The sequence below is a fragment of the Malaclemys terrapin genome, chromosome 15 (assembly GCF_027887155.1).
Source record: "Malaclemys terrapin pileata isolate rMalTer1 chromosome 15, rMalTer1.hap1, whole genome shotgun sequence".
Classification (NCBI taxonomy): Eukaryota; Metazoa; Chordata; order Testudines; family Emydidae; genus Malaclemys; species Malaclemys terrapin.
Window position 1 is genome coordinate 26,593,331 of NC_071519.1, and position 144,179 is coordinate 26,737,509.

Here is a 144,179-nt window from a genome sequence, read left to right on the forward strand (position 1 = left end):
TTCAATTCTCTATTCTACCTCAGGCTCCCTGTGTGATGTTGGAATTTAGGTCCAGATTTTTAACTCTATGTAGGTGCCAGAAGGGGCAGGAGGATGCCTAGTGGGATTTTCAAAAGCTCTCCGATTCAAAGATTTTCAAAATGGTGAGTTTCTGAAAATACCAGCAGACACCTTTCTGAATCTTCAGGTGCCTAAATAGCTTCAAAAAATCTGCCCCTTAGTGTGTTTGAGCCTCAGGTCCCTATGTGTCCAATGGGGATAATAGCACTGCCCTGCCTCACCGGGCCGTGGTGAGGCTAGACATATTAAAAACTATGAGGTGCTCAGATGACTACGGTGGTGAGGGCCAAATAAATACCCTAGATCAGGGGAGGGCAAACTACAGCCCACAGGCTGGATCTGGCCCGTCAGGACTTTCAGTCTGGCCCACGGGATTGCCAGCCCCATAGTGCAGTGAGGCTAAGGCAGGCTCCCTGCCTGCCCTGGCCCTGGGCCGCTCCCGGAAGTGGCCGGCACCACATCCCTACAGCCCCTGGGGGAGGGAGGGGCAGAGGGCTCCGGTGTGCTGCCCTCGCCTGCAGGTACTGCCTCCTGCAGCTCCCATTGGCCAGGAACAGGGAACCGCGGCCAATGGGAGCTTCGGAGGTGGTATGTGCAGGCGAGGGCAGCACGCGGCGGAGCCGCCTACCCCATCCTGCCCCCAGGAGCCACTGCTAAACAGACTGGCCACTTCTGGTAACGGCAAGAGGCCAGGGCAGGCCGGAGTCACTTGAGGTAAGTGGTGCCGGGCCGGAGTCCACACCCCAAACCCCTCCTGCATCCCAACCCCCTGCCTTGAGCCCCCTCCCGCACTCTGCACCCCTCCCACATCTCAACTCCCTGCCCTGAGCCCCCTGCCGCATCCCACATCCCAAACCCTTGCCCTGGGCCCCTTCTTGCACACTGCACCCCCTCCCACACTCCAACCCCCTGCCCCAGCTCTACATTCATGGCCCTACATAGTTTCCCCACTCAGATGTGGCCCTTGGGCCAAAAAGTTGGCCCACCCCTGCCCGAGATAATGAGCACTATGGGATAGTGGTAGCGTAATGTTAATACATGGCCCCCAAAGTGCTGCTTGGGGGTCTGATGTACCGGTTAAGTCTCAGATGTAGCAGGGTGGCCCAAGGAAAACTTGGAGGAGCCAGAGCCTGATCCTGCATATTGCTCTACGTCTCTTGGGTGCTTTGGAAGCTGAGGTGCATTCAGTCCCCAGGTCAGCTACTCCTGTGGAAGGGGCTGTGTGTGAATACCAAGTGGGGTTTGTTTTTATTGTTGGTGAACTCAACCAACAAGCTATGTCTGTTATCCTGGCAGATACGAGCCCAAGTAAAGGTCTCTGGCTGGGTTTTTCAGTTGAAAAGGGCATTGTTAACAAGGCAGCCAGTTGGATTCGAATAGAGTGCACACATTCGTAGGGGACACATTTGGATGCACAGGCTGAACCAATTAATCGTAAATACGTTATGCATTTTTATTGCTTAAACTTCTGGACCAGCTAATTAACATTCCGCCAAGCATTCCATTTTCTGGTAAAGCAGCTTCTTTTATTAATGAAATTGATCAAAGAAAGGGTGTGACTGGATGTGGGTGATAAAATTAACATTGGGGGGAAAAATCATAGAAAGGAAGGAGATGCAGCCTGTGAAGTAAGGGATCTCTTGAGTTTAGAACTGGTGATTCCAATCCTGCACACCCAAATCTCCTCCTGAAGTAACTGTGGGTGCAAAGGGGATCCAAATTCCACTGAAATCAATGGAAGCTGGATTGGGCCCCAAATCATGAAGCCCTCCATACTGATGCAAAACTCTCACAAAAGGTGAGATTATGTGCAGTGGGCAATCAAAACTGAACTTAAGTAAGCCTTGTGCCCTTTCTCTGCATGGGGGTGAATTTCACCCCTACAGAACCGAGTGAGAATTTTACACTAGCAATTAATTCCCCATCCTCCCCGAAGTAAGCACCTAACTGTCAGACTAATTGTTTCATCAATGAGTGGCAAGACAACCAAAGAAAGTAAGGTCAAGATGAGATCACAAAAGGCATTCAGATGAGGCATGAGGGGTTGAAAATTTTATTACAATCTAAAGCAAATCAAGCCCTTTCCATTCAAGGTTCTCTCAGTCCTTTGAAAACAAACTGGGAGTGTGTGTTATTTATCTAGGCTTATCACTGATATATTTTTTACTCTTCCTTTTATAGTAAATGTAAGGGGCTCATGAACGTTTTTGTCTTAGAAAAAGGGATTGCCAACCTGAAAAGTCAGAGAAACACTGATCTAAATTATTCATACAGGGTGAAGTTGACCTATGGCAGAGGAATAGCAAATCCCACCAAAGCCCTCTGCTCTCTCCACAGGGGTACACTTCACCCATATGCTTTACCTGATTCACTCTGCTTTCAGATTCACTCCTTGCTGGGTGGACTACGTACGTATTTGAGAGGAAAACTGTAAATAGGAAGGAATTACTCTGGACGCATTTCATCTTTATTAAATCATCTGTGAGCCATTTGGTTTAACTTTTGAGAAATCCATTTAATGTAACAAGCAAATTAAAATGGCATGGTTGTTTCAACAGTTGTTAGCACTTGAAATAGAAGATTAAAAAAATAAAATAAAACAAATACAGATGTCACAGGTAATTACAGCGATTTTTTTTTGGCAATACAATTTTTTTTAAAACGTCAAATGTTTTTCTCAAATAAATACAATCTGATCACACTGAAAACATAGTAAACATAACAATACAACAGCTTAAAAATGAAAAAAAAATATGCATCCATTGATGACATCAAGTTTTTAGAACTGTCCACAGAGAGAAATTTCAGAAAGTACTTTCTTAGTGGCAACAAAACAAGTTGTTAAAAGGATCTGGTCATATATTTTTTTATTCTCTTACATGTATATTTCATAAATATTCAATCAATAAATGTGTTCAGGTATTTGAGGCGGCAGTGACAACTAAGTGGCATATTAGAGTGTATGCAGTCAATTGCATTTACAGTTTGATTATTCACTTTAAATGTGTCAGCTCTTCGCATAATTTCATATGAATTTAAGAATCAAATGATTTCCTCTACGTTTAGGCTCAATTTTTGTTACCACTAGACTTTCCATTATAATCAGTAATTTTCCTACTGACTTTCAATATGTTTTAAATATTGAAGTACTGCAAATCAATTTTCACTCCTGTGTTTGAATGTGAAAATTATTTGGCAACTGCCTGACTCAAATATCCTACATCTCTCTTGTTAAAATGAATGTTAACTTAAGCAGATGTTAAGTTTTCCCCATACCCCACACATGAGCTATTGAGATTTTCTTCCCATCCTCTTCGACTACAGGACTGCAATTTAAATGCAAATTCTGGGTGCTACCAAAGTTCACAGTAGTGTGTATAGAGTTTGCCACTGCTCCAGAGGATGCTGAAATGAACTGCAGTTCATCTATGTTTATGTTAATTATTTAGTGTAAATTCAAAGGAACAATCATCGCTGTTTTTAAATGATATACTCATGTAGTAGTGCAGGTAGGTCTCACAGCAAATGCCTCAATTCACTGCACAAAGGATTTTTTTTTTCACAATAAAACAGACCTGAACTACTCTGACTTCATCTTCGTTTGGTCCCCAATTCAGGGGTGCGTCCCTGTTCAGGAATGTTTTTAAGTACCTGCTTAATGTCCATTAAAGTCAATAGGATTTAAACACATGCTTAAATATGTTTCCTGAATCAGGGCCAAAAGGCCAATCCAGGTATGTGTAAAGTGTCCTCAACTTCCATTGAACTCAATGGCAGTTGAGAGCACATAGTACTTAGCAGGTTCAGGTCTTGTGTCACCTGATCCCAAGCCCTGAAGTCATTAGAAGCCTTTCCAGTGGCTTCAGTGAGCTTTGCATCAGGCCCTTAGCTCCTAACAGTTCTATGCAATTGAAATGAAAAATATCATTATAATATGCTAACAGCTAGTTTAGTGGAAAGACTGTTAACAATAATGCTATGCACAACTATATCCCCAAACCTTCTTTAAAAATAGATGCACGCAGTACACACAGTTACACAGATTTCAACAAAGTCCTTCTGGTATTAAAACCTGTAGGAGCCAGGTCTGTTGATAAAAATGATATACTAGGATAATACCACTCTGGAATCATTTCTCCCTTCTTTTTTTTTTTTTTTTTGGTTTGTTTTTTGTTTTGTTTTGCAAACTGGTTAATTATTTTTTTCTTCACAAAGAGCTATTTTTAAATAACTCACTCTTTGGTTATAATAGATTATCACTTTAATAATAATAATAATAATGAAGAAACTAACTCCACAGGAAAAAGAAGAAAAAGGCTTTCTAGCCATCAGTTGGCCATTTATTCTAGATTTGCTCAGATTCCTTGTAATGGAAAACATCGCATTCTAGAAATAATGGGGCCACATCTTCCCCTGATGTAAATGGACATATCTCCATTGATTTCAATGGAGTAAAATCCATTTACACTGGATGAGGACCCGGCCCGATAACTACTCATGGAGCTTAAGCAATTGACTGTAGCTACCAGTGCATTGATAGTGAGGGAAACTCATGAAAATGTGGCATCTGATGTCTGCATCAACACATCCGATGCACAATGGACAAAGTGGTACATTGCTGAAATCACCGGGAACTGTGCACATCCTGTCTGGCAGAGACTAAAGTGTTCTAGGCAAGGTTTAATATACACCTCTACCCCGATATAACGCTGTCCTCGGGAGCCAAAAAATCTTACAATGTTATAGGTGAAACCGCGTTATGTCGAACTTGCTTTGATCCGCCAGAGTGTGCAGTCTCCCCTCCCCCCGGAGCACTGCTTTACTGCGTTATATCCGAATTCGTGTTATATTGGTTCGTGTTATATTGGGGTAGAGGTGTACTTCAGTGGGCTCTGTGTAGGGCAAGGGGCATGCCTGAATGTGTGAGTTTGCAGTAGGGCGATCAGCTAGCAAGTGTGACAAATCGGGACATGTTTTTTTCTGGGGGTGGGGAGGCGGTATAGTTGCATATATAAGACAAAGCTAATATCAGGACATCTAGTCACCCTAGCTTGCAAGATCAGGTCTATGACTGTTGCAACCCAAACTGTTCCACTTAAGGGAGGGAGTATAGGCAAAACATTCAGGTAAAGGCAAAGATATACTGGACTCAGGGCCCAAGAAATCAGGGAGGCATCCATTGAGTCCTACTGAAACACTTGATCAAATCAAACAGAAAATGGAAAAATGATGTAAAAATAGTCTACTTTTTCCCCCTCTTGTGGCTTCTGGGTGTCACCTCTTATCTACTGCTATGTTAGACCCCAGCCATATGCCTGTAATTCTCATGTTATTTCTGACCAGGCCCAATCTAGGAATTTCTCGAGAACAATTTGTTCTAGCAAGATTTCCAGCCTTGTTCCTTAGCTGAGGGGTTGCACGAGAATCTAAGAACCGTTGTTACTCCATAAGGATCCAGACTGAACTGGTGAGGCCCAATACCATTGCAATGAAGTCAAGGGAAGGAATTCCATTCATTGCAGCTGTATCAGGCCGATGTTCCCCTGGGACAAGACACTGAAGATACGTTAAATATACATTAATGAGCAGCAATGTAGCAAAATATAAGCAGTGATGCTTTTTTTTTTAACATTCTAATTAAAAACATTTTAAAAATATCTAGGGTTTTCCCAGTGTGATGCATTTAAATAATGTAAGATGCATTTTTAACAAAGAACCTTATCAGCACCAGTTTCCTTAATGCAAAACCCTTAGACAACAAAATACTGGAAGAAAACAAGATTTTTTTTCTGAGATTCCTGACACCTGAAACTCAAATGTGAGATCAGATAACAATTGCCAAAATACTTTACCAAACATCCAAAAATATACTTTTATAAGAAGAGAATGTTTCAACCTTTTTCCCCTTCTCAAACAGAACACTTTTTTTTAGAATACTAACTCTATGCAAAGATCAATTACTACAATATTCAACAGTCTATGCATACAGGTTTTGTTCCATACCTATTACCAGCTACTGTCTAAACAAATTCCTGAAACGCTGCTTAACAATGGTCAAATCTGGATAGCTTTTCATCATATTGCATATGTTACCCAACCTCTTGAAACCGTGCAGCACAAAACAGTAAGTTATCAATGGAATTTAAATATACAGTGAAACCCAAATTATTTTTGGTTTGATTGTCTGTTTATTCATTTAATTAAATAAACTCCTTTGCAAGTTTGTGGTAAGTAAGCATGGAGGAAAACAAGCAATAAACACTCTTCAGAATGTCTGTACACAGCTAAAAATAGTTTAAATTATAATTAAAATAAAAAAATGACAGCAATATAACTGCACAGATACTGATGCAGTTTAGATACTGAGGCAGTTTCTTTCTGTCATCGCATAAGTTATCTCCCTGACTTTTCAGTATACATCCCTGGTATAATAATGCATTTATTGATGTCCTACTATGTATTACATATATTGTAAATGTACAAATAATATACGACGGTTATGGTAATATTGCACAAGTTGAGCTGTTTGTTGATTTAAATTCTGTACAGAATCTGCTGTATATTCCTTGGCAAGGTCCACATCATAAACTAGTTAAAATTGTTCTAGACCAAGCTGAGCTTAAAACCCTTAAGATTTGCTCTTGCTGTTGCCACATGGGCGAAATTCCCATTGAATCTGGTGGGCCTTTTACCTGCATCACATATGAAAGATTAGGCTCTCTTATTTTAGGTCACTGTGATATACTGATTGTGTGGCTAAATCCCAATCCCACTGATGTCAATGGGAATTCTGCTATTGACCGGCCTAGCATTTAACAGGATTATTCCCCCCAACCCCCGCCCAAATCTAGATATTTATATGGATAACAAGAATATTCTGAATTATGGCCAGGAAAACAACTCTATTCAGGACAGTGCTTAACTCCCATTTATTCAATATAAGCATGTGCTTTAGTGTTTTCCTGAATTGGGGCCTAAAATAGTAAATATTTTTACAAAATAGTTTTGGAACCCTCATGCTTTAGGGCATAAGCCAACATCCTACTATTGTGAGTCAGGAAGAAACTTTCCTAGAGGCAGGTTATCCTATAACTGCTCATTGCAGACTTCCTTGCATCTTTTCCTGAAGCAGCTGATACTGGCCACTGTCAGAGAGGATGCCGGACTAAAAGGACCATTGGGTCTGATCTACTATGGCAATTCCTCATGACTTTAATGGGATTGAGATTTTAGCTCAATAGGAAACAAATCACCTCATAAGTAACAGCTTCTTGGGTTCAGTGTGTTGCTTTTTTCATCACAGTGTATTCTTTCTCAGCTCTGGTTTCTATGCGTGACAGATGGCACTTAAAATGTAAAGAAAACGAAGGGGAAAAAACAAACAAAATCCCCCACAAAAACAACAACGCCCCCCACCTTAAATCTAAATTATTAGCATATCCTTTTGACCTTGTCATTATCCTTGATGAAGGCTGATTACTGTAGAACATCACTAGGGCTGTGAGAAATATTCACAAAGGGGTGAAATTCACCTCTGTGTAGAGAAATCAGCAAAAGGCCCATGTATCATATAAAACCCTGTTGTGAGGTCTTAAACAGGATTTGAGTGATGCATAGGATTTTATGCTGGTCCTCTGCATAGTGGTGAATTTCAGCCAAGAAAACCTTCAAATCTGGAGTACACTTTTCATTTCCACTTAGCAAAATTGCTCCAGTTCTTCACTGAAAAATGATCCTATTTTTCATGTGAGAACTTCACCCCTGACAGCTTTGAAGTTCAAAATTGTGTTCTGATGCAGATCAACGTCATGTGCTTCAGTCTACCTCAGGCATCTGCAACGTACCCACCTGTGTAATATGTAGGTATCTAATATGGTAATGAAAAGGAATAGTTTGATGCTAGTCTATAATTGGAATAGAGAACTCCTGTCCTCCTGGAAAAGAGACAGGATATCTTATGGAACACATTGAGTGTAGCTATTTTGGGGGAACACGAAACTGCTATTTAGCAAAATTTGGGAGTAATGGGGAAGGTGCCAACATAGCCCAGAACAAAATTGCAAATATTTGTTCTGCAAAAGTTTGCAAATGAAAAAGACCCAAAATTCACAATTTTCACAAAGTCCTAGTTGTCACTAACATGGTGCAGAAGGCGGTGTTGTCTGAGTTCAGTTCAAGATGAAAAATATATCCAGGCTATGTAGCCTTAGATAACATAGACATTTCCTGCAGTGCAGAAGCCTGGACATATAGTTATATTCTTCCATCAATTAAGCCCTTTCTTATATTCACCTAGTTTTACATATGAGAACTTTTTGCACGAATGTGACTCTATAGGTGATATGCTAGAATGTTTTTGTGAATGATTCACCTAAAATGTTACGAATATTTTTTTTTCCACTGTCATTAAACACAAGAAATAAGAGACATTCTCCAATGCTTAGAAAGGCCATTTTCTGTTTTCGTAAGGTTAGCTTTGCCTATTCTTGTAGTAAGGTCTCTCGCCAGTTAAAGCCTCCAGTTGGTCCATGTGTGAGAGGGAGGATGGGGGGGTCTGTTAGTTGCCAAATACCTGTCTCTCCCAATTCTTCGCAGGAACAGAACCCCAAGTATGGAATCTGTCAGGAAATATTAAAATACGGAAAGGCAATGAGAAGGAATAGATCTGGAGCAAGGGTGAAGTTTTCAAAAGAGCCAAGTCAATGGGACTTGTGTTCCTAAATTATTTGAGCTCTTTTGAACATTCCAACTCAAATTCAGAAGATACTTTTAATCTGAGACACAGCACGATTCAGGAGTAACACTCAGATGGGAGCTGGGTGAATTTTTTCAGACTTAATAGTTTATTCTCTCAAAAATGCAGTGGTGGATCGCCCTAAAAATGCATGGATTTGGGTAAAATGCAGCAAATAGTTTGTTTTGCTGCTCCCCCCCCCCAAAAAAAGGAGGACAAGTTTTTTGAAAAAGTCATCAATATGTTGACTTGTTGTTTTGAAGAATGTTTCATTTTGACGGTTAGGTAACTGTATTTTTATTTTTTTTTTAAACAAAAAAGGGTAAAAAAAAATTCTCAAAACAAATACAAAAAGATATTTTGTTTCAGGCTGAACTAAATATTTTGTCTGATGTGAAAATAAATAAAAATAAAAAATTTCAGTTTTTCATTTTGGCAAGAAAAACGGATAAATTTCCATTTCAAGTGCTTTTTAAAGCACTTCACTGTGAATATAAAATATTTGAGGGCCAGACTCCAACTTTACAATCTCCACTAAATAACGTACAGCACATAGCTCTGTGTGTGTTTATGTCCAGGTCTTGTTGGTTGGCTTAACACTATTAAGGGTCAGTACAGCTATGGGAGAGTGACCTGGGTTCTATTCTGGCTCACTGATCAACACAAGGGTCAGCTTGTGTAATAAAAGGTGATGATATGAGAAAAAGAAAGAGAGCAGATGGATTTCCAGCTGCCTGGTTGTGTTTGCAGGCTTGGCACACAGACAACGCTATCTCCTGACATGAAGTCAAGGAAAGGGAATAAATCTGGATGCCCACAATGACATTTTTCAAATCACGTTCCTGACTCTAACAAGGTGCATAAGAAGGGGGACCCTAAGTTGCCACCAACCCATAAGCATAAAAGTGCAGTTGGGAAATGCAGCTCTTTTGTATGCTCACTCCCCTGTTATCTGTTGCGAAACGGACTTGTAAGATAAGCCTCTTAAACCAATCTTTTCTACTCACATGATTTCTGAAGCCTGCAAAACTCAAACAATGGACTGAATTATCAGACACTAGGAACAAAGTGTCCTCTGGCTTGTAAGGAGATTTTAATTTTTTTTTATCTGAAGAGCTTTACCCAGAGGTAATTACCTTTCTGACCATCTGTACAAAGTCCTTGGAATTCTGAGGCGAGAGGCCCTGGAGTTGACAAGTACAGGCCTCCAGAGACGATGCGTGAGCCACTATCAAAATGTTATTTCCTGCAACAAAATGAATAAACACTGATTGTTTGGGAGTTAGAGAAAAAAGTTCTATACAGTGACAACTGTCCAAGGCAAAACCTATCAGTTTGAGACTTTTAAAGATGGGTTTAATTTTATACAGAACAACACAGTTGATATATGTGGGAAAATATTGCTTATGAATAATACTTCTATCACTTTTTAATCTTCAAAGTGCTTATGGTTAGAACTGGTTGAAAAGTCTTTGTGCTGTTTGTTGTTTTTTGGGCAACCAATAGCTTTGTGAAGAACACAAGAATTTTGGTGAAAAGATTTTGCCTGCTTTGAAATTTTTGATTTTTCAAATGATACAAATATATTTGTTTCAATTTGCTTTCTGAAAAAAAAAATCTCAGCAAAAGTTTTTTTTCAATTCAAATAAAATGTTTCATTTCATTTGAAATTTTTCAAATTTTGGCCCTACTTCTGGCCAACATTTTCAAACCCAAGTTGCCTAAAATTTATTCAATCACCTAAATAAAATCTCCCTGATTAATAGAGATTTCAGTGTGAGCACTTCTGAAAACCAAGCCACTTTTATTCACATGGATAGGTATGGATTTGGGAGCTAACGTTAGGCACCCAGGTTTGTATATAATGCCTATATTCCTAATTCAAACTGGAAATAAGACACAGGGATTTTTGTAAGTGAGGATAATTAATCATTGGAACAGTTTACTAAGGGATATGGTTGATTCTCTGTGACTTGAAGTCTTGAAGGTCTGGCCTATATTAGGTCGGCATAACTAAGTCGTGTGAAAAATCCACACCCCATAGAGGCGTAGTTAAACCAACCTAAATCCCCATATAACCAGCGCTAGGTGGATAGAAGAATTGTTCCTTTGACCTAGCTACTGCCTCTTGGGGAGGTGGATAACCTATGCTGATGGGAGAATCCCTCAGCATAGGTAGTGTGTACACTGAAGTGCTACAGTGGCACAGCTGTGCTGATGTAGCATTTTAAGTGTAGACAAGCCCTCAGCTACAACTGACTGGCTTTCTACAAGATATGTACCAGTTTAATCACAAGTTATTAGACTTGATGCAGGAATCGGTGAGTGAAATTCTCTGGTTTGTGTTATATAGGAGGTCAGACGAGATGATCACAATAATGGTCCCTTCCGGCTTTAAAATCTACAAATCTGAATATAATCTGGGGCTCAAATCTGCAAATCCTTAAACTGAGCATAGTGCTTGCTACACTAAGTAATACCATTATTTTAACAGTACTGCATTTGACTGGAAGCCCTTCTAGGTTCAGGCCTTTAGCGTTAAAAGTGGGGTTTTATTATTTTTCCCCCTAAATTCAAATTTGGCCATGTCAGTGCTGACCATTGGTTTTTCAGTTCTTAAGTGTTAGCCAGAGTGTATTTTATTTTAGAATGATTTTTTTTAACTTAACATATGGCTAGTTGTAAAATTCTCAAAGAAATTCATGAGAACGACTGAAAAAGAGCAGAAATTGTTTTGTGTTCAGCCATCTTTTCAGGAATTCTATTCAGTAGTAGACCTGGTAGAAACATTTTCATGCTGTTTTTTTTTTCCTCACAAAATTCCAGATTTTCAAAAATGCTCAACCAGCTCTATTTGATAGAATAACTTTGCTGAATCAAACAAGGTGAAAGGAAACAATGCTATAGTAATCCAAGAATCACACCCAATTCTTTCCATTTTCTAAAAGTACTTTATTAACATTAACTCATTATGCCTCAAATATCCATGTGAGATGTGTATTACCCTCATAACGCAAGAACTAGGGGTCACCAAATTAAATTAATAGACAGCAGGTTTAAAATAAACAAAAGGAAGTATTTTTTCACACAATGCACAGTCAACCTGTGGAACTCCTTGCCATAGGATTTTGTGAAGGCCAAGACTATAACAAGGGTAAAAAAAGAGCTAGATAAGTTCATGGAGAATAAGTCCATGAATGGCTATTAACCAGAATGGGCAGGAATGGTGTCCCTAGCCTCTGTTTGCCAGAAGCTGGGAATGGGCAACAGGGGATGGATCACTTGATGATTACCTGGTCTATTCATTCCCTCTGAAGCACTTGGCATTGGCCACTGTCGGAAGACAGGATACTGGGCTAAATGGACCTTTGGTCTGACCCAATATGGCTGTTCTGTTCTTATATTCTTATTTAACAAACAGAGAAACAGGCAGAGAGGTTAAGGCCAAGATTTTCAAACATGACTAGTGATTCTGAGTGCCTCAGTTTGTGAGTGTCCAACTTGAGGTATCTTAAAGGATCTTGATTTTCAGAAAGCCTTCAATACCTATCCTCTGAAAATCAGGTCCCTTTAAGGAGACTCAAGTTGGGCATGCACAAATTGTCAGCTTCTTTAGAGGCCAATGTTTTCACGCTGGGTTCTTCTACCTGCTTTTTGGGGCAAATTATTTCTAAAAAAGCTTGCGAAAGTATCAGTAAACACAAACAAGTAAAACAGCTGGGGTTCTAGAAATATCCCATCCCAACGCTTTTAATGTTCGGTTTCTATTCACCATAACTGATTTCAACATTTTATTTGAAATTTTTTTTTTTGGTTTTGTCCAGGTGCAAAACAAGCCTGTGCAGTAGTGATGACCAGCCTAAGGCATCCATACTAGGGCACACAAAGACTCTTCTTCTGGTCCTGGTGGTGGAAATGGGAGGGAGGAAATGGCCTGGAGTGGAGTTGTTCCGTGGCCAGAGAAGACAGGGGAAACCTGCACAGCTTCTATAGGTTGTAGGGCCCCTAAAACACTAGGGTCTCATGTGACCACTGGTTCTGGTTCTAGACAAACCTGGTAATAACAGACAATAGAATATTTTAGCTAGAAATAGGCCTGAACTACACAGTTTCACCCACATCTTGAATCCCCAATGTCTGTGGGCTGAGAGGATTCAGACATGGGGTTTTGACAGAGACAGCGGCTAGCCATTGTTGTTCAGTCCCAGAGTGCCTAATAGTGGTTTTGGATCACTATTGAGGCATTAGATCCCTTTGTATCATGGTGCAGAACAACTTACCTTTGCCTTTGCATTCACTTATGATTTCTTTCGTTACTTGATAGCTTCTACTTATGTACGTGTCGTAAGACTCTGAAACCACTAACTTGCTGACTGGTATATGAGGTCTACGGACAGAAAAATGAACACAGTAAGTTTTCAGGAGGAGAGATTTTTAAATGCAAGTTACTTAGACCCTGTACACACTGGTTGAAAACATGCATGCCAATGCCCGTGTGTTAAACAAGAAATCTCTGTTGTTTCTCTAATTCTTCTAAATAACTCAACCCCCTAGACCTTGTTGTTTGTGTAAGGAGCATTTCCATAGGTTATCAGTGGGCTTTGAACCTTGGACTTTAAGCACCCAAGTACAGACCTCCATCTCTTGAGCTAAAGGAGTAATTCCATTAGCTGGCAGCAGTAGTTAACTGTTTTCCTCTATGTACACCAGTCACTAGAGATGGAAAGCAGCATACTTATACAAGCATGTTACATTTGCAGTCACGTGTAATAGTAATAATAACAACACTTTGCACTTCGATAGGTCCTTTGATCAGAGAATCTCAAAGCAATTAATTAAACTCCCCAGCACCCAGGAAAGTTTGTGAGTGATATTGACCTTGTTTTAGAGATGGGTAAAATGAAACAGAGACTATGTCTTCACTGAGTTCTTCAAATTTCCCACCAGTATAGCTCTGCCAGTGGTAGCAATGATGGGAACTCTAGTATAGATGAGGCGCTGGGGTTATTAATCACAGTGTTGTCTAGACCTGCTCAGAGCAGGATCAGATGAAGTGGTGGTAAAAACACCAGGGGCTGCTGCTGCCTTAGAAAAGTATGGTACTGCACGGGTGGAAATGTTTAAGACCAGCTCAGTGCAACAAGGCCAGAGTGGTTAAGTGACTTGCAGTGTGATTTTGGCCAATGAATTCAATGGGAGTGGTATTGGAGGCAAGCCACTGGAGGAGCTTGAGCCTGGTCTACACTGGGGGGGACTAGATCTAAGATACGTAACTTCAGCTACAAGAATAGTTTAGCTGAAGTTGACGTATCTTAGATCGACTTACCTCCCATCCTCACGGCACAGGATCGACGGCCGCGGCTCCCTCGTCGACTCCGCTTCCACCTCTCGCCCTGATGGAGTTCCGGAGTTGACGGGGAGCACGTAGATGAGACGCGATAAATCGATCCCCGATAGATCTATTGCTACCCGCCGATCCGGCGGGTAGTGTGGATGTACCCTTGAGGTGGGGGAACAGAAGGCCCTATTCCTCTCCCTGGGACACAAGGAAAAGCCCTGTCTCCTCATTCCATCCCATCTCCTCATATGAGGAAACTCCCATTGGTGTCAGAAGGAATTACTCATCTCCGACAGCAGGAGACTAGGACTCCAGGCGTTCACCCGGTCCTCTAGTTTAACCATCAGACCACACAAAAGCAGGTTTCCTTTTTGGCTAGGAGAACATACTTTATAGTCTTCCCAGAAGCTTTGTGTTTCCTGAACTGGCTATTTTCCTGTGGTTCCACTGCTTTGCTTAGTGCTAGCAATGTGATGATACCCTTTTTGGAATAAGTGCAGTGTCAGTCTCTCTATTTAGGTGCAATATGCACAATGACTATATATTTCCACAGACCCAAAAAGGTAATTTGTAGGCAGGGAGGACAAAATATAAGCAGCTATATGGTATAATTAGGCATGAAAGGATTGAAAGGGTTTTTGGTTTTTTTTTTGCTTTGGTTGCTTATTTCTACTAGGTCATCCTAAAATAGAGTAACTCTGGTGTAATAGATGGATTCAGGGTTTCTGATGATATCACAAACCACAAAAAGCAGCTGCCAAGTAAGTTGTCACCAAACCCCCATGTGTTGGAATTTCCCGTGTTACATTATTTATAAGGTGGGAATGATTTTATCGGAGACCTTTTAGTTTGCATTTAAGATCCTTCCCTTCTTTATAAAACAGATGGTTTACTGTTGATGAGAATTCACAATAATTCTGAGATTTCACCAATGTGACTGAGTGCTGACCAGGACCACATGACCTTTCCCTAGAATCTATTGCTGTATGGGATTTTTCAGAAGCTGTTTAGGCCTGGTCTACACTGGAGGAGGGGATCGATCTAAGTTATGCAACTTCAGCTACATGAATAACGTAGCTGAAGTCGACGTACTTAGATCGACTTACTGCGGTGTCTTCACCACAGTGAGTCGACTGCTGCCGCTCCCCTGTCAACTCTGCCTGCACCTCTCGCGGCGGTGGAGTACAGGAGTTGACGGGAGAGCGCTCAGGGGTTGATTTATCACATCTAGACTAGGCACGATAAATCGATCCCCTCTGGATTGATCGCTGCTTGCTGATCCGGCGGGTAGTGTAGACATACCCTTAGCATAAATGAATCATAGATTTGGAAGCAGGGAAAACCCAGCAGGTCATCTTGTCTATTCCTTAATTCCTTGCGCGATATGTGGGACTATTCCTACCAAACTGTTTTATTTAGCATCTCTGTATGCCTTCCAACTGTTTACAACACAGGTAGGCACTGTGCATGAGTCAGTATCCTTACATTTCAAGCAGCAACTCCCTTGGTGCGAGATGGAGCTGTGGTTAGCAGTTGCTGAGAACTTGAGGCTAAATGCAATAGTATTCGACAGCAGAAGCTGCTGGCACCAAAAGGGTTTTATAGAGTTTTAAAAGAACTGGCTGAGGAGCTCACTGGACTGTCAATTGTTGATTTTTCAATAAGTCTTGGAGCACTGGGGAAGTTCCAGAAGACTGAAAGGAAAACTCATGTTGTGCCAATTTTTAAAAAGGATGTGTCAGTTTCCTCTGATTAGAAATGATCAGAAACTTTCCATCAAAATGTTTATTTGAGAGGGAAATGGTTTTTCAATTAAATGAAAATTTTAATGAAAACATTTCTGGTTTCATCAGTAATTTCTGAGTTTTTGCTGAAAACCCCAACCGAAACATTTTAAACTGAAAATGTTCAGCTTTTGGTTGCTGAAAAGTAGAAACAATGTTTGTTTTCAGGCTTTTAGATGAAAACCTCAAAAATTCTGATGAAAACGATTATTTTAAAAAAACCTGTTGTTGAAATTTTTCACTGGGTGGGGAGACAACACCCTTCATTCCACCTCTCATGGAGAAAACTTCACTCAGAGGAGCATTTGCGAGGGTTCAGAAGTTAATGTCTGAGCTCCTCTGATGGAAGGCACAACGATCAGTGCTTACTATTAAGCAGTATTAACCACTCAGCTGTATTTTGTACACATACAGATAAAAAAAGAAACTGGAGTTGGCTTTAAAGCCTCGTCTCCTGCTACTTACTGGAGAGGGTCATGAGAGAAAAGAGCCTTCTCCAATAAGAGTTTCATTTGCAATAATATTGAAAGTTAAAAAAAAACATGTGTGTTCTGCATTTGTTCCAGTAACATTTAATGCTCACTTTAGGGAACATGAGCTTTTTGGAAGGGAAACTGAAGACTTATATGGGCACTTCATACCTGGCAATGTCAAACGTGGGAATGATTAAAAAGCAGGGGGGCCACTGCAGGAGTTTCTCATGTTGATTAACCATTAACTTACAATTCTTGTGGACTTTGGCTGCCTTCCCAGCCACAATGAAATAGTAGTCCAGGAAGGAAGGACAAACATCAGAGGAAAATTTAACATTAAGGGCCAGACCTTCCACTAGTGTAAATTGGTTTAGCTCCTGGAGGAGTCTGGCCCTAAAATGGAGGCATCATAGGGGTGGACAAAGGCAGGAGTCTTGAGACCAGAGTCCTGTGGAGAGATGGCTAGGACGAAAGAGTGAGTGATTGGTGCTAGCTGGCTGGATAGGGCTGGGCTACCTGAGCCGGGAAGATGATGACGGCACTAGGAGTGGAAAGAGGACAAGGGTCTGTCCCAAGGATGCCTTGAAATTACTGGTGGATGCTAATGTGTTCCTCAGCATGTTGCCAAGTGTATAATTAAGGGCCCCAATCATGCAATCAGAAACCCAAATCCATATCCAAGATTTGCATCAGTGGGGTAGTTGGGTGTGACTGAGGTCACGAGTTAGCCCAGGCTATAAATGTCCACCACAGAGAACTGACTCAGTTCAACTAGCTCTTTTATTACCTTTTGAAGCAGAGATAAGCCTGGACTGCAGCGTTCAGATCCAGAGCCCAGAGCCCAAATCCCAAAGCTTTGAAATATGGTTAAAAAAAATAAAAATGCAGGGCTACACCCTGGCCCATGAAATGCCCCACTTTGCACGGCTCCGCTGCACTAATGGGGCATATGAGGATTCCACGGGAATGGGGGAACCTTAGCTCAGGGGGCACAGTTTATCAAGGACATACCTAGAGTGCAGCAATTCTCTGGTGAGCCCTGGCTTCTAGGGCACCATTACTGGCTAATGCAAATTAGAGCAGACCTGAGCCTGCTCTAATTTAGGCTGGGAACTCAATAAGCTCCCAGCAGCCCCAGGGACAGTACAAAGGTAGTCAACCACTCGGCCAGAGAGAGCTTAGGTTTGGGTCCCTGGTGTTTCGTTCCTTTCTCTCTTATGCATTAAATTCAAGATTATTCATTGCTAAGGAAACTGTGAGAGTGACATGGCAAGTTCTGCTACCTGTAGGTTGTATCAACACACAGATTGGCTGCAGCTAAATCCACTGCGGGTATCCAGGCAGGTAATGTGGTACCAGAGACCCATTTTGTCCACTCAAATAAGCCCGGCTCTACTCGAATCTTTAGGTTATTTTCTTGTTGCAAACCTGAAAGAAAAAAAAAAAGGAGGGAGGGAATCCCTGGAAGCAGGGGGTGGGACTGGGGACAAGAGGATTTAGGATTGGGGTTTTTCTTTTTGGTGGTATTTTGATTAGAAATCAACAAGTTCTTCTATAGGTTGGGAGTCAGGGCCAGATGTGCACAACTCCAGTATTTTGCTTGTGCATGTAGCTAGTTGACCATATATATGAATGGCAGGTATGGGCATGTGTCACGTAGGTGCACAGAACTAAAGAAGTGCCCCTCATCTAGACACAACTCTGTATTTTGTATGGAGCACTCTTTGGATTGTACGTTTCGAAGGGTTCAGAGCCGATAAGCATGCTGATGATGCTGAAGAGAAGACGATGGCAGCTCCGTGCACACCTTACGCTACCATTGGCCAAGGGAGCTAACATGTTAGCCTTTGCTTCCCAGCCCTGTCTGTGCAGCAGCATCTTTCTGGATGACATCAGCATGTTTACCGGTGAAAGAAATTCGTATTAGTTAATAGCTGCAGAACCAGCAGGGGGAGCTCACATTTCCTTACATCACAGAGTGTTCGCATTGGGATGGTGAAGTTAAAAAGGATGTACTGAACACTAAACGTATACATATAGTGCATACAAAATGATTTAAAAATACATACAAAAGATTTAAAAATCATATGTTTGGGCACCTGGAAATGGGTAATCGCCCCCCCCCCCACCTCTTTACAGGCTCACATATAAACTACAAAGGCAGTGTTAATATTATAGTAGCACCTAGAGACCAGGGCCCCAGCGTGGTAGGCACTTGTTCAAACATATAACAAAGAGACAGACCCTGTCCTGAGGAGTTCACAATCGAAGCAATATGCACAATCTATGCCTACTAAGAGAATAATCAAGGGAAGGCAACTATTTGCAGAGGGCTTTGCTTAGTTGAAAAGCATATACCAATGAATGTTGCCCACGAAACCTGTCCCCCAGGAATAGTCTGTATGCTGCTACGTACTCAATAGCTCACACATGGTCTAGGGCAGTGGCTCTCAACCTTTCCTGACTACTGTACCCCTTTCAGGCACCTGATTTGTCTTGCGTACGCCCAAATTTCACCTCACTTAAAAACTACTCGCTTTCAAAATCAGAGCTAAAAATACAAAAGCGTCACATTGCAGTGTTACTGAAAATTTGCTTACTTTCTCATTTTTATCATATCATTATAAAATAAAGCAATTTGAATATAAATATTGTACTTACATTTCAGCGTTCAGTATATAGAACTGTAAAACCAAGTACTGACTTTGCCAGTGCTTTTTATGTAGCCTGTTGTAAAACTAGGCAAATATCTAGATGAGTTGATGTACCCCCGGGAAGGTCTCTGTGTACCCCCAGCGGTACATGTACCTCTGGTTGAGAGCCACTCATCTAGGGCAGTGAAATCTGTTAGCCTGAGAATGTAATGTTAATCAGGGTGCTTGGACACAGGAACGGCCATATGAAAACAGGCCATTGATCCATCTAGCTGGTATCCTGACTTCAGTAGAAGCCTCATATTGTGCCGGACTACTGTACAATGCTATGCAATGGAGGTGAGGAAAGAAAATCCATTTTCTGCCTCAGCTGGCGGTGGCTTCATACCCCAAAGCATGAGGATCCATGTCCCTTGTAACTTAAGCTATATACTGCAGGAAAGAGCCGTGCTATTTTTGAGACCTTCCATTAAACAAATGGGGTTTCTATTGCTGGCTTCCCCAGAAAACAGGAACAATCCAGACTCTCCCCCTTGTCTGCTTCTTACCTTTCAGAATATTGTGTGCTGTCTGTACGCAGCGCAGTGACGGGGAACAGTAGACATGTTCAATAACAGTGTTACTTTCCAGCAAGGCTTCACCTGCAAGCAAAAGTTTAGCATCACTGATACAAACGTTATAGTAGACATCACAGTAATTGCAGCATGCATGCTTCAGTGAAGTTGTAACATAGCAGGAAGCTAATGAAGTTCTCCAGTTGGATTGGTTATTTTTTTGTAGACCTATTTAGCCATCAGATTTTACTTCAGTAGTATACTATGCTTTGTGTCATAGACAGCTGTGAAACAGTGGTACCTTTTTCTGTGCACTGTCCTCTTCAATTTCTAAGAACTCAGTCAGTGTACAGAGAGACAGCAGCCATTTTGCACTCAGAATGGCTGTAGCCTGTTTCAGGACAGACACACCAACACTGTGCTCTCTCCTGGAGACTTGATTCTTATTTGTTCTTGTAGATTTCTCTATTTTAGATTGCAATCTTACACTGAAAACATAGATTTGCTCTTTATGCATGGGAAAAATATAACAGGCTTGAGTCTCATTTCATTTATACTCATGTAAATCAGGAATAACTCCACTTAACTCAGTAGTCCAGAGCCTCATCTGGTGTAAATTACCATGGCTCCATGGTCTTATTTAGTTAATCTGGTGTAAAACCAGTGGAAGTAAGATGAGAATTTATGATTATTTATATTACGGTAGTGCCTCAGGGACCCAAATGAGATTGGGAATCCATTGTGCAAGGTGCTGTACATGTACATTCACATAGTAAGAGACGGTCCCTGCCCTATAAAAAGCTTACAATTTAAATAGACTGGCAGGAGCAGCGCCAGGGTTTTTGCCGCCCTCGGCGGCAGCACTCCTCCTCTGAGCATTCAGGGGGCCTGGGGTCTTCGGTGGCGGGGGTCCTTCTGCTCCACGTCTTCGGGCACTTCGGCGGCGGGTTCCGGAGCAAGTGAAGGACCCGCTGCTGAATTTCCGCCGAACATCTGGAGCGGAAGGACCCCCTGCCGCCGAGGGCAGCAAAATGCCGTCCCCCAAATCCTGCTGCCGTAGGCGACCGCCTAGGGTCGCCTAGTGGAAGCGCCGGCCCTATAGACAGGGCAGACAAAGGGAAGGAGAATACAAGGGTTATTAATCTTGTTAAATGTTTAATTATAACTGTATGTATGTATAACTGGTTTTCGAACCTGTGGGGAAAGTGGAGTGTGCAGCTGAAGGAGATGCATGTATGAAAATCTTTCGCCACTTGATTCTGAGCTGCTGTTTTACTAACCAGGTCAGAGGATTGTTTGAAATGATAGCTCTGGGATTCTTCAAGGTCATGCTAGCATTTGTGCAGAACAGAGCTTTTGCCTGTAGATGGCAGGCATGCTGTAACAGTGCTAACAAGCTCTTTTATGTAAGGTAGTGTTGGTCATGTATACATTTCACACACAGAGACCCCTGTGAATGGTGCCAGTGAAGTGTTCTCATTGCTTCCGAATTAGCTCTTCTGTTGTGTATATTATGAGTGCAGGTTTTACTGACCTTCCTTGAGAACTGCCCCTGCAGTCTGACCATACTATTATTATATCCCGATCCGGTTTTATTTAAAAGGCCTACATTTTTCAAAGTGTGCAGTAATTTTGGGTTCCCAACATGAGACACTTTAAAGAGGCTTGATGTTCAGAAAGTGCTCTGAAAATCCGATCCTTAAAGGTGTCCAAGTTGGACAAACCAAAATCTGTAACATTTTCAGGGGTTGTTTCTGAACTCACCAAATAACTTACTCTCACTCTGTAAAAGTAGAGTGGTAGAAGGCTACGTATTCCCCTTATGAAACAGGCCAAAAACAGAATCGGGGAGATGCCTGATTTGACTTGAACTATACTTGACAGTGTAAATATGAAACCCCACTGGGGAGATAAAACCGTGTTTGTGCTGCAAACTACAGATCAAAAATTAAGCTTGTCAAAATCAAGTCAGGAACATATTTTGCATACAGCAACTGTCATGTTAACTGTAATACTTTTACTACCATCATTATCAACAATCTTCCACAGTGTGGCAAATTTACAGGGCACTTTTATGTGCAACGCAGCTGCATGCCTAATTGCTTTGATTTTGTGCATTGTTCTTCCTGCCGCAATGGCAGCTGAATGGGGCCAGGCTGACTTTAAAGGAAGTTCTTTTCTAATTAAATTGAAGAAACTTTCTGAAGGCTCTCAACGTGTCTAAACTCTTTTAGCTTCTGGCACCTGATTGAATTTTTCCGTATTGCACTACTCTTTCTTTTCTGGGGCGTGGGGGAGGAGATATAAATGCTTCTTGCACAAACTATTGTCTCAGCCGACGAGAGCTTACCAACAAGTCTTGCTTGTGTGCAACCAAACACGGTGATTGGTGCATCTTTTTCATAATCCCTGAAACCACCACTTCTTTGAGGTAAGCTGTGAGGCATATTCAGGTTTGTACGCATATACCTTCCTGTTAGGGGAAAGTTTAGAAGCAGGTGCTGGAATTAGTGGATGACTGAGAAAAGCACTCAGTATCATGCCCATTACAACCCTTCATTCACAACAACTTGCACACAACAGATGTTAACCAGAACTGAGCGGGAAAGGGTTTTCACGTTGTGGGAGCACTTTTCAGAATTCAAAATTTTTCCTGTTCTGAATCAGGAGGAACTATTTCATGAACATTTTCAGGATTTCCATGGCAATCTGAGAACAATTTCAGTTTGGGCCAATTGAAATGTTTCATTTTGATCATTTCAAAATGTTTGATTTTATTTTGGACCTTCTAAAATTTTAATATTTTTAACTATACTTAGCTTAATTTTCTACATGAAAAGTAATTTGAAACCAAAAAATGGGGATGAATTTTTGTTTCAAAAATGTCAGGAATGGGAGGTTTTGACATTTTCAAGTTTTTTCCAAACTTTTTTCGAAAGGTAGAGCTGACCCTTTCCCGCAAACAGGGTTGGTTTCAACAAATCGACATGTTCTGATGAAAAAAAAAAATTAATTGAAAAAATCCCAACCAGCTCAAGTACTAACTATGCCTGGAATTACTGTGGATAACTTATTACTATCAGGAATACTGAGGCTTTGTCTATATTGGGGAGTTGCCCCAATTTTAGCCACCAGGGATCACCTAATGGCATTGCTGCAAATCCTAGTGTAGACAAGGCAAACCGTTCTAAGCTGAGATTTGCTCTCGTGCCATTTACCCTGGTTACAATTAGGATTAAGAGCTACCAGTGCAAAGAGTGGCTTTGTCTGTCTGCATTTCTCGCTCCAGTGGAGTACTGGAGTCAATGGGAGAGCACTCACGGTCGATTTATTGCGTCTTCACTAGACGCGATAAATCGACCCCTGCTGGATCGATGGCTCCAGAGGTAAGTGTAGACATGCCCTAAGAGTTTGCATTGGGCCCCAATGGCTGGATTGCCAATGGCTAGAATCAGGGAAAATCCCTGGTGTAGGAATGGCTTTAGCTTACAAATAAGAATGATTATGGAGAGGTTTTATTGTTTCAGTGAGATCTTAGATTCAGATGATTTCCCACCCCACCTGCAGGGCAGACCAATGTGGTCAAGCATGGTATTCATCCACCACATCCCCACCCCAAGTTGGTAGTTTGCAGTGGCTGCAACCACAGATTAATATAGATGTGGATGGGCTAGATCCACTGAGTGCCTAACCCCACTATGATACAACCCTACTTAATCAAAGGCCTAATTCAAGACTGCAGAGAAGGAGCAGATCTGTTGGTATTTCACACTGTCCCTTTCCTAACCACTTCAGAGTGCTGTTAAAATGGTATCTCAATCAGCCTCACCCTAGGAGTTACATTCCAGCGGAGTTTGCCCAGGAGACAATCCAGTTAAACTTTTCTTGTGCGGTTATTACCCCGACTCTACCCCAAAAGCTAGGGATTAACCGATCCTGCAGCAACTGACTCACCTTTGGCATCAAAACACTGGGACAACCAGTACTTTCCAAACACAACATCCATTCTCTCCCCATGCCGGCAGACAAAAAGACATCGTTTTTGAAGCCCTGGCTGGCTGGTTACTCTCAGGGGCTGAAAGCAAAGTGACAGGAAGTTTGGCCATGGTGAGAATCCAAGTGCCTTTTTCTTAGTTCCAATTTATTTAAGAGTAAGAACCTAATTCTTGAATTAATCCTAATATGAACAAGGGGCAATGGTCACTCCACTGAAGTAAATTATTTATATCAGTGTAAATGTGGTGTAAATGAAAGAAGAAGGCCCTATGTATCCTTGTTCCATAGGTATTCTGGGGACAGATGTTATCTTCAGAGCTTGTGATCTGTAATATCCCCTTAAAGCCAGCAGAGAATTGTAACCTGAGCTCCCCAGCACAGCCAGTCCAATCAGATGTAGAGAACGAGCTGTTGGTGTGAAACTAGCTGCTGGAGATTTGCCATTAAAACCACGCAGAACCTGTTCACCTGGGTTTACTTTAACAGTACCTGATGTACCCCAAGTGAGACTAGATTCCAGTGCCAAGTATGGGGAGCGAGTTTCACTAGCACAGTGAAAGCTTCAGGATTCTTAAGTTTCATTACTCTGGCAAAAAGAGAGCAGACAGGCAGAATGGGAAGATGGCACAATGTTGTGTGCAGATAATACAAACCAATTGCAAAGCTGGTCAGTCTAACGTTTAGGCTCCCGTGGTCTTGACAGGGTGACCCTTTAGCTACTGGGAGGGGTGGGGGATGCTTCTGAATATTTTAAAATAAACGTACTGCTGCATTGACATCTTTGGAGAGAGAGACATATTTCATCCACAGAACAGGTGTAGCACAGGCAGTGGTAGTGCAAGATTCTCCCCACATTACCCCATGTGTCTCCTTCCTGACCACCTCCACGGTTCAGTTTCTGTCTCCACCCACCTCCCCTTCCCCTCCCCCCCCCCACACACACATTCAGGTCTTTGCATTTCTGTCAACACTGGTGGCAGCTTTGTGACATGGAAAGCTGTCCGTTGGGAGCAGGACCGAAAGCAACTCATTCAATATATGCCACCAAACAGCTACCTGATTCTAAGGGCTTGTCTTGGAAGCCAGCAAGCTGCGGCATATGTGTATATAACTGTCTGTAGACAGGGTATGTCTACACTGCTGTTAAGACACTGGAGGCTGGCCTGGGCCAGCTGTCTCGGGCTCAGATAAGGGGTTGTTTAATTGTGATGTAGACATTCAGGATTGGGCTCCAGCCTGAACTCTGGGACCCTCCCATCTCAGAGGGTCCTAGAGCCCAGGCTCCAGCCCAGCCCAGCCAGTTCCAGCCGGATTCCAACAGTCATCTTAGCAGCAAATGACTCTCTGGTCTGTTCCCAGTCCTTAGGCAACTGAGTCCTTATGGGCAAGCCCACCTACATTTTGAAATAGGCTGTGACTCCTGCCTTGGCAAGTTTTCTATACACCTCATCTCCAGGACTCCACCCTGCTTTAATCTGAGTTCCCAAACTCGGGGTGGCAAAGAAGTCTGAGGGACATGAGCAGCATTCCTGGCGTATGGCTAGATCAGGGGAGGGCACCCGGGGGAGGGAGGGCAGAGGACTCTGTTGGCTGCCCTCGCCTGCAGGCACTGCCCCCCACAGCTCCCATTGGCTGGGAATGGGGAACTGCGGTCAATGGAAGCTTTGGGGGTGGTACCTGCAGGCGAGGGCAGCACGTGGCGGAGCCACCTGCCCCACCCCACCTCCAGGAGCTGCTGCCGGACATGCTGGCCACTTCCAGGAGTGGTGCAGCGCCAGGACAGGCAGGGAGCCATTCGAGGTAAGCGGCGCTGGGCCAGAGCCCGAACCCCTCGTGCACCCCAACCCCTGCCCTGAGCCTGCTAACCCCCTGCCTTGAGCCCACCGCTGCACCCGTTCTGCACCCCAGCCGCCTGCCCTGAGGCCCCTGCTGCACCCTGCACCCCAACCCCCTGCTCTGTGCCCCCTCCTGAACCCTACACTCTTCCTGCACCCCAACCCCTTGCCCTGAGACCCTTTCTGCACACCACACCCCCTCCCACAGCCCACACTCCCTCCCTCCCGCACCCCAATCCCCTGCCCCAGCCCTACATTCATGGCCCTGCATACAATTTCCCCACGCAGGTGTGGCCATCGGGCCAAAAAGTTTGCCCACCCCTGGGCTAGATGGAAAGTGGAGAGGTCCTGAAACTATTTGTTGCTGTTAAATGGGGTCACAGTTTGGAAAAGGTTGAGAGAACCACATTCATTGAGCCAGAAATTGCTCAGTTGTAAGGGATGTAAAGCTGATATGATGGGGACGTTCCCTATTTATAAATGTTAATTTAAATAATATAAAGAGGTCTACCCAAGGCTCTAGGTGCCCTAATTAAAAATCACGAATTAATATAACTAATTACTAATTAGTATTTATACTGATTGTATTACTAGTTAATATTACAACAATTCGGTTGTATTTAGCTGTGTTATTCACAGTGTCATGAATCCTTACGTGCATTGTCTGGCAGATGATCGTGAGTGGCCCTGTGTCCCCATGTCCTTGATCTTCTTGCTGTCTTCTTTCCAGAGCTCCGTCATTGAAGGTTAGAGGGGATGGGGAAGAACTGGTACTCAGAATCGAGTAAGATCTGCCACAAATAAAGAGACGCTTGCTTAGAAAATGTTCCTTTGAATTATTGTCCTCAGAGTTGTGCCAGGATGTTCCCAGAGCCTGAGACAGGGCAATAAGTGGTTTTATTATTATTTGTATTCCAGTATGTGCTTGGTGCTGTACATGCACAGAGTAAGGGACAGCCCCAAAGAACTCTACAGTTCATTAGAGACAGGGTTTCTTAACCCATGGGTCGTCACTCCAAACTGGGTCAACAGAATGTGCCCAAGGGCTGCGTGGGAGGCCCAGTGAGGAAAGTGGTTTCTGTCAAAGGGTGGCTGGCAGCCCTGCAGGGGGAGCTGTTGCACAGCCCATGCCGCATTCCCCCAACAGCAGCAGCTCCTGTGGCTCCGGTCCCACAGGTCTGGCTGGTCTCGGCTCCCTGCTCTGGGCGTTGAAACCTGTGCATGGGATTGTGGCTCCACTCAGGTTTGACCCAGCCGACCCTCTGTCACGAAAGGGGCTAGCCAGGCCAAACTTGACCGAGTGGCACTGTGACCCTAGACACCACAATATCCAGAGCGGGGAGCTATACCCAGCCACCCCATGGGACAGGAGCTGTAGCCACCACCACATGATCGGCATGGTGTACTTATTTAATGCTTATTACGTTAATGTGGGTAACATATATTGTGGGTAAGAAATATTTAGTAATTCCAATTTTTTTGTACTAAAGCTATTTACCAGGTCGCAACAGATCTTTGCAAATGGGTCCTGAGCCCCAAAAGTTTGAGAACCACTGCAGTCAAGAACAACCTAAAAAAATAGGTTGGGAGGAAGTCTTCAGCCAACTTCGGGGCATGGGCTGTCGTTTATTATATGATTGTAGAGTGCCTAGCACAATGGAGCCCAACCTGGTCATGACCCTTAGATGCTTCTGCAGTATACCATGTTAACCCATGCGGTCACATGGGTGTGGCAGTTGGGCCAAGTAATCTACCGTGTGTGCAGTCTTCTTCATACAACCAATGAAATTGTTGCATGCAAATTAGCTGTAGAATAAGAGTGATAATTGGTTGAGTTACCTCTGATATCACAATGATCTAGGCCTTGGCATGGCATAGATACGTGTCTTACTGTAGCTGTTCACTGCACGGGTATAATTCGTAAAGTCAAAATGGCTGAGAACTTTAAAATTGGATGGTAACAGATCATGACTCCTGGTCATGATTAAACCTGGTGATATTCTAAGCAGAAAGAGCTCCCAGCCTTGTTTGTAGCTGTTTCCATCGCTTCACACTGACTCAATGTTCTAGGCTTCAGTGTGGCATGCAGGCAGAGTGACAGACTTGAAATCTTCTTGTATAGACACTAACTTGCCAGTGCATCAGGCTGCTTTTAAGGGGCCATTACTGATGGCTACAATGAGTATCACTGGAATATCCAATTTTGATACTTGCAAGAGAAAGGATAACATGTAAACAATAACAGCAGCGGAGATCTTAGACATGATTCTCATCTGAATTATACCAGCGTAAATTGTTAGTAACTGCATTTAAGTCAATAGAGTTTACACCAGTTTTACAACTGGTGTGAGAGAAAAGGGATGAATTCTGCCCTCTCCTTAAGAGAATCTATCTCCCTACTTACAAGATACGCTGCAAACTTAGAGACTAGATCACTTCCTTTTTCTTTTTCATTAAATATGCTAATCAAATGGGGCATGCTCAGAATAAAGCCATTGCAGCGAGATGTTCAAGGGCTTAGGCCAACATCCTCGGGAGTAAATTAAAACAGGCAATTACAGAAATTCAACCAACCCTCTATTGATTGCAGGGGATCTTGCTGCGATGTGCATTTTCTTAGTCGTTAAAAATAACTCGTGGGCTAATGTGTGCCGTCATTTGCTTTGACACGGAAATAGCCACCTTCTCTTTGCACTTGGATTAATTGCTTTAAATATGTCAGGAGAAGACTCTCAACTTGCTCCAAGGGGTCTCTCTCTACCAACGAAAGAAAATAGGCCATTTGTGTTTGCTAGTAGGCAATCTGCCAGGGGATCATATCATCCCGGCCAGCAAGCAATAAAAAGTATCATGTCCTTGGTGCTAATGCCCCCTTACCTTATGAGAAAAAATAAATATTTGGGCTTACCAATGGGGCAATGTATAGGGTTACCTCATTCAGGCAGGGCACTACACTTGGGTGCCCCCCCAGAAACCCCTTAACAAGAGGAGTGTGGGCTGCAGTGCGGGACTGGAAGGTGCTCAGATATTAAGATGGTGAGCATGGTGAAAGAATCTATAGACAATAGAATAGTCCTTGGTCCAGATCACGGCATTCTGATAGCCTCCAGAAAGGCCCCTCTGCACACCCTGAGCAACAGAACCAGGGAGCTGTTCTGGGGTGGAGTCTTGATTCTGCCATGAGACTGCCTTCTCCTTCACACACTCTTCATACTTGAAGTAGAAATCCCAGCTCAGAATACCCTGGAACTTGCCAGGAGGAAGGCAGGGATTATTATTATTACCATAATTTACAGTCACTCCCACTAAGTGTTGGGTACTTTCCAAATACACAAGGAATTGTCCCTGCTCTCAGGAGGAGCTCACAGTTGAAGAGTGGAGAGATAATTAGACAGAGTTTAGGGAAGATGGAAGAATAATATTCAATTTCTAAGCAGCATGGCAGAAGGGCTTTTTTTAGAGAGACTTACAGGTACACAGGGAAGCGGCATACAGATGAGCTCAGGAAGGTCACACCATGCACAGGGTTGAAAGCCAGATCCAATTTTGCAACTGGCCCCTATCTTAATGATGATAATCTGAACCAAAAGCTCGGATCTTAATTGTGACAGCTAAGGTAATAATACTGCAATATCCTTGGGAGACCTTATGAATTAAGTTTAAGTATCTTCAGGGTCAATTGTATTAAATGCAAAGTTTATGTATTATGGTGGGCTGGGATTGTATGTAACTTCTCTGGATGGGAGGGGGGATGTGATGTGAGGCTTGGGAGAGTTCAAAGGACTATATTGAAAATGTACCAGACAAAAATGGACCTTGGGGACAATAAGTATGAATTGGACTTCCTCAGAAATACCTAGGGAAAGGTTAACAAAAATTCCTCATCGCCAGTTGTGCAACAACCCAGCCTTTTGAAGCTATGCCCTGAGGAGCTGAGTCATTGTCCGCTAATGAGCTGTTCCTGGAGGCTGGAGATCAAAGGCCCACATCACATAAAGAAATGGCTGAACTGCCCAGTCGAGGTTCTCAGAATCTGAGACAGTTATGAACTAGTAAACGGGGAAAATCTAGTTGTGAGTTTTGAAGGACTGACACCTACCAGAGCCCAAGGCTGGAGTGTGGGTGGGGGTGTGTGATCCCTGGAAAGCTTTTTAGCTTGTGTGTAGATTCTTATATTGGTTTTTAAAAAGTTTTCTTTGTAATGCTTTCATCTTAAAAATTAATCTGCTTGCCTAGAAAGAGTTGTATTGTGACTTATAATTGCTGGCAATTATGTTGTTCATAACCTTGGAAGAGAAAGCAAAGCACAGAGACTGGCCTGTTTAAGCAGTCTGGCTTGCTGGGAATATCACAATGTAGGTAAGGAACCGTGCAGCCTTAAAATATCCTAGTCAGGAGGGAGAGAGACGCAGGTCTCTGCCCAAGAGAGGTGAAGCCTCGGTGGCACCTGCTGGGTGGATCACGGAGGGGGAATACAAGTGCAGTTGCCCTGAAACTGTGACATGAATATCCCCCAAACTGCAGGGTATGGGAAATCTGCATGCTGGAGCCTACCTCTGATCCCCTTCAAAGTGACTGTCAAGCCATAGCTTCTTGCTTTTTGTGCTGAACACCACAGTGGCCGTGCTGACAAAAGGCGCAGCTGAGACCCCAGGGGAATGGGCAGCAGTGTGCAGCTGGCATATTCCTGGTCCTTTCTCAACCCTTGATGATGGCCAGCAGCAGCATTTATATCCCACTGCCTTAGTCATTTGATAGTGTGGGAAGATGCTGACCCAGGCGGATGGAAAGTGACTTGTCTAGTCTCATGTTTTCCTTTATCTCTGAGCAATTGCTCCATTGCTTCTTAGACTCTGTTTCTTCACCTATCCCTCCTTAAAGTTCATGCAACGTAGTTGCATCCATTCATGGATGCTAGGAATGGGTAAGAATTATGATGATGCAGAAGCGAACCTCTCTGCAACCTCCAATATCTTGTGGTTGGAGAAGTGCCATAAATCTGACTTTGCCGATGTCTCCCTTGCTCTGCTGGTGACTCAAAAATAGAAACCACTGGAGCCCATTCAAGTTAGTCATCTTCCACACATAGCTCATTATTTGGAAGACCCTAGATAAAAATATCCATTGTCTTCTGGGTGAGGCAATTATGCTCCTTGCCTTCCCCACAACATCGCTGCCAGCAGCGTTGATTCTTCCCTGGGGGCAAAGTGTGCCCTTTCCTATATAGCCCTGGAAGGCAGGATCTGAGGAAAGGCTGGCCAAAGGGGTCTCTACCAGTTTTGCTGACGGTAAATCCCCTACAGGCTTTTGGGGGAGGTGGGAGGAGAAGGGAGTGTTCCTTCAATGTCCCCACTCACTGGAGTTTAGAGGAGATGGGAGCAACAGCCAGTGGATCCACCAGCCGTTGCAAGCTGTAGAATGGGACTGCAGGAGTGGAAGGGGCTACTGAAGCCCACGTGGCGACTGAGTGTGGCTTGGGAATTGAGGATTTCTTCTCTATCCTCCTGGACCTTGTGCCAAATCCGGCTTGTTGAAGGGAACCAGGAGTGGCTTTGGCCCTCTAAGCGAGAGCAGAAATAGGCAGCCAGGTAATATCTAATGCAGCAATTTGCAAGTGCTGCTGGTATGAGGCTGGGGGAGGAGAGTACTTCTGCCTTTGCAAACAAGATAAACCTCTCCAGCCAAGCAGCTCAAGCAAGCTCTGCAGCCTCCACTTGAGCTGGTCTGAGTCCACAGAACGACAAGGGGCGGGTTTCTACAGTCCTGTCCCTTTAAGTTCACATACGAGAGAGACCCACAGTGCTGTGTCTGGTTTTGTGGCTCCTGTGGGGAAGCTGCCTATAACTAGCTTTGCTGGGTTTCCCACTTCCCTTCCAGTCTCCAGACACTGCTGCGGGCAGGGAGTTTCTGACTCTGAGTTGGCAGTGCAGTAATTCACAGAGACGAATGGGTGCTTAGGGAATAGCCTGCAGACAACTCTCCTCCAGAAAGGACTTGGGACCAGTTATTTTTTGGGGGCGTGGCTTAGATTGGTGCCAAGTTGTTACAGCACAATAGCACGGTTAGAAGGAAAGGACCTAAGTCTTTAAATAATGCAGGATGGGAAGCACTTTGTTATTGCAATACTTATGGCCAGACCCTGAGCTGGTGTAAATCAGGGTAGCTCCACTGAGGTCTGTACAGCTAGACCAATTCACACTACATGAGGGATGTGGTCCTTGTTTCCTATGTTTTCCTCCTCTGTATGATTCAAACATGCTGTGGCGTCGGTAACAGAACAGCCATTAGGTTACATTTATTGCAAACGCCAAGCTTTCTTCTACATTCCTTACTTTGGGGGGCACACCAGCAAAACATATTAAAGCAAAACCAAAGGAGACCGATTCCATTATTTCTTCGGTTCTTATATGGCTCCTGTTGTAACCGAGCACCGCCATCACCTAAATTTGAATGCATTCGCCTCCACAACATGCCTGTGAGGTGGGGAAGTGCTATTATCTTCATTGTACAGATAAGGGAACTGAGACACACAAAGACTAAGTGGTTTGCCCAGGGTCACACGGGATGTCGGCGGAACAAGGCATTGAGCCTGGGTTTTCTGAATCCCGGGTGAGCATCCCCACTACTTCACCATCTCCTTTATACTAGTGTAAAATTGACCGTCACTCCCAAAGTTGCTGGCGTGACCTTGGTGTAAAACTGGTGTCGGAGCATCGGCCCTGCCCCAAGTTCCAGGCCACCAGCTGGAGCTCAGCCCCCATCGGCCTCAGGGGAGAGGGGGAGTGAGGGCGGGGCTCCTGGGAAGAATGTGGGTGGGGCCACAGCCTGGGTTAGGGGAGGCTTAGCCTCCCCTGATCTTCGATACCCACCGCCCGTGGACATACCACAATTTTACAGGGCTGTGTGGGTGAAGGGGTCCCCAACCATGGGGCATAGAGGTCCTCAGGAATTGCTGCCCTGGCAGCTGAGAAGTGATCCCACTGTCATTCTGCAGCCTTTGGGCATAGAGAAGCTTCCATCCATGGAGCCTCCCATTACACAGCCCAGCTGGCCTGCTCTAAGCACATCCTATTGCACTTTATTAGGCAAACTAGCCAGGCCTGCTGTCCTTAGGCAGAAGGGGGGTGGCCTAGTGTTCTACGGAACTCTGCAGTGGACTCTCTAGAAGATTGTGAGCTCTTTAGGGCAGGGGACCACCTTTTTGTTCTGTGTTTGTACAGCGCCTAGCACAATGGGGTCCTGGTCCGTGACAAGGGCTCCGATGCACTACCATGATATAAATACATTAATTAATTAATAATTAATAAAATGCAAGTCCTGCAGAGCTGAATCAATCTCTTCCAGCTTTTGTCGTTTACGATATTGGCAGAGTAAGGGAGGGGAGGAAAAGAGGGAAGGGTCTTTCAGAGGAGACCTTCAGAACCAGGTCATGTCTGGACACTAAAGATCCTATTTTGTAGGACACGGGGCTTGCTTTGATGTCCTAGGTTAAAATTTGTCCTCTCCTGATTGCTGTGTGGTGCATCTGGCTATCTACCAGGATGCTGGCTAACACCCCAGCAATGGCTACTTTTCAATGATGATGTGTACAATGAATTTGTTGAAGGCGCTTCAGAATCCATTTGGGATGGTACAGGCTATATGATCAAAAAGTATGTTTATTGTGATCAGCAGGAAAATATTCACTGTCATTATCACTTTTATCCAACTCCAGGGCTGCTCAGTATTCTCGGCGTGAGCCCCGGTTCTGTCGACATGCCACCTGTTTCAAACCCCTTGGAACCTGACCACCTCTGAATGCCTGACACATGGATCATAACTCAGTGAACTGGGTTGCCATTTTTTCCCAAGGGCGGATCCGTAGTATTGCAGTGAGTATTTCTATCTATGTTGACTTTCATTGGCAATGCTGAAACCCAGGGCTCGTGTGCATGAAAAGATAGTCTGAATGCCTAGAGGCTTTCCAATTATTATGAAAATCCAGCCTGCTGTACATTGCATTTGGGACGTGAGCTTAACTTGTCCTAAGTTTGCTTTCTTCTAAATGGCACTTTATTACCTAATATGCACTGTGGGAATCTGTTATGTAAAATCGGTCTGTTTCTGAGTAAGTAAGAATGTTTTTGATAAATGCTCCATATTGCTTTGATTCATTATTTATGTTCTTTAATGGTAATCAGGGAAAGGGGCATTTCCTTTCTTCCCTTTCCTGGAGACAAAGAACTGCTGGAATTGCCAAACTTTTGCTTCCCTTTTAGTTACTGTAATATAATAATAATATTTTTTTAATGTATTGGTGTCCGGGCCCAAAACTCCTCCAGGAACCTTGAGGAAAAATGTAGATTTCAGAATAAAATAGGCCAGTTTGCTATAGAATAGCGTCAGTGTGCGAACACAGACGACAAGCCCATTGCAGTCGGTGAGGTTTTAGTGGAGAAAGGATGGTCTTGTTAGGGCACTAGACTGTATGGGACATTCCCACCTCAGCCACAGACTTTCTGATTAACCTTGGTCAAATCATTTCAGTGCTCTATGCCTTGGTTACCAGAGATGTTTCCTCCACTCATGGGGGTGTTGTGAAGATGACTTCATAACTACTTGGGAGGTATGGTGATATTAGAGGGATGTAAATACCTGCACAGAGATCTAGAAAGGTTTGCCCCATCTGACTGCAATGTGGAAACCATACGTCAGCAGCCCTCGTCTCATGGGGAGAACTTGGTAAAGTATGGATTAGAGCAACATAAGACACCTGCAAAATGTGAGCCCTTCTGTTTTGAAGTTGTATGTTGGTGCCCACCTGAGAGAATGCGACCTTTGGGTTTGGGGGAATTCAGGTTGTGTGTGCAAGGTGTGGTAGTCATTTGCATTGATATGTCAGTTCAAATGCAAAATGAAACTAGCCATTGTGGGTGTTCATCTGTTACTAACCGCACAGTATGTGACTAAAACTGAAAGGGTAAAAAACAAACAAAAAACCATCCTGAACCTTTCTGCTTTGTTTCTTGCATTTCACTCAACTTGGAGATTTCTTTGGTCCGTTTCTTTTTTTTATTCCTAGTCAGTTTCATGCTTCTGTCTCTCTTGTGCTAACACCATGGCCAGCACTGGCTTGTTAACTCTCCCACCCTACCCGCCTTTCCCCAGAAGACTTGTGTGTCCATTGAAGTTTTAAATGCCTACATTTGATTTGTAACTTCCTCCCAAAAATGTTGCAACTTCCCCCACCAAACATTTAAAAGTTGGAGGCCAGATTGTGGCTTGGATTCTCCAGGGTGCAATGCCCCATTAGAGGGATAGTGGGCAGGAAGATGCTTTCCTTCTCTCCCCTCCCTCATCTTGTCTCGCCATGCGAGGGCTAGTCACAAAGGGCCAGATTTCCCAAGGTATTTAGGCACCTAAAGATGCAGACAGGCATTGGTTTCAATGGGAGTTAAGTTCCTAGGTGCTTCTGAAAATTCCACTAGGCAGCTATCTGCCTAAATACCTTGGGAAATCTAACCCAATCCTTGGTCCTTATCCTCAGGCATCACACACAATGGCACTAACCTCCCCAGAGAGATGGTCTTGCAGGAATGCGCGCTCTGTATCATTCCATTACAAAGGGAGCTGCAAGGGAACACTATGACTCATGCTCCTGGTCTTGCCACTGAGAACTTCTTTATGGGACAGCACACTTCATAATTCCCCACCCCTCTTACTGCAAGGATGTGCCTTTACGGCTGCCATCTCTCTCTGGCCCCGTAATAGTTGGTGGTGACCCTTTGAACAATGTTGCTGGAACACCCTGAGTAGTTATATTGAGTTTCTGGTCCCATGAAGAGGAATAGAGCCTGCTTTTCCTTTTGTTCAGGTGTGTGTTTCTGTGGCTGTATGTTCCTCCCAACATCAGTGACAAAGAGAAACCTTGTTTACTCTACTATCATTTGCATTAGATGAATCCCAGTAGCTGAATTCCACTGTCGCTTCCTGCAGCCAGAAACTGGCCTGAGCATTGCTTACCCATGAAACACCCAGGTCCCGCACTCGTCTGCCTTCGTGATGTAATTCTCAGGCAACAGCCCAGAACAGCCGGTCGCTAGGGAAGTGCCATAAATCCAGCCCTCGCTGGTGCTGGTTTGCTCCACCGGGGACATAAAAATGAAATCCCCTGGAACCAGCTCAAGCTCATCGTCATTCTGTGGGATGTAGGGATAGATCACTTGCAGTGTCTGGGGAGATGGAGGAGAAAGAGAGAGCATGTGAGAAGGGCATTACAGAATCCTGGGCTATGCGAGAAGGCCGAAGGAATGAACTCGCATATGCCTCTCCCCTGCTGTCTACTATCTTCACCCAATTAGACAATTAACCCTTCTTACACCAGTAAAAGAGAGAGCAAAGGAGAATACAGAAATAAATGATAGGCATTAAAGGTGGAAAAGCCTTGTGAGATCACCCAGTCCCACACTCCAACTGCTGCAGTCTCAGCTTTCTGCATTGTATTACCTAGTTCTAGTGCTTTATCCAGTCTAGTTTTTAACAGGAGGTCAGAGTAGATGATTACAATGGTCCCTTCTGGCCTTATAAATATACAAAAATTATCTTTAGAATGTGCTGTCTGCCACATCCCATTGGGAAAGTATTCAATCCTCATTATTGGGAAGTTTTCAGTATTCAGTTTCCATTTGCCCCTTTCGTTCCCTTGCTCCTAGTCATGCTGCTCCTTGTGCCATCCTAAATAATCCCTCCCCTTCCTTGTTCTCCGATTCAGTAAAAATTTTAAGCATGTGCTTAACTTGAAGCATTCTGTTGACTTGGGCCTACTCAAGTACTTAAAAGTTAAACACGTGCTTTGGTCCACAGTTGAACTGGGGACTTGGTATTTACACACACAAGGTTCCCAAGGATCTTCTTCTAAGTGTTTACTTATGTTCCAGTTAAAAAGCATTTTTCTTCCCCACTCTTTATTGGCTTTGAAAGCGGGGCAATGACCCTTTGTCACTGAGCTAATACATTTGAACTCATGATATTCTGCTCTTTACGAGGACATTAAGAAAACAAAATTAAAGGCGCTGAGGAGTGTACTGCCTAGAGCATCTCATTTTACAATTATTTCTTAAAATGAATGGGCCCAGGTTTCAAAGTAGGCAGAGAAGTAGCGAGTAATTAGAATTCTACTTCTGTCTGTTGCACTGTGATGTGATGAAAATATATATCCCATTTTGTGTGTTCATGCTTGTTTGTGTATTAGATGTGCACACAGGTGCATGTATCGGGGTGTGAGTGTACAAATATAACATGTAATGTTCAAGAGAGCATGGATGGGATTTACACAATTTTTGTTTTGTTACATGTTTACAAAAGGGCAAAAAGCCCTGTAAAACTGAACAAAAAATGTTCTTATGGGGGGGGGAAATTGCTTTGAATGCGATTGTGCTGTTCCCTTCTGCCAGCTGGGAGCTAGAATGTATTGTAGGTCATGAGATAGAATGGCAAGTAACCTTCTTTGCTAACTCAAGTGGAGTCAAATGTTGATCAGTAACTTTCCTTGTAAATACCCACAGTCATCCTCCACTTCAACAAAAGGCTTGTTGTCTGACTTATGCACTAATAACTTTCATCGCAAAGCAAACATCTAATGAGCAACTCTGTCCTTTTTATGTACCTTGTATGCTCCATAAGGAAATGTGACTTGTCATGCCCAGAGCTGAATGTTGCTCCATTGATTCTAGTATCCTGTTTCTGGCAGTAGCCAGCATCTTCAGAGGAAGATGGAAACTAGTCACTGTCCCTTAATATCCCAAAGCCAAAACTTCCACGCTTGGGCATGCCTAAAGCTGCACACTTAATAAAAGTACGTGATTTTCAGAGTTTCTGAGCATTTGCTACTTCTGCTGCAATCAATCCAAGTGCTGGGCATATAATTTGGTCTCTCCTATTCTCTCCCAGTGGCACATCATAATCTAGTTTTCTGTGGGCTGTGATACTTCGGTCAAATTTCAGCTGTGGGAATTAGTGTGCAGGTGGCGGGTGGTGCTGGTGGCCTGTGATGTACAATAGGTCAGACTGGACGATCTGATGCTCCCTTCTGGGCTTAAATTCTGAGAGTATATCTGGATTCTGGCTCTGGCACAGATGCCTTGGGGAACAGGCTGAATCTCTGTAAACACCTTGGGACAGGGCCTAGGATGTGCCTTTGTAACTGAGCGGGGCCTGATCTCAGTTTGGAGCTTTGCAGCAATGCTGAGAGACAAATCAACAGCAGCCAATTGCAATTATATTTGATTGCTTTCTTTAAAACTGAGATGAACTCCAAAAATTACCTCGTGGTTAGCAAATCTTATATCTCGAGAGAAGATTGCGGCGACCCAGTCGCATCCTAGCTTGACGTCGATGTTCTGTGCTAATTTCTCCAGCGTGGGCAAGTGGCTGGTTTGGAAGTGGTAGGCCAATGTCACGTGCAGCTGTTTCTTATGGGGTTCTACATGCACATCTGAAATGAGAAAGATGCGATCAACAGCAAGTGACTGTCACATTGAACAGCAGACTCTTGCTCCATTTTCAAAGGCATTCACCCCATTAGTGCAGGAGAATTGAGAAAAACCTTTCAGTTAGCAAAGGGAAGACAAATGGCAGTCTGGTCTCTGAAATCAAACCTATAGCACTGCGCACTGGTAATGCACCATTGATCTGAGTCTGACCCTTAGGAATTAGATTAGAGGAGCATTTGGTACCAGGGAGGACAGGGGTGCTTCATGAAATCTTGTATAACCCACTGCCTGTTGAGTCTGCGTTATGCTTCCCCAGCCTCTGTGCCTGAGGGACAGAGGAGACGAATGTGCGACTGCCTGCAGCTCCAGGGTTTAGCAGTCCTTTGGCTCAAGCTACAGAGGATCATGTTTTTAGCTGTGGAGGTCCCAGGTTCAGACTTGACATACATGCCAAACTTTAAAATCTCAATTTTGAATTCAGAAAACTAATATTTTTGATTGGGAGATGGGAATTCCTGACATTTTAAAACCGTTTGGGTTTGCAAGGCTGTTTTGATTGAAAAATGTCATTTTCCCGCTAAAGGGCAGCCTTTCCCCCTACCTAAGGGGTTGACGATCTCTCCAAAAATAGGCTGATCAGAGAAGGCTCCTGCATATGGTGCAGGTCTGATGCTCAAAGGTGATGAGCACTCTCAAACTCCTATTTGACTACCTCTAACATGGGTGCTCAATATTTTGAAAAACAGTCAGTGGTTTCAAGTATCAGAGGGGTAGCCATGTTAGTCTGGATCTGTAAAAAGCAACAGAGGGTCCTGTGGCACCTTTAAGACTAACAGATGTATTGGAGCATAGCTTTCGTGGGTGAATGCCCACTTCGTCGGATGCATGTCAGTGGTTTGTTTTTCTTTTTAATTCCCCCACACTAAATCTTTTCATTCCTGGACTCTCCACTCTGTATTTTCTCCAGGGCCGGCTCCAGGCACCAGCCCAGCAAGCAGGTGCTCGGGGCGGCCAACGGAGAGGGGCGGCACGTCCGGCTCTTCGGTGGCAATTCGTCTGCGGGTCCCTCAATCCCTCTTGGAGTGAAGAACCAGCTGCCAAATTGCTGCCGAAGACCGAAGTGACGGCGGTAGAGCCGAAGTGCCGCTGATCGCGGCTTTTTTTTTCTTTTTCTTTTTGCTGCTTGGGGCGGCAAAAACCCTGGAGCCGGCCCTGTTTCTATCTGTTCTGTCTGTCATCTTATGCATCCATTACATTTCCCCTTCTCCCGCTCTGTGCCTTTTTTCCTCCCACAGGTGGAGAACACAAACCTGGGAATGTTAGAGTTCATGTTGAAGTTGAAATATTCAGGTTAACATAGCTTGACATCCTGGCTCCACTGAAGTCAATAGGAATTTTGCCATAGACTTCGGTGAGGTCAGGACTTCACCCACAGTACTGAAGTATTTTAAAATAGGCCAAACAGAGTTTAAGGTGAGTCGAGGAGTATTCCCAGGATAAGAGGTGAAGCTACTGAGAGAACATACATAATGAAGGGATTAAAAAAGGTGAGCACACAGGTGAAGAAATGAGGAAATGCTAGAAGCTGGGAATGAGCGACAGGGGATGGATCACTTGATGATTACCTACTATTTCATTCCCTCAGGGGCACCTGGCATTGTCTACTTTCGGCAAACAGGATACGGGGCTAGATGGACCTTTGGTCTGACTCAGTCTGGCTGTTCTTATGTTTTATATAAATCATAATAAACAGAACAGTTCAAACTGGAATACATTGTAAAAATAACTTATTTTTCCTGATTCAACCACATCTAAAAATTAGGGACAGACCAAACGGCAGACATTTGGAGACTTGGTTCCAAACCCAAAATATCAGGTGCTTGCCCAACCCATTTGAATCTCTCTTATTCAGCAAAAAAGGATACGTTACAGGGGTGATCTCTGAAAAGGGCCTGGGACATCAAATATGGGTACGCGACATAGCAGTGTGCTAGCAATGCACTATTAAGAATTAGCTCAGAGGAATATTTGGTCTAAGAGGGAACAAATCTCATGGGAACAGGCTGCCTTGAGATTGTTGGTGCTCGTTCCTTTTTCTGGTTAGACTAGAAGCAGTGAGGGCAGCCATTTGTGCTGTGTTAAATTGATAAAAAAAAAAAAAAAAAGCAGGTGTTTAAAGTTTACAGCCATTTCCTCCCTCTCCTGAAAGTGAGTGTGTCTCTAGGTCACTGTCAGGTGAAACTCCTGGGGACTCAGGACAGCCTGCATTCTACAAGGCCAAGTATATCTACTTTGTTGTTGTTGTTTTAACTATAGCACCTAAATGGCGGCTGTTCTGAGTTCTGGATGGGGGCTTGCAGCTCTACTTCCGGCCACTATGGGGTGCAGCAACATACTCCTGAGAGTCACAAGTTCTAATCCCTCCCCCTTCCCCATACGTACGGAACTGCTGTTTTGATGCTTTTTAACCCAGGTGGTGTAAGCCTATGAAAATCTAGGACCATCTTTTGCTGTGTCCAGTTTATGCTGGGTGCAGCAAGAGTGGGGAGGGTGGGATGGCTGGGAGCTGGTTACAGCTCTCTGATGCTCTGCTTCAACCTTGTTGCTGTTCCCTCAGGGGCTGTATAGCTGCCGGGGATCACCAGAGCACATTGAGCTGTGGCCACTCCCACTCCATCCCCCTGTCGTGCTCCCTGCACCAGGGCAAGGAGGCACCGGAGTCAGTTTTGCTGGTTCTGTGCCTGCTGGCCACTCCCATGTGCCATGGGACACTCCAGCAGAGGATTAGGCAGGTTTCTCCTCCCTTTGCATTAGCTAAGTGCTGGTAAGCAGGACAGAGAATCTGGTCCCCAACACGGTATGGTGAATTTCCTCTGGACGTACAAAGGCTGAAAGGGGTTTCCCTTTGGTGGCTGAGGTATTTTACACATCTTCACAGAGAGCTGGGCTTGCTTCCGGGAAGCAGAAATGCTGTAAGAAAACTAAACGCACTTTCTGTCCTTGGTGGGGGAAAAAGCGTGTGCCAGCGCAGCTTGTGGTAGTGAGCTGAGCAGGAAATTCTAGTCTCATAGACAAAACGTCTGTTTGAAAGGTTAAAGAACTGTCAAATGTCAACTTCCCTTCCAGGAGATAACACTTCAGAACAAATGTGATGTGCTCTTTGAACTGAAAACAATAGGTTCTGTGAAGAGGCACTGAAACCCCAGAACACGTGGTGGGGTATTCCTCGCTCGTCTTCCTAGCCCTGGAGCCTCGCTTAAAAATCCAACATCACTTCCCTGAGCTTGAAAGCCCTATTTCTGAAAATGCTCTCTGGGGCACCTAGGAACATAGGAATCACTAAAGCAGAGCAGGACAATGGGCCATCTAGCGTCCTATCTCAGACAGTGGCCAAGGCTGAATACTTCAAAGAAGGCAAAATTCCCACCTTCCCAGACCATGCACCAAACTGGGCAATACAATTGCACGGAGGGTGCCAGGAGGGTAGATAACACAGACACTAACTAGGCTCCTGATTCAGCAAGGCACTTGGGTGCCTGACTAACTTTAAGCACGAGTAGTCTTACTGATGTCACTGGGCTAATTACCTTCCTGTATTGGGGACGGTATTCCTACATCTCTCCCCTCAGAGTCGAGAATAGAATTCAGGAGTCCTGACTCCCAACTCATGCTCTAGCTACTAGATGTCACTGCTTTTCTGTGGACAGCATAAAAAAAAGCATCTTTCTCAGCGTGCCTCCTGTTAGCCTAGTGTTTTGTCATTGGCTATTCACTGTAAAATGTCAGGCCTACCAAAGACGACGGTTAGTGTGCTGCCATGAAAACAATGCCTGTTGAAACAGCCATTACGGGATAAGTGATAGGCTAAATAAAGCGTATATCTTAGTCCCTGGCATCTTGGATTACACTACAGTTATTCACTGGACAAAATCAGCTATTTGTTTTAATGGTCACTTACTTAAAAGGACATCCTTTATGATCAAGCTCTTTCTTAGCCTGAATGAAATATCTTGACAGAAGGGGAATGCAATTGTAAGAAGAGCATGTTTTGGGGAGGGTAAATTTAGTGTGAGGACCAGTCTTGGGAATCAAATTAATTTATTTAGTGTCAGATCCTCAGCTGGTGACTTGTGTGGAGTTAAATAAATAAATAAATAAAATAAATTAATGGAGATATCCTATCTCCTAGAACTGGAAGGGACCTTGAAAGGTCATCGAGTCCAGCAGGACCAAGTACTGATTTTGCCCCAGATCCCTAAGTGGCCCCCTCAAGGACTGAATTCACAACCCTAGGTTTAGCAGGCCAATGTTCAAACCACTGAGCTATCCCTCCCCCCAGTTTTGCCAGGTTACACCAGCTGAGACTCTGGCCCTTACTATTTACCACAAAAGGGATACTGTGCAGGGAGTGACACTGCCCCACTAAAAGTGCCTCAACCCTGATTTGGAAAAGACCACTTCTGGGGGAAAACAGTCTAGTCTCTCTTCCTCACCGTCTAAACTGCTAACAAGGAGGCCAGTTGTGGTGTGGGCATCTCTTCCTTAAGGATTGGACTCTGATTCCCAAACAGCCCATCCTAAGTTTTTATCAGGACCTTCTGGCTAGACTTTGGCAATACAGTGGGTGCATTTTACTACTACTTACCATGAATATTTGGCACTAGTCAAGATACAACACTTGGAGCTCCTATAGCTTGCCTTTGACATTTCTTTCCTGTGTACTCACCCACTTTAGAAGCAGCTTCTGTAGCAAAGTCCGCCGCAAACTTCTTGAGGACCTCAGCGCTGTCCTCCTTGACGAAAAGCCCAATGAAGTTCGAAGACGTGTAGAGTTCTAAAGGCAGGGGAGCAGGGAATTTGCATTTCCATCGCATCACTGTGGCCTGCAGGGCTTCGTTGAGTGCATCAATCTTGCTGTCTTCGCACTGCCAATGGAAGCAGGACAAATGTTCCTTAGGGGTCAGGAATTCGTTCACTGGGACCGTATATACCCTTGGAGTGTACTCAGAGAAGAAAGGAAGGGTTCAGGGTGATGGACCTGAATGGTTTTACACCTTGGGCTTTCATCAAAGTAGAAGAATGTAAAGAACTAGCATATACCTCAAACAAAAGGAAACAAGCAAGAGCTGGGTGAATACAACAAAAACTCTTCCATGGATTTGCATTCAAATATTTCAGCTAACCAACTTCAGAAGTATTCACTCTCCTGTTGCATTTGTTGCATGGCCTAGTTGTTGGGGTTCCCCTGAGACCTCTTCCATTTGGCTCCCTAAGAACTCATCTCATCTCTCATCTTGTCACTCAGGCTCCTTTATTTGGCATACAACAAAGCTATGTTGAGTTGATTAGATTCAAAAATAGGAGGTGGGTGTAGGCGTACCACACACCCAAAATTACAGGGCAAACCTCTTCCTTTACATATGTTTACCATTACATTGCATTTACTATACATTACATTTTGGGATTGGCTTGGTCACTTTATAGGAACCAATCCCAGGACCGCATGCACTGTCCATACATAGCTTACTCTTTACTTCATCTTATGTTCCAGGCTTATCTTATCCATTGTTATCTTGTCCATTGTAAATGGCTCCCTGGGTGTTCCCCTTTATTTTAGCTAGTACAGACATTCTGTTTCAGATTGCTGATCCATTTACCTCCCTAATCTTGTCTCCCAAGAAATAAAGCCTCATCCATATCTAATTACTCAGGTCAAGCCAGGCCTGCACCAGTGATTATCATGTTTCCAACATGCCCATCAATTTAGTAGGCTTCCAAAGTTAGTGACCCTCTAGGAGGAAGAACTAATCCCCTATCTCTTTCTTATGATTCCTACAAGAGATATGTCAGGTGTCTTGCTCTTCCATTTTATTTTTCAGAAGTTTTACCATAGCCATTCTTATCTAGTCAAATACAATGACAAAGAAAACACAGCAGGAGTACAGCTTTAACATTAACACAGTATGAAATATTCATAGATAAATACTCCTGAGTGTTTATAAGATAAATAATTCCCTAACATCCCATGCATCCTTCCCCCCAAAAAGAAGCATCAGAAGCCCAATATAGCTGGAGTCTCTCTGTAAAGCTCAGAAGAGCTCCATTCATAGTTGGCGCTTGTGCCTCTATAGGTTAGTGTTAGTTTTTTTTAGGTTAGCTCAGTCAGCCAGTCAAAGAATGTGTGTGTGGGGCGGGGGGTAGCAGATTTCCCTTTCCGTCAGATGACTCTTTCAGTCACTAAGTGCTGCAGCAATCCATTTCCTGGCATTACTCAAACAAGGTGGATCTCCTAGAATGCTCAAAACACAGAGGCTTGAGGTGGGGGAAATCTCTACCCCGGTCGCCTTAAAGCACCAAACACTTTCTTTCAAAACATGACCATATTTTGACATTCAAAGACTATCTGAGACAGGTTTGCATTGGAACTGTCACAACTCCAATATTTGCTATGTGGGGTGAGTCCAGCTTTAAGCAATCACCCAGGTGACCAACAATATCTCTTTAGAATTTTGTTCTGAACGAAATCCAAAACCAGAACTGGATGTTTTGCACATACGATACCAGATATTGTCCCACCTGTCAGAGCAAAAGGAAATGTTTAGCATCTTCTCCTTTTTTTCTTGCATGGTACAGTCAGTAGGATAAATCAAGGAGTTCACCATTTGTATGTGTTACCCACAAAATGTTTTTGGCTAACATACTTTTTAAGGTGCACTTCAAGTGGATTGTTTGTTGTCTGCCAACAATTCCCCAGCTCCTTTATAATTTTGAGTCAACGCTTATTGTAGAAAGGACCTTGCTCTATTGGGTAGCTGGCGTTTATCATGAAGATACATGAAGCAGGCTAAAGATGTCTGTTCAGTAATCTTTTTTATGGTTAATGTGTCCATGGTTAGCTGGGAGGATTTGAGTTTTGAGCTATTAGCATATTTTAATAGGGGTTATTCCACATTGGTACAGAAGGAGAGCTGGGGAGATTAGAAGTGGTTATGGATTTGATTTTCTTTGGGGAACGGCCAGCCAAGCAAAGAATAAGATTGTGATATGGCTGCCCTAAGAATCAAACACTGGACTCCTGGAGGAGCATCTGTGTATATTTTGCCTAGTGATGCTATGGTGATGAGACCGTTAGCGCTGCATGTGACAATCGTTAAGACCATACTGGCGCCAGTCTGTGACTGATACTGATTTAGTACAAGGGACTCGTGAATTCTCTTTTGAGCTCTGCCATTCATTTACTGTGTGACCACGGGCAAGTCATGTCACCTCTCTGTGGTTGTTTCCCCATCTGTAAAATGTGTGGAGTGACACTTCTCTGCTTCAACAGGGGGAACTGCAAAGCTTAATTAATGTTTAAAAAGATCTCTGGATAAAACACTGTATAGAAGTGCAATGCATCATTGGCTTTCAGCAGGACACCATCTCCTAGAATCCTAATGAAAAATGAGCAAACATATTTTTCAGAGGAATTCAGTGGCCTAGTCTCCAGTGATATTATTCTGTTAAGACAGTGGTGGCTTGTAATGGACTTGTTTAACAACCATTTTGCTTCCCAGCCTGATGTGCGTCAAGCGAACCCAGTAATAATATTCCCTGAATTCCCTCGAGCACAAAGCATTTTACGATCACTGGAGAAATATGTAACTCAACCTGCCTGAACCTGGTAATGGTTGCTGCCAAACAAGATGCCCAGGACAACTGAATGAGAAGCACTGGCTCACCATGAAGAACTGGCAAAGAGTAATGTGTGGGAAGATGTTATGAGCCTTGTTCTTCCCACAGATCTGCTTCGACTGCTGCCAGAAATCAGAGAGCTTCTGAGCCAAGGGGCCGGTGGGGCGCAGGTAGAGGACATATTCCCGAGGCAGGGGGTCATCAAGGAATGGGTCCCCCACATGAGAGAACAACCTGAGAGAGAGGAGGGAAGAGGTGGCTATTTAAGAACGGCAGAAACCTTGAGTAAGAGATTAAATAAAAAGACCCATATTTTTGTAGCAGAAAGAACCAAAATTTGAGTTCTTCCCCACTCCCCATATGTTACTAGCCTGGGGGCCACTGATCTCCCAGGGACCAGGCATGGAAATGTACAATTCTGCTGTCTATATGTCCAGTGTGGCCCAGTTATTATTACTAAGTAGGGAGGAAGTCTGTTCTTTCAGTTAAGACCCTGGACTGGGACTCAGTAGACCTGAGTTCAGTCTTTGGTTCTGCCACAGGCTCTTTGGGTGACCTTGTGTTAAAGGTGCTTCATAATTTTGGGTACCCAATTTGAAATATATTAAAGGGGCCTGATTTCCAGAAGGCAGAAGTTGCAGTACTCTCTGAAAATCATGCCCTTTAACTTGTTCTCAGTGTGGACACTCAAAACCGAGGCACCCAAAAACCTTTGTTACCTTTGAAAATTAAGAGCTCAAACTCTCTCCGTTCCACAACTGTGAAGTGAGGGCGATAAAACTTCCTTTCTCTCACCTAAGTCGACCTTGCCTATTGAGATGGTCAATATTTTGGGGCGGGGACTGTCTCTGACCATGTGTCTTATGGTGCCTAACACAAGGAGACATTGATCTTGCTAGTGTCCCCTAGGTACTGCCGTGGTATCAACAAACAATAATGTGGAGCTTCCATAAATAACATTTCACATTACAATCTGTAAAATATGGTAAATAAATCTTATCCCCTTTTAAAAATTATTTATTACTTCATACCAACCAGTCACATGCTGCTTGGACACTTCTTCCGCCAGTGGATGCCAGTGCTTTTTGTCTGAGGAGGGGGAGGTAAAGAATATTCCATTGTTAGTATTAACGGGTAGACAGAAAATGGATAGTAACGTCTGCTGCTTGAACTGGACGCTGCAGCCATCAGAAACCCTGGTAACTGTGGTTCTGGATTTGCAGACACAGGCAATAACTAAAGGCCAGAGCCTGATGTCCTAACTCCCATTGAATAATGCATTCCCCTATGAATGCTCCAATTTAACTCAATGAGACTATTTGTGGAGTAAAGCACAGGTAGATGAAGGCAATCCAGGTCCATAGACACCCCCCTGAACTGATGCCCCACCCACTGCACCATGTCCTGTTCAAGGTGGTAGTGGCAAGGGCCATCCAAACATGGGCAGTCTGCTCAGCTGATACAGGTCCAGCCACTGCTTCCAGGCTGAAGTTTTGCTCCTTCCTACCCACTACTTCCTCTGGTCAGGTGAGCCAGATTCCTACAAGAGAAGAGAGAACTCAGCTCCTCTGAGCAGTGGTACCCTTGCTCGGTTTGAATGAGGGCTTGAGTGAGACTCTGGCCTTAGCTAACCTGAGCGGCACAGTTAATGTCAGCTGTGGCACCAAGAACAGTCAACGGTGGAGTAGCTTTCTCTGCAAGGCAGCAAGGTTAGAGCACGGGCAGAGATGTGCCCTGCTGAGACCGTCTAAACCCAGTCACAGGGTTGAATGCCAGATCTTCCAATTTTATCGTCAGCCTTGTGATAGTTAATGTCGTACTTGATGCCCCGGCTTCTGGAGATGCGTGATTATGTGAGAATCTCAGTTTTCATTTTAAGAAAACCGTTTCTAGTGCTCATGGTTGCACAGAAATGTTTGAAAAAGTGACCCGAGCACACCTCAAAGGCTTAAAAACTAGGAGTCAAACAAAAAGAACTCCAAACTTATTTTTTAAAAAAAACCTCATAATTGTTTTTAGTCAATCTTGTGACTTTCTGGGATCTGACTCATGATTTTGGAAGGTGAGGGGTTGGCAACATGGCATTCACATATTGCCTCATTGCAAGCATATCCTGCTTAGGAGGTATATTCTCTCTTCAGGCTTTCATTGTGAAAGGGCTGCAGTGTTTTATTTACAAACACAGGGAATATGGTTTCCCGCTGCTTACAAAAATGTCTTCCTGCTCAATCTCTTAGCTGCCCCATGGCGCTTTACATGTCATATCAGCACCATTTGTAAGCAGGACTTATCTAAATGTGAACATACATGGAATCTGGATCTATTCTAAATGCACCTTATTACAGACTCAATAAAATTAAATGTTGCTTGATCAGTTTACAAAAGACAGCGTGCAGTGTCTGTTTTCTTTCTCTTTCACTTGGTGTGCTTCATTATAGATAAGCCCCTTTGTTTCAGATCCGTTGCTAACAGGATTTTAAAATGACCTACTTATTGGCCTTTTGATCAGCATGAAAATCAAAGTGGATGGATATGAAAATACAGCCATCTCATTCAGCTTTAAGAGGAGCAGAGAAAAGCAACCACCACCAGGGGGCACAAAGCAAATATTTTCAGCCTGGAATAACCTATGGAAAAACTGCTAAATGTGTGCAGCTCCTGTTAAATTGATCACGTTCCTGTCCTGATTTTTCCCTTTTAAGTGCATAAATATTCCCTGTTATTCTAACAAAGAATAAATAAAAATGTACCAGGAAAATACAGGAGGAAATCAACACACTGCAATTTAATGTTGGATAGCACCTGTTTATCCAAAAATGTTTTCCCAAATATCGATATAATGCACTGAAAAGCAGCTATACCTGGGGTGGTCAATTAGTCTACAGAACTCTTTGCTACAGTACGTCAATGAGGTCAAGAACTCATTAGGATTCAAAAAAGGATTAGATGTTTATATGGATATAATTGTGTATATTAAAACATGAAGAACAACTTTGGAAAGGATAGAAACCTCATGTTTCAGGGCATAAGCTGACCTCTCATAATTGGCGGTCAGGAGGAAACTTCCCCGGGGAGCAGGTTATCTCATAACTCCTACTGCAGGGTGTCTTTCTCTGAAGCAACTGGTTCCCACTGTTGGAGACAGGATACTAGACTGAGGCTACGTCTTCATTATTCGCCTGAATCGGCGGGTAGAAATCGATCTCTCGGGGATCGAATTATCGTGTCTTGTTGGGACGCGACAATCGATCCCCGAATCGACGCTTGTACTCCACCGGCGCAGATAGGAGTAAGCGCCATCGACGGGGGAGCCGCGGAGGTCGATTTGCCGCCGTCCTCACAGCGGGGTAAGTTGGCTCGGATACATCGAATTCAGCTATGCTATTTGCATAGCTGAATTTGCGTATCTTAAATCGAACCCCTCCCCTGTAGTGAGGACGTAGCCCTAGATACACCATTCGTCTGATCCAGACTGGCATGTGCTGCACAGCACACAACCTGCTTTACAACATCATGAGGAAGGAGAAAGTTTGATGCAGGGCACTGGGACAAAACCACGGCTCTTACAAAAAGCGCCGTGTGCAGCAGAGACTGCCTCAGTTTCTAAGGATGCCTCCAAAATGCCATATCATGGGACCCAATATAACTGTCTCATCAGGAGAAAGGGGACTGAACGGATCCCACTGAAAGGTGAACCCCAGTGGTTCCAGCAGGGAGTCTATATACTTGAAATTCAGGGCTTTGAAGCCTTGAACAATCAATCATACACGTACAGTGGCATCTTTCCCAGGATCAAGCAGCAGAAGCATTCAGCTACATGTACGGCTTCTGTGAAGGTAACAATTTTGCTTGCTGCCCTCACCCCTTCAGCAGGTCCAGGAACACGGGGCTGGGACCAACACAGGAAGTGGCTGGTTTTATTTGCCAGCTGTTAAACTGGTCTAAGCAGCTGCCTTTGTACTCTTCTATGGAGAGTATAATCTGTCTCAGAACTCTATGCAGTACAAATTTGCCTCATGACAGGAAAAGCTCTATTCAGCTGCTAGCTGATACCCTCAAACTTGTTAAATATTATGTTATGGCTTATTGTAAAGTGAAGACTTCCTGACATCTTTAAGCTGACAGTGCATGTAGGCCGAGCTGATAGAATCAATAAGAATATCCTGCATTATTATCTTCTGAGAGAATGTACAGTTGGGTTGGAGGACATACTGGTTTGAAATGAATGCAAAGGGCCTGGAGTCAGCACTTCTGGGAGGGAATTAGTCTAGTGTTTGGAGCAGGGAAATGGAGTCCGTGCTCTCCAGCATTGTACTCTTAGTTCTGCCAATGGCTCCCTGTGAAGACTTGCTATGCCTCAGTTTCCCTATCTATCCTTAGTTAAGGTTTTTGAAAGCACACGGATATCCGTGCAGGAATAGCACTGCACAAGTGCCAAGTCTTCCTAATACACTAGCATGGACATGCATGAATGAGAGAGACTCAAATCACCGAGTCGGCTACATTCCATCTATTCCGTTGCTTCTCCCCACAAATACGTGCTCTCATTTTGAGAAATTAAGAGGAAGGCAAAAGGTACTGACGCAGAAAGGCCAGTGTTGCAAATGTGTGATTATGAAAACACTTCCTACTCAATGTTTGTGCTGCCCTTATCTGCCAGCATTCCATTGCAATGAGTGGAACACTGGGACATTCCCAGCTCATGCCTCCTATTAGGACATAACATTGCATAGCGTCATTGTGTCCCTGGTGTGTTCTACCTAGATGCACTTTGTCTAGCATAGCTCTAAATGACTCACACAGTGAAGCTGCCATTGCTTTCTTTGGAAGACTATTGCACAGCTCGCTAAGCCCTGGGGATGCAGAGCCTGGGGGGTGCCAGTCCTCAGTTGGTGTAAACTGGTATATACCCATTAACTTCAATGGAGCTTTCCCCATTTATACCAGCTAACTTTCTGGCCCTAGAGTTTCCTTAGCTCTGTTTCTTCCAGTCAAACTGCCTCAGATCAACCCCTCTCCTCTCTCTCCTTGCTTGTTTACATTAGGGGTTCTCAACTAGGTGTACAAGTACCCCTGGGGGGACACAGAGGACTTCAGGGGTACATCAACTCATCTAGATATTGGCCTAGTTTTACAACAGGCTACATTAAAAGCTCAAGCGAAGTCAGTACAGACTAAAATTTCATGCAGACAATGACTTGTTTCTACTGCTCTAGATACTATACACTGAAATGTAAGTACAAGATTTATATTCCAATTGATTTATTTTATAATTTATTATTATAATTTAAAATTTATTTATTTTATAATTCTCTGGTATGAATGAGAAAGTCAGCCATTGTTCAGTAACAGTGTGCTGTGATACTTTTGTATTTTTATGTTTGATTTTGTAAACAAGTAGTTTTTAAGTGAGGTGAAACTTGAGGTACGCAAGACAAATCAGACTCCCGAAAGGGGTACAGTTGTCTGAAAAGGTTAAGAACTACTGGTTTACACCCTTTAAAATGCTGTTGAAACGTCACTCTCCCCACCATAGACCTGGTGCATCTAATGCATTTAAGTTCTATTGTATCCACAGCAGCAAATCTCCATTTACATTAAAAATTTACTTCCTGCAAAGCCCCACTTGCTTTGAAATGAGCCATTTCTCCAGTGCATAGTGTAGGCTGACAGGCTGGCTCATGCCCCTGATTTAGTCTCTCCAGACCCCAGAGCAGATAGTTCCAGGCATCATGCATTGTGTAGCAGGACATAGGGTGCTGCCACCCACCCCTCTTGCCTCATTCTCTACATGAACCTATGAATGTTTTCTTGGAACGAGTGGTACAATAAAGCTCTGTTAGAATAGACAGCAGCTCTCTCTCTGCTGCCTTTTGTACTCAAGGGACCCAGAAAGACGTTAGAACTGGAGAGGTGGGAGGGGGAAAAAGGCATTTACCTTCTGAAGTTGCTCATCAACAAGGGTGTGTTTAGCCCAGACTAACATTTTTCTGTCAGGGAGCATCCCCCCACCCCCACTTCCACCCCCGCAGCCCAGTTTAATTTTCAGTACAAGGAAGGAAATTGCATAAGGTAAATTTTTGTCATGGCATTTGAGATAGAGAAACTGTTTGTTTTCATGCTATTTAGTGCAAGGGAAAGGTAACTGTGCTTCAGGCTGATGCCCTCTATGTCACCACAAAACAAGGACAGTAAAGAATTTCCCCCAAATGCCCTGTTCGTTAGCCATCAACTCAGACACGGAAGGGACATTCCTCAGGGTGCTTAGTCTCCGCAGCCCCGTTAGCACTCAGGCCGACATCTTCAAAGCTGCGTGTTGACAGTTAGGTATGTACATTTATATGCAGTCACCTAAATAAATCACCTGATTTTTACATCTGCTGACCACCTGCAGTGGGAGCCGGTGGACTGTATTCATCCCCTCTGAAAATCACTGAAATCCATAGTCAAGTCACCTCATTAGGTGCTTAACTGTAGGCACATGGGGTTGAAATTTGTTGTCTGGTGTGGAGGCCGGTTTCAATTGGGTGGTTTTGTGAAATGGCTACTTCAGGATAGGACCTAGACTGAACCCACCTCAATTCTGACAGGTCACTAAACAGCCATCAGATGATAATTTCAGGTCCTTACTAACTGGAGCTGGACTCAGCCTGGAGACCTACAGGTGAAAAGGCTTCACAGAGCATTACTAATCCTTTGAGCCTTGTGGCTTTTAACAGACTTAACACCAGGAGTCACTTCATCCACCACCACATGCAGCCACCTCTGAGGCGAGATAGGAACACGTGTTTAATAAGGACACAGTACAATGGTTCGGAGCAGGACGTGAGGAGGATACTGCATCCAAATGAAACTACAGAGGGGACTGAGAGTGGGCAAGCTAGAATTTGTTAATCTCTTAACATCTCTCCTGAAAGTGTCATGAGATCTTCAACCATCATAAATCTTTGGGCTCTCCAATCATCTGTGTGCCCATTAAAACCTTGCTAAGACCGCGATTTGGTATCAGGTCAAAAGGATGAGCACCCCCTTCTAAATCACCAGTAAAACGGCACCTAAATGTTCCTAGGAAGTCTCCCACCCAAACTCTGCACCCTGAGCTTGTAAGATATTGCAGGGCCACAGCAGAAATGGTATTGCTGCACAGGGACAGCTGAATAACACATTCGCAGTTAATAAGTAAACAGCACACAATACCCATTTCAGCCCACAGCTGTTTAATGGAAAAACATATAGCCCTGTGTACTACACAACTTAACTCATTACTGTAAAAGGATTTTGGCTTCCTGTAATTTTCATGGTGGAGAAAACAGTAACGGGGGGGAATGTCAATTCAGCTTGGAGATACATGTCAATAAACATAAAGCATAATGGCCAAAACCCATTTACTTCAAGGGAAATGACTTTAAGGGAATGATGCATTAACCATAAAGAGAAACTTCAGTCTCAGTAACAGCATATTGAAATCTTTTCTCCTCTCGCTAATTGCTCCGCTTTCTTACTGGAGCCCTGTTTAAAAGAGAGCACACATTTGCTATCAATGGGGCGGCAGCTTGCAGGGTAACGAATTAGGAGCTAACATGTACTTGTGGAAATGGCCTTTTTATCTTCAGAATGAAATTGCACAATGGAAAAGGAAAAAGGAGAAACTGCTATTTTTGGAACAGCAATGTGTCTTTCTCTATGGAGAACAAATTCTGCCTGCTTTGCATTTTATAGAACAATAAAAGCAACTGTATTTCCTGAGCCAGAAAAGGACAATATCCAAAACTGGGGGTGGGGACAGGATGTTCAAATCCAGAGGAAGGATGGTGTTGTGGTTAAGGCACTAAACTGGGGTGCAGATCTGTGCTCAATTTCTTGCTCTGCCACAGATGCCCTTTTGTGACGTTGGCATAGCCACTTAACCTCTGTGTCTCAGTTCCCCATCTGTGAAATGGGGATAATAATCATCCCTATCTCCCACCTTTTGTCTGTCTTGTCTATTTAGGGGTCAGTCCTGCAAGGTGCTGGCCCTGCTCCAGCAAAGGACTTAAACACATGCTCAAACCTATTGACTTCATTATCATTTCTCAGTTAACTTATTTAAATAAACACCCCTGTCTCCTCCACTCCACTCTAGCCCTTCAGGTACAGCAGAACAGTGGAGACTTCCTGTCTTAACCTCTCCTCCTGAACATCGTCCTGCCCCTCCCCCCCACCCATTAAAATACACAGAGCTCAGAAAGATGAAGGGCTGAGTAAACCCAGGTGGGATTTGAACCTACAGTTCCAGAGAGTTTATTGCTTATCCAAAATTGATGTTTAGGATATAATTAAACTGTCCCCACTGGATGCTATATAGAGCTTCGTGAATTTCCCCATAACTATCCACTATTCTTCTAACATTGTGAGAAGAGGGTCACATTTTGCCCTCGGTGATACTGTGAGCTGCATGTTTGTCAAAAAGAGCTTGGTCCACCGTGTGTGCCTGTGGACAAAAGCACAAATATGCTACCAATATTCTCTACTTCTGAGCCAGCTACAATGAAGCCATCAGCCCACGCAAGCACTGAGGGATTTGTGAATGAGCGTAAGCATCAGTACGGGGGAAAAACTAAATCTCCTATTTTATGATGGTGCCTCATGCCTGTACAAACTTCTGATCTGTGAACAAAGCTCCTCAGGGGGAAGAATTCATCATTTTAAGTAGCCCCTAAATCTCTGGTCCATAAAATATTTAGCTGCGTAAATAAGGATTTGTTGGAAACTGCATTAAACATGATGGAAAAATCTGGCTCTTTTCAACATTAGATTTGGTTTGAAGCTGCCCGACATGGCAGGGAAAGAATTATGGAGTCATAATTTATGCCAAATGGGGCTGTTTAAAAGAAGCGTGCTATGAAGTGAAGTGTTTTTGTTGTGATTATAAAATATTTTTATTTTTGCTTTTAAATATATATCTATATTTAAAGTTTAACTTTCCAGCCTGCTGTGGTTTATGGTCAAAGAATAGAAAATACAATGCTGCTGGCTCAGGGGATTTATAACAGGATACAGACCTTTTCAAGATTAAGCTCAGCAGTAGAACAGATTGGAACGTGCTCGTAAACTGTATGCTGTGTCCTCCATAGTGGTTTCTCCACCTACAGCCATAACCACCTACTACTACTGCAGACAGATAATAGCAGTATTCCTTTACTTTAAGTGGCAGAGGTCTTAGCTTTGGTGCAGAAGTCCTGGGGTTCAAACCCTGGTGATGACCAGTGAGTAAAGGAGAGTCATTGTGTATCCTTTGCAAACAATTAATTTGCCGGATTTGGGCCTTTTTTCTGTTTTCAAATTGTCCTTCAAGGTTTTTTTTTTTAATGAATATTCATTTTTCAGAATTGTTCACCAAATAGTTTTTACTAGCAAAGGTGGGGAAATGGACACATTTGTCTGACTAATTACTGCATTCAATAAATAGTTGCACATTCAAGAGCAACTTTGAAAGTGAAATATCTGTCTCTGATTCTTTCAGGCAGTCTAATTTCTTGATTATTTGATGGGGGAGAATGCTAAAATTCCTGAATAATTTTTCAACCACCTCCTAATTTTTTCCCAGACATATTTGGGCATGATGGGTTTTTGCAAACAGTTTGAAGAGGTTGATCCTTTGAGACTATTCACTATTCAGAATTCACTCTGTGTAATTGGTCACCTAAATCACATGATATTGTTTCTGTTGCCTGTTTGGATGATCTAACCACTGTAAATAGGTGGAATGCGCACAGAAATCACTAAGGATTCAGTTCCTATTGGGTGCCGGGGGGAGGAGAGGAACAAGTTCCTGCTAGATTTTCCTCTTCTGCATGCATTTTAGGAACTAAACTACATAGGTGTTACTGCAGGCAAGTAACTCCCATCCTGTAACATACTGTTTTGGTCAGACAAGTACATTTCACTCCCTTATCCTAGCTTATTCTGCCGCTACTTTTAACACAAAATGGGGGACTCACACTCCTCCCTAGTGTTTGGCCCAATGATTCTAGTTGCTGCTACAGCAGTCATAAGGCTGGGGTGTATTTTCCGCTGCTAAATCATGAGACCCATTAAAAATACACACACAATTTGGGAAAATCTCCCTAATTTAGGTCAGCAAATACTATAAACAGGCCACAGCTCTGCTAAGATCCCCCCCCCCTCTCTCTGAAATACAGAAACTTTCAAATGGACATTATTGCAGAGTGGCTGCACAGGCTGCAGATAGACTGGAAGATTTTATCCCCTAGGTCAAATAAATATTTATAGAACGTATATGACAACACAGCAAGATTGAGGTTTTTTTCCCTTCCTTTCCCCTGAGCAGTGGCTGCCATATCTCAGTACTCATTAATACCAAAGGCAATTAATAGAAAAGAGAGAGAAGTGGGAAACCCAACCAGAAAGAGGATTGGTAAGCACACTGTTCACCTTGTGAATTTAGAGTTGCCATAATTAATGATGTTTTCTTGAGGGGGTGATCCAGCTGCCCAAAATGCAATCCTGCCATGTGACTATTTTTGTTTTAAGTGCAGAAGAGTTGGGGGCTGTGTGCGCGTGCGCACGCTCTTTTTTATTATTATTTTTTTAAATTTTTTTAGTTACATAACCTCTTGAAGGCAGAAGACTCATATGTGCTGCAGGATGTTTTTCTTCTTTAACACATGTGCACCAAGACATCCCCTTAATTCTTTGCTTTGCCAGCTTGTTAAATCAAACCCCAAAGAGGGAAGTACAGCTTAAAAAAAAAAAAAAGCATTCTGCACAATTAGCGGAATCTAGCAGCCATTTTATGTTTGTAAAGAGAGAGACATTCATTTAAAAAAAATTATCTTGTTTAAAACAAAATGACAGTGTGGGCCTCTGGATAAGTAGGGGCCTTGACCTTAAAAGATCTGGATTCAGTTCCCAGCTCTACCACACACTCCTTGTGTGACCTTGGTCAAGTTATTTACAGCCAATTTCTCAACTGTTGTACGATGGCATAGCTCCATAAAAATCTCCATGTACCTCTGTTCCTCTTAATGCCTCTAAAATGGAGGAAAAAACCCTTCCTTTCTCCTAGTCTATCTAGATTGTGCAGCACCTAGCACACCAGGGTTCTGAGCTAGGCTGGGGCTGTGAAGTGCACTGTAATGCTAACACCACAACAAGGGGCCTTTACGATACAGTATTGCCCACCTCAAGTGTTTTGTTTTATTAAATAAGTTTTGGATTCTTTTTGTTTCCTGGTTTTTTGAGTTGACATTTTTTCCCAAGCTTTTTTCTGCAACCATGAGGCCAGCAGTAACTACTACTATTTTTTTAATGAAAGTTAAAATTCTCTGGAAATAACATGACTCGAGGTGTTGGGCTTTAAGAAACACCTCACATCTCAAGACTCATGAAAAAATCGCGCAAGTTGACAATACTTAGGCTAGTTGTGGCTGAACTGCCAAAGGTTCTCAGGCAGGCATTGAGAAAAGGAATGCTAGATATACCAATAGTTTAACATTGGTAGGTGACATTAAATGTATACTATAAGAGAAATTAGGTAACGCCTACCTCTGTTAACTCATTTACAGGAATCTGAATTTTAATAAGACTCATCAAGCTGTTATATTTGATGGTACAAGTGCTTTCAGAGGTACAGGTTGTAATAATGGAGTGAATCAAATGTTATTCCTCTGTGGGCAGGGGGGTAGTCAGTAGAATTAGAACTCATACTATACAAACTGTATTTGATGTAATAGTGGCTTTAAACACCATCTAGTATTTTGCACCGCAGCTGAGACTTGAGCAAGCTTTCGCTATTCAATTTTTTTCTCAACAGTGTGAGGGATCGAGTTTTCCCCCCACAAATACTAATACAGTTTTAGCTAACCAGGAAGACAATGTCTTTGCAAGGAGCCAAGTTAGAGGTTGAAATGTGCTCAAATGTACCATCTGGAGTGACAGTGATAGCCAGAAAAGGAAGTGGTTGTCATATTGATTGGAAATAAATAAAGTTCCTTTACAGGGTTTGACAAATGTGATGCTTTCTCTCTTACTCCTGTGTTCCCCGTACAGAAATGACCTGGAATGGAACAGAGATTTGCACCATCTCTGTCCCTTATAGCAAGGGCCTTTTATTGCTAGAGTAGGATCCCATCATAGGTAGCTTTCTGACAGATCATGGATCTATTATGAAGCTTCTCAGAGTGAGGAGATGGGTGGGCTTGCTGGCTGTGACCTTAATTGTGTCTCTGTTATTTTGCGCTCTTGTCTCTCTGTCTCTGCATTCATCTGCAGTTTCCCATTGTATATGTGGACTGTTGGCTCTTTGGGCCCGAGATCGTCTTTTTGTTTGGGGTGTGTATAGTGCCTAGTGAAATAGGGCCCCATTCCCTGATCGGGGTCACGAGACATTACAGCAACACAAATAAGAACTATGATGCAGCATGCCCCACTTGTATTGCCTGATGTAGTTATCCCCATTTTACAGATGGGGGGAGTAAGACTCAGAGAGGTAGTGACTTGTCCAGAATCACACAGTGAGTCCTGGAAGAGTGAAGGAGAGAGGTCTCCTGACACCTGGCCCTAGGCTCTACCTAAAACCTAGAGAGGAGTAGATTTTGCTAAACACAGTGAGTAAGACTACAATCTCGCCCAGAGAGTTCCGGGAGAAGGAGACACTTTCCCCCCTCCCATCACCATTTCCTAGTGTAGCCCAAGTTGCTCTTTCTGAATGGAGTTTTTGTGTATCAGACGTCTTGAAGAGAAAAAATAAATGCACGAAGTAGCATTTTAAAGAGTTGCTGTTAACATTTTCCAGCATCTCAGGGTTTCAAAACAGGAAACTTGGGGGCGGTACAGTTGCTCAATTTGTCAGACAGATGCTGTTCTATGAAGTCGGTTGCACAGAGTTACACCAGGAACTGCAAGTTTAAAAGCTGCCGCCTTAGTAACTTCCTGGGGTGAATTCTCAGTGTGATGCATCGAGGTTTTGGGGTGTTACTTCCACCAGCAGCAGTGGGAGACACCGTGGGTTAATTTCTCCTAACCCCACCCCACCATGTGTCGTGCTGAGAATTCACTTTCATTCCACAGAGCCTAACAAACCAGTTATGGGGAGGTCTTCCCAGCTCAACTAAGAAGAAATCAATGGAGAGAAGAGATCTGCATCGATGTGAATAGTTAGAGGCTGAAAATAAAGGGTCAGTCTACTGTATATTGAATCTGAAGTTAGAGATGAGCCCTGTGACACAAAGTTCTGATCCAGATCCAAACTTCCCCACAGACTGGAGTCAGGGGGTGTGAATCGAGGACTTTGGCTCCAGCCATCTCAAGTGAAAACGTTTAAACATTTGCAGAAACAAAACAAAGGCCAGACTTTGCCAGGAAGTTTGCAAAACGTATGAGCAACAAACTATAACATTAAAGTTCCCCACACTCTGGATGGGCATGTTTGTTTATAATGTAGATTTAACCCAACAAGATACAAAGTAATTGGAGACTACGGATCCAGTTTACAAATAGGCCATCCTAATTTATTTGTTGATGTTCAGATGTTATATGTGCTGTTGGACAAAAATAATGTAATGGGTGAAACATAATAGACAGATTAGTACCTTGAAAGGGAGCATAATTGAGGATCTAAATGCAGGACATGGATAAATTATTAAGATGCATACGTGTGAAAAATGGACTGTAGGCCTGATCATAAGAACGCAAGTGCTGCCTTACTGGGTCAGACCATTGTCCAGCTTTCCCAGTTTTCTGTCTCCAACAGTGGCCCATACCAGAGCTTCAGGGGGAATGTACAGAACAGGTAATTATGGATTGATCAACCCATCTTCTGGCAGTCAGACATTTAGGGTTGCCCTGAGCATGGGGTTGCCTCCCTGACTATCTTGGCTAGCAGATATCGATGGATCTAACCTCCATGAACTAATCCAGTTCTTTTTTGAACTTATACTGTATTCCTTGTCCATGTAAGACTCCCCCCCTCCCCCCCAGATTTGTGTAGGAGTGCAAAGAACCTAGAAACATGCAGATCAAGTCCTTATTTTGGTCCAAAGTGGTTCCATTCCACTTCTTGTGGAAGCATCTGTTTATTATGAGGGATATGTAGGAAAGCACTTGCAACATTGCTGAAAAGGCAAACCCACAAGATGGAAATAGGGAAGTACATGCCCCCAAAGGAGGCTAACCACAATCTCACAGCTAAAATGACACACACAATGCAACGGAAGGAAGTCTGAGAAATTAAGGAAGGTGGAGGGAAGAACGATGGGATGCTAATACAGTTGGTTTAGCTGTCAAAGCAGAAACTCTGCTCTGGAGAACTCTGTTCAGGAACTTTTTTACTTTGTTTTTTAAATAATACCTCCTGAGGCTGTGATCTTGTTGGGATCCTGCAAACTAAGTAGGTTCAGACCAGCCCAATACTTGAAAGGGAGAACTCTGAGAAAACCCAGAGTGCTTAAGTGACTCAAAGTGTGAGGCACACTTCCCTCTGAGTCAGTACTGAATCAATGCCATGGCATAACGCATTTTAGTATTACAATGTACATCCTTTGGCTGAGACATCAAACTGCAGTCTTGGCCTCTCATTTTTTTATATATGCACTTCAATAAAAAAGTTAAAGCTCACATGGAAATTTCCAGAAGAGTAAGGCAGGATTTGGGCCAAAGTTCAATTTAGGTAACTACATTCTGTCTCCCTAAATTCCATTGGTAGATTTAAATGGATATGGTATTGATGTTCTCCTGTCTTCAGATGTTATTACCTTTGCTTGACCCAAGATGTTAGGAAGGCACCAGTAAAACACAGACGTATCAAAACTTTTTGGCTGGGGCCCCCCATTGGCTTAACTCCACTCCCTTTGAATACCAGCCGAAGTAGATTTATGCAGTGCTGAATCCTTTTAAAAAACTTACCCTTTGACTTTGATAACGTAGAAGACCAAGTTTTGAGCAAAACATTACTATAGCAATGTCTGTCTCTTTTTCCCACCACGCCACCAGCCTTAAGATCGTTTGATGGTAGAGTCTATACATGTAAAAGTGTAATCTATAAGTGTAAAAATGAATTCCATTGTGTACATCTGCAAACTGGAAGTTTAAAATTGTGGGCCAGAGTCTAATTTCAGTTTCATCAGTGTAAGTTGGTGGAGTTCAATGACGTTTTTTCAGATTTACACCATTGAAGGCAGATCTTGGTTCTAAGTTTCCTAAATGTCTGAGAGTTAACTGTGGGAGGGGTTAAGACAAGGCCAGTGGGGGAGGGGGGATATATAATATATATGAAGTCTAAAAGAGAACAGGAAATAAGGAACGGTGATAAGGAACAATACTGAGAAACACTGAGATAAAGAAGGATCCCAAAACACAGTGAGAAACTCTTCAGAAATGCGGAGAACATTTTTCTCCAAATGCTTTTCTGGTTTTATCAAAGCCAGAGATGAAGTAGGACGAGATCTTGATAAGTCTTACTGGTAGCGTGAGTTGTCTTTACTCATGGATGTGATCTCATTGACTTGAACTGGATGACTCAGAAGAGGAGAGACTCCATATGGAAATAAGGGTTTGTAGGATGGAGCCCATAAATGGCGAACTAGGAGGCGGAAACAGGCCTCATCTGGAAAGCCCTTAATCAGGCCTGGATTCAGAAAGCACCTTTGTTCAAGGAGGGTGCATACGCGTGCCCTTAACTTCGGCATGAGCTTAAATCCTATTGACTTTGCTGGGATTTAAGCATGATCTTAAAAATAAGCACATGCTTAAGTGCTTTTTTGAAAAGGGATGGACATAAGCACGTGCTTCGGTGTTTTCTCAGATCGTGCCTTATTCATTCTTCACTCAGGCAAAACTTCTAAGGATTTTAAAATGAACACTTGCCAGGGTAAAAACCATGTATAAACTGGATAAAGACCTCTAGAATTGGTGTGATAAATGACCAAATCAATGTGTATTTGCTAGATTGGAATTGCTCCCATTTCTTTACTGTTAATTTAAAAATTGTAGTATTACTTTTAAATAACCAACACAAGCCCTTTACTACCCCCCTCTCCTCATATACAGGGGCATCTTGGATGCAGTTTTTCCCTGTACGCATCTATTTCCCCATGACCCACTTCCCACCCCCAGACAAGGGCTGTACTGTGAAAGGCTGTGTGGTCCAGTCACTGGGGGGGCTGGACTGGTGACATGGATGCTAATCCCAGTTCTGCCAGTGACCTTCTGTGTGACCTTGGGTGGGTCACTTCACCTTTCCATATTTCTATTTCTCCCTCCTTTGTTTAGATTGTAAACTCTTGAAGATAGAGGCTGTTTCTTGTATGTCTGTACAGCACCTAGCATAGTGGGATTCTGATCTCCATTGGGCGCTACCATCATACTACAAAATTACCAGACCATCTCACTCTCTCCTGCGAACCCTTTCAGTCTCTTCTCCATCTTTTTAGGAATAAACCCAACCAGGGCCAGGTTTTAAAGGGCTTGTCTTCAATGTAGCCTAAATTCAAACTATAAGGAGAGTTTTGCCCCAACCCGAATTCCTGTCCACACACAGCGATCTCTAAACTCTAGTGAAGTGGTGCTGTGAGCTCGAGCTAACTGGCCTGTCTGGGAGTGGGTGGAAGCTGACGTGCTCCTGCTGCCCAAGCAAGCAATGCAGTGGGCATGCAGCAGCCTGAGCTACAACAACTCCTCAGATGCTAATCCAGTCACTGAGCTAATCCAGCCTCTCCGTGCTGCTCTCAGGCTGCTCTGCGTGCCAGGCGCCATTCAGCCGCGTGGTGGATCTCCCTACAGCAAGGCTAGCTCGAGGGCAATAACTTGAGGTAACTGTTGCAGGTTAGAGAGGCCCTGTAAATGCTCAGTACCCAGCATCTCTGACTGGGAGCGATGGGAGCTACTGAGCACTACTGAAAATCTGGTCACTTCACTGAGTTGCCTAAACGGGAGCAGAGCTTTTGTGAAAATCTGGCTATGAAGGCGCTCGGACATCGGCAGTCACATCTTACATTTGGGATTGTCCTTCAAATTTGGAACCCGCTTGATCTCAGATTGTGCAAGTCCCAGAAGCCAGCTCTGTTCTTTATTCGTCCGCTCCCCCGGCTAATATCACTGGTGTACCCTGCCACAAGTACTCCTGTTCTTTTTGCGGATACAGACTAACACGGCTTCTACTCTGAAACCTGAACTTCTGGGAGGCCACAAGGCTGGTCGAGCAAAGGATGAAGAGTCGGGAGATCTGCGTTCGATTTCCAGCTCACACTCCCTGTCCAAGTCACTCATGCTCAAACTGACCTAGTCATAAAAGTATAAAAATATCTACTGGCCACATCCTGCTGCCCTGATATAAACTGTTCGGTTGAGGTCTTCGCCAGCGAGTAAAGATTGTGAGATTGAGGCCTCACTTTTGTAAAGATCTTTGCCTAGAGAGAGGCTCAGATGACAGGTGTTATCTAAGTGTGAAGCATTATTATCATTTTATTCTGTACAACTGCCCAAGATGGATAGAAAGCACCCCACTTTAGCATCTCTCTGGAAGAATATCACTTTCCAGGCTGCTTAGCACCTCACCCCACTACCAGGGTTGGCTCTGAAGCCAAGTCTGGGGTGAGAGAGTCAAAGGCCTTGCCAACTTAATCTCTTCAGTCACGCTAGCATAATCTGGTTGCCATAGCATAGTTCTCCCCCGCTCTAGAGTAGAACTAACAGACGTGGGAGAGTATTTCTAAAATTATTCGTCATACAGAAGTTTTACAACTGATCCAGATCTCGCTATTTTGCATGAGTGTTCAATAGCCCGACAGCTTTCTAAGAAGTGCAAATTATTCCTTGCATGAAAATGAAATGCTAGCAGTGTAACTGCATCCCAGTTCAGCCTGGGGGCACAACTCTTTGCATCACGCTGACTAAGCAATCTAGGATTTGCAATGCCCGTTCCTTGCAGGCCAGCTTGCCATCTATCATGGTTGCACGTAAATGGCTTGCTATCCAGATGTTGGCTGATGGCATGTAAGCCAGTTCAGAGTGTGTCACTAACTGCAGCATTAGCAAGGTCTGCACATCAGCAGTGGTACTCAAGAAAAGCAGAATGCAGCATCACAAAACACCACCTGTGCTGCATCTAGGCCCTACCACTTTCTACACTGATGGCTCTTGCATATAACAGAGAGCCTAAAACTCTCCTGGTTTTGAGAGACTGCTTTACTATGCATGCTGCTATGACTACTGTAAAGTGTCTAGACTGATGCTGACTTCCTTTGCAATAAATATTCAGGAGGTATTTTAAGAGGGGTAGGGAAGAAGAGAGAATATCAATTAAAAACAAAAGCCATTGCCGTAGCATTCTAAGGAGTAGATGCTAAATAAATTTGCAGTACATCATGAAGACCAAATGTGCCTATAAAGGAGGGACAGTCCCTATGCGATTTTTTTTATTTTAAGCAAAATCTCTGTCAACCCCATACTTCCAAGAAGCTCTGCCCAATGCATTTCTTTGGAATTGAAAGATGCAGGCCTATTTTTACCCCTGAACAGCCCTATTTATTGAGTTCACACACTGGCACGGTGTGCACTGCATGTTGAAGCTGCTGTTTACAGTTTGGAGACCAGCATAGCTGCACTATGGCCAATCCTAAGCATTCAAAAATCATGAGTCAGTCCCCACCAAAATCGTTAGATTGGCTTTTAAAGAGCGTGAGATTTAAAAAATAAAATAAAATGAAGGTTGGTTCTTTTTATTCGCTGTCTGTTTTTTCAGCTGGTAGGGTCACTTCTGTCTCATTTTCAAGCTTTTTCCGCAATGAGGAGAGCTAGAAACCTACTTTTATGTTTTCATGGTCTATACTTGCTACCGGTATGTCAGTTAGGGATGTGATTTTTTGCAGACATATTTATACCGCTAAAAGCCCTAGTTAGTGGTACACCTCTACCCCGATATAACGCGACCCAATGTAACACGAATTCGGATATAACACGGTAAAGCATCGCTCCAGGGGGGCAGGGCTGCGCACTCTCGTGGATCAAAGCAAGTTCGATATAACGCGGTTTCACCTATAACGCGGTAAGATTTTTTTGGCTCCTTGGCGCGCTCTCATTTCAAATCACAGCTGAAAACAAACCCCTCTTCCCAATTTCCTAAGTCGCTTTGTTTCGTCCTCTGTCACTGTTTACAATGTAACTCTCTCATTGCATCGTTTAACTCTGCAAAGCTCGGGGTGGGGACGGAGGGACGGACCTGGTTTCAATGCCAGACGCAATTAAAATGGTGTGAAGTCATGCTGACATGCATGGCGTAATCAGGATGCATGCCGTTTGCAGGAGACAAAACAGAATGCTGCAATAGCTCTCCCTTCTTATGCCAGGTTTTGGGGTATTTGTAAACAATGGGCCTGATCCTGTACTGACTTCTGTGCAGACAGATTGAGGTGCGCACACACATAGCCGCACCCTACAAGAAAAATTAGGAAATATAGCAAGATTGTTCGCCGCACTGAATCGCATAGGTAGGGTGGGATTTTCAGAATGGTTCCGCATGAGCCTGACTTTGCTCCCATTGGCTTTGATGTGGGTAGACCGAGGCTAACGCTGAGTGTTAGAAAATCCCATGCTGTCATCCTCCTCTTGCTGCATTCACTTAAAAATACAAAAAGTGCAATTAAATCAAGTGACAGTGTCTGGGCTGTGTATAATTAATTAGTGAATCAAAGGCTGCCTTATATCTTTGATCAACATTTAGCAATCCTGCCACTGACTCTTATTGTTATCAATGAGTATTGTGGATCCCCTTAAAAAAGAGCATTGTATGCAATCTGATCTGATCTGAATGAGCAGACCCCTTCAGTGTAAGAGTAAGGGTTCATCCACATGGATAAGATTGCAGGACGAAGGCCTTAACTTCCAAACATGCCCAGCCAGGCAAGAGGTTAAAGCTTGAGAGCAAATAGCTTAGAGGTCCAAGGCTATCTACAGCTCTGGCGGGGGCAAGGGGAGGTGTGTTAGCTGAGTCACTGCTTTCCATCAGGAACCCTAGCACCAGAAGAAGCAATGTTCCTGGCCCAACCTATCAAGTGTGTTTAAGGTATTTAGGTCACTGAGCAGGGGTAGAAGCAAGCACACGGCGGTGGTATCTTACTTTGTCACGTATTAGGGGTTTTGTTTTTTTTTCAGTTAAAGTGACATTAAAACAGCACAGTGTGCAGAGCTGCTGCAGAAGAAGGACCAGATTCTGATTTCGGCTAAACTAGTGTAAATCCCCAGTAACTCCATCTGTGTCATGGGAAGCAGAATCTGTCCCAGAGGCCAGATATTTTCTGTACTTGCAATTAGCATGAAGCCGCAGGACAACAGGGAAGGAGAAAAGGAAAACCAATTCTGGGTGGCTCTTTATTGCTTTATGGCAGGCTTGCTTTCTTCCCACCATCAGATATGTCAATAACATTTCAAGCAGAGTTGGTTCCTTAGTAGCAGTCAATCTGGATGCAGTTAAGAATTGCTCATGTAACATGCAGGCTAGACTAGTTAATGTCTTATGCCCCAAGGGGAGATGGAGGGAACTTTATTCAGTTCCCATCACATAAACAGACACAACTGGTGCTAAGCCCACGTTGTGGGCAGTGTCAGTGATTGGGCCAGAGAGAATCATAGAATCATAGAATATCAGAGTTGGAAGGGACCTCAAGAGGTCATCTAGTCCAACCCCCTGCTCAAAGCAGGACCAATTCCCAGCTAAATCATCATCATGGAACCAAGCAAGGATCATGTTTTCCAAGAGCAGAGGTTCTAGAGACTCTTTTTACCAACATGATTATGACGAGGGAGCACGTCTTTACGGAGAGAAAACACAGGAAAAAGGATGCTATCAGCTTAAAAGGAGTGTTATCAAGAACTCATAACACTGAGAATGAAAAGCCCTTTCATGAGGTGCTTGACAGGGTGGCATGAGGCAATCTTGCCCAGGCAGTTCCCGTTCTGGAGATCAACTGAGAGCTTCCATCTCTAGAGCTGCAACGCCACACCGTTCACCAGCACTAAATTAACCCAGAAAGGTTTATTTAAAAAAAAAAATGCCTAAAATTATCTGTCCATTTTAGGTACTTGCATAGCTCCCATTACTGTCGTATCTGAGCCCTTCACAGTCTTTATTATATTTATCCTTGCAGAACCCCTGTATGATAGGGAAGGCTTCTTATCGCCATTTTACAGAGGGGGAACTGAGGGCACAGAGAGACTAAGTGACGCAGAGTAAATCTGTGCTGGGACAGGGAACTCAACCTATGCCTCCCAAGTAGTCAGGGCTTAGGGGGAAGGAAGAATGGTGTTATGGCTAAGGAACTGGGTTGGGACTCAGAGATCTGTATTTATGGCCTGCTCCTGCTCCCTGGGGAGTCTTTGCACTGGCTTCAAAGGCAGCTGGATCAGGCCCTTAATACATGGCTCTGCCACAGGCTTCATATGTGACCATGGATAAGTCACTTAATGTCTCTGTGACTTGGTTCTCAATCTTTTGCTGGTACATTCTGTCCCTTTCTCCCACCCTTTGTCTTGTATATTTAGAGGATAAAGTCTTCTTGGCAGAGCTGCTTTTGCTGTGCGTTTGTACAGCGCCTGGCACAAGAGGGCCTCTTGGCATGGCTGTAATTATGATAATAATAATAATACTTGTGCATTAATAAATACAGAAAAGAAAAAGCAATCAGTGAGAGGTGAGTTGTACACAATGTGCTCTCCAAACTATCTAGTGAGCTAAAGAGGAAGTTCTGCTAGTTCAAGCCATGCAACCATCTTTTACATCTGACTCATGATTTCTTTATACGCTGCTAAAATGTCCCCTGTAGAAAAGCTTTTTTTCTTTTCTGTTTTGAAATATGACTTGCATTTCTAGATCATTAACTTGCCAAGTCCCCTTAGATACACCGTCCAATATCAATGAAAGGCACAATGTTGTAAAGCTAGCTGACCTGTGGGCAATAATCATTCCTTCTATGGTGTGCTGGAGCATTTCTGAAGGATGATACCCTCAAATAGCTCCTTGAAATACATTTACAGTACCATGTGGCTCAGAACTGCATGAGACATGTTATATCCACATTGCTCAAAGCTGGGAGAACTTGCATGCTATTGCTATGTGAGTGTGCTTTATAGTAAAAACCGTAAACCTAGTAATGTTTAATGTGACACTATTAATAACCACCAAAGTGGTTTTATTTCTCTTAATGTGTTTCTGAAATATTCAATGACAATCCACTTTTCATGTTTATATAAGTAAGCCAGAGGACAGTGACATTTCCTATTTTATGTGTAACCTATTCATATCAGTGACCTTGGGGACACTGCGAGATGGAATTTAGTAGTTTAAAATTGATCTTAAAATGGTTACAATTTAGTGGAAATATCTGTTATTCGTTCTCTCTCTCTCTCTCACACACACACAAATTCTCTATATACATATGTATACATTCTATTTAGATAGATATACGCACAAACAATACTCTTGATAATAAACTTAAAAATAAAGATTTATAATTTCTGTTTATGTAGGACCTACAAAAAGAATACTTTGTACTCTTATGCTGCCTTTGCTGAATGCGCAATAGCAATTAAAACTATTCCCATTCAGATGCTGTTATGAAATATATGAATTTTAAGTTACTTTGAAGTGCATTATAATCATTAAGTTATATTGCTCCTTTTTTAATGCATTATTTAGATTTTAGGTTCTTTCCTTACAAATGCCATGCTTAAAGAGGGGCTGATGCTTTATGAAAAACTGTAGAGACTATTCTGATTATAAACCATATTCCTCCTCCTGTTTTATTGTTTATTGCCAGCAATGTTTGCATGACTGCAGGATCTTTGTTGTTCAGGAATTCATTTACACATGAAATCCCCTGAATTCCCATGGCACCTCCTTCCCTCCGCCCATGAAATTGTAGTCCCCTGTCTGTGAGATCTCAAAAAGAGGCAGAGAAAGAGAGGCGGTGGCAGGGGATAGTTGATAGTTATTCAGTGGCTGAGATCCTCAGCTGCAACCCAAGAAAGCTAAGCACAATTCAGGGAGAGATAGGTGCAAAGATGACTCTGGGGAGGCAGTGTGGCTTACTAGATAGTGCCCTGGAAGGGGACTTGAGACCTGGGTTCTATTCCCAGCTCTTCTGCTGGGGGACTTTGGGCAACTCATTTCCCTTCTTTGTTCCTCAGTTTCCCTATCTGTAAAACAGGGATAATGATGTTGACCTCCTTTGTTAAAGTGCTTTGTGATCTAGGGATGAAAAGTGCTATATAAGAGAGAGGTGTATTAGTATATGTTACTAAAGGCTTCTTCCGAAGACCATTGAAGCCAGTAGAAAGACTCTCATTGGCTTGAAAGGCCTTTAGATCAGCTGCTTAAACTGAGGTGATCCTTCCAGGGCCAGCTCTGCCGGCTTTTTAGGGCTGCTTTTTCACGGCTGGCACAGTTGAAAGTGGCCACAGTGTGGGGTCTGAGCCTTTGTATCCATGTGTATGTGGGATGATGATAGTTTTCTATCCCACCGTGCCTCACAGAAGCACTGCCAGATTTAATTCATTAGGCTGAAATTTTCAAACTTGGGTCACTAAAGCCAGGCACCCACATTCATTAGCAGGAGCCTAATTAAAAGTGGCTGTTGTTTTTTTTCTTCTCAAAGGTACTGATAAGAACCCATTACTCTAATGGGAGCAGCAGGTGCCCTATATATTTGAAAACCAGGCTACTTTTATTAAGGCACCTTTGTTTGGATTTAGCTGCTTTACCTTACATATCCAAGTGTGGAAATGTTGGGGGCCTTGATGTTCCAGTTGAAGATGAAATGGATCACTCGATGATCACCTGTTCTGTTCATTCCCTCTGGGGCACCTGGCACTGGCCACTGTCGGAAGCCAGGAGACTGGGCTAGATTGGTCTAACCCAGTAGGGCCATTCTTATGTTCTTAAATCCTCTGACATCCAGAGTGCCTTTAGCCCTCATGGAGGGTGCTCAGCACTTTGCAAAATCAAGCCCTAAATGAATTCAAAGTCATAGAAAATTGCCATCTGAGGAATCAACAGTAGGAATGGATGGAATCCTAGGGCCTGTCTATGCTACAAAAACCACCATGGCAAGGGAGCTGCCTGCAATATAGCAGTTCTTTGACACAGTTAAAATCATGGTTAGGTTATATCTACATTACAAGATGGAACAGTGCGGGTGCATGGTTAGGTTATGTCTACATTACAAGATGGAACAGCCATGTTCTAATTAAGTTACTCCACACAAGCCCTAAGGAAACAAACAAAGAAATAAAAAAAACCAAAAAACAAACAAACCCATTTGCTTGCAAATATCCTTTGATCTGAAGACTGGGAGGTGGGTAGGAATAATTCAAAATTGCTTCTGAAATGGGATGTTTTAGTTTTGCAGGTGACACGAACAACTTTTTAAGCATATAATTTATAGGGGAAGTCACTCGAATGAAATTATGGATTAAAAAAATACCCAGCAATGTGTCAAGGATGTGAAATCCTTTAGAGTATTTTAAAAGCTCCTTTATGTGCTATTTGTGGTGTTGCCAGCTTTGGGGATTTTGTGATATTGGTTGTCTTTTCTTAAAACCCCAGCTTCTGGAGTCAAGTGATTATATAAGAACCTTGGTATTTATTGTTCAGAAAAAGTAAGTTCTCAGTCTTCATGACTGGACAGAAAATCTTAAAAACGTGACCTGAATGTACCCTGTAGGCTCAGAACCAAGAAGGGAAATTGGAAAACCCCCCAATTCTCATGAACTTTAAGCCAGTCTCATGAGTTTCTGGCTCCTGATTTATGATATCTGAACACTTAGGCTTGGCAATATTGTATTGGGAAGTGGATGGTCCAACTCTTCAGTTCCCCCAGAATTCTGTAGCAATTCTACATAGGAATGTGGGAAATATGGTAGGATTAGTGGTTGGGATGTGGTTAGCCAGCATGTTCCAATATCCTGCAAATCTGTTACTGGTTAGGCAAAAGGGGAAACATTTGAGAGAGTCTAATAATTTTTTGAGAGGGGCTCGGTGCATTACAGATACCATCACTGTTCTACCTCTATTCCCCCAAATCAAGGCCACTTAAATTCATACGTACATGGTGCATGTAAAGGGGTAAGGTGGGCTTGTATTTGCTGAAGATAAACATGGTTTTATGTGGATGAGATTGTCAGTCAATCGTTGAATTTTATTATAATATAAAATATTCAACACTCCTTATCTGTAATACAGTAGTGACTAGAGGCCCCCATCTGAGATCAGGGCTCATTGTGCTGGGGCTGCACATATGCCAAGTACAAGGCAGGCCCTGCACCAAAGAATTCACCATCTAAATAGACAAGGCTGGGAGAACGGAAGTATTTTTCTCCCCATTTCACAGATGGGGAACTGAGGCACAGAGGGACGAAGTGACTTGCCCAGGATCACACAGGGAGTCTGCAGCAGAGCTAGAAATCATACCCAGGTCTTTTGAATCTCAGCTCAGGCCCTTTGGGCTGCTCTACATGACGAAGTTAGGTCAACCTAGCTACTGCCACTCAGGGGCATGGAAATTTCGCTCCCCTGAGAGATGTAGTTAAGCACATCTGAGTCTTGGTGTAGACACTGCTAGGTTGTTGGAAGAATTCTTCCGTTGACCTAGCTACTGTATCTCGGAGCGGTGGATTTACTACAGGGAAAGAAGAACTCCTTCCATCGCTCTAGGAAGTGACCGCACTACAGCTGTGATGCTGTAACTTGTCTAGTACAGACATACCCTTAATCACAAGATCATCCTTCCTCTAAAGCCTCTTGTTTAAGGATTTAAAAGTGAAAATATGAAGAGCAGCCCGCCTTCAATTCATCACTCCTTATTTAAGCCAAACTCCCCTAGCTGTTTGGAAGTCATTCTCAGGGCAGGAACCTCCGAGGTGCAGCTCCCCTCACCCATAGCTCGCATTCGCCTAGGTCTCCTGACTCCCAGTCCCTATCTACAGGACCCTGCTGTCTCCCACAAGCTGACCAATAGACACAAAATCTGAGCCAACACTGGCTAAACACAGAAAGCCCTCAGAGGCTTAGTGAGTTAATGGCTGTAAAACTCTTTGAAGCTGAAAAGTGCTATTTAAGCATTCGTTTTAGTACCCCTTATACTATGAAGCATTTATAGCCCTCTGCATCTTCAAAGTGCTATGCAAACAATTAATTAATTAATTACAGTCTTGTGATGTTTGGGGTTTGCTGTAGCTCTGAATGTCAGGAGCTCAGAAGGGGGAAGAATTGCTCTGGGTTCTGTGATCTAGACTGTGGTGATTACTACTTGTATTTCAGTAGTGCCCATCACTACCATGATCAGAGCCCAACAAGTGGGTGTGTGCGTGTGACAGGTCCCTCAGAGCAAGTGGGACTGGTACAGGCCCAAGGGAGCGTTGGCAAGCTGTAACAGCTCCTGCTTTCAGCTCTAGAAGTCCCTGGTTCAGTCCCTGGTATGTCAGCTAAGATAGGGTTACCATATGTCCGGATTTTCCCGGACATGTCCGGCTTTTTGGGCTCCAAATCCCCGTCCGGGGGGAAAGCCCAAAAAGCCGGACATGTCCGGGAAAATCGGGACATGCCGGCCGGCGGTGCGGGTGCTCGGGGATCGGGCCGGGGGCTCGGGCCGGGCCCGCGGTGCGGTGCCTGGCCGGGGGCTCCGGGGCTGGGCGCTCGGGGGCTCCGGCGGGGCCGGGTCGGGTCGGCCGGGCCGGGGCCTCCGGCGGGGCCAGGTCGGGTCGGGTCGGCCGGGCCGGGGCCTCCGGCGGGGCCGGGTCGGGTCGGGTCGGCCGGGCCGGGGCCTCCGGCGGGGCCGGTCGGGTCGGGTCGGCCGGGCCGGGGCCTCCGGCGGGGCCGGTCGGGTCGGGTCGGGGCCTCCGGCGGGGCCGGGTCGGGGCCTCCGGCGGGGCCGGTCGGGTCGGGTCGGCCGGGGCCTCCGGCGGGGCCGGATCCGGTCGGGTCGGGTCGGCCGGGGCCTCCGGCGGGGCCGGATCCGGTCGGGTCGGCAGGGCCGGGGGCTCCGGCGGGGGGATCGGGGGCGCCAGCCGGGCCGGGGACTCGGGGGCCGGGCCGGCGGTGCCAGGCCGGGCTGGGGGTGGTGGGCCGGGGCCGGCACCCCAGGGCCGGGGACAGCCTGGACCGCGCCTCCTCCCCCCACACTCCCCCTTACCTGCTTCAGGCTTCCCGCGACTCAAATGTTCGCGGGAAGCAGGGGAGGGGGCGGAGACTTTGGGGAGGGGGCGGAGTTGGGGCGGGGCTGGGGGCGGGGCCGGGCCCCCGTGGAGTGTCCTCCTTTGGGAGGCACAAAATATGGTAACCCTAGCTAAGATGGCAGCCGTCATATTAAACACAGTACCAAGGGCACACACTGACATAATGCCTGCCATGAAAAGCGTACCAACCTACCTTAAAACAAGATGCAACAAATAGATGGGGGAAGATAAGGTAACAGTCGTTAAACTGAGATTTTCAAAGGGCCTGTAAGTGTCCAATTCCCACTGATCTTTGATAGGCATTGGGGGCCAAATTCTCTAGGCTCCTTTGATAACGCCTACCTCAAGTCCTCATCCAGAGCCTACTGAAATCAAGGGGACTCTTTCCATTGACTTCACTGGGCTTTTGATCAGGCCCATATATAGTCCAGCAATGTGCACTGCTTGAATGTCCAAAACATATGGCAGTTTCTCTCTTTAAAACCTCCTTCTATTTCTCCCCCCCCCCCCAACACACACACACACAAACATCTGTGCATTTTATTAAGCCTCTAAAGAAAGTTACACATAGCCCTCAAGGGGACCCAAACCCTCTACACATACAGATGGGCAGCCAGACCCTGAAATGACTCCTTATACCTTTCTCTTTCCCAGTTCAACTGCCACTCTCAGCCCAGTGAGGTCAGTAAAGTTTCTGAACCAAATTCAGCCGTGGGATCAGTGGGCACAGCCCCAACAGACACCAGTGAGAGCAGTATCTGCTCATTTGGATCTCTGTCCACAAGTGGTAGGGTTGCAGAGTATCTCGCCTGCCACTTCCAGAAAGACTTTGCTCACCGAGGAGAGGCTAGAGTGTGCAGTTATCAGTCTTTTGCAACAAGGCTGGGCATAACTTCCCGTCAGCAGCATGGCTTCCCCCATAAGGGACAGAATTATACTGGGCAATGGAGCTGTACAGATGCAGCATCATGCTGTGATCATTATGAGGTTACGTTTGTGGCTCCTGGAGACTCCATCGGATAGCTAAATGGCTCTCCCAGCCATTAAGTTGTGTACAACACTGCTATAGAGCAGGACTCGTTGAACATTTTCTTTTGAATTTTTTTTTGTTTAATGGAAAATTGGGTTTTCGGCAAAACAAAAATAGGCATGGAAAGCATTCTCAAACACATCCCTGCTGGACAAAAGTTAGTGACATGGAATAATTTCTGCCCTTCCTCTTATGCAAAGATTGCAACCCCCGCCATCTACAAAGGAGATAGGGTTTGCTTCTAAAGTCAAACAATAACCTTTCAGTGGATTTCATCACTTCCGTAATAAACAAAACATGATTCCCTTTCAAGCTTATCTATGTGCCAAATTCTGTGGTTATAATACAATAGCTGCATTGTTCTTTTGCTCGGCGGTCTAATATGTATTTTGGTCTGATGACAATTATTCTAGTAAATTGTTAACTCTTTCAGTGCAGAGAATGCATCCCCTAAGCGGGGATCACATGCCAGTGTACAACACTAATTCTTATCAGATGCTTACTTGACTATAATAGAAAGTAACATAAACTTGGAACTTCTCAGTATTAGATTACATGTAAATTACTGTGACTCATAGTGGAAAATTGTAGGTAATTACACAAGCTTTATTTAACCACCATCTTGTGATTTTTCCCTCCCTTTATGTGTGTGAGATAAATATTCATATGTACTACAAAAGGATAAACACCCACAGGTGTTTTGGCAGACATGTATGAGCTTAAAAGTTACAAGTATATTCTTATCCACCATACTTACTCCTCTTAGGGTGGGGTGAACATCAAAGGATTTGAAGTACTGGTTCAGTTTGGATAATAATATGCTAATTTCCATGTGCATAATGCTGCCAAGAAACTCAAAAGCACTTTATAAAGGCGGAGAAATATTTGTAATTAGTTATTCCCATTTTACAGATGGAGAAACTGAGGCATAGGGAAGGGATGGATCCACAAAAGGACTTAGGCACCTAACTGTCACTTCAGATGCCTAAATCCAGCATCTAGGTGTCACAAAATTCCTGCTTAGCTGCCACCTAATCCTGGGGGTGCCTGAAATCCCTTGGCACCTGACTTTCCACCATTAAAGTTCCTGATGTGTCTCACTTTCTGTCAGCGAATGTGTGCACAGCTGCCTCAGTCTAGGTGCCCAGGCACTGAGCTCATGTGGAATCCTCAAACTAGACCTTCCCATACGGGGCATGATCCAGTAGGCATGCTCCTAGCATGCCTAACCCTACATAAAACAGTCAGGGTGAGAGAGGCCTTCCCTTATAAACTTTAGCCCTACTATTAGGGCACTCAACTAGGAGACTCCAGTTCAATTCTCAGGGGAGTGTTATAACCACTGGGCTATAGAGTCATTCTCCCTCTCTCTGGCCAAATGCATATTTAATTATTTAGTTATTTATACACAGTGGAACAGTTTCAACAGTGGAGGTTGAGAGAGAGCCCCACACCGGAATATCCCATAGCCCAGTGGCTGGAGCATTCTCCTGAGAGGTGGGAAACCCAAGTCCAAATCCTTTCTCCACATCAGCCAGAGGGGGGAGCAGAATCTGGGCCTCCCACATCCCAAGTGAGAGCTCTAACCACTGGGTGAAACATTTTAAAGGAGGCCTCCTTCTCTCTTTCTCCCTCTCGCTCCCTCCCACCTCTGGTTTCTTGCAAGAAATGGCTTAGGCCCCTAACTCCAAGTAAGGGATCACGTCTGTGAATCCCAGGTGGAGATAGGCACCGTCCTCTGGCTTGGATTTAGGCACTTAACTCTCTTTGAGGGGCCAGATTTATGTCATACTCGTCTCCCCAGGATTTCCTATTAGTTAGCTTAGGTGGCTCCTCACTTAGCTTGCTGGCTTCTGTGCATCCCAGTCTTAGATGCTTAACTCTCCCTCTGCATCTTATGGGCAGCCTCAGCGTCTAACTCGAGGCTGTAGATTTTACTGGGTGGCAAGTTAGGTATTGCAATGTCTAAATTCCTCTGTGAATATAGCCTGAAGTGACTTGTTCACAGTGAGTGAAAAAAACTGCAGATAGAACCAAGGGGACTGCCTCCCAGTCCTGTGATTTAATCCCTACCTTCCTTAACTAAACTATGAGAAACTCTTGAATCTGCAAGAGCATGCTGGAAATCAAGCAAGAACAGGCAAGATTTTTAGCTCTTCTTGGCTGGAAATATTGAGAACAGCTTTTTTTTTTTTTTTACGTTGTACTTTGGCAATTCCAGCTCTAGTCCCCGCCAAAATCGAAACTGAACAAAAAATAAGAGCCAAAAATGTTAAATTTTGTTTGAAATTGGTTCCAGAAATGGCTGAAAGTTTGGGGATGGGGGAGAGATGTTTATTTTTTCCTGAATCAGTTCCACTCACCCTAACCTAATCTATACTGTAAAAACATTCCGAGGAAGAAAGGGAAAACAACTTTGCAACAGCGATTTCATTTCTCATAGACACAAGATTATAAAACAAATAGAGCCAGATAATATGGCTGGATTTTTGGAAAATGACTGAAAAAAAGTGTATTATCTTTAGAAAAGTCTTTTCCCTATTACTCATCCTATCCAACTCCCATACCACACAGGATTCTTCCCAACAGTATATTCTCAGTTGTTTTGTCCAGTCTAGTTTTAAAAGGTTCAAGGAATGGAGCCTCCAGCAGTTCCCATGGGAAAGTATGCCTTTGTCCAACAAACCTTTGAACATAATTTGCCTTTGTTCATTTTCACCCTATTGCTCCTAAATAAACCTTAAACAACTGCATTTCCCTCCTTGGTGCTCTTAAAGACCACCCTGCATGGAATATCAGTAGGGCCTCAACATGGATGTTTGGAACCATAGTACAGACCTCTTAAGCTAAAGGAGCATCTCCATTCACTGGTAGCAGTAATTGGTTGTTACTTTCTATGCGGACCAGCCACTGTGCCAGTGTGTGTCACTGGCATCTTACAGCTAGTTGAGGATGGTTTTCATATCCCATTTAGCCAAGCTAAACCCAGTCAGTTCTTTTCATCCAATCATTTTAGTTGCTCTTCTCTGAATTCCCTTGAATTTGTCAACATCTTTCCGCTGCTTATCATTCTGTGTTCAAAATCTTTGAGTCTTTCTCATGAGTGCTGTATGAAGGGGGATTTTCACTCTCCACAAGATGCCCATGCATCCCCAACTGCCATGAGTTGGGATTTACAAAGGAGCCCCTGGGAGTTTTTGATGCCAAAATCCCACTGAAATTTTAAGAATCCCATTGAAATTTGACTGTCTTACTTCTTCGGGCTCCTTTGAAAATCCCAGCTGCCAGTGACGTTTTGCAACCGCATTGCACTGATCGCTCATTAAAAATGGCTGTGCAAGTTAAAAGTTACATTCCCTTGGTGCTTCAGTGCAGTAACCTGCAGGGTTCTAGAAGGAAATGAACATTACTGCCCAACTGGCTAGGTAGCACGTTACTGGAGAGTTGGGGTTTTATCTTTCTATAAAGCTTTATGGATAGACAGAGGCAGTCCAACAGTCTGATCTGTCATGACATATTGTATGTTTGTGTATCATCATGAAGTGAGTTCTAGCTCTTTCTTTATAATGATCTCATTCTTCCTTTTGCTTTCCCCATCTGTTAGTTTGTATTCCCCTGTTATCATTTATCATTTACTTAGACTGTAATCTCTTCGGGGCTGGGACCGTCTTTTCCTTACATGGATGTACAGTGCACACTTAGGACTTGAGCTGTGATTGGAGACTCTAAGTCCTATCACAATATAAATGAATACAATAATAATTAGTGATGTGGGATGAGACCAGCATTTGTATTTGCTTGTCCAGTGCTACATACTTTTAACATCTCTGGAGAAAGATAGATACAAAAGGACAAATGGTTGCATTTATTTTATATTTGTTGGGCCTAACGCAGAGCTGGGTAAAAACGTTAGCATTTTCAAAATTTCGCTGAAATTTTTTTTGTGAAAACACTTGGAAACATTTTCTCAATTTTTTTCCTGCATTTATGGACTTCTTCTAGTCTAAAGTATAAAGACATTTTGTCTATGATCATTCTATATTGGGGCGCAGTAACATATTTCTAAATGGACCTCAAGAAGAAGAGCAACATATGATGGGTAAATACAGAAGCAAATACAGATGAAAGCAAATTAATAATCATTTAGAGAAACTATGTTCATATTTCTGGAGTGTGTGTGTGTGTGTGTGTGTGTGTGTGTGTGTGTGTGTGTGTGTGTGTGTGTGTGTATACACTTCCTATGCAGTATGTAAACCAGTTGCAACAGTGATTAAGGTTGCCTTGTGGTCCTCTCTGATCACATCATGTCAGAAAACCATTTTCCTGGTAGTCCAAGAGGTTAAATCTGGAATGCACTGAACTCAGTAGCAAAACTCCTAACGACTACAGTGGGACCAGAATTTGGCCTTTATTCTCTTGAAAAATAATGGGCTGAATTCTGTGTTGAGAATTTGCCCTAGCAGACAATATGGCTCCTTGTATTTAAAAGGGAGACATAAACACGACACAAGGGAAAAGTCAATAATTACGTTTTGGGAATTCACCATGGGTCTCGGAGCTGGAATTTTGTTTAGCTGCGTGATTAGGTGTGTGCTAGACGGAGAGGCAGATCAGTTGTGAATCTTGGATTCATTAAGGAACTTTCACGTGACTCTGGTTAAGGCATGGAAAACCATTTTTGTGCTGTGGTTACAGGTGGGGCAAGTGTTATGAAATAGCTCCAGAATCCCATGATAATTCATATTTTAATCCTTGCCCTGAAACCTGCACAAAGCAATTAACCCAGAAGTCATCTCCAGAGAAATTAGCCTTCCCCAGCCTTTTTTTCATTTCTCTGACGGAAAAGAATGAAACTGCTTTTGTGTTGTTGCAAGCTAACATTTTCAAGGTGCGTGAACCAGTCCGACAATTGTCTAAGTATAGAACAAGCTCTAATAAACTGAAAAAGGCTCAATCAAAGCTGGCTGATTAGTCTGTATCAGATAGAAGAGTTAAAAGCTAGAAAAACACTTGTGTGAAAAACAGAGAAACGTAAAGGCTAAGGCTGCTCTAACCACTAAGTAACAACTTCATCTCCCACTTACCTCCCACGCACAACTGGAAATAACTTTAAATAATTAATTTAAATGTGTCTATATTGCACTTACGTGTTTAATGACTTAAAGGAGCAGTGCTCCAAATAGGAACACATTTTAATTTTCCTTAGTTTTAAATTACCCATTATAGTTTTGCTTTTACGTTCCACCTCTCATCTGAGAATTTCAGAATGCTTCAAAGGCATTATCCAATGATGCCTCAGAGTGCCCTTCTCAGATATTTATTGTCCCTGGGGAAATGGAGGCGATGACAGGTTTAGTGACTCACCTAAGGTCACACAGTAAGTCAGTGTCAGAGCCAAAAATGACACACTGATTCTCAGCCCTGCATTATAACCATTAGAAAATGTTCCCTCTACTATTACTGTGACTCCTTCCACCCTCTTCTACTTCTGCCCATGTGTTTCACTCACCTGCCACGTCCTGTCTTAAACTAAGATTATAAACTGTGGGGTGGAGGAAGTTGTCTTTTAATACATGTCTGCACAATGTATAATGAGACACTGATCTAGTTAGGGCCTCTTGGATTTAACACAATATAATAAATAATGTATTTGGGATGTGATCAACATAGTTAAACAGCAGGGTTGGTGGCAGGAGGGTGGTTTGGAGGAAGAAGAGGAAGGTAACCATAGGAGCTATCGTGTCATCTTTGGAATTATATTACAGATGGAAAAACCCTACTGGGTCATGTTATCATTCTACTGGCAATGGAGCATTGTTCTCATCTCTTCAGTGTACTGTTTTTATGACACCTATCATCTCGTTAATAAGCAGGGCTTTGTCCAGCCTAGTTTCTGCAAACTTGGATTTGAATCTGTTTTAGGTCATAATTGAATTGAATCCAGTGACATTATCTTAATCCCCACTTTACATTCTTCCCAACACAAAACTACCATGCAGTTGAGTAACTGACAGTCTCTGCTCTGGATAGGGTAAACAGAAGTCTCTATCCATTGTGTCTTGTTATCCAGACCACATTAATCACTAGGGAAATGACTCACAACTGTTTCCATCCAGGAACCCCTATGTTACAACAGAACCCCCCCTCCCATCTACCCATAAAGAAAGGGCACTGACCCTCTGAAACCTATTCACACCTCCCGGGATGAAATCCCATATGCTGTAGAACCCATGTACAAAGCATGAGTAACCACATTAATATAAATCAAACCTGTACATAAGAACATAAGAACGGCCGTACCGGGTCAGACCAAAGGTCCATCTAGCCCAGTATCTGTCTACCGACAGTGGCCAATGCCACGTGCCCCAGAGGGAGCGGACCTAACAGGCAATGATCAAGTGATCTCTCTCCTGCCATCCATCTCCATCCTCTGACAAACAGAGGCTAGGGACACCATTCCTTACCCAGCCTGGCTAACAGCCATTAAGGGACTTAACCACCATGAATTTATCCAGTTCTCTTTTAAACGCTGTTATAGTCCTAGCCTTCACAACCTCCTCAGGTAAGGCGTTCCACAAGTTGACTGTGCACTGCGTTAAGAAGAACTTCCTTGTATTTGTTTTAAACCTGCTGCCTATTAATTTCATTTGGTGACCCCTAGTTCTTGTATTATGGGAATAAGTAAATAACTTTTCCTTATCCACTTTCTCCACATCACTCATGATTTTATATACCTCTATCATATCCTTCCTTAGTCTCCTCTTTTCCAAGCTGAAGAGTCCTAGCCTCTTTAATCTCTCCTCATATGGGACCCGTTCCATCCCCTAATCATTTTAGTTGCCCTTTTCTGAACCTTTTCTAGTGCCAGTATCTTTTTTGAGATGAGGAGTCCACATCTGTATGCAGTATTCAAGATGTGGGTGTACCATCGATTTATATAAGGGCAATAATATATTCTCATCTTATTCTCTGTCCCCTTTCTAATGATCCCTGTGGGGCACTAAGACACCAAAGGATATTTGCATAGCACCTGGCTGACCTTTTATGCTTTGTTCTGGTCTTTCGCTTATGTGAGTTTCACTCCATTTGAGAGATGTCGTGAGACCACTACCTCAGTCTTCTGCATGCTCAACCGGAGACAGCTAGAGTTGTGGGTGTTCAGCATTGCTGAAAATCAGGCCCAAGCAGTGTCCCAAGCCGGGCACTCAAAATCAGTAGTCACTTGGGAAAAATTGGCCTAGGTGAATTTGTGCTCACTTGGTTTGGTGCAGGAAAGCGCACAGAAGCCTGGATGTTTTTCTGAATCATCTGATCCTTTTCACTCCTGGGCTGGAAAGCTCATGAAACCAAGTGCTGGCTTAGTCTCTGTTTCTCCCTATCCTCTCACCCACTTCCCAGCTGTAAAATGGAAGTGAAAGAACTTGTCTGATCAGTGCAGAACCTGAAAGCTTTTTTGGTGAGAGTTCATCTCCAGGAATGGAAAAAGGTTCAGGATATAGTTGTTATATTTTTGGAACTATTTTCCCTATCCCTATCATAGATCTCCTCTCAAAATAGCCTGAGCTGGTGCAAGGCCATCATGTTACCATCTTGCATTCCAGTGCCATGAGGCATCACCAAGATGCTGCAGTGAGGATGCGCAGTGCAATACGCCTTTTAATCTCCTCCTGTTGCTGCTCCTCAGTTGGACAGTCCTCCAGGGAATGATGGGCAAACCCCACAGCTCTCTTTAGATCCATCCAAGAGTCCCTTGTATTATGTTCCTGCCCTTACCTGCCTGTTTGCCAACTTCTCATACAATCACCTCTGTGTCTTCTTCCACCCCCCCATGCTTTCTACAACTTCCCTGAGCTCACCACAAGCAAGTCCCTCTTAAAGACTCTCTTCTGCTCTGCTGCCTACAACAAATCCAGTTGACTTGTATAAAATTCCTTATTTGTTGCTGCTTTTCCCCTGACCTCAGTCTACATGTCTGCCCTGTCCTTAGATGGTGAGTATCTTGGAGCAGGGATCATTCCTTCTTGATTGTCCACTTAGCATGTTGCGAGTACAACCACAAACAAATAATAACTTTTCCAAGCCCGTTTCATTTGGAAGTTCAGGCTTGATATCTTGTGAGAATCATCTCCGTCAAAAGATGAACAACTTCCTGTGTGGTATCAGGATTCATATGAACCATGCAGCTTGTTTCATGTTAGTCAGAACCAATTCTACAGGTCGCCAAAGGGAGCCAACCAAAAGCAGACAGCATCTGCTGTAATCATTTTGTTAACAAGGAGAAAAGCATGACCTTTTAAACACTGTTTTCCCCCTTTATAAATATATGGTACAGAGAGAGTAATTATAGACCCCAAAACTGACAGTTACCAATGACACAAATAAACGCCCAAACAAACCCAACTGCTGCTCAGTCTTCAGAAGTTTTGTAGAGGATCTTGCATTGTCAAAATATCTAAGGTATGCTTTGAACTCCGCTTCTTTTTCCTAGTGTTTCACCAGAACAAATCTCTGCTTAGTGGGAAAGCATAACCTGAGAAGGAGTCACACCCATGGAGCTTTCTGAACCTCAAGTGTGTTGCTTTAATTTCCAGTTGTAAGTGGCAGATGGTAGCTTCGTATGGATTTTAAATCTGATCACATCTAATAGGATGCGATTTTTTTTTTGCTTAGAACACTTGTCTATTTCTATATGAACAAACCATAAATTCTCACTAACATTCTGTGCAGAACTACCCTATAGTCAAGAAACCATGATCTGATTCATTATTATATAGAAATAAGGATTATGCCATCTGCAGCCCATAAAACCTATGACCAACAGCATAATTATGTATTGGTATTACGGTAGTACCCAACTGATATCAGGGCTCCAAAGTGTTGGATGCTTCACATTCGTACAGTACGAGAGAGCCCTGCCCCAAAAAGCTTACAGTGAAGACAGAGTATGGAAGTATTATTATCTCCAATTTACAGATGGGGAACTGAGGCACAGAGACTTGTCTTGATCAACATCATATAAGGAGCATGTGGTGGAACCAGGAACTGAACTCAGATCTCCTGATTCCCAGTCCAGTGTGCTAACCACAAGATTGACCAACCTTCCTCTCTAGAGCCGTTGATAGGGCTCAAGATGTAAAATTTCGGTGTGACGTCTGAACGTCAAAATTTGGGCCTGAGATTTTTGCTTCACCCCATTATAACAGTAGTGAGCTATATTAAAATTAAGATACAGATGCAAGTCCAGGTTTCTGAGCCCCCAAAATGCAGATCTGCGGTTTCGGGTTGGGCCTAACTCAGCCTGAGAACAAACATGGTCTAGTAGGTTGCCCCATGTGGCTGTGATGCGCTTAGGGTGACCAAATGTCCTGATTTTATAGGGACAGTCCCGATCTTTGGGGCTTTTTCTTACAATAGGCACCTATTACTCCCCCACCCCCGTCCCGATTTTTCACACTTGCCATCTGGTCACCCTAGATGGGCTGGTTAGATTTGCCAAGTGAAAAGCCAGTTATCAAGGGGGAAAGAGGGGGGGTGGGGAGGCACAGGTCTGAGTGCATGGAAGAAAGGAAGAGAAAGGGGACTTGCTCCTCTCGCTATCTCCCTGCTCTGCATGTGTGCATATGTGTATGGAGTTGGCAAGAGGACTTGTGCAACTCAGGCAGGCTCCTTGGAAGGTGCTTGGGTGGGGTAGGGTGTCAACGTGTGATGGGTCTCATAGGAGTTGATCCCTGACGTGCACAAGTGCTTGGCTAACTGCCTGTCATTTTCCCCAGCTGGCTTATGGCTCCTTCCAAGAGCCAATCAGCATAGTTCACAAAAAAACTAGACAAAACGCTTTAAAACTGACGCGGAGATCAGGACAAGCCCTTAAAACGGGGGACATGCTTGGTTTTCAGGAACACGTGGTCACCCAGGAACTCCTGACTCAGGAGCCAGAAGGGTTGCACAGGTGACTATTAGGTCAGGATGGAGGGCCAAATATTTCTGAAAGAGATTTTCTTTCATGAGTCAGTGTTGTTCCAGCAGTGAGATTCAGGTTCAACTTCTTCCCCGTCTCCCCTCCTACATGCACTGCTTGCACAGACCTTGGCTACCTACTGGAGTTTTCAGCTGCCTGCCAAGTCCGCCAGTATATAAATAATGATTTGGCAACATTTACATAGGAGATGCACAATCTGTAACTGATTGCTGCAAATAACAAGCAAGCTGAAAAGGGAGCTCAAGGCGCTAACTGATTGGGCTCTGACTATTAGGGTGGCCAACTTTTTGGTCTAGAAGGTAACTCTTGTCCAGCGTCTTTCAACCAAGGATTTCAAAGCATTTTGCAAATATTAAGCCAGGGCATTAAGTCCCATGGAAAGAATGCAATGAGGGAGCTGCTCTGCTGTCTTGTGGTAGCGTTGCTTGCTCAGTTGGACAGTATGCTACATGGGGTTCAGCTGCAATTATAGGCACTCACCCCCCTCCGGAGCAGAGGGAAGGTTTGGTAACGAATCTTGCCAAGAATGAAGGAAGTCCTGCCTAGATTAAATCATACAGAGCTGACTGTGTGCTTTTACCCCACGCAACCTACTAAGGGCTAAATTATGTCTTCCCGGTGCAGGTGCAGCAGAAGTAAGGAACCATTTCCCCCGTCTACACAGCGTGTCTACATTCTGCGACATTCGTCCCGGAGGTCACCTGTGAGGTGGGGGAAGGCCAGGTGGAGCTCTGACTGCAGCACTCCTGACCTGAAGAGGGGGCATGTCAGGGCAGACGCAGGTGTGGCCTCGGCCCCTCTCCCTTATGCAATGGTGGGCAGGGAAGGGGCAAGCAGGTTCCACCTGCAGACCAGGAGTCGCTGCTGATCTTAAGTGCACTTTCCCTTGAACTGCACAGGTGCATCAGAGGCAATTCTGGCCTGACTCTGGCAGTGTACCAGTGCTGTGAAGGAGAATTCCCTCAGCACAGGGCAGATGTAAGCAGCCTCTTGTCCTGTACTCGCAGGCCCCAGGGTAGGGTGTGTGCTAGACAGCAGGACTGGGGCAAAACAAGGCTGGTCAGGGGCAGGCAGGGACATGCTAGAATTTACACTGGGAATTATTTTGGTCCTTGCATCTGCTCAGAATCCAGGTGGCGTAAAGGTGGCTTAAAATCACCTGGCCCTGTTCTCCGTCAGCCGAGCCTGAGAGATGCAAAACAGAACCTTTTTCGCTGCCTTCCGAAGTGCTATAACCCTGTCCCGCTCACAGCATGCCTTTGGCTCTGACAACCCTAAAGCCTCCCATGCTGCTTTGCATTTTTACAGTCATGCCCTCTTCTATTGCTGTGATCTCTGAGCAACATTCTTAGCCATGTCCTCCATGGAAGCAGTGCCGACTGGGTGAGAGGCATCCTATGGGAAAGGGCAGGCGCTAGAAATGAGTTTTTCTCTGGGTTAGAAGCTGTGGGTTCCATGTTTAGAGCAGGACTTAGAATTCTGGAGGCCCAACTTCCATTTGGGCCTGGGAGAAGGGCGAGATCTGGGAAGCTGCATTTTTTCCCCACCTGTCTGCACAAGCTGCCCCTCTAGTAAACGAGGAAAATACTAGGTACTTTCCTCACAAATGTGCTGTAGTTTTTCTTAATGCTTCTTTGTATAAAATGCTCTGAGCATCCTCAATAAAGGATGCTATGTAAATGCGAAACATTCCCATTAACAATTCATAGATGTCTTTCGTACGGAGAGTATTGAGATTTATCTCTCAACGTGAACATTCAGCAGGGTGGAATATTTGTCTTTGATCTATCATTCCAGCAATTCAGTGCAACAGAAGCCAACAGATTACTTAATATCTTCCTTCAGTATTTACCCGAGTTGTATTTGTAGTCTTAAAAAAAAAAAAAAGAAAACCCCCAAACCCATTGTAAGAGATATGCACAGGATGTGTGATTGCAGGAGGTGGAGAGAGGAGGTTGTAAACTGCCCTGATGACACTTGGTAGTTCCAGTTTAGCCCCGGAACTGAAAAATGACCCATTTGTGCGAGGCTATTCAAATACCATTGGGCTTGTCTCCTGTAGAATGTAACAGCTGCACCTGCTAAGAGAAGAGTGACCCGAGATCACTTAAAAGTAGCCTTCAGGCACTGAACGGCTTTGAAGTGGCCCATGTTTAGATTCCATTCAGCCTTCCAAGGATACTTGGGGAAGGTTTTAATTTTAATCCCAGCATCTGGTGCACATTTGGTGGTAGAATAAAGATTCATTCATACTACGCAAATAGATTTGCCTCTGCGCTGTTATGGGGCTTGTGCCAATCCTATAACGGGTAGTGTTTTCTTCTCCACATTTGCCCTGAAAGTCCTGCCCCAAACCTTTGAAGAAGTTTAAACCAATAACTCCCTTTGTCCAGGGGTGGGTCAAAGAGGTGGTGTCTGGATCTAGATTAGAGGGGAGAATCAGGTTCCAGGCTGAATCATGTTTAGGTTTCCTATTTGGTTATGGATTAAGACAGTACTGAAATCTTGCATGATTTCTACCCTATCAAATGGTAGAAATATTGTGAGATCACCTGGATTTTGCCCGTATCCAGAAAAAGCACCCTTGTAATTTTGGAACCAAAACTGTAGAGACAGAATTGCCCCTGGGGAATCCAAATCTGAATCTTCCTCCACTAATGCAAAAGGGTTTGGATTCAAGAGCTGATTTTGCCATCTCTAGCGGAGACCAACCTTCAACAAAATCTTGGAAGCAGCTTTGTGCTAGTGCTAGGCAAAAAAAATCAGGCGTTAATCCATTATCAAATCTGCAGGAGACTGTGTATCTAATCCAACAGTCTGTAAAGACTGCATGCACTCTACCCACCGGTATTAGTTTATCAGGCAAATTATGTCTCACCTCAAGCTGTGTGCAGTAGTCATGCAATATACAAATACAAAAGATGGGACTGGGACTCAGACATGGGGTAAATTTTCAAAAGTGCCTAAGTGATTTAGAAGCCTAAATCCAATTTTCAAAAGTGTCTTAGGTACTCTGCAGTATCCCATTGACTTTTTCGTGGCGCTTGGGTTCTTAAGTCACTTAGGAGTGAGACATCACTTTGGTACTTAGCAGTCACTTGCACGGTACATAAAAACAGCATTTTCACATCCCTGCTATGATTAAAAATAGCTCTGAACATAAAGGGCCAGACCCTCAGCTGGTATAAATAGAAGTAGCTCAATTGAAGTCATGGGTGTGGTTCCATTGACTTCAATGGAGTGACGCCTGTCAATGCCAGCTGAGTATATGTTCAGAAGACAAGTTGCAGCTTTTGGAACAGAAACTATTATAAAATGTCAGAGGCACGCAGAGTGCCATCTCGTGAGCTGTACAAACAGGCAAGAGAACCATCAAGTGGAAGTGAGTAGTTTTGCCACCCACGCTGCTGATACGATATCCTATTGTGCCTTTAAAGGCCTGCATATTCATTTATTAGGGATCAATCCATTTTATTTTTGTAGAGATCATGGTCTTTCCATTTGGGACTGAATCATGGTCCAAAGGAAAGTCAACGGCCAAACTCTCACTGATTGCAAGATCTGGCTCTCAAACTGTAGATTAGATCAGATTAACTCTAGGACAAACTCCGAGGTCCTTCATAATTTTTACTCATGCCCACTCCTGTTCACTGCACTGGCATTGTTCCTGACTAAGCAGTGTACAAAACTGAGGGCCAGATTCTGCACTCATTGACGTATGTGTGAATCCAAAGTAACTCCAATGCCCTCATTTTGCATTTACGCTGGTGTAACTGGGAGTACTGCAGTGTATAAAAAAGACCTCTGGATTTTGCCCCCTGATTTTAAAAAGCTTGACTCAGGGACCTTGTTTTATGTAAAGAACCGTGTATTATGTTACCTATTAGGTTCTAAGGAGCTACGGCTGGTATTTTCAGAGGAGCCCAAGGGAATTAGGTGTCTGGGATTTAATACCGTCAAGTGTCCAAACTACTGAATGATTTTGTAAACTGATTTATAATCCAGTCCTTCCCTGTTGATATCGCCCACAGGAAACTGCACTAGCACCCTGCTGATAAGGGACCATGTTTAGACAGTTCTTGCTAACCCTGACTGGCTGTAATGTACATTGGGCCTAAGTGACATAAAAATGCATCAGAACATGAAGGCATTCTGGATGCAGATCATAGGTGCTGTAATTAGGGGTGCTGCCGCACCCCCGGACTTGAAGTGGTTTCCATTATATACAAGGTTCACAGTTCAGTTCAACGGCCTCAACATGCCCACTATACAAGTTGTTCCAGCAGCCCTGATGCCCATTGTCTAGTGAGGAAAGATCCCCAACCAGCAGCTATTTGGCAACTTAGTCTCTACATGTTGAAATCTCACGCTGAACATTTCAGTTGTTTATCATACACATGCACGTAGCATTCTAAAACATAAGGATCATTTTCTTCTACTGGTTGTTTTGTTGTTCACACAAATCTATATTTCTCCTACAGTAACTTCCTTCCTTAAATTCCCTCCATTTCCTTTTCAGATCAATAAGATCAGACTCCTCTAAATTATGTTGGTTATGATGTGATTACAGTCCATAACTGCATGCTCATTGATTTTGATGTGGCTTTTCGTATTGTCTTTGTCATGTCTCTATGAACTGCCATGGGTCAGATCCATCTCTAGTGTAGCACTTTTAATAGAGTTATAGCAGGAAAGCATGTGGCCCCATCTGTACTACTGAATTGTGAATATCAGTTGAAGGCTAGGATTATAATGGATTAGACACGTTGGTCAACGTATTTTGTGCTGGCAAAATATAGACTTAGAATAATATACAACATTTGCTAAACACATCTAAAAGAATCAAGCCTATGCCATGTACAGCAGCGTTTCCTAATATCCATTGATTTGTAATATACATCAGCAGCACACACAGTAATGGATCAGAAGAGACTTGGGTAGATTTGGCAAGGGGAGGGGGATGTTAACCTTTTTATTCCAGAGCCACTCAGTGTACTTTCTTAACCCCCCAGAGGACTGTAGAAGGAAATAACTATAGTACACTAATAACAGCACTGGGGGTTTAGTTGGGGGGTGTGTTGGAGGGATGGCTTAGTAACACAGGGTTTGAAACATATAAGGACTAACTGCTCTCTCTCACATTGCTGTAGATCAGGAGAGACATCACTGAATTCAAGGGAGTTACAATGGTGTAAACCTGGAACCCCACTGAGTTCAGTGGAGTCACTCTTGACTTACACTGGTGTAAACGTGCGATCAGAATCAAGCCATTTCACTTCCTGAAATCGCTGGTTCGTATCCTGCCAGGGTCAGCTTAGCCCTTTGCCCTTCCAATTGTGTGCAACCATGCAGTGGTGCGACTCTTTCAGAGAAAACCACAATATCAAAAGGTCCTGTGGGCAATACACAGACACTAAATGTAAAGCACTTTGCATAAGATTAGGGGCATGAGGAGTGCTCTGGTGTCCAAACCATTTTCCTCCCCCGTCTGTGCAGTGTCCTTTGAACTGATTGCTTGATAACCTTCTTCCCAGAAGTGGCTGTTGCATGCATAGTCTATAATTTGCATAGCCCTGTAAGCTACAAGGCACTATATAAATGTAAAATATTATTGGGCACGCACCCATGTAATCTGTGATCAGGAAGACACATTAAAGCCTAAATAGACCTACTATGTTGTAAAGCAGGTTGTGTTTGTACAATTATAATGCCCCCACATATTCACCCTGTGGGCTGAACCAGTTTCTCTCAACAGGCCTGCCTATAGTCAGCTAGACTGATGCGAAGGGGCTGGAGGCTAGATATTACAGCCCTGGGAGAGGGGCCTATTGGAGTGTCCCAGCGCAGCTAGCAGCCCAGAGGAGGGGGTGGGCCAGGGTGTCGAAGATATGGATGGGGTGTCCCTTATGCCCTGCGTCCGTTGTGCCCCCTGTAATAGCCCACAGAGGTCACTGAAGAAGGGGTACAAGTTAGGGCTTCTTCCAGTGCTGGCCTAGTTTGTCTGGGGGCTGAGCCAAATAACCAGAAAATCACTTTTAAAAACAAACAAACCCAACTTTCAGGCGGGGTTTAATCTATGATGAAGAAGGGGGAGGGTAAGAAAGCCCACCTTTTAACACTCCCTGTGCAGGTCACCTTTCACTATGGTGCGTACGTAAGTACACTCTCAATGCATCTGGGTCCATTGTCCGTCCCTAATTCCACAGTTAGAAGGCTAAAAATACAGCTGATCGGTTATGTAGATTTACAGTTTATTCATCTGAGGGTTGTGACCTTTGTTCAGTTCTTAGCCACTGCTCTATTACACATTTCCTGTGCTGGGCAGACATGTTCTGAGCTCAAGGTCAGTAGCGTTGCTGTCTGTCAGCCTCTTGTGATCAGATACACATGTCTGGGAGAGGGACCGGAGGAAAAGGAAGGAAGACTGCGCTTCTGGACAGGATTCAACTGTTTCATTGTCTTAAGCTACCTTAGGAATACAGGGTTCAGCGAGAGGATTAAAAATACACACAGCAACACAGGCAAATCTACAGCACGTTTGTGCAATGTGCTAGGAAATTGTTAGCACTGATGAGATAAGAAGTCTCTCCGGTGCCATTACATTTATACTGAATGGTCTCTGATGGTAGGGCAGAGGGGAGAGAATTATTTCATCGGCGAGGAAGGGCACAGATGGAACTAGGCTGCAGTTTTGGGGAGTCAGGTGAAATTTTCAAAAGTGCTTCAGTGACTTAGGCATCACTGGAAAATCAATGGGATTTAGGCACCGAAGTCGTTTAGGTGCTTTCTGAACATTTTACATAGCATCTTTACAGATTTTAAGGCATGCCGTTTTGTAAAATACAGAGCCTGCTTCCCCTTGCTTAATCACTTACATCTGTGCAGAGTGGGTGGCAAACATTGCCATTCTGACTTAGGGTGACCAGATGTCCCGATTTTATAGGGACAGTCCCGATTTTGGGGGCTTTTTCTTATATAGGCTCCTATTACCCCCCCACCCCCGTCCCGATTTTTTACACTTGCTATCTGGTCACCCTATTCTGACTTGGTAAGGCAAAGCAAAGGGCTTAAGTCCTATCCCCCTATTCCCTGCAATCAGTGGGACCTAAGCACATGCCTGCAGTTAGACATGTGCTTAAGGACATTGCTGAATGGGAAGCTGTGGGTATGTCTACATTGCAATCAGGAAGCACAACTGTAGCACGTGTAGGGATACCCCAGCTACCTTGCTAAAAATTATGTAGGGGGAGCAGCATGCACTAGATGGCTGTGACCCGGGGTATCTACTCAGGCAGCTAGTCCAGGCCACGGCTTTGCTGCTCCTTTTAGTGAGCTAGTTCAATCAAAGCTGGGTTTGTCTGCACATGCTGCCGTCATCTCCTGATTGCCAAACGCTCTTCTCTACACTCAGGACTAACCCCAAATGGTCCAGATGCTTCCATGCCGAACTCTAAGCAATTGGTGTAGTAAATCCCTGCATGTCCTTTTCTATTGTTAGAGCTCAGCACAAATGCCAGTTACACCACTAACGGCAGCGGGGCTATTCAGCTTTACTGCACTGGCTGAGTTTACAGATGACCTAGATGTGACTAGCGAGCAAGTGGGGGAGAAAGATCTCGGCTTAGATTCCCATTCACTTCTGTGCGCTCTGAATCAGGCCCTTAAATGAGAAGCAATAATGATGCAATAACAGTAACAGCAGTGGCCAACGCGATCATTTTGGGGTATTTCATACTTCCCTGCACATGCGAGAATTATCTGATTAAAATTAAAGACAAAAATCTGTTGGAAATTTGTGTTGCTACAGGAAACTATGGGCTGGGGAAGCCTACGCCGATAAGAGAGAGAGAGAGAGAGAGAAAAACAGCCGACCTTTTCTAACATAGTCTGAGTTACAATGATGGATTTTAAAAGTGCCATATTGCAAGAGATCAGAGTTAGAGCTGATAACGAGAACAAACAGCTTCCTCTGGCTATCACTTCTCATTTACTATAATACAATATACTTCTTTAAAAAAAAAAGCTTTTCTTAATAGGTTTTAGACCCCCTCCCCTCCATGAAATATGGGTAGAAGATTGTAGGCACTAATAATACAAAAGCAAGTCTTGTGGTGGTCATTTTGTGCCACGTAGAATAGAGGATGAAGCTAAATTCTGCTCTTGGTTAAAGCCATGGGAATCCAGAGTGACTCCATGGCTTTCAATGAAGCGAGTTCAAGTTTATAGCAGAATCTGCCCCATGATAATCTGCTGTTCCGTGTGAGGGAAACTGACAAGATTTTAGGAGAATTACCGAGACCAGATTAAACACAGTGTTCCTGAAGAAGCCAGGAGCTTCAGAGATCCCGGCTCTAGTGAGGGCTCACTGTGTGGCTTTGGGCAAGGTTAGAGTCTTTCCTTAGGCACCTCAGCCATCTGACTCTGGGGCGTAGGTTCCCATTTGTGGATCGCTGAGCAGAGCTAGGCAGCTCCCTGCAGCGTGGACTTAGGCGCCTATCTCTGAAATAGGGGTGTGTGCTTCCCTCTTGTCACCCCCTCCCTCCCCGTCAATGCTGTATTTTGTGGATCACATTCTTAGGGGCCCTTTCTCTCCCCATTCATTATGTATGGAGCCTAGGCGTCTAATTTGGCTTTGTGGATCATAGTGCTGTCCTTATGATTTTTTTCTAGGTGTCTAAAAGTTAGGTGCCATGACGCTCAGCATTGAAATGCATAAGTCCACTCATGGTGTTTTTGAAAACTTTACTCCTGGGCTTTATACCTAACTCTGCCACTTACTTGCTGCCTGGCTCTGGACAGGTTACTCAGGGTCAGCTCTTCAAAAGTAGCCTTTAATTTTAGGTGCCTTAATTTTAGATACCTAAGTGGCCTGATTTTCATAGGTGATGCCCAGAATAGAGATTCTAGATGCTCAGCACCTCTAAAAATCAATGTTTAAAATGGGACACACACACACACACACGTGCAAAAAAGTCATTTTCGAAAACATAGGGTTTGTCTTTCTGTACTGCAGTTTTCTCATCTGTGAAATGGGGATAATAATAATTCCCTGCCTCACAGTGGTGAGAGGATTGACATTTGGGGTACTCAAATTCCAGTTGACTATACAGGTGCATACAGTTATTATAGCACAATATGTATGTTTGAAATTAAAACTCAGAGAAGAGCGAATCCTTGCATGTGTACGTTCATTGGGTCAGAGTCTCCAACAACAGAATGGTCTGTGGGTAGAGTGATAGTTACACATGCAACCAAATAACTGAATCGTGCAAAATATCACAACAAACAGGACGCATGGTACACATTAAAAAAACCAACTAGCTGACGAAAACCAAGAGGAAATGGAATTAGAGACCTAATCCAGATAACCGAATGTAGCTATTCTAATGCTGGATCCGAGCTGGTTAACTGGAACGCTGACAGTGATGTAGAATCAGCAGAAATTCTGACTGTGCTACAGATTTTAAAAATAAAGGTTTTTGAAAGACCCCCCCCCCCATCCAGAAAGCATGCGAGTAGTCCCAGTTGAAGCCAGTGGGGCTACTCGTGTGTTTAAAGTTAAGCAATGTACTTAAGTGCTTTCGCCAGACTGGCTCCTAAATTCATAGCAATTCCCTCCTCTGGGTTGGATCACAGTGGAATCCCAAGCAGTTTTTGATGAAGCTCACGCTCTATTGAAAATCCACACCAGGCTCTAAATGTTCCACCCTCGTCCCTCTTAAATCTTCAAAGCTCAAGTGAAATTTATGTGGTGCATTTGCCATGCACCAGCCCTCTGAACACAGATGACCTTCATGCAGACCGGTATAGATGTTGGAAAGGGCATGGCCAGTGTTTCCTGGATGTTTTCAGAGGACAGCCTGGTCTTAATGTTCATCTCATTTAATAAAAGAAAAATAGGGTACAGTAGCAAGAATTTCCAGTGAATTTTATATTGTGATCGAAAAATTGTCTCCTGCTTTGACATTTACTTTGCAGCAAAGGGATCATTATCTAGTCACAACATTCAATCCCACTTTCATGATCTCAGATTAATTGTTCGGTTGTTTCAAATATTCATATGATTGGAAGGATGTTCAATAGAAGAGCCGGCTGCATACAACACAAATTCAAAACTAACTTGTTACATCTAAGGTCAAGAGGACTGGCTTGGAAAATATGAGATTCCTTCCTCACCACAGTTACACCCAACCTGTGAAACCATAAAAACCCTTTGTCCGTTCCTAAAATGACACTCAAACCAAACGTACTTTAAAGTTCTGAAATATTCAGTTAACAAAACATCTTTCGATTTATGCTATTGCCTCTGCACGTCTGAGTTCAAAGGTTGGATTAGAATCTAAAGTATCATGTGAGAGGCCATTTTTGTGGTGTTTGCAGCCTAAGAGTGATTTCAGACTGCCGAGATATAGACCCAGCTCTGCAGCTGACTTGGGCAAGTCACTTAGGCCAAAATCTTTTTACCTCAGATGCCTGGAGTAAGCGCCCTGATTTCCAGAGGAGCTGAGCATCCATGGGCTAAGATTTTCACAAGTGATTATTTGGTTTGGGTGCCCAACTTGGGACAACTCAAAGGGGCCTGGTTTTCAGAAAGCTCTGAGCAGCCGCTCTCTGGATATCAGGCCCTCGTAAGGAACCTCACACTGGTCATCCCAGACCACTAGTAACTTCTGAAAATCTTGTCCTGGATTTAATCAGTTCTGACTCAAAACAAAACAAAACAAAAACAAAAAAACACCCACGGGTGAAATTCACCCCTGTGCTGGGACCCACTCAAGTAATGCATGGGCCTTTGCTGGTCCTCTGTGAATTTCACCTTGGGTAGGTTGACATTATGGGTGCTACAGCTGCTCCACCGTAGGGTAGACACTTTCTGTATTGACAGCAGGGATTTTTCCATTGATGTATGTAATCTACCTCCCTGAGTGACACTTGCTAGGTCAACAGAACAATTCTTCCATCAACCTTGCTGCTTCTATGTCAGGGATTAGGTTTGGCTTAATTACAGTGCTCAGGATGTGTGAATTTGTCATAGGCTAGTGCCTTATCTATGGTATTTTTATGACTGCCCATCACCACAGTATCTGAACACCTCACAATCTTTAGCGTATTTATCCTCATCACATCCCTGTGAGAATGGGCAGTGCTATTACCCCCATTTTACAGATGGTCAGCTGAGGCACAGAGAGACTAAGTGACTTGCTCAGGGTCATAAAAGAAGTCTGTGGTGGAGCTGGGAATTGCCCCCAGGTCTTCTGAGGCCCAAGCGAGCACTCTAGCCATGGGACTATTCTTCCCCTAAGTCTGCTCAGAAGTCTCAGTCCGCAGGGAAGATAATTTCCTTTAGTCGGTGGAGTAAAAGTTAGTCATGGTCATGAAACACAGTACAAGATCATTTGTGGGAGATATTTCAAATGGTGATTTCCCGCTTCAGGTGCTATTTGGTCTTAGTGTGTGAAAGATGGGTGCTCAGAGACAAGGGCTTGTGGCTGCCTTGGCTGATTTTCATCCCGTGCTTAAATGCTTACATGTCAGTGTAACTTCCTGTTTTATTTGACAAGCTTTTCCACTGACCTTCTAAATGTCAGAAAGAATTAAAAACAGAAACCCCTGCTATGACTGCATCTTCTCCACTCTCTCTCGGTCTCAGGCTATTAATGAAGGGGCAAATAGCCATTGCGGCTTGATCCGACACCTCCTGAGGTTCATGGAAGTCTTTCCACTCACTTCAGTGGGCACTGGGTCAGGCCTTGTACACAGAGGGCTATATTGTAGCTTTTAAGCCACAGAACTGTATTGGGCTAGCCTGTGAAGGGAGTGAGTGCACTGCAATCCCAGAAGGAATCCCATTTGACTCACCCTGGATCCCTCTGCAGGGTGCAGGAAAGAGCCCTCCAGGGCAGCAACCATGTGCTTCTGCTGTAGAGTATATTCCCCTCATGTTCTCCACACTGGCTCAGCCCCACTGACCACCAGGGAGGGGGTGAAGCTCTGGTCCTACCATCATCCCGGGCCCTTTGGACAGCCTAGAGCTGCCAGTTGTGTTAGACTCACAAGCTGGACCTCCAGGAGCTGAACCTTTTTCTCAATAAAAACCCTAGCAACTCACCTACACTTTTGCTCCAGCTGTTGTGATCACTGGTGGAGCAGGACTAGTGGTAGCAGTGGTGGGAACATTCAACCACCATGTCTTCAAGGCCTGCTCTTAATACAGGGGGAGACCACAAGATCGTTAACACAGCAATGATGGGTCTGCACTAGCGCTCCTGCTGAAGCTGGGAAATATTTAAAGACGAATCATCTATAGGGCCCGACTGAATTCACGGTCCTTTCTGGTCAATTTCATGGTCAGAGGGTTTTTAAAATAGCAAATTTCATTATTTCAGCTCTTTCAATCTGAAAGGTCACTGTTTGTGACCCAAAAGGGAGTTCTGGTGGGGAGGTCGCAATACTGCTACCCTTACTGCTGCGCTGCGGCTGGCGGCGGTGCTTCCTTGAGAGCTGGGGAGCTGGAGTGTGATGGCTGCTGGCCGGGAGCCCAGCTGTGAAGGCAGAGCTGCCGCCAGCAGCAGCGCTGAAGTAAGGATGGCATTGTATAGTATTGCCACCCTTACTTCTGCGCTGCTGCCTGCAGAGGTAGGCCCTCAGTCAGCAGCCGCCACTCTCCGGCCGCCCAGCTCTGAAGGCAGCAGCACAGAAGTAAGGATGGCATGGTACGGTATTGTGTTTTTCATGGCCGTGAATGTGGTAGGGCCCTAATCATCTAGTATAGACACAGCCACACAATCCTTGTGCTAAGAGAGCTCCAGCACTCTCTTCCACCGTGTGCACACAGACAGGGAAAGCTACAACATGGCTGCACAGTTCCATGCAGGAAATTCCAGCCACCGGTTCTTACACATGCCTCTTAAAGAACTGTTTGTTTGTCCAGTCTATTTTCCCACTTAGTTTGGCACTCTTGACTCACTTCTTTTAAAACCCAGTTAGCACCAGCATGGCCCATCCAAAAACCAAACACAAGGCAGAGAAATCAACAGCAGTCACAGGTTGTTCCTGAGAGAACAACAAAAGAATCCCAGCAGAAGTCCAACGTTGATTGACAAAGGAACTCCGATGACCCGGTTTTAAGGTTGACTGACAAAGGAAGCCCCAGTGAGAGGCACTGCTCAGGTACCCTATGTATCTATGACTAAATCACTGAAGTACTATCCCTGCAAAAGCTCCCCCACTGCCTTGCATTTTAAATGGAGTTAAAAGCCATGTCCCTATACCACAACTTTTACACGAAAACAACTTGCAGTGCTCTGAGACATCACTGTCCTTTTCAGATTGTTGGGAAGGATTTCAAATACATTGATCCCGGTTGTCATGCATCAGCTTTTGAGCCGGAATCTTCAATGAAATCAACCAGGAGCATTGACCCCAAAAGCCGAGAGCTTTCATGAAGTTAATTCATATTTCTCTTGGGAGAAGATATCTACTAAGCCTCATTGCAAAGGATCAGTGCAACCAAGTTTGATTTTGAAATTGAAAATTCCAATAAGGGTTGTGTGTTTGTGAGAGCAGACATTAGGAGAAAAAAGCAAATACTGCAGATTTTTTTGTGTGTGCGCAAAATTGGACCAATTTTGTAAAATCAAAATGAAGCACAAAAAACCCCGGAAGGGCAGGTCCCACTGTGGTGTGATAGGCCCTGATCCTGCAGCTGGCTCCAGATAAGAAGAATCTTGTGCCCCTGAATGGCAGGGGTGCTGGAACAGTGTGTGTAGAGGGCGTGCTGTGGGCCATTGAACCAAACTGTAAACCCTGTCTATGACGGAAACCACTTCAAGCCTTGGGGGCTGCCGCACCCCAGCACCTATGCTGCATGGAGCCCCACTGACTTCCATGGGTGGTTCACCCTGGCATGGGAGTCTGCCATTGCAGATGATACAGTTGCAGCATCGTGGCTATAGGTTCCATAGGCGTATAGGTGCCACTCCGATGACAAGAAAATGTAGGGTCGGGTGACCAGATAGCAACTGTGAAAAAACGGGACAGGGAGTGGGGGGTAATAGGCGCCTATATAAGAAAAAGTCCCCGGAAATGGGAATGTCCCTTTAAAAACGGGACCTCTGGTCACCCTAAGTGTAGTTGAACAGGATGGAAGGTGAGCGGACATGGATCTGTGGGACATTAGGATGCCAGCTGCCACCCGACTTCACTGTTGCAATGGAACAGCGTACCATTACACCGTGACACCGTAACAGGAGCTCTCTGTTCCAGGCCTCCTTCAGTGCATAGGGCTCAGATTTGTGGGGCCATCTTGAGTCACTCGCTGCTCACAGCCCTCTGCACTTGGCTAAATTTACACTGACACATTTCAGACTAGAATGATCACACCACGCAGGAGACCAGCTGCACAGCCACTGTCTGGGAAACAGCCCTGCAGTCTCTGTTACGTGCTGTGACTCTTTAAAGTGTGCTCAAGCCCCCAGGTGCTCTTACTGAAGGCAGTAATGGGCATCTTGTAGGTGTGTAGATAATGGCCTGGGAGGCACAGAAGCAGTGAGTCACCATTTACAGATACTGCATAGCTGGTGTAAAAATATATTGCGAGGAGAGAGGGGGGAAATACCGAAGATATAGCTTTTCTCCCAAAGACTTGGGGACAGAGTCGTATGTACTCTAAAACCTCTTTGCCTTGCCAGACTGGTGCAAAAGAACCCACTGGCAGCGTGGCATAAAGGGGCCTTGAGAGAGAGAACCAGGCTATTTCTGAGCAAACTCCTCAGCTGATATATATTAGCATTTCTCCATTGAAGTCAATGGCCCTATGTCAGTTTACACCAGCTGAGGACTTGGCCCTTTGAACAGATACTCATAGACAGAAGGCTATTTTACACCCTTCCAGCAGCATAAAGGAGCGTTAAAGGGAGTGTGAAGATAACATACTGGGTGTATATGTGATTGACATTTAGGCTGATTGTAAGGCTCCATATACTCTGCCAGCCTAAATGAGAATCGCGCCCCCCCTCCCCTCCCACCCCCACCCTCACCCCTCCCACCCCATGTTTCAGAACGGTCTGAATTCTGACTCAGAGAAATTATTGCAGTTTATCCACTGGTAATATACTGTAATCTGATGTTTACTATTAATTACCAACCACACTCATTTCAAGCATGCGATGAAGGGAAATATTTTTTTGTGGAGAATAAGCTTAAAAAATCATATGTGGAGAGGAATGTGGTTCTTGCTAGAGAAATCAGAATAATACTGTGTAATTCTATAGTACCCTTTATTCAAAAAACTTGACAAACATTAATTAATTAAGTCTATCTCTGTGGCTTTAAACAAGTCAATGCACCTCTCTGATTTAATTTCTCCATTTGTAAAATGGAGAGAACACTCACTCACCTTACATGGGGTCTGGGAAGCTCACTTCATTTATTTTTGACCTTCTATGAAGATGAAAAGTGCTAACTATTAGCTAGTATTACACTTACATAGGATGGAATTCACCTCTGTACAGAGGGCCGTATGCACTACTTAAGTTCCACTTTATCCTCAAAACAGCGGTGCCTAGAACTTTGCACCAGCCCTCTACACAGTGACAGGGGTGAATTTCACCAAAATATTATTAATGAGAAGAATCAGGAATAAAACCTCTTATTGGAGACAATGCTGAGATCAATATCTATCTGCCGACCAACGCTGTCTCCTGCGCTCTCCCTGTGTCTGACTGTCTGCATCCACCTGTTGTTTCTTGTCATCTGTTTAGATTGCAAGCTCTTTGAGGCAGGCAACCTCTTTTTGTTTGGTGTTTGTATAGCGCCTAGCACTATATATATAGGTCCTGGTCCATGATTAGGGGTCCTAAGTTGCTACTGCAATATAAATAAAACAATAATGTTTTATATTAGTGCAAAACAGGAGAAATAGAATTTGGCAGCAAAAATCCTGTTCTTCCCCCCAAAATAAGGTAGAGTTTAGGAAAATAAATATACTGCTGCTTTATGCATCACAGGTGTCCCCAATGTTACTGAAAACATCCCTTCCGTAATCATGAGGAAAACACAGAGCACTTTGCTCTCAACTACTCATGTTCAAAAGTTAAGGATGGGCTTAAGTGTTTTGCTGAATCAGGCATTAATGGGAACTGGATCAGATCCCAGTGGAGTAAGAATTGTTTATATTTCGTTGGGATGGGGGTGGAGAAGATAATAAGTCTTGTGCTTTTAAGAATCGAGAGAGGAAAAATATGTCTAATGCACTCCCTCCTCTCCAGCAGAAATTATTTAGCAGTCACTATTCGCAAATGATTAATTCTGAACTATCATGAACTGCAATGCCTACTTAATAATATGTAAAAGGAAGAAATGACACTTGCTTTAAATTGCTTGTAATAACGGTGACGGGAAGAGTGTAAGTGAAATATGGTTAAAACCTCTTTCAGTGTCAAGCTATTAAGGGTCTCGCTGTTTATCAGAGCTACATATCTTCAACTTTGCCTCTAAGCTCCTAGGTTTGCTCAGCCGCAGAGTTAACCTTTTGTCAGTATTTCCATAATGATCCCCCCAGTGACGAGCGTTGACTTACATGACATTGGCCTGGCATGAAAGAGTGCACTAGAGCCCCCAGTCCCAGAGACATTTGACAGTCGGGTGGGGTGGGGGGCGAGGACGGGATGGGACACAAATAAACAAACAAAATCTATTTGACCAAACAAAATTGCTCTCTTTTTAAAGTTTTGTCCTATTGGCTGGTGTGTTTGAGATAGAGCCATGGCACCTCTCCCTGATCCCCATCTACTTATCTTTTGAAGCTGCTTCAGTTTCTGGTGAAAGTCATTGGCAACAAGATCAGCCCTTTGCCCACAAGACAAATCACCAGTGAGAAGGACAAGAACAAGCAAATGTTATGTTGCTTGCATTTATTTTGATATCAAAATGGGCTAAGGTCCCTGGCAAGTTGCTAATGCCTCCCGGGATATTGTAAATGTTTGACAGCCCTGCATCATGGAGTTCTGAGATGCAGGATCACGGGGATCAGTGTACTTCCACTGACTTGTCTCTAGGCCGGGAACTCATCACATAATGCTATTTGTATGTTTAAATGCAGGATCCCAGTAAGGGGAGCTAACTGCACAAAGGTGCAATGCAGCTCTTTCCCTGCCCCGCAAACTAGGCGGGTGTATAAGAAAAACTTCCACCGGGAAGCTTTCATTCTGCACGACTGGCACTTACACAGCAAATATCCCAATGACTCATTGACCTTGGCATGGTTGTTATAAGCAATCTTTGCATAAGGATGCACCATTCTTAAACAGTTTCCCCAGTCTCTCAGGCACAAGTGTCCTGGTTGTCAATATTGCAGAAATGTCTTTTCGTTTCACCTCTCTTGGCTCCCCTCCCACCTCCTCAAGAAACAGGATTACTGTGAAGACAGGTCAAGCTGTGGTTTATGTATAAAATACCTCCAAGCAAAGATGCAGCGTTGCTGCAGCCACAGCACTTTAGGTTGTGATCTTATCACAGGGACAGGCTTGGTCAGCACTTGAGTCAGATGGTCTCTTTTGCAAGCACTGCAAGAACTTGTGATGGCAATTCAATGGGCGTCACTCTTCTCTCTAAGGGCTGGATACAGCAATGAGCTCTGTGCCAGAGATGCCTGTGCCTGCCCACTCAGAGCCCCAGAGTACAGGGGTGTGCATTCAAGGAGCCCAATGCAGGTCTGAGGCCTAACCCAATATAGAAATCATGTCCCAGCATGGTGTCTGGTAACACTGGGGAGACACTGCCTTTTGAATGAGACATACAAAGAGTGACCACTTGTAATTAATAAAGGTCCTCTTCAGAAATGATTAGGGATGTCGCATCTAATGTCGTGGCCAGAATGCAACTCAGATGATTGCAGTCATGTGTCTTCCCAAATTTCCTTGCAGTTTCAACTTCCTGCAGTATCCTGAATTTCTTTTCCTAAAAACTGGTGTAACATTAGGGTGCACTGTTAAATAGCTGCCATGCTTGAACCCAGAGGCGGCTGCCTTTCACGGTCGTCAGAGTGGGATGAAAAGTGCTACAGAGAGTGTAAAATCATATTTTTCTCAAACTCCTCTGTAATATTAAGTGACTTTCTGCACTAATAGCTGTATCGTTTTAGTTTTCTTTGACACGTTAAAATCTGAACAGTGTGGTTTCCTTGCTTCATTGTCCAAGGGTAAGCAGTGGATCCATTAACAGCGATGCAGGGCTTCAGAAGTATTGGTGTCAGGGCTAGGGTGACCAGACAGCAAATGTGAAAAATCAGGACGGGGTGGGGGGTAATAGGAGCCTATATAAGAAAAAGACCCAAAAATCGGGACTGTCCCTATAAAATCGGGACATCTGGTCATCATAGTCAGGGCTGTATGTAGACTATGTCAAGGTAATTCTGGAAAACAAGGTTTTTTTTTTTGCTTGTCCATCCTTATAGCATACATTCTGTTAGCCTCCCTCAATATTCCTTGACTATCAAAATAAGACTACCTCATCAGCCTCTATCCTCAAACAACGCCCTGGGCTCCCTATTCATTTCAGGACAAACTGTCCTCCCTGGTTTCTAAAAACCTCTCTGAATTTGACCTTGCAGACCCAGGGCAAAATTTTCAAAAGTGTTTAGTCCCTAAGTCTCATTTTCAAAAATCACTTAAGGCCAGATTTTCAAGGACTAAAGTCCATGGGAGTTAGACACCTAACGTGCTTTGGCGCTTTTGAAAATTCCACTAGGTGCCCATCTGCATCTTTAGACACCTAAATTCCCATGAAAATCTGGCCCTTATGATCTTAAGTTCCTAAGGCATGTTTGAAAATGGGACTTAGGCACTTTTGAAAATTTTTACTCTTTGTCTTTTAATATTTCTTCTGTCCACAGATATCTAATTTGTCCCATCATACACTCTTGTCATTCTTGGTGCAAATGCCTTCTGAGATGCATGGTACAATCTCCCTATAACTCTCTGCCCAGTCAACCATCCAGATTTCCAGCTCTCCTCTGAACATTTTTATTTCCTCCCGATTGTTTAGTTCCTTCTGTTTATTATTTCATGTTGTAACTACATTATTTAAATCTGTAGTGCATTTCATAATACAGATTGCATTAAAAGCACTATACAAAATAAAGATGGTGTATTACAGCCAATCTAGCTGAATGATTGCTCCATTTCTCTTTTTATTCACCTTTCTCATTTCCTCCAATCGGTTTGATTCCATTATTTTTACCAAAAAAAAACCCCCAACCCCCCCCCCCCCCCGTTAAAATATGTGAGAGACAAGGTGGGTGAGGCTATATCAGATCTGAAGAAGAGCTCTTTGTAGCTCGAAAGCTTATCTCATCAAGAGAAGTTGGTCCACTAAAAGATATTGCGCCACCCTTATCCCTCATACCCTGAGACCAACACAGCTGCACCAATGCTGCAAACAGTAGGAAATGCATTCAAAGACAGGGTTCATTTCCTAAAGGGACAGGTTCTCTTTTTCTTAGAGAAGAAGGATGGTCTTGTGATTAAGATACTGGACTGAGCCTCGGATATGTGAGTTCAATTCCTCGTTCTGCCACGGCAAGTAACTTAATTTCTCTGTGCTTCAGTTCCTCATCTGTAAAATGGGGATAACGATACTTCCCATTTTTGTAGTCTGTAAAGATCTTTGAGACAGGGACTGTCTTTGACTATGTGTCTATTCTATGCCTAACACAACGGGGCTTTTAGGCACTGCTGTAATACAAATAAAATAATAACAATCCCTCAATCCTGGAGCAGAATTTGCAGTGAAGTCAATGAAAATTCCACATGTGGAATGATAGTGGGATATGGCTTCAAATGAATGTTTGCTGAAGTCTTTTTCCAGTGTTCCTTCCCTACAGCTGCTAACTCAATTGCAGTATCTGTGTTCAATTGCACAGCCCAGCCCCATGCTTCCCTCTTGGATCCATTCCAGCACAGATGTACACAATTGTTCAGAGGTCCCAATGCTGAACCTAGGAACTGCAGCCCATGAACTAGACCATTTAATTACTCAAGATATTGCTCAAGCCAGGATGCAGAATTTCATCTGTTAAAAGCCAGAGTATGCAAAAAGCCTTCTGTCTCATTACTCCCCCAAACAGTTAAATAAGTACTCAAAAGGGAAAAAATAAGCGCTGCAGAGAGAAAAGCAGATCTGGATGAGTAATTTGTAAGGGATTGCTTATTCAATTAATTATGCCTCTTTTTTTTAAACTGTTCACTGAGTGAACAGATTGGGATCTTCAACAAATTTGCTATTTAAAATTGTTGACCAAATAATCCCTTGGTTTGCAGCTTGCTTCTGAGTGTTTGAAATGGACGTGGTTTTGATTAGACATGTGGCACTATGAATATTTGTATTACAGGCGCACGCAGAGGCTCGAGCCAGGATCAAGACGCCATTGTCTTGAGAGCTGTACAAATGAAGTCCCTGCCCCAAGTAGCTTGTGGGCCTGGTACCAGTATATTCTGTTCCATGGCTGGATGCGATTGGCTCCAGCGTGATTACATACTTGAAATCCACTCTCTTCCAGTATGCCCTTAAAAATTGCTCTGTCAAGGAACATTCCCATCGGTAAACACGTTCATTAGGGGTGGAATTCCTCCCTGCACAGAAGGTCAACACAAGGCTCAAAGCACCACTTGAATCCTCCTTAAGTCCCACTAAAGCCCAAAGAGCTTAAGTGATGCACAGACCTTGTGCTGTTCCTGTGGACAAGGATGAATTTCAGCCTAGACTATTTGCAAAAAGCTAGCGTGATGGGGGCACACACATGGGGGAAGTGAATTTATTTCAGGCTCCAATTATTTTTTTTTTTTTCAGTATTCTCCCAGCGTTAGCGCAAACCCTGGAGGGATAGGAGCCTCTTTACTGAAATGCTGCTATGTTGCTCTGTCTGTTACTAGGCAAACATGTTTTAACAGCACAGAAAACACGTCTGGAACACAGGAGAGGATTTAAAAATTGGACTGAGTCCCTCTAATTTGAGGCTCATCGTGAAGTAATAAATACCCATATTCTAACTCCTGCTGGTATGCCATAGCTACTGAGGGCCAAAACAAAACAACCACCTCTTGGTTCTGCTGAGGTGGGGGACAGGAAGTGGTGTAGCTTTCTATGTTGCCTCCTCTTTGGCCCCCTGGATGATTCAGTGCTGAGCTCAAGCCGGTGTTCTCCATGGGAACGTGGGGTCGTGTACGGTAGGGGAAGTGGCAGAGTTGATCTAGTGGGATGGAAGCCTCGTGGATCCATTGTGAACCTCCTGAATACACCAGTCGCCCATGGAACTCATTCCCACTCAGTGTCCCGCTCTGTTCTCCTACAGTAAGGGCTGAGCCACATATAGGGAATGTCTACACTATCGAGCTGGGTGCCCCAAGCATGGGCCTATTGTCTCCGATGGACACATACTCAAGGTGGCTAGTCACACCTGCCGCTTGTATCCCCACAGCTGCACTCAGTAGGGTGTTAGCTCAACCAGAGCTGGCTAGTGAGGATATGTCTCCTCGAGCTGGGAATTGCAGCCCCAGCTCGAAGTGCAGACCTACCTATACAGGTTGATGAGCCTGCTACAGTATTGATTAAGAGCTTGGCAGCAGAGGTTCATGCTTTTAGAACCAGTGGTCCCAGGTACAATCGGTCAACTGACCTACCCAGAGCCACGGCAACTATATTAAGCCTTATATATTTTTATTGTGTTCGTCATTTATAATGTGTATAGACTCATAGACTTTAAGGTCAGAAGGGACCATTATGATCGTCTAGTCTGACGACCTGCACAACGCAGGCCACAGAATCTCACCCACCCACTCCTGTATCAAACCCCTCACCTATGTCTGAGCTATTGAAGTCCTAGACACTTGAATATGAAAATCTCAACCTTAGTCTCCTCCCTTTGCACAGAAATGCGCATTTGGATAAAAGGCTTCTTCTGGGAAGCAGCAATCTTGTGGGAATCACCCCGACAACGTGCTCTGTACTGCTTAGAAACCCTGCACTTTTGGGATCCTGACCACTGACCTGTGGATTATTCCAGAATAGCCCACCCCGGGCAGCAGCAATTACCAGTCTGCTTTTATTTTTGTTTTGCTTCTTACTGACATTTTAATAACCATTTAATTGCAACATTATCAGCCGACTGGGATACAGTGCCAAGAGCTATGTTATACACTGAGTCATCCAATTCCAGCACAAAGTTTATCAGTTAAATATACTATTATGGTATCCTGTTGTATGTAAAGAACTAGCTGGTTTCCCCCCCGAGTCCAAATACTTTATGATACTTAACCTTTAAGTTTGGGGGTATTTTTGCTACCTGTTCTATACTTAACCTTTAAGTTTGGGGGTATTTTTGCTACCTGTTCTATACTTAACCTTTAAGTTTGGGGGAATTTTTGCTACCTGTTCTTTGTATTTAACTCTCCCAGCTGGTCTATCTAGGCTTTGGTTTCCTTTTTATGTACTGCAACTATGAAGCAAGCTTTCATTAAGCAAGGATGTGAATTGCATGGTAACCAGGTACTCAGCCGAAGGTAAAATAGCTGGCTGTCAAACTAGACATCACTGTCATAGAGGTAATAATTGTTTTTATCTTTCATATCAAGCATTTCTTTCCCCCATCTAGGCTGAGTAATATGCTAGTGCATTTCCATCCAATCTGGGTGCATTAAGTCATTGCTTCCTCAGTATGCCAATCTGCAAGCATCCTGTTTAAATGCTACATCCCACTTTCTATATATGGCTATAGATCATTGACACACATATAGAGCATAAGTAGGACAACTGGGAAATGCACATTGGATTTTGAGTGTGTGTATGTTCTAGTGAAAGCCATGGTGGCCATATGAATCCATAGATGATGTCTGTCCTCAAAATCATGTGTATCTGTGTACCTATAAAAAACTGTACAGAAAATAGTCGGAAGCCAGCTGAGTTCTGATATCTCAACTACAAAAGGCAAATCTAGGCAGATCAAGCAATCATCCAAATTCCCCTAGTCTGTTTTACAGCCTAACGTACCCCACTCAGTAGCCATCATTTTAACAAGGGGGCTGGGGAGGGTCAGTATTACATTATATTTAGGTTGCTGCCTAATGACTTTTAAGCACAGCAAAGAAATGTTACAACAGATTACTGCTAAATTGTGCAAGAAAAACACAGGAGGTCGGATTCCAAAGGTTTGAGTTCACCCGCATGTGGATTACAGAAATGAGCTCAGGTGATTGAACGAGCTACAATAACTGCGGAGGAATAATCATTGTCAAAATAATGGCTAAGGAATGTGGTTTCTAATTGCACAGTGCTGAAGTCCAGTTTCCAGTCTAGCTGGACATCCAAAACTTCCGAAGCAATTTCTCACCACGATAGGGATACAGGCCAGTGTAGCTCGGCGCATCCATTCAGCAGCCAGGCCTGGCCCTGTTTTCACAGCCCTGTGAATAAGCTTATTTTTTTCGTTGCACCACAGCCCCGTTGCACCTGAATAACAGTCGCCGTAAAATAACAACGCCCCAGTCAGGGCGGCTGCAACGGGTGCTACTTTCTTCACCTGCCTTCCAGAGCCCCAGTTCGCTTCCCTGGCCATGAATATGCAATACACGCGCGCCACTCCCACCTCGCTGCAAATTGACACCCCAGCCTGCAAACCACTGCGGTGGATGGGCTCTGCCTCTGCAGTTCAGCAGCTCGGAGCGGAGCCTCTCCTCGAAAGCCACCCCCCCGGGTTCCTAAACAAACCCATCCTCCGAAAAATGAAATCGGCCAAGGCCATTTGGAGCGAGGCGCACCTGCATTACCTAGCAAGGGGCACCCGGCACAGACAGCTGCGCATCGCATCACGTTCTCCTGCATAGCCACCAGAACGCACCAGATAGACACACGCCTTCCATCCTGGATCAACATGCAAACCAGAAATTGCAAACTCCCCCCCCCCCTTTTAACCAGCTAGCCTTTATCACAGAAAAGAGGAAGGGGGGCTCAAAGGAGGGAGGGGGGAAGTAAAGATGTCCCAACTTACGCCCTGGCTTTGGGAAATCCCATTGATAAAAGGATATCCAGAGACGACCCGTGTTTGATTGTCCCCGTTCGGTGTTGTCTGTTCCTTCTGGGGGTGACTTTGCTGTAGAGATCGTCTTTGGCAGCCATGGTGTGTGGTGTGGAGTTGTTGTACTGGGCCATCATTCAGCCATCGCAAGACACACAAAACAACACACCGGAAAGGAGGGGGGAAAAAAAGAGAGCGAGACAGCTGATCCACACACCGAGAAAGGCAAGCGGCTGCTGTTGTATTGCTGTGTGTCTCTCTGTCTCAGCAGCTGAGCGTGGAAACATACAGCACAGCTTCCTGGTGTAAAACAGCCCCCCCTCCCCACCCCAGCTCTCACAAAGTCATCGCTGGGGCTGGACTAGCTCCCCAGTTTAAAAGTCTCTTTCCCACTCTGTGACACACATGTGCAGCAAATGAAAGCCATGCAATCGCATTTCCTCCTCTTGAAAAGTCAGGAATTTGCAATGAGTAATTTCTGAATGGATCAGAAAGGCAAAAAGAAGCCCTTGTGGGCAGGCTTTGCCTTTTCCTCTCCTGGAAACCCTCCCCTCTCTTAAAGCTGCAGTGGATTTTATACCAGGCAGCAGACATTTAACCGGTGTGCGTTGCTGAATGCTTTGAACAAGCACTGCTGTTTTTGACCCAAACCCAGTATGCCAGTTTGTGGGGCTGCTTTTGTGAACCTAAAAAGCCAGTTCCTCAAAATATCCCTACATGGTTGGTTGTTTGCACTGGACAGCTACACTCAAATGTGTCAACTCCCAGTACTTTTTCCTGCTTTTTGATCTAAGCATGAAATTGCAAAAATAAAGTTTTGTCATGGGATATTTGTTTGGAAAAACTGAACGTCTAAATTACAACACTGGCTTCTTGTTATTGTAGCAAATCCGTGGCCATTTTAGGGCTTGCTGTTGTCATTTTAAGGCTGCATATTAGGAGATTCCCAGCATTCACAGGCAAACTTCAGCTCCTCCTGCTCTTGAAGCACAATACCTACAGCCTGAACATCTCAGTCTGCTCCTAACACTATAGGGTATATGACCCTCAGTTGTGCAGTTCTGATTCCAGCCAAGAGGGGGCAGTGATCCACATGCAAACTAACCAATTCATCGTCATATTAGACCCAGCGATTGCTGGATCTAATCAAAATGAAGATTTTAATAATTATTTTATTTTAAGAAGCATGGGAAGTTATCACATATGTTGCATGGCTTGGACTTGAATTAAGCAGAAATGCCTATCACCTTCCACATAAATAAGTGGAATGGGTCAGGCTAGACAGGAATGTGCACTTTGTCACCATAAGCCTCTTTGGGGCTCTGCCTAAGACTCCTGGATGAGCAAGGCTTTGCTGTGGTAGCCATGACCGTAGACAACTTGTAGGCAGTGGTTAAAGCAGATTGAAACAAGAGTGGGAAGCTCTCATCACACTGGCCAATGAGTAGAGGGAGCTATTGGGGGAAGTGGGATGTTTACTCAAGCCAGACAGAGCAGAGTAAACTCCCCCTTGGCTTTAGAATTGGAACGGTGGAGCTTTACTTTTCTTCTAAGCTTCTCCCTGTAGGTGAGAAACATAAGAACGGCCATACTAGGTCAGACCAATGGTCCATCTGGCCTAGTATCTTGTCTTCTGTCGGTGGCTAATGCCAGATGCTTCAGGGGGAATGAACAGGATAGGGCAATTATCAAGTGATCCATCCCCTTATTTTAACTCCTGTTTGAGGCCCTTGGATCATCCTGCACAGCCTATCATTCCTTGCTTGTTAAATACTGCACGTCTGTTCTGCATGGGTTTGCCTCTTTCCTTTAATGCCTGCTCCTGTATAGGACTCTTTTCTTCTCTTCCAACCCCCCCCCCCCCATTTTCTTTGTCTTTAACAAGGTGGGTGTTTTGCTCTTTAGTGCAGAAGTATTTTTGAAGTTTGTGTGCTATTGTATTTGAGTTCAGGGTATCACACTTTAGGGTGTGTGGGAGGTGGACCAGGGAGATTATTCTCGAGATATCCTATCTATGCAAATCCTCCTTCCTCTCATCTCTCCTTTGTCGCCTTTCCTTCACATTTTTCCTTATTTCCTCCCGCCCCCCCACACACACTCTCTCAAACTTCTCTGTCCCTCTCTCTTCAAACATTTGCCACCCCTTCTTTCCCACCCATAAACAACAAAGGGGCCAGTATTGCCAACCCTTGTGATATATAGTGTTTTTCTTAAAGTCCTAGCTTCTGGAGGGAATCATGTTGTTATGTAAGACTCTCAGCTTTCATTTAAAAATAAGAGTAAGATTTTAGCTCTCCTGGTTGCAGAGAAAAAGCCTGAAAGGTTGGCCTCTTAAAGGAGAAGGCAAATAGAAAGAACCCCATACTTATTATTTTTATAAATTTTGTGATTTTGTAAAGCCAATGTCATGGGGGATTTTGAGAGGGGGAATGACTCATGATTTTTAAATGTTTGGGGTTGGCAGGATTGTTCCGAGCATTATTAATAACATTTTCAAAAAGGAATTGAAAAGAAATGTTCTTGTTAATTTCATATCCCATGCGCAGCTCTTCCAAGTCACAGAATCAGTGAAGTAAGAGATGGAAAATGACCCTTTAGATCCCCCTCCATCTCCTTGCCAAAGCAGGAGAGTTCCCAGCAGTGTGCTTCCCTTAGTGCTTTAGCCAAAGTCAGGGTGAGAGAAAGCAGCATTTTGTGATCAGCCCATCAGCGTTAAACTGGCGTCTGTGTTCTCACAGTGACAGCCGGGCTAAAGTCCCATCAAAATTAAAGCACAAGTCGACAATATACAAAATACCACTTGCTCAACTCAGTATTTGTTCTGATATCACTTGGAACCTCTGTGATGTTCCTAAAACAAGGAGGCTGGGCTGATGTAAATCAGGAGGAACTTCCTTCATGCCAGTGAATGAAATCCTGGTCCTGTTGAAATCAATGGGTCCTTGGCCATTGACTTCAATGGGACCAGGATTTTACTCTGCTCTGAGTGAGACAAGAATCAGGCTGCTAGTTTCAGCAGCAGCTTTAATGGCGGAATCACCATTCAAATTAAGGATTATCATCAGTTTTACCGTAGTACCTAGGAGCCCTCGTCATGGACCTGGTCCCCATTGTGCAAGGTGTTGCACAAATATTCCATTTGTACTAGATCCGTGGCTGTAACAGATGAGATGTAAAAGCCCAAGTTAGCTTCAATCCTTTCTATTACCCAAACTCCCTGACTCCCACAACGAAATAAATACTGCAAGCAGCTGTCTAGAAAAGTCTGATAAGCAAATATAACAAGTGCGAGAGTTGGCGTTAGCCAGCAGAGATCTGCACAGATTATTGTATTTCTTAACTGGATCTGGATATGCTCCAGGTACTGCTTGATTTTCTTTGCTCCAGATGTATTACTTGACCTTGAAATAATAATAATTTGTTATTGCAGTAGCTCCCAGAGGCTTTAACTGGGTCAGGGCCCCATTGTGATAAACACAGCACAAACGTATAGTCAATGACAGACCCTGCACTACAGCATTTATAGTCTAAGGCCTAATCCTGCAATTCACTTCCTGTAGATGGATTGCTGCACCCACACGCATTCCCACTGAAGTCAATAAGGGTAGCACCAATTCAGATATTTCTTGGGGGGTGAGGGGAGAGAGAGAATTCTGGTACCCATCTCCCCTTGGTACTCCCCTGGAACTGCAATCATACCACATGATTGTAGGATAAACATACTCTGTGAGCTGGTTGAAATTTTTCAAAAACACATTGTTTCATGTTTTCCCCACCCACCCACTCCCAAAATGAAAATATTTTCTGTTTTCTAAATTTTTCAGATACTTTTTTAATGAAACTTGAAAACAAAAATATTTCCAGTGGTTTGATTTTTCATGTTTTTGGTTTTTCCTTCCCTCTGCTCTCCCCTCCCCTTTCTTCAGTGACAAAACAGAAGAAGGGAAAAGGTAGAAACAACAACTGAAAAGCTGAACATTTTTTGATCCTGATACTTTTCTCTCTATATATATAGGTTGGTGGTGAAAAATTCCTAACGTATGAGAAATCGCACCATTCCAAAACTTGTGAAATTAAAACAATTTCAAAATGTTTGAAAATTTTCACACACACACCCCCTATTTCATTTCTCCACCGGCTCTTTTCTCTATAAGACTTATGCAAGTGCTAACGTTATGCAATGAGAGTAATTCCATTGATTTACCACTCACAATGCACATATGTATGCCTGTGCAGAATATGAGCCGATGCGTGTCCCATGCTAAAATGCTTTTCTATTACCATGTTATAGCAGTGGTCCTCAGTGAATCACAAATATTATCCGTTCACCTCCTACAGGAAAAGTGCATTAAAGGGGTCTCTTTATATCACTTCCTTCAACAGAATGCTACAGAACCATTTATATTTTATTTATTTTGGGTGGAAGTCCTCTGAAATAGCCACATGAAGTCAGTGGGAGTTTTGCTGTAAACTTCAATAGGAGCAAGATCATGCTCTTAAAGAATTTAGGTCAAGACTACCCACCTTTCTGCTCTAGTAGAGTGGTTTACTGACTAACAATAGAAATACGGTGAAATAAACACCACAAGAGCAGGAGACATAAAGGGAGCAAGTGGGGGGTGGGGGGGGAGAGAGACTGTCTTCCTCGTTCACAACTTCCTCCTCCTAAAAAGGTTCCAGTAGTTTCAGAAAAAGCTCATACAAGAGTCCGCTTTTGAATAATAATAATAATTATTATTAGACAGACCAGGTGGGGGAGGTAATATCTTTTATTGGATCAACTTCTGTTGGTGAGAGAGACAAGCTTTTGCGCTTCCTGGAAGCTTGTCTCTCTAACCCACAGAAGTTAGTCCAATAAAAGATATTACCTCCCCCCATCTTGTCTCTCTAATATCCTGGGACCAACATGGCTAAAACTATTGCAGCCAATAATTATTATTATTATTTATTTGCATTGCTGCAGCCCCTCAGAGCTCCAGTCTTGGACCAGGATCCTGTTGTGCTAAGCACTGCACGAAAACAGAACAAAAAGTTGTTCCTCTCCCCAAAGCTCCTGCAGTCTAAACCGGATCCAAAAAACAGTAAATTAAACAGTAATGTGTAATAAGATGTGCTTTTAGGCCTTTTGGGTCCTGATCCTGCAACCACTTGCACACTGGAGTAATTTTACTGACACAAATATTGTAAGGGATTAAGTGTGTGTGTTATGTTAACAATTTGTTAAAGTGTTTGTAGGACCAAGCTTTTGAACACACACACACACACACACACACACACACACACACACACACACACACACACACAAACCGGAGCTGGTTGAAAAAATGCAAACAAAAAATAATCATCAAAAACTTCTTTTGCATTTTTTCCATCAAAATTACATGTTGATAGAAAATTTAGTCAACATTAAAAAATTGATTAGCTGGTTGAAAAGCAGCAAAAAAAATTTGTGAAAAATTAGTCAAAATTTGCTTTTTTGTTCTGTGTTTGGGGGGGGGGAGGGAATTGAAATTCAGCAAATTTCAGCCAGCTCTCTCTGGAATTCTGACTTTTTCTTTGTGGGTGACATGTATGGCGTCTCACACTGCTAGCAACTTACAGGCTCACCTAGACAAGTTCAGAGGGAGTACTGCTGTTTGGGGAATGCGGTTGAACGACATTCCTGAATCAGAGGGGTAGCCCTGTTAGTCTGGATCTGTAAAAGCAGCAAAGAGTCCTATGGCACCTGATAGACTAACAGACGTATTGGAGCATGAGCTTTCGTGGGTGAATACCCACTTCGTCGGATGCATGTAGTGGAAATTTCCAGAGGCAGGTATAAATATGCACGCAAGAGTGAGTCAGGCTAGAGATAATGAGGTTAGTTCAATCAGGGGGAATGAGGCCCTCTTCTAGCAGTTGAGGTGTGAACACCAAGAGAGGAGAAATTGCTTCTGTAGTTGGCTAGCCATAGAAGTCATAAAATCATAGAATATCAGGGTTGGAAGAGAACTCAGAAGGTCATCTAGTCCAACCCCCTGCTCAAAGCAGGACCAACACCCAACATTAAAAGTCTTAAAGCCTAAAACAACTTTGTCCAGATCTTATACCTCTCTGTGTTCCAATAACTGGGCTGAAATGATAATTGAATAGGGTTCTGCTTAGTGGGGAGACTTTTCTTCCTTTTCCTGGCATCTATCTGTCTAACTATTAATATGCCCATCTCCCCAGTCACCATAATATTTGAGTCCCTCCAGAGTATTTAAAAATAAAAATAACTTCTAGTTTGCTATCAGAGAACAGGAATCCATATTTTGTCCAGAAGGTATTAGAAGGATTGTACCTGCTTAACCTCAGGATTTTGTCTTGAGTCTCAGGCTTCATTAGGTTCTCAGGACTCGTCTTTAAAGATCAAACCATTTGGTGCCACAGAGCCCATGGCCCCAGGCACTGCAACAGAAATACATGGGAAAGGGCCAGTTCTCTGCTAGTGTAAATTGTCATAGTTCCATTGGCTTCAATAGACACCAGCTGAGAATCTGGCCCAGATTGTCCGCACAGGCCACAAAGAAGGAAGAGCTTGATTGTACTTGCCTGGGTTTACTTCAATTTGGGGAGATATATTCCGGATTAAAAATAAAATCCCACAATCCCTCCATTTGCCCCCAAAGAGAAACAGACAGACAGATCCTGGTTAGGGTTGGGGTTCAGAGCAAGCCACTCAAGATGCAAATCATAGATTTAACTACTGAAGTCAGTTATGAGTCAACTGCTAATATTCCCTTCAGACACATTGACATGAGAGAAGAAAGATCAGTGAAGAGGCGTATGCAGAATATTCAGGGTAGGAGATGACCAGGATCATTTTGAACTTCCCTGACGGCTAGTCCAGCTCTGAGCTTGCATAACTTTCAACTCCACCCCCTTCCTGGTTAATAAATAATCATAATCGTTAATAAAATATTTAAAAAGGCTTTGGCAGGCAGGTTGACCTATTTTTGGCTTGAAGGCAATGGACAAGTTCTGTGTGAGTCAGGGCAGCTGGAGTCTTTCGTTTCTAGTGCGTCTGTGTGTGAAATGATTTGCTGATTTGAGTCTTGTTCCTCTTGAGCCGAATTCTCCTCAAGGTTACATGACTGAAGTTCCATTGGAGTGAGTGGAATTGTACCAGCATAAGTGAGAACAGAATTATGGCATTTGGTAACAGCTGGCAACCGTGTTTAGCAGGTTTAGCGGACAGGCCCAGGATTGAATTGGTCATAAAGAATGAACAAACTTCTGGGTCAGGGTGAGAGGTCGGGTAGTGTGGGCGGGAAGCCCACACTGTGTCTGTTGAGTAAATAAACACAGCTCTGATTTTCAAAGGGGAATAAAGGAGATCAATGCCCAGATGTAATGGGAGTTGCGTGCCCAACTCCCATAGGCTCCTACAAAAGTTCCAACCCAAATGATTTTGGTCTTCAGTACTGTAACTTACTCCAAGGAAGCCCTAAAGCAAGCTGTAGAAATAGCATGCCAAAAAAGTACTGAGTTTGCTCTATTTCTGGCCCATTTGTATCTGTAGCATTCTTACGGAACTGAATGTTCTCCATCCATCCTCTGCAGAGTGTAATATTTTTGCTAGGAGGTATACCCTTTAGCTTTCTGTGGGCCTAATATTGTTCCTATTGAAATGTTATGGCAAAACTCTTACTGAAAGCGGGATCAGGCCCTCTAAATCTTTTCCTTGAAGCCACCAGTTAGAATGTCAGGATCAAATCCATTTATGCTAGGTTGTAGGGTGACCAGACAGCAAGTGTGAAAAATTGGGAGGGGGGTGGGGGGTAATACCCAAAAATTGGGACTGTCCCTATAAAATCGGGACATCTGGTCACGCTACTAGGTTGAGATGCATGGTTAACTAGTTCCTGTAGCAGAATGACAGTCTGGCAATCGATTAAATAATTTGCACCAGAGTTCTAAAAAGAACATCTGAACTAAAAAGTATCTTATACATGAGCTACCCCATAAGCTGTATTTTTGTGTCTGTCTCTCTTATAGGTGTATGTATCTGGTTCATTATTATTACTGTCTTATTATTTGCTTGGGTGTGCGCCAAGAAATAACTAGTTACAATACAAAGCTGTTGGGATTTCCTCCCTCCCACACACACAGCAAAATATGCTGATTGGCAGAAGGTAATACAAAGTTTGCAGAATTTCTGCAAAGGCTTTTATTTTTACGGTAGCTTTCTGTTTTATTATTTTTGTTTTGATGTGTTTGGCCACATTCATATATGCTTGAAGGGATACCTGTCAAATTGTTTAGGGGAATAATAGATTTTGCAGATTTAAAACAACAAAGGTAGGGAAGATAAACAAAAAACGAAAGCAAATCAACAACTAACTCTTACAGGAACAGAATTATTAGACGTTATATGTCCCTGGTATTGAGGCCATCGAAATCTGTAGGGTTGTACTAGCATCAGTGAGATTAGTAATAAACTGAAGTCAGTGGAGTGACACCAGGGATAACTTTGGCCCATTTTCATGAGTTTCTTAAAATTTTCCTCTGCAGTTTTGGGTATGATAACATTGTGTAAATGCAGGAGAAATAGACTGTGAAAGTCTGACTATAAATGATAGCAAAAATGACTAATCTAGTTTCACTGGGCAACCTAAGTGAAATGGGGAAAAAAGTAAAATAAAACAGCAATAATGGAGAAAGGTCCATGCAAATTCTATTTTTTTCATATGTTTCAGTTTTAGTAACCAGAAGCGGTTAGTAACACTGGTCAGCCGTTTTTAAAGATACAGTATGATTTTGAGCTTTAAACTGCCCTATAGTAGCACATATCTTGTAACACAGAAGAGGGATTATTTAAAAATGTGTATGTCTGTTGCGCATGTGTGTGTATATTTACGTGTACACAGAGGACCTTCCCTTAGTATACAAACATAAAATTATAATTAGGGTTATTGGGGAAGAAAATATGGATATAACTTTGAACCATTTAAATATGATCTGAATTATGTGATATAAAGAATAGTTTCACTTGAGCCACCAAATATTGAGAATCAGATCATATTTAAATGGATCATCTAAATCTACATTGTATTATAGGCTAAACATGATTTACTGGCTCTGTTATCCTGTCAGGGAATGACATTCTCCCATGTGAAGACAGTCAGCACCAGTCCCACACAATATTTTAGTCCCCGTTCTAATGAAATTTTGTGTTTACAGCGCACAGAACCTAAATCCGCAAGATGCACCGATTTCAATTGCTACTGTTTTAATCTGACTAAGCAACGCACTGGCTAAAACACATTCTGTCTCTCTGGCCAGGGCATTAATCTTTTAAAATAGTAGTCAGCACAAACATAGCACTTTTCAGTGGCAAAAAGCTTTATTCAGATTCACAAACTAAGGCCCAGATTCTAGAAAAACGTATGCATATGGGAATAAGCAGGAAGAACTCGAAATGCTAGCTGTCACAGCTATGACATAGTTGGCATCACAGAGACCTGGTGGGATAATACACAGGACTGGAATATTGGTATAGAAGGGTACAGCTTGCTCAGGAAGGACAGGCAGGGAAGAAAGGGAGGAGGTGTTGCCTTATATATTAAAAATGTACACACTTGGACTGAGGTTGAGATGGAAATAGGAGACGGACTTGTTGAAAGTCTCTGGGTAAGGATAAAGGGGATAAAAAACAAGGGTGATATCATGGTCGGGGTCCACTACCGACCACCTAACCAGGTAGAAGAGGTGGATGAGTTTTTTTTTAAACAGCTAACAGGACTTGGTGGTGATGCGGGACTTCAACAGACATCTGTTGGGAAAATAACAGAGCCCGGTACAGATTATCCAATAAGTTCTTGGAATGTATTGGAGACAATGTTTTATTTCAGAAGATGGAGACAGCTACCAGGGAAGAGGCTGTTTTAGATTTGATTTTGACAAATAGGGAGGGACTGGTTGAGAATTTGAAAGTGGAAGGTAGCTTGGGTGAAAGTGATCATGAAATGATAGAGTTCATGATTCTAAGGAATGGTACCAAGCTGGGAGGGGTTGCAAGTGCCGTGGAGGATAGGATTAAAATTCAAAATGATCTGGACAAACTGGAGAAATGATCTGAAGTAAATAGGATGAAATTCAATAAGGACAAATGCAAAGTACTCCACTTAGGAAGGAACAATCAGTTGCACACATACAAAATGGGAAATGACTACCTAGGAAGGAGTAATGTGGAAAGGGATCTGGGGGTCATAGTGCTAAATATGAGTCAATAATGTAACACGGTTGCAAAAAATGAACATAATTCTGGGATGTATTAGCAGGAGTGTTGTAAACAAGGCACAAGAAGTAATTCTTCCGCTCTACTCTGTGTTGTTTAGGCCTCAACTGGAGTATTGTGTCCAGTTCTGGGCGTCACATTTCAGGAAAGATGTGGACAAATTGGAGAGAGTCCAGAGAAGAGCAACAAAAATGATTAAAGGTCTGGAAAACGACCTGTGAGGGAAGATTGAAAAAATTGGGTTTGTTTAGTCTGGAAAAGAGAAGACTGAGAGGGGATAGAACAGTTTTCAAGTATGTAAAAGGTTGTTACAAGAAGGAGGAAGAAAATTTGTTCTTCTTGACCTCTGAGGATAGGATAAGAAGCAATGGGCTTAAATTGCAGCAAGGGTGGCTTAGGTTGGACATCAGGAAAAACTTCCTAACTGTCAGGGTGGTTAAAAACACTGGAATAAATTGCCTAGGGAGGTTGTGGAATCTCCACCATTGGAGATTTTTAAGAGCAGGTTGGACAAACACCTGTCAGGAACGGTCTAGATAATTAGTCCTGCCACGAGTGCAGGGGACTGGACTAGATGACCTCTCGAGGTCCCTTCCAGTCCTGTGATTCTACATTTTTTTCAGATCTAGGCTTAATGTAAGACTTGATGCCATGTTCCACACACAATGTAGAAATAAATGTGTGACTTTGTATCTTCATTTGAGAGTGTATTTCAGCGTAAAGTGACTTGCAGTTGTATTATTCTCCATCTGTTTCTCATTCTATCTGACTCCAGAGAACTTTTCTGCACTGTATACTCCTCATTTTAGAGAATACGGAGTTTGGCTTTGAGATTAATGCTTTTATTTAGTTGTCTTTGAACTAGGATCTGATCTCACTTACTCCACTGTAATTTAACATTAATCCCACTAAAGTCAACACAGGGTGATGCTGATTTCATAGCAGTGGCAGGGAAATCAAAATGAGACCCCAAACATCTGTTTAATAATGAAGATGATCTTTGGAGCAGGGAGTGTCAATTACTATACATTTGTACAGTGCCTGCCGTAATGGGGCCCAGCCCCAGCTGAAGCCTCTAGCCACTACTTTCAGTGTATATCTAGTAATAATGAAGCATGAGAGACTTGAACCTCAGAGAAAAGCAACAAGGAACTTCTCCCGAGAGTTACTTAAGTGCCCGTCAGTCCATGTTCTTATGGAAAAGTCCACTGTAGTTCTTAGAACAGAGGGGCAAACAGGAGGGTTCTATAGAAACATAATAGGATTCTATAGAAATTACAGTAAACCCTAAAGAATTTAATAGAGAAGGATAAACTTGGAATCAGATTTTTGAATCATCCTATAGCAGTTCACAGGAGGAATAAAATTTCTTATTAAATTTAAAGGACAGTCCAACCCCTCTGTTTTTTGCCATAAAATCCAATAGAGCTTTCCCATATAAACCACAAAAATAAACAAAGAGAGTGCTATAGACATCAAAATAAGAGGCCAGATTCTGATTCCAGTTATACTGGTGTGTTAACACTGCCTTTTTTAAGCCGGTTTGTCAATAAATAGGATAAATAATATCTTCATTTAAACAAAAAAAATTGGATCACACTTTTTTTTTAACATTTCATATAGATTCCTGATTCAGGTCCCATGGAACTTAAATACATGCTTCAAGTTAAGCATGTGCTGAAGTACTTTCCTGAGTCGGGTCCATACCTAGCAGGACTTCGCGCACACAGGTTGATTCTGATATGTAATCTATTAGGATGGACCCCAGCATCCATGTGGAGTCTCATTGAAGTTAATGGAACTTCTTATGGAGGCGGGGTCTGTGCTAAGGAACTGAGGCAAAAGGACTACAATGGAAGGAACAGTTTATTTTATACCATTCTATCTAGGTAAGGATTCCAAATTATTTGAAAAGTCTGGTTATTGATCAGATGGTTTTCAAAAAGGCTTTAAATGTCTTGTATGCTTTCTCACCGACACCATATTCTGGTGCTCTAGTTCCCTCTTGTGTTTGATGTTAATATTGTATTTCATCTTTGCTTTCGGAATTATGCATTCACTGCGTATCGATGAGTCTCAAGCAGCAAGAACCAATCAGTTAATATCCTGATCGATTAGAGTATGACACGTACAAAGATGATTTCCTTTTTTTTTTCTTGGCTGAGAGAAGTTTGCTCAATGCAACTCCAATGAGTTGGAGTTCAGATGATATTTTCCTAAACTCTTATGATTGTGAGCCCCATTGAGAAGGCAATGGAGTTATTTGTGTGAATAACTTCTCGCCAGAGTAAGGAAAGGGGGATACCATCCCCTAATTAATAGTTGTTCCTGTTGCTTAGCTTGCGAGCTCACTCTGCAAATTAAAATAAATCCATCCTGAGTTCCTGTAGTGATTGTATCTTACTTGGGTCAAGCTGGTGTTCCCTTGTTCTCCTGTTTGACAGTACTTGAAATAGACTCCTCCAGCTTGCCTGTTCTCTTCAGGATTTTGCATGCCTCTAAAACTGTCCCCTCTCAGGCCTGGCCTACACTTATATTAGAATGATCTAGCTATGTCACTCAGGGCTGTGAAAAATGTCATGGCTGGAGTGGTGTAGTTAGCGTGACCTAAGCCCCAGTGTAGACACAGCTAGGTCAGTGGAAGAATTGTGCTGCTGTAGTGCTTGTAGTGTAGACATAGCCTTAGTTTTCTCTTGTTTAGCGAACACAGAGATAATTTTTCCAGCCTCTTTCAGTGACTATGATGCTCGAGTCACTCTATCCTTCTAATTTCTCCCAGCTCTACCATCTTTTAAATATGTCATATCTTTATTATGACAGTGACAAAACTGGATGTCGTATTTCAAACAGGGCTTTATCAGTTATCCAGGGCTAGACTGTAATTGACACCGACTGCTCCTCTGGAAATCCCAATCTCTTTATTCCATTATTTTACTGCTTCTAAACTCTCTGCCAAAGGCTGAAGAATTGTATCCACTGGTTTCTGCACAGTGGGATTTTGAGGGTACAATATAGGGGTGGGAGAACATGGCTGATTTGCGGGTTCAAAGATTTCAGTACATTTTTGCAAAGGATTTGGAAGCTTTTTAGAAAACATTTTTTATTAACACAAAATTGCTCAGAATGAAGGTGTCTCCCAACCTGGCATCCCTAAAATAATTAGAATGATTCACTCTTATTGATTATTACTAGAATCAGAAATGTATTATTAGCGCTATTAATGACCATTGGAATTAAAACTAAAAGTAAACAAAATGCTGCTAAAGCTAATGTTGTGAATTTGCCTTTTCAGTGAAAATATTTTATAGCTAAAATAAACCAACTGTGCATGTAATATTAGAGATTGTGGGGGTGGGGATGGGGGTGGAGGTGGGTGGGAGTGTCTAGTCAAAAAGGCTGGGTCTGAATTTCAACAACCCTAAAGTTGTGGTGGGTCTTTGGATCCAGGGGTTTAGATCCTGCCCTTCTTTACATTGCTTTTCTTTCTTCAGGGCTTTATGGGAAAGCGTTCCCAACTCTTTTTCTGCTGTACCATGGGACAGGAAAGATTGAGATATCCTTTGCCTGTCAGCTTGCCTCTCACTTCATCACCATTACTGAAAAACAGCCTCCTCTGGGGTGAAATGTAGTAGCTGTTTAACAGAGGTTAACCTTATGGCTTTAAAAATGGGCTTTCTTAAATTCTTCCTTACCTGACGTTCTGCCTATAGAATACCGGGGATATTTGGTGCCATTTATCCAGTATTTTAGCACACTCGCCTATTGATTTTGAACAGTGCTGAAGGAAATGTTTACAACAGGTCGAGTGAAGAGGGAAGAGGTGATCTGAATGCCGGACTAAAATGGCTTGTTTTCATTGACTTTCTCCTAGCTGGAAACCTGCCAATTATTTATTACAAAACAGAGAGAAGAAAAGATGAAGCAAGATACAGGACTTTCAGGCCAAGTATGAGATTGAAGATGAGGTTTTCAACCATGTTGTCAGACCTATAATGAGACTGCATTAGTCCATTTAGCTGGAATAGGAGTGTGAGCCAAATGCCTGCTCTTTGAATACTATAAGGTGCTTTGTTAGTGGTGGATAATGGATCACTGCTTATTAGCAGTGAATTTCAGTCCTTTGAGATTAAATACAACTTTCAGCATAGAAAAAATAACCCCCAAGCCAGTCTGAGCCACAAACAAAACAAGCCAAATGAATTAGTTTTATTTATTCATCTAAATTCCCATCCAATTCAGCTTGGGATTTAACTTTCAGCCTGTGAGTTAGTCCCATTGAAGTCAAGCACAAGAGTTCTTTAATTCCCTGCCCTAAACCTAATGACTGTTAAACAGCTACCACATTTCTGCCTAGGGCTGGATGCATTTTAGGGGTGACAAAGTGAGATGTGCAAGTGTGCTTTCAGTGGGTGTACCCCTAAGCTTAAAGTCCTGTACCTAGAATCAGGATCTTATCTGTGAAATGGCCATTTTCAAATAGTCTCTGGGAAGCAATGCACAATTGCAACAGGGTGCATGACCTGAATTCCAGTAAGCAAAGAGTTAACTTCCTGATCAGATCTCACACAGGTGTTTAGGTGGTGTAGCTAGAAAGGTCCAGTGAGGTGTACAGAGGCAATCAAGGAAATTCTGTAATAGTAGCTAAAAGGGTTTGACTTAAGCAGAGCTGCACATTTGGAGCCTAGAAGACTGGGGTAGATTCTAACTTAAGGTGGGGTTTTGTTGTTTGCTTCTATTTTTAAGTACCAATTATTTGTTTCTTTGTAACTGGATCTTAAGGCTCAAAAGAAAGAAGTTTTGGTGTTCAGGGGAAATTTCTCTTAGTGAAATGGCATTGCTGTGCCTTGAGCAGTGGTATTTCTTTAGGTGATAACTAAAGTTGGTCGAAACAGAATTTCTGTTCCATAGGAAACTCCAATTTCCAGATCTTTTTTTCTTTTGAATTTCAACAAAATTAAAAGAAATTAAAATTTCCTTTGAAACAAAATTTTCAAAAATAGCTTGTTTTGTGCCTGTTGGCATGTTTTGTGGTGATTTTTAATTGTCCTAAAATTGTATGATCATCTATAATATACTAAGCAACAGAGAGTCCTGTGGCACCTTTAAGACTAACAGATGTTTTGGAGCATAAACTTTCGTGGGCGAATACCCACTTCGTCGCCCACAAAACCTTATGCTCCAACACATCTGTTAGTCTCAAAGGTGCCACAGGACTCTCTGTTGCTTTTTACAGATCCAGACTAACACGGCGACCCCTCTGATACTATAATATACTAACATTTTGAGATGGAAAAATTTGTGTAGACACAAAAGTTCTGACAAGGTCAGAATGGAATGTTTCAAACGTACTGAAATGCCGCCTTTTCATTTTTTTTTTTTGGTCAAAATGAAATTTTGTTAAGATCCACACACTCCTTCAAAAAGTTGTGATTTTGGCAAAACTGCACTTTCCGATGGAACGTTTTCTCCATCAGAAATTTTTTGACCCGCTCCAATGAGGACAATATAGCAGTAGTAAGGGACTGATAAAATAGTGGGAGCAGTAGCAAGCAACAAGATTGTTGAATATTATCTGAGTCAGTTCCTCTCATGTGCAACAGAAGCAAAAGGTATTTCCTGTGGTAGCAGGAATCCCTGGGACGGAAGGGATGGGGTGAGTGTATCTGGAGAGAGCAGGGGCATCGATCTCTTGACTCCAAACTGAACTAATAGACCCTGGCTGTAAAATTTGGAATTTTTATAATGGATGGTTGCATTTTATTATGCAAAACTTTTGCCTAGCTTCCATTTAGTCCTTTTCCTTTCATTTTTGCAATTTAGCTCAAAGTAGCCTTTCTGGTAAGTGGCTGTCCCACTATGTCCACAGCTAGTAGCTACATGGGGCCTGATCCATAGCCCAGTGTAGTTAGTGGAAAGATTTCCATTCACTTCAAATGGGCTTTGGATCAGGCCCATAGTGAAGCCACATGTACTCATGGCCATGGTTTGAAAATGCCTCATTTGTCACCACCACCATTTGCTTCTCTATCCCAGTACAATCCAAGCATAAAAGGCCAAGAAATTCCGCCTACTCAGGCAGAGTATTAACAAAATAATGTTGCATACAAGTCATTCTCAGAGCTGGTTCTTTTGCTTCTCAGCCTGGCATCATTAAAACACCCTGTCTAGTTGTAATCGTGTGGATGCTGCCAATAGTGTGCTTGCCTTGGATCAATCTTTCAAAGCAGCGAACCTGATCTTGGCTAACTGTAGAGTATCCGTGTCAGGCAGTGCATCTATGATGCCTGCAGTGGTAAGTGTTTCCCCATGAACGGTCAGGATAGTAGACGATTTTGACATGGTGCTGTGCTTGCAATGTGTCTGACCATGATTCCATAGCCTTGAGGTATAGGTTTAGGTACATGAGCCTGCTATTCAGGCTGTCTGAGAGGGAGCAGTAGACAGCCAGGGCCTGACACATTATTGCTCTGTGCCCCTTTGCACGATAGATCAGGTGTAAGACCCTGCCATAGAATACCTTCAGTGCAGGGGACTTCTATGCCCAGGTGTGGGGTCAGCTCCGCCAGCTCTGCACCAGTTCTGCAGTAGCCTTGTGTGCAAGGGGCATTCTAGGGCAAAGTGGAAGGAGGGGCATGATTGGATAGGTGTGTGGCCAGGCTGGACCTGCAGCCCCGTAGACCCCATAGGGGACACTGTAGCAGGGGAAATAATGAGGGTAGCCACCAGAGACGTCCTAGCCCATGTTGGGCGGTTGCATTGGCTCCTGCAACCCTTGAATGCAGAGAGGTGAAAACACCTCCTGTCTTTTCCTGCACTAGTGCCAATGCAGATCTAACATATGCTTATACAGTGTGCTCTCTGACTCCCTAGTGACTAATTCATGTATAGTGGTCTATGAATATGCTACAGCTTTGAGTTAAGGAAGCCGGTCCCTGGAGCGGGAGGGGGTGGAGGGGAGTTAGTTCAGGCTAAGGAGGCTAATATTTTTGGATCCAGGTTCAATTCAAACTACCGCCAGGGGCATTGTATTACGCTGCCATGAGTCTGTTGTCCCCAATAGCCCCCCAGAAAGGGCTTTTGTAATTTGCCTGACATGAGTGTCCTGTTGTATTTAGGCTACAGGTGTATCTCCCTCCCTACTCTGTTTGTTTATACAACAAAGGACCTGATTCCCCACTCCATCACATCAGTTTTGGGCTGGTGCAATTCTGTGGAGATGTATGGACTTACATCAGTATAACAGAGGAGAACACAGCCTAATATCAACATTTGTCTGGACAAAGGGCTCTCACATGACCAAAGAAACAGGGGCTTAAAATCAGAGGCAACTGTCCAACCTTAGCATATGGTTTGGGAAGGGCTATTCTGCCAAATGTTCATGCCTAAGGGAGAGTGTGGGCAGACAAAGGGTTAAAATTACCACCTCTCTTTATGCCCAGCATTTGCGTAGCTAACTGTTCATGACATCTGCTTGGGGTTCACGTGGTGCTTAACACCACACTGAGCTGTCAATCAGGTGAGCTCTGTATCATGAATACATGTTTGTTCAAATGAGCATTCCCTTCCTTCCTCTTTAATGCTGAGGGTTGCAGAAAAGGAGATGCCCACTCATCCCCCTAGACAGATGACCTTTGCCTAAGGAAGGGCTTTGAGTAATAGTCTAGCTTAGGTTTGGCTGGTTTTTAACTGTTGATTGCAGATGCTAATTTAATTGTGACAACTAATTGCAATGCAGCTTCGTGCTTCTTGGGGCCTTTTCAACTTTTGAGTTCTGTGCAAATGTCTTTCCTTAGAGAAACAACATCCAGGGGCTAATTCTCCCACTGAGAGATAGGAATTAACTTTCATACAAGCATCTTCCATTGGCTTCAAGGGAGGTTAATCATAACTTGCAGTGGGCATTGGTATTCCAAGGTCCCAACTGGACACTCAGGTCCTCCACTTATCCATGAAGTCGGCATGGTGGGGAAAGTGGCAATGCAAGTCATCCTCCCACCAATTTACTTCCACTCTGGTGACTTCTAAGGGTAAGAAAGTAATTCTGCCTTCATAACCCATTCCATCCTGGGCCTCTTTGCTGGCCAACAATGAGGGGATGATTTTCATAACATGGAGTTCAGAATACAGAAAACTGTTGAGACCACCAACCCACCAGGAGCCTTGTAACATCTGGCCATGCAGTACATGGGTTGGATTTCAAGTAGAAACCTTTTGAGACAGATCCTCATCTCCGTTTGAAGTCTATGGATTTATGTTGATTTACACCTACTGAGGACCTGGCCTGTAGAGGTGACAAGTTGTATATAACTAAGTTCCCCTCTTGCCCCTAATGAGGTTGTCTCATCCAAATCAGGTCTGGGTCAGATAAAGAGAGGGAGCTGAAGCTTGTGCTGCCTGCATTGCACCTGTTTTCTGTATTAACATGGGCTTTCATCTCCATGGCTGTCATGTTGGCACTTTTCCCCTGGCACTAAATTGACTACATAGAATCAAACCACTGTGCCCTGTGTGACTGTGTGTGGACTAAGGTTTAGGCTGTTCTGTGATTCTTTCTCGAGTCTGTGCTTGCTGGGAAAAATCAAAAGAGTGGAGAGAAACACATTGGCAAATGACTCCCTCTCCAGACCTTGTTTCATGATTAAAGGCGCATGCAGACTGATTTTCCACTTGCTGCAGTAATTGACTAGGCCATTATTTGGGTCTGTCACAGGACTGCCTGTGCCAAATGAATGCTGAGACTCTACCGCCAAAAACACTGCTCTTCGGAGAAGCCCGGTGCAAATAGGATAGGGAAGCAGAAGTCTAGGTATTTTCTTTATAGTAGGTTGGGATGAATGATGCTCATTCTTTTGCTGTTGCCGCCTCAAGTTATTCTTTGTCAGCACAGGCTTATTCAATGTGAGGAGGAAAGCAGATCGCTTTGAGCAGAAGGCTTCTGATAGAAAACCACTTGATTTGCCTTAATCCTTAGCTCTGGCAAAGGAGAACTCTGTGCTCTCAGGAAGGAGGTTGCAAAGGTGTTTTTAAGCCACTTTTACGCTCCCACGATCCTGGGGTTGCTCAGCCTACAGGCTGTACTAAGTTGTGCCAGCGGCCACTGAGCTCAATGGGGCATTGTGATCATTGGGTATCACCAGGGTACCGCAAAGCCCTGGCCACCCCCCCTGCCTCCAGCCATGTCCCTCTTCTGGTTGCAGGGAGAGAGATGGCACAGGAGCTGTTACGTCAGCTCTATTTCGTGCTCCGGTGATCCTCTGATAGCCAGCATCAGAGCAGCTTTGCACCCTATTGCGGGGTAGCTATAACTGGAGCTTGGATCTCGGCGAACCTCATCAGCATCTAATTTCGCTCTTTAAGAAAGCACATGCACAGCCATTTCTATTACAGTGATTACAATGCAACTGTGAGTAATTTGCAGTGGTGTAGCAGCTGTGTCGGTCGTAGAATATGAGACACACAAGGTGGGTGAGCGAATATCTTTTATTGGACCAACATCTGTTGGTGAATGAGGCAAGCTTTTGAGCTCCACAGAGCTCTTCAGATCTTGTCTTTCTCCAATCAAAGTTGTTCCAATAAAAGATATTCGCTCACCCACCTTGTCTCCATGAGTAATTTAGCATTCAGCACATTTAAATGCAGTTCCAAGCCATTCACATAGGAAATTCATTTTTCACATAGGCTATTTATGACTAATACTTGTGCGTACAGAGAGAATTAGTTCTCACAGAGAAATAAATATTTCAAGCATTAGTTATTATAAAGGAAGTAATGACTGTTGGTGTGTATTAACCTCTTTTTTTTCTTGATTTATGTAGCTTGTAAATAGCTGTCTGGAAAAAGTCAAATACTTTGCTGCAAATTTTTGAAAGAAATACTAATTCTTTTTGTGCAGTTTTTTTGGTAGAAATGTTCTTCTTTTAAATGAAAAACTGATTTTTAATAAAAAAGGTTTATTGTGAAAACCAGAAAATTTCAAAAGAAACAAATTTTCCACACATTTGTTTTGAGAAAAGTTAATTATTGTTGTTTAAAATATATTGATTTACTCTTTTGTTAAGATTTTTCAGATTTTAAACGTGCCAGGATAGAGACCACATTTTATTTTGTACAGTGCCTAACACCTTTATATGTATTCTATATGTTGTCTGACACCAGGAGTAGCACCAGAAGTCAGCATGCCTCACAGACACCTCAGTTTTTCCCCTGATCCCCAAGGGAAGGATGATATTGCAGCTCTTAAAAGGGGACAGCCGAGGCAGTGTTACTTATTGGGTAGAGCACTGGACTGGGATTCAGGAGCCCTGGATTCTATTCTCATATCTGCTCCTGGCCTGCTGGGTGACCTTGGACAAGTCACTTCACAGCCCCGTGCCTCGGTTTCCCCACCTGTAATGTGGAGATTATACTGAATTCCTTTGTAAAGTGCTTTGAGATCTATGGGCAAAAAGCATCATATAAGATCTCGGTGGTATTATTGACTATTGTATTCAAGGGGCAGAGTCAAAGCCCCATTCCCTCCCTGCTCCTTCGCTTGCAGAGGGGGAATATTCAGAGAAGAAAGACTGTTCCCGACTGGACTCAGATCCATGTAGGTTTTATTTTGCTGAGCAGAGAGTTGGATGGCCTTTCTCCACCCTGCTTGATTAAGTCAAGGGTACAGTCTAGCCCTCTTCTAATAGAGTAATGCTCCAATGTATATATGTCCTCCTACTGTTTGTCAAGGTCTTGCCTGATATGATGATATTGTTTTTCTTACTGCCATGCGAAAGGGATGCCAGATCTTGAAGGAGCACTAGTTAAATTCCAGGAGGCAATGAGACCTGACAGAAAGGGAGAGAGAGCAGCTTCTCTGCTGGCAATAGATGAGTTCTGTCAGGGGAAAAATTGGAAGAGTTAGGGCTTCCCTGTGTGCTAATTAGTGGAAAGCAAATCTATTGTGGTCCAAAAGGAGCTTTGCCAGTGGACCTGTCTCAGAAGCTGATGGGTCACTAGAGATGCCTGTCAATCAATAAGGGAAAAACAACCGTTAACTTTATTGCCAAACCATTATGGAGGAGACCCAAGGATCATGTTGATGGTGCCTCTCTGGTTAGAATATTGGCCTCTAACGGATCATTTGGTCAAATCCCAGCTAGTCAATACTTGGTAAAGTCATTTCCCTAAACCACGTAGCCTAAGATGGAATCCTAGTGGTGAGGAAGCAAGGCAACCACTCCTGGGAGTAACAGCTCACTGATGAGATTAAGGAGGCTGCAATCCGGGCCACAATTTAAAATCTGATATTGCAATACTGAAATCAATGGATCTGATCAAGAAATCAGTTGAAAATAGATTTTTTTTCTCAGCACATTGAAGCCTTCCTTGGTATTTCTTCACCTCCAATATTTTATTTTGAATCATTTGCTTTTTAGAAAACACCTCTACGACTTGAGCTTTTCAGTCACCTGGTCTGCTGTGAGTGGGTGTCAAAGGGTGCTTCTTCAGCTACTCCGTAAATTGTGCTGCCTCGCCTGTTTTTTGTGGTCTCTCAGTCACAAAAACACCCAGGCTGGTTCCCTTTCACCATATGTGTATTTAACCTTCAGTTTCAACACCTAGCAGAACATACCACAAGTATACAGAAAAGACTTCCACACAGCTTCTCTCTACTCACCCCCACTCACTTCCTGTTCCTGCCAATTCTATATCTTCCCTTATTTAACGAATGACCTTATTAGCCCAATCATTGCCCCAGGTGTCAACAATCTCCATAATAGGTTAATTGCCTGCAATTAAGCCTGGCATCTTCTCTGTTACACAATTATCTAAGTGACCAGGGTGCTGTCGCTAACACTGTGTGACAGTGGGCTATACTGAATTTCTGTTTATTATTATTTGTGTTACGGTAATGCCTAGGAATCATGGACCAGGATTCCACTGTGCTAGGTGCTTGTCAAGCACAGAACCAAATGACAGGTTTCCTGCCCCACAGAATATATAATCTAATGTCAAGAGATTATTTAGGATGTCTTTAAAATAATGTCAAGAGTGACTCAAGCATTTGATTATGATCCATCTTTTTGGCATTTGTATAAATTCAAATGCCCCCCACCCCCTAATTCTTGCAGTGTGTAAAAGAACAAGAAACCAGACCACCGTGGACCAACATCAAAATACTAAAACATCAGCACAAAATGAACCTGGCTTTCCTGGAGAAATGTGACACATACTTAAGGTGTTTGCAAGAGCTATTACTGACTGTCTGTCTTGTCCTATCTAATGTATCTAGGTACTTATATGGACCCCATCTCTGTACTATCTGCTGCCAGAACAATTTATTGTACCATCGCTTTCATAGATGGATAGACTTTTAAGGCCACAGGAGACCATTATGATAATCTAGTCTGACCTCCTGCATAACACAGGCCAAAGAAACTCACCCAATAATTTCTGCATTGAGACCATAATTTCTGTTTGGGTTAAAGTGTATCTTGATTTAAAGACTGCAAGTGATGAATACAACTAGTATGTTTCAGGATGTCAATTATAGAGCAGCTTTGCCATCTGGTGGAGAGGGAGAGAAAGAGAAAGCAGTGTACTCAAACAAATAGCATGAAAGAAAGAATAGGAGAGAAATATTTCTTGCCAGAACTTCTACTGATACTATAAGCCACAGGAACAAAGCTTGTTTCACTTCTGCTTATCGGCTCCATCCTCAAACAAAAAAGTCCCTTTGGCTTCTGTGTAAGTTTTGCTAGAGTGAAAGACTTCAGTATGCCATCTCATTTTCCCTAAAGAAAAAAATACATGAAGCGGCATATGAGTGTGGTTTAATGGTTAAAACAGGAGATAGGACTTTGGAGTTCAGGGTAAAAATGTCCAAACCACTTAAGTTCCATTTTAAAAGATGAGTTAGGAGCCTAGGTTTAATTGACTTTCAATGAGACTCAGACTCCTAAGTCTAATGAAAATGGGACTTACGTGCTTTTGAAAATTTCCTCCCTAATCTTAGCTCTCCCAATGACTCCATGTGGGACCTTGAGGAAGTCACTTAATCATTCTGTGCCTCATTTCCCCCATATGTAAAGTGGGAATATTTCCCTATCTTGCAGGGGCGTTGAGGCTTAATTAATATATGTAAAGTGCTTTGAGATCCTTGGATGAAAAAAGCGGAGGGTGAAGAATTACTATAATTTTTCCTTTACTGTAACAAGGAAGCTAAAAGGAGGTAGCACTGTTCCAGTCATGACCTTACTCCACTTGGTTATTTAACATGATGCATCACAAGGGGAACAGAAATAGGTATATCAAGGAGGAAATGGCTAGGAAATGATGCTATGGAGTTTTAAGTGACTTGTTACTGTTAAATTCAGTAACTGTGAATTTGTTCTGATGATGGTAATTTTTCCTTGCTAATTAAGTGATTGCCTCTCTGCTTTTAGAAAGAGTAATTCAGTATCAATTAAGGACACTGAGGGTCTATTTTTTTTTAATCTAGGTTTTCAGCACTTTTTTTTAAATTTATGATGGATTTAAATTTTCACTGTTGTAAGAAATTATGGGGGAGGTCAGACAGTAATGGGGGGTCAGACAATAATTATTTCATGACAGTAGGCACTGAGATTCAAAAAGTTAAAGCTTAATAACCATTCAGACACAAACTGTCAATATCACATGTCAACATTTTAGCCTGAAACCAAACTCTAATAAGTTTGCAAGCAGCACCCCTCTGACTTTGCCTTCTGTACATTTTGAATATTATCAGTGGAAATATTTTTTCATCAGTTGATGTGTTGTACGATGAAATCAATATGGACATTGATATTACCCGATTAAAATCTAATCCTTCCAAGCCTATGTGTATATTCTCCAGAGTCAGAGAATAAAATGAGGCTAACCTCCTGGCAGCCAGCTTTACTGCAGAACGGCCATCTTATCTGAATAAACAGAAACATGGGGATGCTAGGAAGGCAAATGGATTCTAGCTAATAAACTGTCTTCAGACCGGGAGGTGGCAATGGAGCAAGCAGTGATCTCCCCACCCCAGTTGCCTGTGCCTGCATTAATTACATGTATCCATGGTGCTCTGAATCCTAGGAGCCCACGCCTGACACAGAAAACATAAGGCCAGTCTGATAAAGGGCCCATTGTAAGTGCTGAGCCCTTCTGCCCCAATGAAAAGAAACAAGATGTTTCTGACACCCCCTGAGGAGTGTGACAGCGTGATGGAATGATGGCCATCCAGTCACCTCCCAGAGGGGTGGTGGAAAGGTGTCGTCTGTATATGTTAGGCCAGAAAATCTTGCCGTCTGCCCAGTTCATTTCTGCGTGCTTGTTCTGAACTGATATGTTATTGCTTTTATAAAACCATGTTTGTTTGTTTTAATTTGTCCGGATAAATTTACGGTGCCTGAAAGTGGAGAACTAATAGCACTGGCTGGAGTCATGTACCAGGTACAGCAGGTGAGAGCTGTGCAAAAATGGTCTCCTAGCTTAAGACTTACGGCATCTGGGTTCTATTCCCTTCTCTGCCACCGACTCACTCTGTGGTCTTTGGTAAGTCCCATCCCCTGTTTGTGCCTCAGTTTCTTCATCTGAAAAACTGGGAAATGATACTTCATAGAGACGCTAAATTCATTCACATTGGTAAAGGGCTTTGAGAGCCTTGTATGAAAGAGGCTAGATGCAAATGCAAAATGCTGTGGTTATAACGTGTGTGGACCCAGATTAGCAACCAGGACCCTAACCCTTCCAAGGCTGAGGATCAAGGCTCTCTCCCATGGAGTGAGAGCAGTTACAGAGCTGGGCACACCAGTTAGCTGGTCTCTCGGCTGGCAACAATGTCAGTGTTCATCAGGGGAAACAAACAGCTTCCTTGCATATGGGCCTAGATCCTTATTTGTCAGGGTCCTTGATTAATCAGCCATTGGACATGACCAGTTGTTTCTCAGTCTTTGTGGAAATAGCAAGATTTTACTGATAGTTTATCTCAATCTGGCCAGAGTTGGGGGTTTGGATCAGGCATTCTGGTTTGGGCACAATTATTATTTATCAAAAGCCAATGGGAGTTAGGCATTTTGTAAATCCCACTATCTGCATCTTTAGGCACCTTTGTAAATCTGGCCCAAGGAGCGTACTCAGCCATCCGGCACATATGAGGTCGGTCGGTCTGTTTGCTTCCCAGTAACAGACCTCACAAAATGTCTGCAGCCAGGCAGACATTGTAAAAATTTAAAGGTGCAGTGCATGTAGAACAGTCACAACAGTTCATAATTTCATACATTACAAAAATAATTATTGTACCCCGGCTCAGATAGGAGCCCCATTGTGCTAGGTGTTACACAAATGCATAGGAAGAGACAAACCCCGCCCCAAAGAGCTTGCCACCCAAATAGGCAAGACAAAGACTGGGAGAAGGGAAGTATGATCTTCACTTTATAAATGGGCAACAGAGGAATAGAGATGTTAAGTGACTTGCCCAGGGTCATACAAGGAGTCTGTAGCAGAGGCAGGACCTGAACCCAGAGCTGTGGAGTCCCACTTTGATGCCTTAACAACAAGACTACTCTTCAACCAAATTAAAACTGTGGGATTGTGGTGTCTTTATAGAATCCTTGGTGCCTCTGTCTGTCTGCTTAATCTTTTTATACAGCACCCACCACCAGGGAGTCTAGATGCCATTCTCCCCACCCCTTAACCGTGCCAGAGTTGATCCTGAATACTGCAAAAATCTATATGGTTTCCATATGTGACAAGTGCACTTCCCCCCACCTTTAGGCAGACCTTCACTTTACATTCCACATGCCTCATGTATGATAAATACAGCCATCAGTTATAGCTTAAAAAAATACAGTGGGTATCCAATTAGCATATATCACACTTAGCCATATTTTAAAGCTCACTCCCCCCCACACACAGTTCCATCAGATCTTATGCACTGTAACAACACAGGCCTGTGCGTCTGTCACCATCACATCCCGCAGGCTGCATAAAATCAAGGCATCAAGTTTTTTAACTGAATGCATAATAAGGCCAGTGGCAGGTTTAATTAACAAAACTTGTCCTGTGTGTGCACCTGGAAGTGAAAAGAAGTTTAATCTAGAGGACTTGGCAAGTGCCAACAGTTCTGCACTGGTTTTGGTTTTGTTTTTTTTAAACCAGGCTTTGTACTAAGTGGCTTTGGGTCCTGATTAATTGTCTTTTTCTTGAGCTTGATGAAATTGTTCCAACCTGCCTTGCAATAAGAACTACAAGTGATTTGAAAAATGCCTTGAAAATTAGAATGAGTAAACTGCTTATGTTTTTAGGTATTTATGTAGCCCCATTGCTCTAGTCTCTGATATGTCTACACTGTAAAATAAAAGTGTACTCTCATCTTGAGTTAGCTACCGCAAGTTAGCTATCTCTGGCTAAAATATCAATGAAGACATGGCAACTCTACTTTTTAACTCAAGTTAGTAGCTCAAGTTAAGCTTTAACTCGAGCTGCCAACTTGAGTTAAAAGATGAGTTGCCATGTCCTTATTGCTATTGTAACCCGAATAAGCTTATCTCAGTTAAGAACACACCTGATTTGCTGTGTAGACGTTCCATGAGAGTGTACACTAGAAACAAGATGTGTTCTTAACTCATGTTAGCCTAACATCCTGTAACTAACATCATGTAAAATCCTAATGAAGACAAGGCAGTTTGTAGCTTTCATATGTTAGCAGGTTGAGATAAAGACTCCAAGAGGGCCTAGAGTTTAACGTGACATGCTAACACATGTTGACATTATTGTCTTCACTAGGAATTTCCTCTTGTTGTTTACCATGTGTTAGCTAGCATGATGTAAGAACACAGCTTTTTTTCCTAGGGAAGACAAGGCCTGAGAGTGTCCCAACATGCATGAGATTGGGTTCTATTGTTATCATCCCCATATTGCACATGGAGTACTGAAGCACAGAAAGGGGGCTGCGACTTGTCCATGGCCATACAGAGAATCTGTGACAGAGCTTGGCATTGAACCAGATCTCCTGAGTTCTAGTGCAATGCGTTAACAAGCCTATCCTTTGTCGCTCTGTCCAACCACTATTAACCTCCCACAACTTAACCTAAACTCAATCCTCCTGTGGATTTGTTAATGTTTGTACAACTTAATTAATCCCTGGGTTTTTAAGAGATGAGCCTTTTACCCTTTTTTGTCAACATTTTGAAAAAAAAATGAACCTCCTGTATAGTTTGTAGAAAAGCCGGCTGGAAAATAAAATTAGTGAAAGCTCTGCTGATGTTTTCCCCCAACATTTTACATCCAAAAGCAAATTTGTGATGGACATTTTTTGTCAGAAATGGAAAAGTTTCAACCAGCTTTAGCTTAAAGTAAAGGGGGATCTGAACCCAAACGCTTGACCCAGTTACCACTGAACCATGGAGATGTTTGGACCTGGACCAGAACTTTGCCTCTGCTCCCTCTCTATAATAGGCTGAACCCAAACCTCAGAGCTGAAGGCTTCAGTGGGGTTTGTGGGTGCTCAGCGCTTCTCGGCATCTGGTTCTTAATTGCCTAGTGGCTGTAACAGAAAGACATTCCTTTCTCTGTGCACACAGATTCCCAGGCCAGAAGGGACCATTGTGGTCATCTAGTCTGACCACCTGTATAACAAATATAGCCTTGAAGCTGAGAGAGGAAGGGTGGTCTTGTAATGGAGACACTGGACTAGGAGACAGGAGATCTGTGTTTAGTTCTGCCCCAGATTTCTTGTGTGACCTTGAGCAAATCACGTCATCTCTCTCTGCCTTGTTTTCCAAAGTGGATAATGGGAAATGTGTGTGAATTTAGAGTTAACCCTAATCCCGATATTTGAAATGCCTTCCACGAGCCAACTATTCTCTCCTCCTTCAAATCCTTCCTCCAGACCCACTTTCTGCTGACTGCATGAATGGTATCAACCAAACAACGATGGGTAGGTTGAGAAGCAGCTGAATTTGTAGACGTGGGGAGAGGCTGGATGCGCTTGTGGCTAAGGCACTGCAGTGAGTCTCAGTACAAGGTTCAGTAGCTGCCGCTGCCCCATATTTCCTCTGTGATCTTGTGCTGTTCATTTAGACTGGCATTTTCAAAGGGACCTAAAAGGGTTAGGTGCCCAAATCCCATAGAACATCAAGGAGAGTTGGGTGTTCAATTGCCTTGGGGTCTTTGGGAAAATTCCAGCCTTAATCAATCTTTCCCCTCTGTAAAATGGGTACAATAATAATTCCTTTCTCTGTCTTTCCTACTTAGATTCTAAGCTTCTCAGACACGGACTCTGTCTTAAAGTATGCCTGCACTACAAGCTGTGCTGCTGTAGCACCATAGTGTAGACACCTCCTACGCTGACAGAAGGGGTTTTCCTGTCAATGTAGTTAATCCGCCCGTGAGAGGCAGTGGCTAGAATTCTTCCATCGACCTATCTGTGTTCACAGTGGGGGTTAGATCGACCTAACTACTTAACACAGGGCATTCAATTATTTCACAGGCTTAATCGATGTAGCTTTGTCAACCTAAGTTTTAGGTGTAGACCAGGCCTTACTATTGATGTGTGTGCACGTACAGCACCAAGCACAGTGGGGCTCTGATCTCACTCAGAACCTCTAGGCACTACCCTAATAGTAGTAATCATTATTTAGCCCCATATATCAGGATCGTGCAGCTCTGAAGATCTTTATCAAGTCGACTTATAGGAAAGGATGTGGGTGTTGTATGGGGAGGTTGAATTCATTCAAGCCGTCAAAATACTCTTCCTTCTGTTCACCGAGTTAACATGCCCTCCTTTCCTTTTTGTCTGAGAAGGTGTTTGACATGGTGTTTTAGAACATGGCCTGTCTTCAAGACATTAGTGACAGCTGTTGTGGGAATATAGGAAGGAAATTATGATTCCTTAATGATAGCGTGTCACTGCATGTCTCTTCACTTTTATGTGTCTTTAGACATACGTTCCCGTTGCCAGTGTCTCTGTCACAGCACACGTGCAATTAATCATATATTGATGGTGACATATGTATACAGTGCATTAAAAATACGTTTTTCTTTGAAAAAGGCAGAGTCTACCTTTGTTTTTTTTAAAGTCTGGAATTATCAGAGGAGGTGCCCAGGTGGTAACCTTATCTCCTGTACTGTGGGAGAGCTTGAATCCAAATCTGGCTGTTGACACTGGGATCTTCCACTATCAGCGATGACTGACCTGCAAAATACTCAGTTACAAATCAGGCATTTTGGAGATAGTGGCTTCTTGCCTAAAATCAGGTGCAGTTCCAGTTTAATATCTGATCTGATCTCTGGTGCTTTGTTCCTACAAATCCAGGAAAGAGAGCAAGACTGTTAACCAGACAAATTAACAAAAGCACATCACCACTGTGAGTCATAGTTGTTCTTCTACCTCCAGCCATCGCAGAATAGCTTGTCAAAAGACTGTTCTGAAAAGTGACCACAAAGTCTGGCATCTGCTTTAAGGGACATAGTGGAATGATAAGGCTGTTTAAATGAATATATTTCATAATTGCCCCTACTGCCAGGGCCGACGCAACCTATTAGGCGACCTAGGCGGTCGCCTAGGGTGCTGACATTTGGGGGGCAGTGACTGCGGCAGCCCAACATCCGGCCGCCGTGGTCGTCAGCGGTATTTCGGGGGCAGGACCTTCTGCCACCTCCGTCGGGGACTCCATTTTGGGGGCGGGACCTGCCACCGCCTAGGGCGCCAGAAAGGTTGCCGGCGCTCCTGCCTACTGCATATGGGTGAAATTCACCCCATGCTGATGGCCAACATAAGGTTTATGCACCGTTTACATCTCACTTAATCCCTGTTTAGAGGGTTTAAATGATACATAGCCCACTCGCCGGGCATGAATTTCACCCTATGTGAATTGCTGTATATGCACAGAAGATTTGTATCCCTCCAGTAGGGTTACACTTCCTGTTCTCATGCAGTCTCCACAAATCCCCAACTATTTGAAACAAAGCAAGAATAACAATAACAAAAAAAGCACATCAGATTATGTATGGTGTGATGCACTGGAGCTCCACCAACCACAAACAAGACTCACCAGAATAAAACCTACACATGAACAGACACTATTATATAGAATGTGTCCCAAAGGTTTCTAAGTGTAGCTGGCATTTTGGAAACCTCCTCTGTGGTGACCAACTAAAAGTTCTTGCATTTGCCTTGGAATTCCTGCTGCAAGGAATGATGAGTTCCAGTGCAGGTTGGCTTGATGGAAAATCATGGAGAATTTGCAAATGTCTCCCCGAAGGAAACTTCTCCTCTTGGTGCTCACCTCTGATGGAAGGGAGTTGCTTGTAGGAAGAGAAGAAACAAGGAGGCTGAAGCTGTTTAACTGTTTTAATACCTGATACCTATTACCACAGAAATACCCAGCAAGCTGACTTTCCACTCTCCTGCTTAGAGCACTGTACCAGGGAGGAATATCTCCAGAGGGCAGCATCCATGGGAATTGCTCTATTGTCCCAGCGTCTTCCAGTGTACCTTCTTCTGAAGAAACCTCCGTGATCTCAATCCCTTAGAGTGACACATCTACAATACTTCATCAGGTGAAAGTCACTCCTTTGCAGGTGATCTGCATACGACCCACATACCATTTAAACCCTATTTTGTAGATATGAGTGATGCTTAGGGGTTTATTTAATCTCATAAGAGTAGATTTTCTTTTATGAATGATATAGGGTGTGGAGACAGGAGAAGGAAAGGTTTGACTTTGGTTGCACTGTGATGAAATATACACGGGAGACAAGGTGGAGAGGATCTATCTATAGGTATTTCTGCAGCACCTTTTGCCATATCTCTTAAACAGTGCTCTACTTTGGAAATAAGAAACAAGACTCATGTTCTTTCCTGTAGGTCACGTCTATGGAACAGCAGCCACAGGAGGTCACTATTGCACCATGTATATGGCTGTAAAAGCCAGGTTGGCCTTGTAATACAACTTGACTCTGAAAAGAAGGTTAAATCCCTCCAGGACAGTTCTGGACAGTTTGCCACACCATTTTACCTGAAGGACATGGTTTGCTAAACATGCTACAAATGATACATATTGGCCCAGTGGAACCCAGAGCTCACGAGGCGGAGCAAATTCTTGGAGGCAACTGGGATTCTAGCAGGAGTGCTGTAAATAATGGAAAATCAGTGCCGTCTGGCTTTCATGAATATGCTGTTTTTTGGTTTTTTTTCTGGGGACACTGGCTGGCTCAGATATGAATTGATAATGGGATATGAAGCCTTTTGTCTCTAGATCCCTGGGTTTGTAATTGGCCCGAGTTCACACTTAGAGCATCTGACAGCTGTTTGGTTTCATAGTTGAAATGGTCTGGCAGACTCAATCCAGTTCTAGTGGGCACCTGTGTCCACACCCTCAAATGCACTGTTGCAGCTCAGGTGGCCCGCTTACTGGCAACCTCACTGGAGAGGCCATGGACTGAACTGGCCACTGTTACTGAACCCTCCTCTCAGCCCCAAAAGGGGATTCCTCCTGGGTAGCGTTGAGACCCATTGGGTATGTCTGCACTGCAATGAGGGCTCTGACTACAGCACATATAGACCTAGCCACTCAAGTACAGACCCAGGGCCCTGAGTGGGCTGGTACAACCCATGCTGTCATCTGTGCTTCACTGCTATTGTTACTCAAGCTAGCGAGATCAAAGTTAGCTCAGGTATGTCACACCTCTGACTGCGCCGTAGACTTACCCATTGGTAGGAAGGTGTGGGTGAAACTGGCCTGGCTGCTGTTAGGGCTATACCTGGACAGAGAGAGACTGTGATTCTCCAGCCTTTCCCCAGCACTCAGTGCACTGAAATATATTTGAAGTCCTACCCTATCACAGGGAGGATAAGGATGTTTATTTTATGCCGTCAGAGAATTTATAGGTATTGGTGGGACGCTGGCAGAAGAGAATCCAATTCATCACCAGTAAGGCTCTAGGGCTGTTGGGTGAAAGAAAGTTCACCCGCTTAGGGGCAGAGTAATCTTGTTTTTCTGCACCTCTCCAAACACATGTTCTACCCTCTTCTAACCAAATACGTAAGGCCGCAGACCTCCTGAACCTTTTCCACAAACTGTTGGGTTTGGTCTTTCTTGTCAATCTGTGCAGTTCTTCTTAACGGTATCAGGTGAACTTTTCATTAGATTGTTCCTCCTGACCTTTGTAATGCAAATCAGTGCACCCTAATCCCCATCTTTGATGTTAGGCCATGAACAGTCTACCCTTCCTCCCAAATCCTCTACTGAACCTCCTTAAAAATCTAGGGCTTACTTACCTGGCTCATGCATAACGTTGGGAGGAGGATGGGGAAGCTCAGACAATTCATTTTCTCCTCCCCCACGTGTACAAAGGGTTCCGATACCACAGTGATGAGCACAGTATAAGAATCTGAAAGAATAGAATGGGGGCTGGGCATAATTGTCCTTGGATTCCCCTGATTTGCAAGTCTCTCGACTCCCCAGAAGAGGTCTGGCTAAGTGTGGGACATGAGCCCAGCCCCTTCGGACTATCTAGTGGAGCTCAGCCCACCCAGGGTGGGAGCACATTCTGTCCTTTCTTTAAGAGTGGGTCAGTGGCTAAGCTCCTTCGGAGCTGTGCCTCTACACTGCCACCAATTGTGGACTTTGTCATAACCCATGGATCCCAGAAGTGCTGAGCACCCGCAACTCCCAAATGAAGTCAATGTGAGCTGGCCAGTGGTAAGCGGCTATGAAAATCTGGCCCTAAATAGCCTCCTTCAGAAGTAGATTAATGCCCCCACTACAACTCACATTTAGCATGTAATGACTTTGCTGAAGTCGAGGCCTTAATGTCTGAACCCTACCCATGTTGTGCATGTAGTTCTAATTGCTCGGTCTTCTAACGCCTCCAGCATTGCACTCAAACACCTTAGCTGCTTGCAATGCACGGCTTTCTGATTCCTGAGGGAGGGGAGAAAGGGAGTGTCTTCATCAGAGATTACAGCAGGACACTGGGAGTCTGAACTTTTGAGTTTTATTCCCAGCACTATCAACTGAAGTTTTGATCTCGATCTGAACTTCCCGTAAAGTTTGTTTGGATCAGGCATGTTGGTTCAGGCCCTTGTCGGTACTTAGAACTAAGAGCAGGTGCCATCAGTGCGGTATGTGAAGCCCCCAGCTTGATCAAAAGGCTTTGTTAGAAGTGTGGTTTCGGAGGGAAGAAACCTATGCACTGACCCCTTTCAGTATCATCTGATGCATGCACCATGATTAGAAAGAGCATGGGAGTTAAAAATAACCTGTGGAGGAGGCACTTTAATGAGCAATTATCATTCCATTCCATTGACTTCTGCAGCAAGAATCTCCATGTGTTTAGTCTTCTCGAAAGAACATGCCAGATGTTAGAGTGAGTGACTTGTTAAGTCCCTGAATACTGTTCTCATTGGTGTGCTGAACCATTGTTAGTTCTTTTTTTATGACTATTAATATAATTGGACTCTGAACATTGTGACCTGATAATGCACAAGAATCTTGGCTGGCTTTCTGACGGGGGCCCAGTTTGTGAATAGAAGGTGTGGACAGCATGTGACAGAACAAAGAAATGTTTCTGCATGCAAAAGATCTCCTGTAACTTAATCTTAGATGGAATCATTTGCCTTCAGAAATTATGCCTCCTAGCAAAATCTGATTCTTGCATTTCAACATCCTGAACTGTAGTCTTCAAGGAAGCTTTTGTGTTCGCAGGCATTGTTATGCTCCCAAAAGAGAATGTTCTTCAGAAATGATTGACTACAAGGCCAATTCTACCTTCACCGCATTTTAATATGGAGAAAGCAACAAGTGAAGAAGGCTTCCTGTTGCAAAATGATTGAGGCATGTTGCCGTTCAGGCCTACACAGAGGAGCTGTAACTGGATTAAAATATAAATCTGTGAATTGGGATTTTACATGCTACGGAACCCACCCTCTGTTTTTTTTTAGCCAGATTGGCCAAACTCAGTGAAGTGCATCATCGCTAGTTTAGCCTTGCCTTTGGTGTCCATCAGTAGATGCTCATTAAGATCAGGGAGCAGCATGTTTGGAGAATAATAATTCTCGGACTTGAATCTTTGATCTGAAGAATCTGGGAAGAAAAGGACAGAAATTGCAGCAGCCTGCATGGAGCAGCCTGATTAGCTACCCAAGGTTGATCAACTTTTCTGCCAGATGTAGACAGAGCTTGAAAAACAATGAAGAGTGCTGTCTTTGCAATCTTGCCTCTATACTACTATCATGTTTCATTACTGCCTCTGTTGCAGGCTTGAACCACTTCATATAAGCCTAGAACTGAGCTGAATCTTTGCCCAAAACCTAGTCTTGGCAGAATATACTTTGGGGTTAAAATTAACATTTATTTGCTAATATTTCAAATGTTCACAAGTCTTTGAGCCATATTGTTTACTCCAGGACTAGAAGCATCAAAACACCACAAGAGAGACTCTTGTGGCTCAGCCAAACAGTGGAGAGAGAGGTAATCTTGTAAGTGACCCTGATCTTGCAGGATTTCCAGAGTAACAAGTTATGATTAAAGATGTATACATTTTGGATGGACCTTTTGGGCCAGATTTTCATACTTGCTTTGAGTTGTACCTTATTCCATAAGAAGGAACTTTAAAGCTGTGGAGTAAAAGCTGACAGTGTTGATGACCACAGTGATGCAGTGTTGGTCATACATTTCGGATTTTTGGAAGTATAATGAAAAGGTTAAATCAAAGCCCAGCATATGTTGTGGCAACCTGGGAGCTAAATTCTACGATAAGATCCCTTGGTGTCTTTAGAACTTCTGTGTGGCAGATCAGAAATTCTGTGACTAAATAAATTCAAAATTGGATGGTTTTGCTGAATGAAATATGAAATACGGTTGAGACTTTCAAAGCCATGTATGGGATTTAGATACACATATTCCATTAAAATTGATGAAAGATGTATCTAAAGGGGGGTAAATATCCACAGGCAACTGCTGCATGGTGATACCATATTTTTCATAGACGCACCAGGTGGCTCAAGAAGAATAGGATGTGGAACCTTCCCACTAGAGCTGGTCAGGATTTTCCTCCAGGGAAAATGTAAATTCCAAAATATTTAGTTTCCAAAATGCTGCTGTGGTGCCTCATGGGAGTTGTAGTTTAGGTGTCTCATGCTCTCATTCTCCTGTATAGACTGTGCTCCCTGGTCAAATACATCCCTCATGATGCACCATGGTCTTCCCTCTTGGTGAGGGGAGATGGTGCATCATGGGAGTCACGTGACTGCAGTGCATAATAGGAGATGTAGTCCAGGTGTGGGGGACATAGAGGAGAATGGGGACATGAAGAAACTGAACATCCAGGAGGCACTGCAGCGGTATATCTGAACTGAAATATTTCAGGCTTGGGGCATTCAGATTTTTTACAAAAAAAGAAATTGTTTTCTACAGTATGCAGATACTTTTAACAAAAAATCTTTTCATTGAGTCAAAAACCCCAATTTTCCTCTGAAAAAACAATTTTGACAGAAAAATTTCATCCAGCCCTACATTCAACATACTCTAGGTTACTTATTTGTATGACCCAGAATGATGGTAGTCAGGAACATTGCCATCTGTTTTCACATGTCCTGTGTCAAATGAGTCTCTAGTCTATGGTTGTCTGCATAGAGAGGTGTCTGTCTTCGCAGAAACGCCCAAGGTTGTATCAGACCAGAGAATACAACTACCTTCTCTACTTCAGAGCTTGTTCTTTCAGGCTGAGGCATGAGGCACGCTGATGGGGAAGCTGACAGTGTCTCTACATATTGTACCTATTCTGAAGTCTTTCAGTGTTCAGATGCTGCCGATGTGACCCCTTTTAGACAAATACATTAGCCATGGTGTGAAATATATTGAACGTGAAGAATCAAATAATCAGTTACACTTGGGATTTTTGTCAGAGGTGCTGCATTAGGTGCTTTCAACTTTGTCCTTGTTTTTTATTCTTTTATTGGCAAAGCAGTTCCTAGAATATCCGCTATTGTTGCTAGAAAAAGTGGCTTCCTGTGATATGAAGTAATTTTTGTAATAGGAAACATATGGCTGGTCCCTAAA

The 144,179-nt window shown here is 43.5% G+C and overlaps 1 protein-coding gene across 1 annotated transcript; it reads right to left on the reverse strand.

Moving 5' to 3' along the window:
- Window positions 1–2,509: 2,509 nt before the first annotated feature.
- Window positions 2,510–108,367, reverse strand: UBASH3B (ubiquitin associated and SH3 domain containing B). The gene is made up of 14 exons (XM_054005271.1): window positions 107,844–108,367; window positions 46,608–46,661; window positions 45,620–45,806; window positions 42,625–42,823; window positions 37,731–37,900; window positions 35,431–35,639; window positions 26,084–26,219; window positions 23,552–23,672; window positions 21,948–22,070; window positions 19,592–19,684; window positions 17,673–17,817; window positions 13,075–13,181; window positions 9,931–10,040; window positions 2,510–8,678 (listed from the first exon to the last, which is right to left on the reverse strand). The coding sequence occupies exons 1-14, from the start codon at window positions 108,005–108,007 to the stop codon at window positions 8,541–8,543; spliced, it is 1,956 nt and encodes a 651-aa protein (XP_053861246.1). The 5' UTR covers window positions 108,008–108,367; the 3' UTR covers window positions 2,510–8,540.
- Window positions 108,368–144,179: the final 35,812 nt, after the last annotated feature.

Excerpts from the sequence above, each read along its gene's own strand:
- UBASH3B (XM_054005271.1), bottom strand. The coding sequence starts at position 108,007 with ATGATGGCCCAGTACAACAACTCCACACCACACACCATGGCTGCCAAA. Across the intron at positions 45,807-46,607 it reads GTCCAAGCAGCATGTGACTG|GTTGTTCTCTCATGTGGGGG; the intron begins GTTGGTATGAAG and ends CCTCTCTCTCAG. Across the intron at positions 8,679-9,930 it reads TTGTACAGATGGTCAGAAAG|ATTCCATACTTGGGGTTCTG; the intron begins GTAATTACCTCT and ends ATTTCCTGACAG.